Consider the following 134,605-nt stretch of genomic DNA (forward strand, 5'->3'; position numbering starts at 1 on the left):
TTACATCCAATGTTGATACTTTTGATGTTTTGGGACACTTGTCTCTTCTAGAGTAGTGGCTTGGGCACAAAGCAAGTAATTTTGTATTGTCATGTCGTGGTAATATAATGTTTTACAGCTTATTCTTTGAGACAGGGGATTTTAGCAATTCTCCGACTTTTCATGAAAAATGTGTGGTGGTAATTTATTTGTTGAAAGTTTACATTATTCTTGTAACTCGAATCAGTTGTTTTTGTTTCCTGTTTACTTCTAGAGTGACAGCATGTTATATGGAATTATTTCATATTACCCAGAATTCAAAATGGCTGCCAAGATGGCCGCCATTGCAGTCTTACTACTTATACATAGCAGAGGACTAAGCTTGTAAGCAAGTAAACAAACAAACCTATGTAACAATGTAACAAGCAATTCCTTTGATGTCAAATGTTTTATACAGTATCGAAAAAGACCTAAATTCCAATAGTATGGTTTATGAAAGCGTCATTTGCCTAATCATCCAAAGTGTTAGAAAGCTAATCTTCACGGCCCATAACTGCGTCTAAGTTCTGTCTGTACAGGGCCGAGGAAGCAGGGGTACAGCTGCCCCCTATAATTTTTTTACAGGTTACTTTTTATGCATAAACGTATTGATTTAACATTCTTTTAATGTTGATAGTGCTCCCTTAAATGAGAAATGATAAATTCTGTCCTGTTGTAGCCATTCAAAGGGGTCTGACAGATAACTCTTAATCACTTTTGATACATTCAGAAGCTTACAATTAACTCTCCTCTTCACTTTCTTTCATATCATATGTTACATCATGTCAGAACTGGAGTCAAGCCAAAGCTGTTCGGGCAACAATCACCTGCCATACAAAAAGACATGTCTCTGTGCACAATAACTCAGTTCATCTGCATTGATATAGATCTCTCTGCTGGCAGTTCAACTAATCCACGGGGAGCAGCATCTCTCGACATCAGGATAAGATGGCCATCATAAATGCTCCAACCATGGTCAACTGGTGAAGGAATATGATAGGCTGCAGATACTGTTTCCAAACATGCACTCGGTAGTTTACTTGCTCAATGTGATATTCTAGACTAGATGGTGGTGGGAGCTTTTCATTTAATGTCTTGTCTCATCTACAGACATCACTGGATTGTTTGGTACTAAAAGTCTGTGCGATCTGGTAATGTTGATAGGCTTTTGTATTGTAAGTTCTGGTTTGTAGATATTATAATACGCCCGTGTACTGATGCATTTTTTGGACTTGTTTCTTGATGTGTTGGCAGTGTATGGCAAAAACAAGCACTACGCGGCGATAAAGACGGGCAGATCCGATTTCCATGGACAACAACCGTTCTTCGAGTTCACAACTTTCAAAAAGAAAACAAAACAAACAAGTACAACTGGACCAGCTGGGCGGATTACGGTGTTTAATGTCATCAATCCTAACATGGAACAGAACCAGATCCTCGAACACCAGCGTTGTTGCCGCAGATTGTGTGTCTAAATTGACCTTGTTCAAATTTGAGATTTGAATAAGGTCAAAAGGTAACTGAAGCCCGACACGTAAAACCAGAGATAAAAAAACTTTTTGGAGAAAAAAAAACAACTCTGGAACCGTGTTCCCTCAACGTATGCAACGCTACCTATTCTACTGGAGGGTTTACAGTAGTAGACACGCAGAGTACATTGTCACAAAATGTCCATATCCCGTTCCAGAAGAATCTTCTGTCCATGGAACGTCTTCTTGGCAGTCGTCCTGCCTCTGGGGGACTTCAGGGTCCATGTCCGCCCCCAGGACGATGGGCATCCACGCTCCTGATAACAAAGGTAAAAATATTTTACATCAATGGTACTATGTGTATTAATGCAAAATATATGACTACACGAGAAAACAGCTCAAACATGAAACTCAAGTTGTGACTTTGCAGTAGACGTCATGGGAAACAAGGAGGCATTTTATGTTTTCTTTAAAAGACCGTTTGAAAATACACAGTTGCTTCCGTGTGCGACGGTTCTACTAATAAAGGTAAATAGTATTCTACATCTGTTATACTTCCCACGCAGATTAAGACTGCATGAGTGTTGTTTTTACACCGCTTTTAGCAATATTCCAGCTATATCACGTTGAGAAGCAACAAATATATTCTTCACACATCATTCCCATATGGAAAATTGAATTAGGGGTGTTTGGAGGGTCGTGAGCTGACGCTTTAACCATTCGGTTATTCGACGATCCCCTTACATTTAAATACAAAGCAAATATGTCGGGACGTGAAAACAAAATTTAATCTAAATATTAAACTGAAATATTGAAATACTTTACCAGCAGTCAGCCAGTACACTGACTTTCAAAGTGACCATCCGGGACTTGCTTTGCCTCGAACTACCTATTGAAGGACGGAATGGTGGGTTAACACTAAGTTATACTATCTATAGATAGCATCGTACAGGGCATGCACGAAGGGGGCCCTATCTACACTAACCCCTAATCTACCAGTCAAGTGCAGTCAGCATTGGGTCTACTGGGGGTGCTGAAAAGACTGGGGCCACAGAGTGTGCCAACCCTAAACTAGCTGGGCTGCTATAGCAACCATCCTGACTGTACAGTCAGGCCCTAGCACCGAACCTACTCCATGTACGCTCGGCAGGGGGCTACGCGGAGAGCAGACGTACTATGGAGCCACCATGAGACAAAAGCTCATCCCATCGGTCCCTTGGAAAGCCAGTGTACTAAGTCCAGGTGGATGGGTTCAGAGGGACACAACACCAAATCCAGAGTGTGCCAGGGTCCCTGCGTCTGAAAGAGACGAGCCATGCATAAGCATCAGAAATCACATTTCTCACGGATGTAGATTGGTTTAACAACATCGAGTAAGTGTGGTTTTATGCCGCTTTGGCAATATTTAAACGACGGGCCTCAGAGGTGGGCGCGAGGCATAGTATTTAAGTGGGAACTCGAACACAGGCACTGAACATAGCGTGCCAACACTTAAACAACTAGACTATACTACCACTCCATTTACATGCAGAAACCAGTATCAACCTTTCCAATCTATACCTAAATGGCTGTGATTTTGCTTGTCGTTAGAGGCGACTAACGGGATCGTGTGGTCAGGCTCGTTGACTTCTTGGTTGAAACATGTCATCGGTTCCCAATTGCGCAGATCGATGCTCGTGTTGTTGATAATTGGATTGTCTGGTCCAGACTCGATTATTTACAGACCAACACCATATAGCTTAATATTGCTGGGTGCGGGGTAAAACTAAGCTCACTCACTCCTAAATGGTTGTATACTATGAGAGAATGAGTGTGCACTATATAATCAAACAAATATTTTCTTCCAAATAGAGTTGGAAACACCTGCCTGTCTGGTCCTCTGTCGCCTTCCGAAGAATCCTTGATCCACGTGTGTCCATGGAATATCTTCTTGGCAGTCGTCCTGCCTCTGGGGGACTTCAGGGTCCAATTCTGCCCCCAGGACGATGGTATCCACGTTCCTAATAGTAAAGATAACGAACAGGTTAATGTTTCATATCACTGATACTTACTACATGGATAATGAATATCAAAAGTATATGCTTTTTCGTAAGAAACCCACCTGAAACACAAATTGTAACTTGCGCATGACATCATTGTCAACAAGAATATATTGTATGTTGTCTTCAAAAGATAGTTTGGAGAACTTGCCTTCCCGGTAGTCTGGCGGCGTTGTGGTCGTTGTCCTGCCGCCAGAAGAGTCCATGGTCCACCTCTGTCCATGGAATATCTTCTTGGCAGTCGTCCTGCCTCTGGGGGACTTCAGGGTCCAATTCTGCCCCCAGGACGATGGTTCCCTGCTCCTAATAGTAAAAATGAATATATTTTACATCACTGGTACTTACTGTGTATATAAATGCAAGTTATATGACTACACGTGAAATAATCTCAAACATGAAACTCAAGTTGTAACTTTGCAGCAGACGTCATGGTAAACAACGATGCATTGCATTTTATATTTTCTTCAAAAGATTGTTTGAAAGAAACAGTTGCTTGCCTAAGCGACGGTTCTACTAAAAAAAGGCAAAAAACAATTTACATGATTTATGCTTCCCACACAGATTATGACTGCGTGAGGGTACTTTTTACACCGCTTTTAGCAATATACCAGCTATATCACGTTGAGAAGCAACAAATATATTCTTCACACATCATTCCCATATGGAAAATTGAATTAGGGGTGTTTGGAGTGTCATGAGCTAACGCTTTAACCATTCGGTTATTCAACGATCCCCATAGATTTAAATGCAAAACAAATATGTCGGGACGTGAAAACAAAATTTAATCTAAATATTAAACTGAAATATTGAAATACTTTACCAGCAGTCGGCCAGTACACTGACTTTCAAAGTGACCATCCGGGACTTGCTTTGCCTCGAACTACCTATTGAAGGACGGAATGGTGGGTTAACACTAAGTTATACTATCTATAGATAGCATCGTACAGGGCATGCACGAAGGGGGCCCTATCTACACTAACCCCTAATCTACCAGTCAAGTGCAGTCAGCATTGGGTCTACTGGGGGTGCTGAAAAGACTGGGGCCACAGAGTGTGCCAACCCTAAACTAGCTGGGCTGCTATAGCAACCATCCTGACTGTACAGTCAGGCCCTAGCACCGAACCTACTCCATGTACGCTCGGCAGGGGGCTACGCGGAGAGCAGACGTACTATGGAGCCACCATGAGACAAAAGCTCATCCCATCGGTCCCTTGGAAAGCCAGTGTACTAAGTCCAGGTGGATGGGTTCAGAGGGACACAACACCAAATCCAGAAAGTGCCAGGGTTCCTGCGTCTGAAAGAGATGATTCATGCATAAGCATCAGAAATCACATTTCTCACGGATGTAGATTGGTTTAACAACATCGAGTAAGTGTGGTTTTATGCCGCTTTGGCAATATTTAAACGACGGGCCTCAGAGGTGGGCGCGAGGCATAGTATTTAAGTGGGAACTCGAACACAGGCACTGAACATAGCGTGCCAACACTTAAACAACTAGACTATACTACCACTCCATTTACATGCAGAAACCAGTATCAACCTTTCCAATCTATACCTAAATGGCTGTGATTTTGCTTGTCGTTAGAGGCGACTAACGGGATCGTGTGGTCAGGCTCGTTGACTTCTTGGTTGAAACATGTCATCGGTTCCCAATTGCGCAGATCGATGCTCGTGTTGTTGATAATTGGATTGTCTGGTCCAGACTCGATTATTTACAGACCAACACCATATAGCTTAATATTGCTGGGTGCGGGGTAAAACTAAGCTCACTCACTCCTAAATGGTTGTATACTATGAGAGAATGAGTGTGCACTATATAATCAAACAAATATTTTCTTCCAAATAGAGTTGGAAACACCTGCCTGTCTGGTCCTCTGTCGCCTTCCGAAGAATCCTTGATCCACGTGTGTCCATGGAATATCTTCTTGGCAGTCGTCCTGCCTCTGGGGGACTTCAGGGTCCAATTCTGCCCCCAGGACGATGGTATCCACGTTCCTAATAGTAACGATAACGAACAGGTTAATGTTTCATATCACTGATACTTACTACATGGATAATGAATATCAAAAGTATATGCTTTTTCGTAAGAAACCCACCTGAAACACAAATTGTAACTTGCGCATGACATCATTGTTAACAAGAATATATTGTATGTTGTCTTCAAAAGATAGTTTGGAGAACTTGCCTTCCCGGTAGTCTGGCGGCGTTGTGGTCGTTGTCCTGCCGCCAGAAGAGTCCATGGTCCACCTCTGTCCATGGAATATCTTCTTGGCAGTCGTCCTGCCTCTGGGGGACTTCAGGGTCCAATTCTGCCCCCAGGACGATGGTTCCCTGCTCCTAATAGTAAAAATGAATATATTTTACATCACTGGTACTTACTGTGTATATAAATGCAAGTTATATGACTACACGTGAAATAATCTCAAACATGAAACTCAAGTTGTAACTTTGCAGCAGACGTCATGGTAAACAACGATGCATTGCATTTTATATTTTCTTCAAAAGATTGTTTGAAAGAAACAGTTGCTTGCCTAAGCGACGGTTCTACTAAAAAAAGGCAAAAAACAATTTACATGATTTATGCTTCCCACACAGATTATGACTGCGTGAGGGTACTTTTTACACCGCTTTTAGCAATATACCAGCTATATCACGTTGAGAAGCAACAAATATATTCTTCACACATCATTCCCATATGGAAAATTGAATTAGGGGTGTTTGGAGTGTCATGAGCTAACGCTTTAACCATTCGGTTATTCGACGATCCCCATAGATTTAAATGCAAAACAAATATGTCGGGACGTGAAAACAAAATTTAATCTAAATATTAAACTGAAATATTGAAATACTTTACCAGCAGTCGGCCAGTACACTGACTTTCAAAGTGACCATCCGGGACTTGCTTTGCCTCGAACTACCTATTGAAGGACGGAATGGTGGGTTAACACTAAGTTATACTATCTATAGATAGCATCGTACAGGGCATGCACGAAGGGGGCCCTATCTACACTAACCCCTAATCTACCAGTCAAGTGCAGTCAGCATTGGGTCTACTGGGGGTGCTGAAAAGACTGGGGCCACAGAGTGTGCCAACCCTAAACTAGCTGGGTTGCTATAGCAACCATCCTGACTGTACAGTCAGGCCCTAGCACCGAACCTACTCCATGTACGCTCGGCAGGGGGCTACGCGGAGAGCAGACGTACTATGGAGCCACCATGAGACAAAAGCTCATCCCATCGGTCCCTTGGAAAGCCAGTGTACTAAGTCCAGGTGGATGGGTTCAGAGGGACACAACACCAAATCCAGAAAGTGCCAGGGTTCCTGCGTCTGAAAGAGATGATTCATGCATAAGCATCAGAAATCACATTTCTCACGGATGTAGATTGGTTTAACAACATCGAGTAAGTGTGGTTTTATGCCGCTTTGGCAATATTTAAACGACGGGCCTCAGAGGTGGGCGCGAGGCATAGTATTTAAGTGGGAACTCGAACACAGGCACTGAACATGGCGTGCCAACATTTGAACAACTAGGCTACACTACCACTCCATTTACATGCAGAAACCAGTATCAACCTTTCCCATCTAAACTTAAATGGCTGTGTAGTATGAGAGAATGAGTGTGCACTGAATATTAAACAAACATTCATAAAGACGCAAATTTTCTTCCAAATAGATATGGAAACACCTACCTGTCCGGTCCTCTGTGGCCCTTCCGAAGAATCCTTGAAGACGTCCTACCTCTACAGGATTTCAACACTTTCTGTCCCCACGACGAATATTTCACATCACTGGGAGTCGGTGCTCAGACTCCAAGCGGGCTTCAGTCGCTCGCTTAAAGTGTGCAGCTGGAAACAACAAAAGGCAAACTAGCCACCTTACGCAACCTAATCCCAGTCGCCGAACCCGAAACAATGGGTTAAAGCTATTGAAAACACCTCAATCACACGTGTTTGCACAGAGACATGTTTTCTGATTTAGCGTGAGCCTAGTAAAACCTGGTAATATTCTTTATTGAAACAAAACGAAACAAAAATTTCGTTCATTAATTACAGATTTAGTTATGTAAGACAATATAATTAAAACATAATCAGCGGCTAATGCAATACAGGTATGGCGCAGTGTAAATTCAAAATTGCAAGTTAAACCCAAAATGACATAGATGTATGGGTCATTCAATACAAATGAATTAAAACAAACTGTCATCCGTGGGTGGGAATGTTGCAAATTGTGATGTGCTTATCACTGCTCATCGCATTCGTGACTCACTCGTGTTATTCTGCGATTGCAGTCTGTTTGCCGTGAAAACGTAGTGTTGAATGTATCTTTAAACAAAAACTAGAATAAGGTTAAATTAAGATTGCAAATTCTTGTAATATTACCCTGCCAATTGAACATTTAATTCTCAGAATTGTATTCAACTTACGATGAACGTTGTTTAACAAACGATCATAATTTTAAATCACTTTCTTTGTTTGTATTACAAGGGTGTATATGTACATTAAATAAAACGCCGAGAAGAAGTTGGGTTGGTCTAAGTTAACGCCCATCACGTACCGCGCGTGCTCTTGTTTCACCGTTCTAATTGCTGCGCTTACCCTTGCAAAACAAACCAGTAATGACGATTTGAATCCATGGTCGTTTGTTAAACAACTTTTATCCTATGTTAAATAAAATTCTAAGACTTCAATTTTCAGTTGGCAAGATCAAAAACGTGGATTCGAAATATTAATTTCACTATGTCTGGTTTACTTTTTGTTTAAAGTGAGAAATCATCTCAACATCGTATACCACCATACATGTACATGAGACCACCATCACATTCACCAATACACGGCGCACCACCACCGGCATTAAATGGGACACCAAAACATCCACCAATGCATGGGACACCACCACATGCATCACTACATACAGACACCACAGCCACCGACACAACATGGGATGCAACACAGCCACCACTAACTGCGACACAACTACATCCATCACTACACCACTGGAACACCCAAACAACATCTATCACTGTATGCATGTCATCATCAAGATATGGTGCTATGGTGGACACTGAAGTGTTTTAGTCCATCATGTTTAGTGGTGGGTTTGTTTGTTCATCCTTTCCTTGTGCAAACTAGTTCTAAAGATGTGTTCTGATGCGACATGCATCCTTGAAAGTAAAATATGTATTTTATTGATGGACATTGGGAGTTTACATGACATTGCTTATAACATAACAATTTCACTCTTGGAAGTGTCATTACACTTAACGACGAAAACAATGATTCTGTTGAAAGCTCTGACAAATTATTAAAAACAAAAATGCAAATATTAAAATTAAAGTTATAGGAGCAATGTCAGGCTATTACCTTCTACGAGGAATGCATCCATCAATATCCACAAAAACAAGTGATATATAATTCATCTGCAGATTTCCCAAGTGATGTGTCTTTTAACAGTCTAATATACGTGATGTGTCGTTTCAGGTTTTTCACATTGCTGTATAGTTTCATTGGTTACCCAAGATAGCACACCTGGCAACTAATTGCATAATGTGCGTCATTCTTTTTAAAAAGTTATTTACTTAGCCAATAATGAGCAATCAATGTATTGGCGGTTAATCCTTTGAAAGAAGGGTGTTGTTTTACATAGACACAGACACGACATAGTGTATTCAGTTTAGATTAATAAATGTACATACACAAACACTACCTTTCGACAAATGTTTAAATCCCCATGAAACTAATTAATCAATCAGCGTGTTATCGGTTAATCCTTTGATCGACCCAGACAAAAGAAATGCCAAGTGGGGGGCCTTTGTCGGGTAATCTAAGTGGCATTACCACTAATTATACCTGTTATAAATTCATTAACTGAGCATCAAGTGAATGATAGCAAATAACGTGTAGGTTTATACCACCTAACACGGATTACAACCTAGCGACACCAAGTGATTTTGACAGAATCGTCTATGAAAACAAGGGTTGTAACTCGAAAACTAGATAAAGCAGGAGACAAAACTAAATGATAGTAGATTGTGAGAACATATAGCTTTCATTTTTCTCAACAGCTTTCGCGATTTCAGGTTTGTACATACCTGTAAACGAAATAGTTTAACCCCTGAAATGTAGATGAATACTGTACAGACCCTCATTTCTATACCCACTATTACGTCACGGAGACGCACCGCTCTGATTGGTTGAAATTTCGTTTGCGGCTGAGAATTGTGCACTGTTTACAAAAAGGTCGATATAAGGTAATTAAAGATCGAAATGAGCATTTTTAATGACGGGGTTTCATTTATAACGATGTCAGCAAGTGATTTTGCATTTGTACCCTATTAGAGTATATATGTGACATTTAATAAGTTGTCGTAGCTTTCAACAGAATCATTGTTTTCGTCGTTAAGTGTAATGATGCAGACGACATACGCTATGATTCACATAGGAAAGCTATGAAATGTCTACATATTACATTCCTCTTATACATTTGCAGATCGCTTCTTTTTATTAAGTTTCAAAATGCATACAAGTATGATTATAAAGTAATTAGGATTATGAGACCAAGTATAAAGACGTTTATTGACAAGTGTCTACATACTGGTGAGTGAATGTTAGAAACCAAGTAAATTTAGCAAGTGAAGAAATTTATCGCGCAGTATTTTCACTTCGTCCCCGACCTCGCTTAGGTTATGTTACAGGTTGTGTCATGCAAACACCTTTTGGTAATGATTCGAATACATATTTATGTAGTTTTGATTTTCTAAGTTGATGAGAACAAACCATACATAATCTCATTAATTCAAATGAATTTGATTTCACGATTTTCAAAAATGGCGGCGCCCTGTCTTGGGATGAATGCTATTTAAGTTTGTTTTCACCGACTTTCAAAAGGACAATTACTTTCTACTGGTAGTAAAATATGTATTTTATTGATGGACATTAGGATTTTGCATGACATTGCCTATAACATAACAATTTCACTCTTGCAATATAAATGTCACTTCGACCCCCCACCTTGCTTCCTTGGAAGAAGTCCTTATGTTAAAAGTTGTGTCATGCAAAATCCTTTTGGCCATGATTCAATTGCATATTTAACTACCAGTAAAAAGTAGTTTTGATTTTCTAACTTGATGAGAACAAATCATAATCTCAATAATTCTTTAGCCCGTGACTTCACGATTTTCAAAATGGCGGCGCCCTGTCTGAGGATGAATGCTATTTAAGTTACAAAATTTTACAAAAACAAAATTACTTTCTACGGGTAGTAAAATATATATTTGTTTGATGGACATTAGGATTTTACATGACATTGCTTATAACATAACAATTTCACTCTTGGAATCGGTCAATATAAGGGGTCAAGATAATATTACTTACGATGATATTGTCACTTCGACCACAACCTAGTTTCATGCAAAATCCTTTTGGTCAACAATGTGTAGTAAGCAGTCTTGATTTTATAAACTCGATGAAACTTGAACTCCATTTTCTTTCCTGGAAGCGTGGTAGGGGGCGAACCATCCGATTTAGTATACACCACAGGCTTCCACAAAGCTCATTTCGCTCACACTAACAACCAATTTCAGCACAAACTACGGAGTCTGGTGGAAATCTGAGCATAGTGACACCATCACCCGACGCCAAGGAACAATTGACGGCAACACAACAATTCGGCATGTCTTTGGTGACGTCGAGAAATCAGGAAAATGACGAGCTTCCTACACATTTTCTATACATTTAACGAGAAATCGTTCCTTCTATGACGTCACTGTAGGGCTCTGGCGACAGAGTTACGTAACCTGTCTGCGGTTTCGTTTGCGGGCGAGAGAGAAGCAGACGGCTTTTTAGCAACTTTTACGCGCTTGGTATTGATTAACCACAAGTTGTTTTTTTTAAAAATGGTGTTTCGTTTATGACTAACCAAAAGTCTTTCACATGCAGTGATAAAAAGAGTACCAAAAATTGAATGTAGTGGTCCTTTAAGATCTGGTTGCAGGCAATAGAACATTTAAAGTAATACATGTTTTATATAATTGTATCAAATTCCGATTTAATCCCTTAAAATTTAATATTCCTGTGAAATTCCAATATCTTAATGACCTTTCTTGTGTCTTGTTTCAGGGAAGGGCATATTCGGTAGACTGGATCAACTGCACAAAATGAGGACAAAATAATATAGGACTTCACTAAACGTGAGAATCCTTAAGAATGGCTTTAAAACTAACATTTTGGTTGATCCAACCTTCACTAATTGTCAAAACGCTTCACTCACTCACTCTCTCAGCTACTCTGGACGTTGGGATTTGATGGCCGCGTTTTATGCGTATACGATCTGGAACATTCTCTGACATTCTCTGATTGATATTACACTGGGGTATTTTGACCTGTTTCCAAAGTGTGTTAATAAGACGCTGCCAGTTGTAATGAAGATTTGATTTGGGATGGTTTTATATTCAAACTGTCTACAAGATATAATGACCGACAGAATCCTGATTGTCACCTATTTGTGTGAATGTCGTTGGTGAGTTTCAGATGACTGTAATAAGACAATTCCCATTGTCTAATGTTCTACATGTTCTGAAGTGGGATAGAGTGATAACACAGATTGTCATATGACGAACGGAATCGCCGTACTTCAAATGTGTGCAGACATAATGTAGTTGGACATCAGATGCAATACATTTGTACACAGTTTCCTCCAGGTCAACTCAGTCCGCAACCAAACGAAACTCGACCGCATTATATTCTTAGTTACTTTGATATTCCGTGCAAATATTCTCAAAACCAAATGAATTGTTCTTAAGAAGGTTGTACTACATTTCTACTCGGTTCTGAAAGAGCGCAATGAATTCTCATCAAGTTCTACTCGTTGTGCGTTTATGTAGGTCTCACACAGGTCTTACTATGTCAACACTGTGTGCATTACGATATGAGTGAGTGAGTGAGTTTAGTTTTACGACGCACTCAGCAATATTCCAGCTATATGACCGCGGTCTGTAAATAATCGAGTCTGGACCAGACAATCCAGTGACCAACAACATGAGCATCGATCTGCGCGATTGGGAACCGATGACATGTGGCAACCAAGTAAGCAAGCCTGACCACCCGATTCCGTTAGTCGCCTCTAACGACAAGCATAGTCGCCTTTTATGGCAAGAATGGGTTGCTGAAGGCCTATTCCACCCCGGGGCATGTTTATGTCGATGTTTCCATCTTGAAACTGATAACGGAAATAAGATTTGGCTGGGTACTTACAGAAATCAAATCAGGACATGCGCATGTTAAGATCGTGGTAGGTCTAATTCAGAACGGATATAAACTGACTAAAGACGGGGTTGAACTGCTTGAAAACGTTGTTCACATGGGGTGAAGGTCCATTTCCTCCCAGCCCAGGTAATACCAACTGTCTGGGGATTGGGCACAGATGAGGTAGACATATTGACAAATATTTATGATCAAACGAGCATTGTAATTTATATAATCATTACACCTAATATCCCGTTCAGTCTCATTTTACAGTTATTGTTAAGACAGGTCAGTACGTCCTAGGAACTACAGATGTACCTTGGTGTGCCTCGGGCCTACCAGCATGTAGCATGGCCGGACCAACAGAACTCAATCGTTCGTTCGTATGTGCGACAAGACTAGACTTGTTGAGAGGACCCCGACTTTGACCGACTCTTGGCTGGCATACCTGTCCCAAACAGCATCAACTTTAATGCAGTCAGTTCGATTCCGAATTTATCTCAATGCATATCAGCCAAGTCTCCAAATTTTGAAGCAGTTCCCTTTCTGCGCATTTGCAGTTTTGCCATTCCATTTAACTATATGAAGAGCCAGCATTCTCTCATCTGCTAGCATGCAATAAAGCACCATACACTCCCGTTTAAAGTTAAACCAGCCAATCGAAAGCCGTCGTTACACTTGAGTGCATATCCACCCGCTCTGACTGGGTTCGGTCTCCCGAGGGCTCCGTTTCGGGGGAAGTAAGCCCAAGTACAAAATATTGCACTTTTGAATCGCGATTGTACACTTATAATTGTGTTGTTTTTTTTTTCTTTTTTAAAAGCAGCAATGTATATTATATGTCATGAATAAGTGATAAATGTGTTTTAATTATGTTTGATTTTTTTGGTTGCATGTGACCTTTAAGGGAGCACTATCAACATTAAAAGAATGTTGAATCAATACGTTTATGCACAAAAAGTAACCTGTAAATAAATTATAGGGGGCAGCTGTACCCTTGCTTCCTCGGCCCTGTACAGACAGAGTTTAGACGCAGTTATGGGCCGTGAAGATTAGCGTTCTAACACTTTGGATGATTAGGCAAATGACGCTTTCATAAACCATTCTATTGGAATTTAGGTCTTTTTCGATACTGTATAAAACATTTGACATCAAAGGAATTGCTTGTTACATTGTTACATTGGTTTGTTTGTTTACTTGCTTACAAGCTTAGTCCTCTGCTATGTATAAGTAGTAAAACTACAATGGCGGCCATCTTGGCAGCCATTTTGAATTCTGGGTAATATGAAATAATTCCATATAACATGCTGTCACTCTAGAAGTAAACAGGAAACAAAAACAGCTGATTCGAGTTACAAGAATAATGTAAACTTTCAACAAATAAATTACCACCACACATTTTTCATGAAAAGTCGGAGAATCGCTAAAATCCCCTGTCTCAAAGAGTAAGCTGTAAAACATTATATTACCACGACATGACAATACAAAATTACTTGCTTTGTGCCCAAGCCACCACTCTAGAAGTGACAAGTGTCCCAAAACATCAAAAGTATCAACATTGGATGTAAATGGGCACCTTCGGTGTTAATCATTATGTAAATTGAACTGCCGAGACGGCAACACTCGACAATTAAAGATGGCGGTCAAAATGGCGGCCATTTTGATTATTTTCAAAAGCAAAATATGTCAAACAAATTCTACATCATTTAGCAATACACAAAAGTCAAAATGAAAGTGATCAGATCGATAGTAGTAAAACTATCCACGATTAACTTTGAGATGTTGTCGGGCAGCAAACCAAATGTCATGAAAATGCTCACAGACCCGCACTACCTAAAATGGCCTGTGAAAATAAACCTGATACCACAATCTGAGAGTATTACAGTCCTTTTCATGAGCCCAAGACATCATACTAACTGAAAACAGTGTCAAACCAAATCAATACTGGGGAGGCTACGAAATCCTATTTCTCGGCCCCTTTTAAGATTCTCCCCCTGAACTACTAAGTCACTTGCGGAACGAACAGCGTCTAGACCTACGCTTCTGTGTGAAGAACAGCCTTTTACGTTAAAACATGTTAAAACGTATCCTTACCAGATGAAGATTATATAATCAGGTGGTACGGTTTTACTAGAATAAAATTTCAAGGGGAAGTCTTCCTCCATCAGCCGGTGTACGTTGGTGGTGTAGGTATGTAAGACCTGTAAGTGACCGCGTCACAGCAGTCCATACTGATAACATGATTATGACTACATAACATGTAAAGTTCTGACACCCCTACAGGCTAAAATCGGCCTACCCATGACCTGTCAGTTCAGGGTAGGGCCTGTGGTCAAATCAGTAAGACCACTCGACAACTGCAATGGATGATACAGAAAGAGGTTCGGCGTTCATTACCAAGTCACCTGTGGACGGGAGTGTGTCTGTACGGTATGGAACCACAGACAATGGCAGAACAACCCTCGACCCCGAGGCAGGTTTTCGTCTGAGCGGCTCTCAGAACATTCAGTCCTCTGTGATCTCCATCCACAACTGTTTCTACTCTGTACCAGTAAAGACGAAAGCATGCTGCGGCAGGACAGAAATGAAGACTATTTTAAAAGGATTAAAGTAAGTTTGGTTAGGATATCAGTTGTCGACCTAGTTCTCTATTAACACAACCTTGTTCGTTTCTATATCTCGGCAAACGTTTCTAGTTTCTATATCTGTACTTATTGATTTTGTTTGTTTGTTTGCTTTTTAACACAGTGCTCAGCATTGATTGACCTGAGTTTAGTTTTACGCCGCACCCAGCAGTATTCAAGCTGAAGGCGGTCTGTAAATAATCAAGTCTGGATCATAGAATCAAGTGCATGGGCATCGATCTGACCAAGTCAGAGAGCCTGACCACCCGATCCCGTTAGTCACTTCTTACGACAAACCTTACTGAAGATCAGTTAGATAGCCCGGAACTTCACAGGTACTGCACTCAGCTGTCTTCCAGCTTTATGACTGCGGTCTGTAAACATAATGAAGTCTGAACCATACAAGTCAGTGATTGACATTGTGAGCTTGATCTGGGGCTGAAAGGAAAAGCAATGAATTGGCAACTGATAAACTTATTATATTTAACAAGGTACATATTTGACGGTACAACATCAGTTCGGCTGTGTTGAAAATATTAATGCGCTTGAAAGCTAGTTTCATTCAATCATTCTGTGATTTCACACTTAACATAGTGGAGTATGATGGTTATGTCCTCTAAAGGCAGAATCTCCGACTCGCTTAAACTGATATGTGGTTTTAGAGGTGTCTTTGTCCTAGTTATGTTGATTCTTCTAACTCTTGCAGTCAGTGCGCAATGGCACTAGCTATGCTTTTTTCTCAAATACAGCCATCAGCAGTTTAAGGACTATGAAGGAAGAAGAAATAAAGACTTTCTGCTTTTGCAATCAACATACGTTGATTATGTAGATTTGTGATCCTTAGTTGGTCGCCTGTCCTCAATATTTAAGCAGCACATGGCTTCCACTGACAAATCAGTTTTGATTATCTGAAACAAATACATTCGTAAATATCAGTTTGTTAATTACACTTTTAAAATTAGTCTATATTTTCTTCACTGCGCACACACACACACACACACACACACACACACACACACACACACACTACCGTATCTTCATGTCATAAAAGTGAAGTACTGTGGCTTCATGTCACAAAAACTGTATTGTAGCTTCATGTCATAAATATGTTAGTAAGTTAGTAAGCACATTAGATACACTCGGTATCAGAGGTCAGATATCTTGGATTCTTTTTAATTTACAATAGGATATGCATCTGTGTTTAATCTTTGATATTTTTATCGGGCCAGGGTGCAGTTTCGTTTTGTGTTATTAACGCTGATTAGCTGGTTATAAGAAACTTATGAGTGGGAGAGTTCTCTCTCTCTCTATCTCTCTCTCTCTCTCTCTCTCACACACACACACATACACACACACACAGACACACACACACACACACACACATACCAACTGATGAGCGCCTTTATGTCCCTGACGTCAATATGCCTCTTGTGCAAGTTAAATCAGTTAAACCACGTTCTGCAACTGTGATGGGAAATGCCCTCTACTGATATCTTTCTGTGGTGATGTAGAGTGGCCCAAGTGTTCGCCTAAGACCCTGTTAGATTCCCACATGTGAACAATGTGTGAGGTCCATTTCCGGTGTCCCTCGCCTTGATTTTGCTGGAATATTGCTAAAAGCAGCTAAAGACCATACTCATTCACTACTGTTTCAGTGGCATCTTCAAGCCAGGCATGAATGCTATCCTTGGACCAACTGGAAGTGGAAAGTCATCGTGAGTACTTCTGTCAGGTCTTGAGTAATGTTCAACAAAAAAGAACACCCTGTGAATAATTTAGAAACAGACCATAAAAGTCCTAAAACTGCATATTGTATGAGAATATTAAGGTTTTTATCTGTCACAAACATTAATGTGCAATATTCTCAATATCACAACGTTCATGATACTTTCGATTATCCATTATTTTACAACCCCTGATCATTTCAGAAAATTAGTGTTGAGGACGTGATAATATTTTCTTAGTGTCCACAATGTAACATCAGGGGCAAAGTGGTAACACATTCAATACTTCTGTGTGCTGCAGAGGCTGGAAACAGAGCCTTTCACAAAATAACTTTCACTTTCTCTCCATAAGTTTGTGAGGTATAGACTTCACCTCTTGATGAAACCACTGTGAAGGAGGCTGCTGGTAGAATTGTCTCACAAAAGCCCCACAGGCAAAAGTCCCGCAAGATCGAAGCCCCACAAACAAAAGCCAAACTGGAGAAGCCGAAAGTCAGTCAGAGAATTGTTATTTTTGCTATGGGACATTTGCCCATTAGGGATTTTATCCGAGGGGCTTTTGTGTATGGGGCTTCGGTCCTATGGGGCTTTTGTCAGTCCACTGCTGATAGCTATATACATGTCTGCGTTGAATCACCATTTTGTGTAATACATGATGGATGACAGTAATTTTGGAGTGCGTGTGCATGTAATGACAGAAATGTCGGATAAACACTTTGATATAAGGGAACGTGGTTGATGACATGTGTGCCATATTTAGACGTGTTTGTTTCAGACTGCTAGATGTGTTGGCCGGCAGAAAAGACCCAGTTGGCCTTAGAGGTAATTTGCTATTGGATGGTGCCCCACCCCCTGACAACTTCAAATGCATGGTGGGATATGTTGTGCAGGTAGGTACTCTTATGGGTGGGTACGTAATCAGAAACACTGGCATGTAGCACTTACCAGTATGTACACATGTATGTCTTTCACCAAGGTTTTAAACGGGATCAGCTATGATAGGACTCCAAGCTATCACTAAGATGCCTCTTTATCTGGGCAAATGAACTAAGATGTCTCTTTATCTGGGCAAATGAAACGGTTTGTGTAAAATGCGGGTACAAGGTTCATGGAAAACATTCCAGCGATGGCTTGTGACAGGTGAAAGTGTACGAGGGAATGACAAACAGTAGTGATCGAGTCTCACTACGGCAATGATATAAATTCAGCCGTTTATAATATAATTATCTACATAATAACTGTCAACCTCAAGCGAATTTGCTTGCTATGTACCAACCTCACGATCCCCATTTTGTTTGACATTCTATCTGATTCTAATATCTTCACTATTCATACATAATGCCAAGGTTTTAAGCTAAATACTGAATGGTCACACAACTGTCAGCTCCCAATGTGTTGTTAACAGTGCCAACTTGAATATCTGGACACAGTGTTTGTGAAAGATGGGGGTGTCTTTAAAATACAGCCCCTGTCTAAATCTAAATCAAGCAATCCAAATCTTTGGCTGTTGATTATGACGGGAATACATTCAACACCATCTTGAATATGTTTTATATGGTATTGTCATATCCAAGAAGTACTATATCACATATCATTTTCATTTTCTGCAAATATTTTACAAATATTATAACCCAATATGTTGTGATTACTCATATCAGGTGAACCACATTACAACCGCATGTGAAACGTCCGATGTGGCTTTGCTAATGATTCCTTCACAACAAATGGAAACTTTACAGACATTGGAAGACTGTATATAGTTAGACTCTCTACGTTTTCACATCCCCTCATACATTGAATACCACCCTTTCCAGTGGCGGATCTAGAGGTGTGTGTCCCAGCGCACACAGATACACAGATACACACGCACTCACGCACGCACACACCTGAGGAGCATTTCCCGCTAGCTTTTGGGCCTTTAACTCACCCACCTACCTACCTATATCACCTCCTTGTCTAACCCACCGTGACGGCTTATGAAACATGTCAATACAAGGGTCAGGGAATACCCTTCTACCTAACCCACTGTGACGGCTCATGAAGCAAGTCAGTACAAGGGCCAGGGAATACTTCCTTATCTAACCCACTGTGACGGCTTATGAAGCATGTCAGTACAAGGGTCAGGGAATACCCCTCTATCTAACCCACTGTGACGGCTTATGAAGCATGTCAGTACAAGAGTCAGGGAATACCCCTCTATCTAACCCACTGTGACGGCTTATGAAGCATGTCAGTACAAGGGTCAGGGAATACCCCTCTATCTAACCCACTGTGACGGCTCATGAAGCATGTCAGTACAAAGGTCATGGAATACCCCTCTATCTAACCCACCGTGACGGCTTATGAAGCATGTCAGTACAAGGGTCAGGGAATACCCCTCTATCTAACCCACCGTGACGGCTTATGAAGCATGTCAGTACAAGGGCCAGGGAATACTTCCTTATCTAACCCACTGTGACGGCTTATGAAGCATGTCAGTACAAGGGTCAGGGAATACCCCTCTATCTAACCCACTGTGACGGCTTATGAAGCATGTCAGTACAAGAGTCAGGGAATACCCCTCTATCTAACCCACTGTGACGGCTTATGAAGCATGTCAGTACAAGGGTCAGGGAATACCCCTCTATCTAACCCACTGTGACGGCTCATGAAGCATGTCAGTACAAAGGTCATGGAATACCCCTCTATCTATTCCACTGTGACGGCTTCTGAAGCAACTCAGTACAAGGGTCAGGGAATACTTCCTAATCTAACCCACTGTGACGGCTTATGAAGCATGTCAGTACAGGGGTCAGGGAATGCCCCTCTATCTAACCCACTGTGACGGCTTATGAAGCATGTCAGTACAAGGGTCAGGGAACACCCCTCTATCTAACCCACTGTGACGGCTTATGAAGCAAGTCAGTACAAGGGCCAGGGAATACCCCTCTATCTATCCCACTGTGACGGCTTATGAAGCATGTCAGTACAAGGGTCAGGGAATACTTCCTTATCTAACCCACTGTGACGGCTTATGAAGCATGTCAGTACAATGGTCAGGGAATACCCCTCTATCTAACCCACTGTGACGGCTTATGAAGCAAGTCAGGACAAGGGTCATTGAATACCCCTCTATCTAACCCACTGTGACGGCTTACGAAGCATGCCAGTACAAGGGTCATGGAATACCCCTCTATCTAACCCACTGTGACGGCTTATGAAGCATGTCAGTACAAGGGTCAGGGAATACCCCTCCATCTAACCCACTGTGACGGCTTATGAAGCATGTCAGTACAAGGGTCAGGGAATACCCCTCCATCTAACCCACTGTGACGGCTTATGAAGCAAGTCAGTACAACGGTCAGTTAATACTTCCTTATCTAACCCACTGTGACGGCTTATGAAACATGTCAGTACAAGGGTCAGGGAATACCCCTCTATCTAACCCACTGTGACGGCTTATGAAGCATGTCAGTACAAGGGTCAGGGATTAGCCCCCTATGTAACACACTGTCACGGCTTATGAAGCATGTCAGTACAAGGGTCAGGGAATACCCCTCTATCTAACCCACTGTGACGGCTTATGCAGCATATCAGTACAAGGGTCATGGAATACCCTTCTACCTAACCCACTGTGTCAGCTTATGAAGCATGTCAGTACAAGGGTCAGGGAATACCCCTATATCTAACCCACTGTGACGGCTTATGAAGCATGTCAGTACAAGGGTCAGGGAATACCCCTCTATCTAACCCACTGTGACGGCTTATGCAGCATGTCAGTACAAGGGTCAAGGAATACACCTCTATCTAACCCATTGTGACGGCTTATGCAGCATGTCAGTACAAGGGCCAGGGAATACCCCTCTATCTAACCCACTGTGACGGTTTATGAAGCATGTCAGTACAAAGGTCAGGGAATACCCCTCTATCTAACCCAGTGTGACGGCTTATGAAGCAAGTCAGTACAAAGGTCAGAGAATACCCCTCTATCTAACCCACTGTGACGGCTTATGAAGCATGTCAGTACAAAGGTCAGGGAACACCCCTCTATCTAACCCAATGTGACGGCTTATGAAGCAAGTCAGTACAAGGGTCAGGGAATACCCCTCTATCTAACCCACTGTGACGGCTTATGCAGCATGTCAGTACAAGGGTCAGGGAATACCCCTCTATCCAACCCACTGTGACGGCTTGTGAAGCACATCAGTACAAGGGTCATGGAATAGCCCCCTATGTAACACACTGTCACGGCTTGTGAAGCATGTCAGTACAAGGGTCAGGGAATAGCCCCCTATGTAACACACTGTCACGGCTTGTGAAGCATGTCAGTACAAGGGTCAGGGAATACCCCTCTATCCAACCCACTGTGACGGCTTATGAAGCATATCAGTACAAGGGTCAGGGAATAGCCCCCTATGTAACACACTGTCACGGCTTGTGAAGCATCTCAGTACAAAGGTCAGGGAATACCTCCCTGTCTAACCACTGTCACGGCTTGTGAAGCATGTCAGTACAAGGGTCATGGAATACCACCCTATCTAACCTACGAAGACATTTATTGAAGAATGCAGGTTCCCATAAAATGTTCAGTTTTAACAAACAAAATAATGACAATTTGTACATCCAGTATTTTGGCACTGGCAGTGTATTCTAGTGAGTGTAGGTCGCATTAATTTGTATCTAATTTAGCTAAATGGCAACAAGTCATTGGACCTTTTCACTTAGTACTTAACTAATTTTAGTTACCGGTACAAACATCCTTGTGTCTCCATTGGAGCTATGGTGATGCAGATTCTGGCCCTTGTCTTAGGTGTGAACAACGTCATCAATAAGACCTTTCAGCAAATCTCTTCTAAAAGTCAACTGTAAACAAGTATTGCTTTGTATGCAGATAGTGATGTTTTACTTAGCTTTACAATTCAAACTTAGGATGATGTCGTCATGGGAACGCTGACAGTGAGAGAGAATTTCCAGTTCTCAGCAGCTTTGCGGTTACCCTCGGATACTACAAAGATGGAGAGAGATGCCCGTGTGAATGCTGTGATAGACGAACTGGGGCTGACTCAATGTGCTGACACCAGGGTGAGATTTAAAAAACATTTCTACCTGCCACCGGGGTTAGATTAACATCACTGTCTGTAGCTGACACCAAGGTGAGATTAACAGCATTGTTTGTAGCTGTCACCAAGGTGAGATTAACAGCATTGTTTGTAGCTGTCACCAAGGTGAGACTAACAGCATTGTTTGTAGCTGTCACCAAGGTGAGACTAACAGCATTGTTTGTAGCTGACACCAGGGTGAGATTAACATCATTGTTTGTAGCTGCTACCAGGGTGAGACTAACACCATTGTTTGTAGCTGACACCAGGATGAGAGTAACAGCATTGTTTGTAGCTGGTAGCTATCTAGGTTAGATTAACACCATTGTTTGCAGCTGGCGCCAGGGTGAGATTAACATCATTGGCTGAGCCATTGCCATAGCCATTGATATGGCCCCATGTGTGTTGTCGAATCTGTCCATTGAACACTTTCACATTCATTCCATGATATTGTGTAGTCGAATCTGGGCATTGGACACTTTCACATTTCATGACATAGTGTTTTGACTGCTACAAAGGTTGATTATGGGTTATACGAATATAACCCTTGAGAGTAATATGATTATTTGAATATTTATATGGACTGATTATGAGTTTATCTGCGCATATGGCTGGCTGTTAATGTGGTTAGTGATATTATTCATCTAGGTTGGTAATGAGTTTATTCGGGGTGTGTCTGGGGGTGAGAGAAAGCGAACAAACATCGGTATGGAGCTGATTATCTCCCCTCCCGTGCTGTTCCTGGACGAACCAACCACAGGCCTGGATGCCAGCACGGCAAATGCAGTCATGTACTTGCTTAGAAGGTGAGAAGGAACTGAGATGACACAGACTAGACACATACATGCACAATTTCCTATTTTTGTTATTGGATAAGATGAAAAAAATCCCAATATAGACCAACGACAAATGGCTACTTGTTTGATCAGACAGTATTGGTATAAAGTACCCTTTGTATGCTAGACCAACAGAAAGTATACATTAATAACACCAGTCCATATAAAATAGTCGTCTTTTCCTTAAACCAGAGGGTTTTGTTTACTTCAGACTGGCCCTGAAGGGTCGTACCATCGTGTTCTCGATCCACCAGCCTCGCTTCTCTATATACAAAGTGTTTGACAACCTGATGCTGCTGTCGGGGGGTGAGGTAGTCTACCATGGCGCTGCACCTGAGGCTCTCGAGTACTTCCAGTCAGTAGGTATGTCCCAGCTTCCTGTCACTCAGGATTCATATCGAACATTCTACTTACATGTCTGCTGAGCTCTTAGAAGCAGAGCATACTAACCAGTTCACGCATGTCAATTTCTGTATTATTTCCATGAGAAAATATTTTCCAATTTAGAAATTTCATGGAGTCAGAGAGCAGTTATAAATGAGATTTCTTTCATCCAGGTTATATCTGTGAGGAACACAACAACCCTCCGGACTTCTTCCTGGACGTCCTCAACGGCGACTACAATACCACTGATAACTTTGAGGCCCCAGACAAGAAAGAAAATGGTTTGTGGAATCTTGCAGTCTTAAGGAAAAAATAAAAAAGAGCAGATTGAAGACATTAAAACTCACATGAAACTCAATTGTTAAAGCATGACACTATCCCAGAAAATGGGATATGAACCCCAAACTGTTGGATCGACATAGCCAAGGGATGTCTCTCTCTACAACCACAGGGCCATTCTACTGCATAGCTTACATTATTGATGATTAGTGATGATGCTGAGTCTTTTTCTTGTGTTGCCAGGTAACTTTATCTGTTAACATCAGCTTACTTCAGCAGGGATTGGGAAAGAGAACGTTGACAATGGGCCATTTGTCATTCTGATGTGGAAAATGGCCCGAGGCCCTTGCCTTTCCCAATCCCAGCTTCAGTGATTGAGTTTGAATCCAAGGGAATCCAGCTGACACAAGCCTGCACGTTTTGGTAGTGTGTTTCAAAATGGGGTTCCAATGATTTGCTATTGCACAAAAAAATAATATAACCACTTCAGTTCAGACGTGACTGCTGTAATCCAGGGCTCCGGATAAGTCGAGGTATTTGTGTAAAATAGGAAAGACAAAACATAGAAAAAGTTTCGCGTTGATTACAATAAATGTGTGTAATTTTGAAACCATATAACAATGATTGTGACAGATTCTGTCAGCCAAATGATTAACGCTATCAGTGATCTGGCAGTAATATCAGAATTATATGAATATCCAGAATTAATGGATAATGAATATACTGATACTCAGTTGAAATTGGAAATGCTTATCAGATTGGGAACCATTGGTAAAACGTCTCTAACGGTGTGTGTTTATATAAAGCCCTGGTATTCCTTTGTCTTGTTGACATTATTAACCTGTTTCAATATTATGCAGAGTTCTTAGTAATGTGAGCTGAAATCGAATGTGGAGACATATCTTGCAATAATTTTAAGTACACACATATTCACAACCGTAACTGACACAGGGACTTTGTAATAGTATTTGTTTATGTTATTGTATTGTAACTGATATTACTTGTCAGTCCGTCCAACATACCTAGATGTCCACCATTGCACAATTATGAATATAGACCCAACCAGTTCTCGGTTCCTTTTGAGATACTACCTCACACGCACGAACGCACCCGCACATACACTGGGTTCCTTGCTACAGAGTTGTCTCCCCTTTTCCTTGTCATTTCACTATTTCTCTATTACAGTCCCATACTCTCGTTATTTTCACTTTCACCTGTAAGGTACTGACAGGGGCAAATGACTCTCTGCATTCTTAAATTTCATGTAAAATTACAATTTCTCCTTATCCTGACACATAACTTATTGCTTATCTCCTTTTCCCTGAGAAAAGGCTTGAGTGGAAACGTCTGTCCTAATATTCCCAAGAACAGCCAAAACTGTATTCACCCCTACAGAGCCCCATATTTCCTCTCCCGCCACTACGTCCCGCTTGACCGCGGCCACATTGTCACTCTCTCCTCAGTCGCCCACGTTGACGGTAGAGCTGGCACTTCGGGTCCCATCTACAGCCTTAGTTTCTGTTAAGTTGGGCCCAAAGGTTGATGGTTTCTCATATCTTTTGGCAATCTTAACGATGAATTTGTAATCAATTTATGGTGTTAGTTTCTGGCTTTTCTCACTTTGATTACAGGCATGCTGTGACATATGCGATCTTGTCAACAGATACCAGCTGTCTGCATCTGATGCACACCCTGTGTGCCCTTGCACTTTTACTCCGTGTACCACTATTTCACGATGTATAAATTGTACACAATTGTCAGAATCCTTATTCAATAAGTAGTTGTATATTTCCACGTTCATTGTGATGACTTCGATGACGATTATCACGCGTCTTCTCTTCCATCTTTGTACGTACATAAGACAAAAGATATTATTGATGATAATCCGACCTTCGCGAGGGCTACGAAGAAGCTGACAGAAGCTGATGACCTATCTGGTTCTCGAAGCAGAAGTCACTGTGAGATCAGCATCGCAGACATTTACTTTCGAGAACACACCCAGGTGCACACTACACAACAACATCTGCAAACTACAATGTCGGCGCTCGGGAACCCAGATTCCCTACCTTCCACCTATGTAGGAACTTGTCAGACGTCAGAGTTGGCAAACCCACCGGCTCTACATCACTCAGTATTCGTGAATTCTCCTCCTTTATTGATGATGCCTCGACAGGAATCGTTCGCGAACATACCAACTATATTCTCTACTGAGATGTTTCCATTAATCAACAGCATTTCACTCCGACTGAGCCAGACTTAACGTTAACGTCACTGGACAGATTATGTTGGCTATGCAACAGAAACATTCTACTCAAGATTTGGATCGACCTGTTCATCAGTCTATACCAATTCCAGCGGTACAATTCAAGAGGAGCCTCCAATATCCGAGGATATGCAGATATAGCGCCTCAGAAGAGAGAACAAGAATTTATTTCTGACCATATGGGTTCTACCTCGGCTGGAATCACCTTTTCTACTTCATCAAGGTCTCCTTGCATCTTGACAATGACCGGATATGTATACAAAACCATATGCTATTATGGCCATGAGCTATTCCCATCTTTTTTATGGAGCTATTTGGGAAGTTCTAAGGACGTCTCAAAGGATTCGAAAGATCAAATGCTCACAACATCAGCCCAAACAATGAATACCAACGCTGTAAGAGCAGGACATTCACTTATCCTCTTCGGCACACCATCTTTTCGACACTCAAACCGCACGGATTGGATGCTACATCTGCATCGAAGCATTTCATCTGTTTCAACTGCATTTCAAGGAGTAACGGATGTCCGCTCATAGATCGGTCTTGCAACTCGATTCAGTCGGCAAATAACGACGTACGTCTCATAGTATGGCCCCTAGATGTACTGGCCATTCCATGGGAATATCTGGACGTTTCCTTATTTCCATCACCAGCTCTACTAGCCAAAAGTACTAGACAAGATCCCTGAGACAAACGTCTTACGACTGCTTTTGGTCGTGCACTAGTGGACTTCGAGAACGTGGATCCCAGACCTGACAAAACTGTTGGATAAACCAACAATTCAACAATTGAACTCAGAAGTAAAAGTCACCAAGGTTCCCGAATTTTCTATCCTCATTAAAACAAAGATTACAAGACATGTATTGTCAAAATTGGCTCAATAGTATTTCATCTTCATCCTTTTTATGTCATTATAATTCGATAAAATCAGCTATAGAGCAAGAAAAATATTTAACATTATTAGATAACAAGGATTTGATAAGAACCATGTGTAAATTTAGACTTTCCCTACACAATTTCAGTGTCAATTTTTCCAGAAGGCATGAACAAGACGGTATTGATCTAATTAAATGTGAAACTGTAAATTTGGTTTTATTGAAGATGAATTTCATGTATTATTAGTTTGCGATAAATATAAAGATGTGACAGAGAGATATCTTCCACGTATTAAACATGTCCATAGAAACAATATGTTAATGGTGAATTTACTAACATCTCAAAATCCTCTTGCTATACATTCAACTGCAACTTTGTTAAATCTAATTTGTGTTCAAGTGACATTATAAACACATTATATATCAACTGTAAATTGGGCCATAAGCCCGTATATTACCGAATAAAGTGTCTGTCTGTATGTCTGCCTGTCTGTCTGTTTGAATTCATCGCCTTATTACGGTCATTCAACAAATGAAGTTCAAGGCTCCGGCGTGTGTTCTCAACGTAGTTCTCCCACGACTATGAACCTCCGATGGAAGACAATTTTGATTTGCTAATGCAAAAACAATGCTAGTTTTACTCGCACCGGCTGCAGGTGCTAGGTTGTCAAGAATACATGCTCTAGACTTTGGCCGAGCTAGATTAGACGTCGGAGACCACCCAACAGTTCATTTCAGCCTACCCGTGAAGGTCCCGGGGTAGAATAGGCCTTCAGCAACCCATGCTTGCCATAAAAGGCGACTATGCTCGTCGTAACAGGCGACTAACGAGATCGGGTGGTCAGGCACGCTGACTTGGTTGCCACATGTCATCGGTTCCCAATTGCGCAGATCGATGCTCATGTTGTTGATCACTTGATTCTCTAGTCCAGACTCGATTATTTACAGACCGCCGCCATATGGCTGGAATATTGCTGTACAACTAAAACTCACTCACTCACTCACTCACTCACTCACTCACTCATTTCAGCCTGAGATTGGATTTTATAGTAAAAATCCAACTACCAGGTCAGCCGGACAGACAAGTAAACATTCCGGCATTATAGTCCGTATTAGGACCCAACGACACAAAAGACTTCGGAGATAAACATACTGTGCTGGAAAATCAGGGGTATATAACATGGCCCCTAGATTATAATTGCTGTAAATTGTGTATTTAACACCTCATGCTACGGTTTCGATTTTAAATCAAACTTAGAGCTATTATAATTTCGTTATATATCTCTGATTTTCCAACACAACACGTTATTCAGATTTTAAACAAGTACATAATGTGTTGGAAAATCAGGTATATAACGTGATTATATACCTCTGAATGACTTTGATTAACCAATCACAATCGAGTATTTACTGAAGTCGTAATAGAATTATCATTATGTCATTAAGATATATGTATATTTGAAAAGGACTGCTACAAGATGAAGGAATATTCAACGTCTATTCATCACGTTGTCGACTGAAACATCCACAGAAGTCTCCAGAACTGTCATCTCCTTATGGATAAGAGCTGTCATATTACCAGCATACAGAGCAGGATGATTAGATCCGCCCAGGGCTACCAATCCGCATTAAGTCCTACCATCCTTAGCCCTACCATCTATCATAGAAGGCTCTTTTTGGAGATTAGAGACTGTCGTTGTCAGCCATTATCTCTCGCCAGGGAAGATGTATCTGGTACCTACCTGTTCGGACTGCTCGTCGTGGCACAACAATTGACAGTTCCGACCAGACGATAGAGATAGAAAGGATTGAAACTCACCCTTAATGACGTAGACCCCAACGTAGGGGTTTTGTCCCATCAGCACCAAACGAGAGTGAGCGCATGGGCGATGCGATTCAGTTTTGAAAGTGGTCCATTTATTGGCATATGGGTCGTTTCAAGACAGCTAAAACCTACACTTCTCATTGTGTCTTTAATATCCACTAAATCGTTAGATATACTCCTTGTGAGAAGGTGGTCTCCCGCTCAACCTGTCGGAGAATTAGAAGACAATAGAAGAGTTCTCAGGAGGTATGTGATCAGACAGGGACTTGATCAGACAGTCACAGGGAATCCAAATAGGTGACTGCATCACCACCTAAGCAATAAGTATGAGTCAGGCTAAGGAAAAATGTGATTTCTATGGTTAAATAGATATTTCATACTTATCCTGACTCATACACTGAAGACCCTCCCAACCTATAGTGGGTCTCCTGAGGGAGAGAGTGGCAATATGGCTGTAGTCATATGGGGCGCAGTGGCGGGAAGGAGGCAAAGGCCCAATACGGGTCTGTATAGTGTGGACTGTTTGGGGAAACGTTAGGACAGAGGTTTCCACTCAACCTCGGAGGAAAACGGAGATAAGCACTAAATATGGGACAGGATGAGTATAAAACACCAATTACATCAGAAAAATTGCATTTTTCAGAAAACAACAATCTTCAAGAAAGTCTTGTACAGAGTTTCAGACAGTCACAGTGGCATGACAAGTAAGCATACTGCACTAACAGAATAACGTTTGAACTATCTAAAAAATACATAGTCATATCAGAGATAATGAAGGTTATATTCAAAGGTTTAGTATTAACCAACGTCAGCGTGTGTAAAATACACACATGAAAAAAAGTATCACAAAACACATCTTTTTATACTATCAATATGTTACCAGAAACATAGCAAAGGAACTTATCCAAATCTCAGTTTAAAGGTCACATGCAACGTAAAACACAACTTTGCAGATTCTGGTACCTTTCGGTATGCACTTACCGAAACAAATCATAAAAAATGCCAGTTTAACCTATAAAGTTGAAAAAACGCGATGAAAGAAAAGCCCGCGAAATCGGAGTTCAAACGTTTCACTAAATTCCCCCCAGCACTGGGGGGGAACTGGTTTCAACAGCTGTGCTGCGATGCGTCCATAACGCATGCGCACTGAATAGGTTCGTGGAGCTTGAAACAGTATGCATGCCCAGCGTCTGTGGTCGTGAGCAGTAGTCTAATCTTGGTTGTGTACACAAACAAGTAAATAATCTACTCGTTACGTAAATTAACTTGTTGATTGTGGTAAGCAGACTCTGCCACAGAGAAAGCTCAGTGTCTGGTTTATTCACACCTATATGTCTGTCTGCCTGTCTGCTAAAGACAACATGCAATACACAGCTTCAATCATTGACCACGTGCAATTTGAACTTAGCACATATCAGACTATACGACATAAAGAAAATAAGTTGATTTATGACTCGTGCACCCGAGTCCCGTGTCTGCCACATTATGTAATTAGGCACGTGTGATACACATGACATGTTTTTGTGTCGGTGGGTTGCAAACAAACTACATTCATTTTTTTCGGATGACTGGATCTGACGGAAACTGGTGCAAACTCTTGTCACATTCAAGTCCTGCTTTGTACTTGGACAGATTCCAGCCACGCACTAGTTTACCATCTCCACTGACATGATATTTGATTGGATCGAGCGCAAATTCAGAGAACATGTATTTTCCAAACCCAACATCTCTATATACATTCTTCATGGATAACGACTTCTTTTCGTATGTATGATTTTGTTTGACAACAGTATATGAATCCATACTGAAACGACGCATCAAGTACACAAAAAGAAGTTGTTATCAATAGAGAATCTCACTTTCTTGTGACTCGCCATACTTCTAAAATGCCCATCAAACAGGTCATCTTTCTGTACACACAATGAACCCTCAGCATATCAGCAAATGGAACAGCCAATCGGAAGCCGTCGTTACACTTGAGTGCATATCCACCCGCTGTGACTGGGTTTGGTCTCCCGAGGGCTTCGTTTCGGGGGAAGTAAGCCCAAGTACGAAATATTGCACTTTTGAATCGCGATTGTACGCTTATAATTTTGTTTATTTGTTTTTTTAAAAGCAGCAATGTATATTATATGTCATGAATAAGTGATAAATGTGTTTTAATTATGTTTGATTTTTTGGTTGCATGTGACCTTTAAGCTAATGTCTCTATAAATGTAGCCTCACGGAATGATTAATAGTAAATCAAAATACTAAAATAACGATTAAGGACTATTCCTAGAAGCAAACATGACAAACAATTAACCCATGGTTCTATCATTAAATTCTCATAGGCAGTCACATACATATCAAGAACTGAGCACACTTTTAGTGTCTTATGTAATCTCTGCTAACTTGAATAACATTCTTGATCCTCCTCCACCTCTATGAGATGTTGAGCTTTTCCGTTATATTTTTCACGGAGGACTTCTTACAAGATTTTGTATTAGGGGATATCTCTGCAACCCATAATATGCCAAACATGCTTTATAGGGTTGAGATCTGGACTAACACATGCCAGTGTAGAGTTGCTAACACCTCTTGGCGTAAGAAATTACCAATGCATGGAAACTGGCCATGTGTTGGGAGGACGGTGATCGTGGTACACCAAACCTGTCTCAAACATCTTTGTATGTGGCCATGTGTTGGGAGGACGGTGATCGTGGTACACCAAACCTGTCTCAAACATCTTTGTATGTGGCCATGTGTTGGGAGGACGGTGATCGTGGTACACCAAACCTGTCTCAAACATCTTTGTATGTGGCCATGTGTTGGGAGGACGGTGATCGTGGTACACCAAACCTGTCTCAAACATCTTTGTATGTGGTAAGGTGATGAATGAAACCCTTAGGTGTCTTCAAATGCTCAACGCCTTGCTGCGATGGAGCCACGAGACATATGTGTGAAAGTGAACGTAGACAGAACTAACAATGATGCAATCAATTATGTTGTGACGGTGTGCTCAGTTCCAGGTGTTGGCATCATTTACTTCATTGCTAAATAAAAAATCGGGTCTACTAGTTGCAAACTATGGATAAAATGAAACATTTGGCAAATTGTTTTGGAAGAGGGGACAAGTATTCTGTAGAAGCTGTATATTCCGAAAATATGGACGATATCGGACCTTTATTGAAACAGTGATCATTTGTACTCTTCACCGATTTCCCAACTTACAGTTTGGCACTTCTTCCAGCAGAATGTGAGTCAAACTACACCGCTTTGAAGATTCTTGGGGGTTTAAATTGTTTGCCTAATAGTATTTCAGTATTGCTGGTAGGTCCAAACCATTGGGTTTGCTTACTGCATTAGAGCTTTATCTGAAAGCGAATTATTACACTCAACATGAACTCATCTCTTTGACAGCCAACCTAAATTATTATGTTAACTTCGCATTAACACCACATTTGGATTCCACTAGAGACATGCATAAGGTATTGGGATTTGAGGCGTAAAAGCATGCAATGAGAGATCATGGTCTTCCATGATACACGTCCTGTGTTTAGCATCCATTCTTAACGCGACAGTAACCTGTGTCTATACTGTAGTTAATCAGACAATTAGACCGTTGTTTAATGACAAGACCTCCGATGTCAAGAGGGTTCCATTCATGTCAAGAAATGGAGTTCTTTGTTCACGCCCAGGAACAATGTTTAAACCAATCCATTGTGTGGCATTGATTCCTACTGAGGATGATCCATTACGTCTGAAACAGACACCTGTCTTGAGACTTCCGGTAGGTAGTCCAGACCAAGACAAAAACAATCATTAGTACAAAAAAAAATAACAAAAATAACATCATTCGTTCCAATGATTGAGACTGTTAAAACTGCTAGGATTTAAAACTGAGAGGCCATATTCTTTTGTGGACATAAAATATTCTATGAGAGGTCGCAGAGATAACGGTTCCAGCACTGCCCTCAATAAAAGAAACTTAATGGCCCTTTTGCAACTCATGTCTGAATCAAGTGACACTCTGCACCTGCACCTGCAAAGCTACAAAATAAAAGCAACCATTCCAGAATGAGATACTTTCCATCATTGCTGAATGCATTCGGCAAAACAACAAAGTTTATGTAAAGAAGGAGCAGTGTACTCTGTCGTAGCTGATGGAGAACCGGGCAAAATCAGGAAGTTTGTGCCTCCAGATGATGTTGAGAACAATCCAGAGATCATGGATATGTGTCTGGATTTCTTATCCTTTGGAAAGATCAACTGGCGAGGCAAAATCAACGGCACACAACAGTCGGCAACAGTCACGTGGACTCGATGTTACCAATAATAGAGGCCAATCCTACGATGGCGCTGCCGGTATGTCCTCATCAAAAGTTGGGGTACAAAGAATAATAAAAAGTATTCAGCCATTGGCCCTCTTTCTTCACTGTAGTAATGACCTGCTGCATTGCTTCCTCCTGTAAGCTTCCAGAGATCAGGAACATGATGGAGTCTTTTTATATTTCTTATTCTTCACCCAAGTGGCTAAAGTTCTTTGGACATATACTAACTGTGAAAGGTTCACAGAGTAGACGAGAAAGGTCGAAAGACATACATGTTTTGAAACATTCATTGAGCTGTACAAGTACGTTTGTATTGCCCTTGTAGCACTTCTAGATCCGATCACATATCCTGAGGATGACAACTGGTCCTGGGATGAAGACTGACGAATCACTGCTCAGGGGATGCTTCATACAATCACGTTCAGGCTTATTTAGTGACCTTTACTGCCAAATACAGGCCACTGACCATCGAATTGTAAGAGAGAGATGCAGATATTTATTACACTTACTCTATACCCGGATTCTCCACCAGATTAACGGCGTGCTTACTACCCGTTAGTTGATCCCGGGGAATATTGGATGTCGAGGGAGTTAGCCTTCAAAACGAGAACAGCACATTCAGTTGAAGCAGAGATGGAACTGCCTTCTACCTGAACGTGCCTCGTTTTAAAGGATCCTGACTTTTGCCGACAAAGGTGTCTAACAACAATGGGGAACGATTGCTTTCTTTTGAAGATAACTAAGTGTTTACAATTTGGAGAGACTAATCAATGTTGCAAACTAGTTTGGGCACTCGTAGTCCGACCCTTACTTAACATTGCGTTTTATCCAGCGCGATTCTCGCTACACTTCGTTGCGGGACGATAGTTCTGAATTATTGTGGTCTGCCGCAAATTGTTTGAGCTTACATAATGTGATGGTTGACTTAGCTCCTCGACAAGAGCCGTTGTGAGACTGCCTGCGTGACAGGTTTCGAAAGTAGCGTCACTGGCCTCTGAAGTAATTTATTACGTAAGCTTTCCGGCTTCGGCTGATGCTGAGCGTATTTGCTGTTACAGGCCGGTGATTTTCTAGCTGTGTTTACAAAAGCGGCATTTTATAGTTAAAGATTGACGATTGAAATAATGTGAAAATTTTTGAAATATTTAACCAACATGGAGTACTTTTAACACGTTGACACAATCAAAGAAAAGATCAGCAATGTCAGAAAGAGTATTGATGACGCAAGAAATATAGCCGTGGAAATATCACTGTTCCACGTCTTGCTTGGCACCAAAGGCATCGTGGAAATGTCCATACAAAATGCCCTGAGATACTATTTATTGATTATCTCAAGTCGAACAGATTAGGGACCTGTTTATGAAGAGAAACCACAGATGGATTTTCTCTGTCTTCCTGTGAAGTACTCGTGACGAAACAATTCACAAACATTTCATATTCATAATATATGAATGAATATGAAATGTTTGTGGATTGTTTCATTCATACATTATGAATCGAGATTTAGTAATGTTTATTTGTTATGCTTTTACAAACTTGAATATAGTGTTTGAATATAATGTTTGTGAGGTTAGGTGTGCCATGAGTGTGAGCAGTCTGTGAGATATTAAATGTTTGTTTATATAAAGTAAAAAAGATGTTTGTTGAATGAAAGGCTTCCGGCCTATAAACATGAGGGTTATAGTGGTAAAGGAATATTTTGGATATTTACATATATATTTCAGGGCATACAATTCGTTTTATGAGAAAATCTCCTTTTGCTAATGCATGCCTTATATGCAAAGACATTTGAACAAGAATATGTTCATTACAACTTTGTAACAAATATATCTATGCATATAGAGGTTGTTTTGCAAGAAAATCGTCTGGTAGGTACTTCTGTCATAATTCATGGTGAAGAAAACACGCGTCAGGAAATCCCTCCCCCTCCGGTTTTATATTGTCTACCAAAACCGAGGAGAAGTGTTTTCTCTAAAATATACACCGTCAATGGCGGATAATTACAATGTAGATGTTCATTTAGTGAAGCTTTGTAACAATAACACAATAGCGCGTAAAATCAATTTAATGACAGGAACTATAAGTAGACAATTTAACCCCATCACCTTCGTTAGCCCAGTGGCCGTGCGGTAGAGCGTTTGCCTAAGAGTTTGAGAGCTGCAGATTCAATCCCACAAGGGACAACATCTGCACTTTGAGCTTAATCTAGAACGATATTATTCAAAAGATTTCAAACACTCATCTATCATTTGAATGTTGATGTTCACATAAAGATAGGAAAAGTGAAACCTGGGAATAGGTCTTTCTAGCGAAAAGTAAATCATGTCCCTCCAAAACAAAAAAACAAGAGATGACCGATTATTGGCGAGAAGCACTGGATTTCCATTCTTGATTAAACGTTTCACAAAATTCATTAATAAACCTGTTCACATCGCCATCTGCACAACCATATGAAACGCAAATCGTGAGAAAATAATAAATTTCTGACATCAGTTACCCAAGTATGTTTTCCAAGCTATCCAGATTTAAGAGCATATTGTAAGCTAATTTTGGCAGACGTTGTTTGTGCATATTTAGAATCTTAAACCAATATTTAAAACATCTTACTTGAGAATTCATATACAAAGGAAATCTGCCACATTCACCATATACAATGCAGTTATGTGTCTTTGGATTTGCAGTGAAGTTCTTTTTGTAGGCTAAAAGAAGAACTCTATCTATTCAATGGAAACGCTGAAAACCCCACATTTCAGATTCATGTTATAAAATGGGTCGAATCTGTCACATTGGGTGACCTGGTTCCAGTTTGTACAAAACTGATAAAACTTTATTAAAGCTAAGTTTTGTGTGCATTTATTCAAATTCATCTTGTTTGAGAACAAAAACCCAAAGTAAAAAAACTGATCGGATACATTAATCAGCTGACCATCATACAAAAGTAGCAATGACAAAAGAAGCAGCTGAAGTCTCGTGCTACATCCAGCGCCACAGTACACAGTTCAGTCACCCTGCACCATTCACTCGCCCACTGATGATTGTAGAACGAAGAAACTTTGGTAACAAAGATGTTCAACAATCCAGCTTCTAGGTGCAAATAACGTTCACCAGGCCTAACTAATGCATCATTATTCCAGACTGATGAATGAGGTCACGGAGATCTATGACAAGTATGTAAAGGATGATGAGAACGGCACAATTGTTCGGATGCCACGAGTGCCCTATGCAACGTCTTTCTTCAGTCAGGTACAAATTACAAATCTCATTCCCTCTGCAAAAATCAACATATTTTAAGCTTTCTTTCCCTGCAGTTTTTATTTTCTAACCCTGCAGTTTTTATTTTTTGATTGACACGAGAAACAGGAATATTAAATGATGTTAATGTTTCAGCTGATGGTTGTCTCGGGAAGAACAATAAGAAATATCGTCCGAAATCCCCAGACATCCATACTGCAGGTGAAAGCCGAATTTTATATTTTGGTGTATTTTCTAGGTCTCCTGAATCTGTTCTCAGGTTTCTCCTGAGGTGCTCATCTCTATGATCCGTGCCAATTCCACCAAGCAATGTTAGTGCTGAGACCTCTATGAGACTATGTTAATGTAAGAGAGTTGCAATCATCTAAACGTGAAACACAGGGACAGTACATTTACTATGTTACTCGTTTATGTCCTTACAGTAACTCAAAGACAGGAACGTGATAAATAATTGTGTCTGATTAGATATTTCATTTGGGAACTTCACATATGTCAAGTTTTTACTGTTCAGGATTTGTTTCTGAAATAGTTAATGGTATTTGTCATTCCCGATTCACCTGTGTTTTCAGGTGGTCGTGATGATTATCTTTGCATTGATTGTTGGTGCTATTTACTTTGATGTGGATAACACTGCATCAGCAGGGATTCAGAACAGGTGAGTCAGGAGATCCCTCCCTTCTATGTATTGTCTCTCTGTATGGACTGAGAGATGGTGAGTCAGGAGACTTGCCTTTGTCGTTTCATCTGCCATTAGATCCCTCCCTTCTATGTATTGTCCCTCTGTATGGACCGAGAGATGGTGAGTCAGGAGACTTGGCACTTTTGTTTCATCTGCCATTAGACCCCTCCCTTGTGTGTATTGTCTCTCTGTATGGACTGAGAAATGATAAAGAAATGTCTCCATGGACCTGAGACATGATGTACGAATGTCTCCATTGACCTGAGAGATGATGTATGAATGTCTCATGGACCTGACAGATGATGTAGGAATGTCTCCATGGATCTGAGAAATGATGTACGAATGTCTCCATTGACCTGACAGATGAGTTACAATTATCCATGATACGACAACAGTGGTCGAAGTCAGGACGAAGACATAGTATCAAGTGTATTTCTGGTCATTCTTTGGTTAAAGCTCCTAAGGCATTTGGTCACTGGACTTAATATCCTTAGAATTTTGCGTGAACAACCACTTAGAAGTGTAAATTATGACGGCGTAGTTCATTATTTAAAGTATCCTCAGTGTATAAGTTTGGTTCACAGGTCTGCCATACAGATATGTTGATTGTTTCATTATTTTGTAATTACTGTGTACATGTATCGGAGACAAAACTGTCATTTCGGTTTAACTTTGTTGTGAAGATCCGTTTTAGTCGTGGATATAATTTTGGTTTGCTTCCAGAGTGGGCGCGTTCTTCTTCATCATCATGAACCAGATTTTTGGCAATTTGTCTGCAGTGGAGCTCTTCATCAAAGAGAGAGCTGTTTTCATGTAAGCTTGAAAGATACTTTGTCTCTTTGATGCTAAAGTCATTATAATTCTACTGGCTGTGTCATTTCTGGAGGATAGTTCTGATGACTGTCACTTACCATATATTTAGTGCATCCTATTATATTTACTGATGTTTCAAACACAAACAACAAACCCCTTGTTACGGTTAATTTACCTCTTGACGAAAGATACAAAGTTTGACAGTATGGCTCTGCCATTACAGGCACGAGAACGTGAGTGGCTTCTACCGTGTGTCGGCCTACTTCCTGGCTAAAGTCTTCTGTGATATTATTCCCATGAGACTGGTTCCAGTAACTTTTTTCACCGCCATTGTCTACTGGATGATAGGTGGGTGCATCTCAACCAGATCCTTGGTGTGTTTGTGCTGTGTTCATTCTAATGTTTGAAATAACCCTTATTGACAATGAGCTGCATTGGGTCTGTGATATTACTTAAAAACAAGAGTCCTTATGCAGCACTACTTCTCACTTCCTGGACACTCACTACAGAGGTGTTATGACAGGTCCTCTCCATACTTTGTCTCTACCTAAACACCCACTACACAGGTGTTATGACAGGTCCTCTCCATACTTTGTCTCTACCTAGACACCCATTACACAGGTGTTATGACAGGTCCTCACCCTACCTTATAACTACCTGGACACCCATTCTACAGGTGTTATGACAGGTCCTCTCCCTACCTTGTAACTACCTGGACACCCATTCTACAGGTGTTATGACAGGTCCTCTCCCTACCTTGTAACTACCTGGACACCCATTCTACAGGTGTTATGACAGGTCCTCTCCCTACCTTGTCACTACCTGGATTCCCACTCTACAGATGTTATCTCCCTACGTTGCAGGTCTAAGAAGTGCAGCTGGCTATTTCTTCTACTTTATGTTGGATCTATTTTTAACAACACTAGCAGCCTCAGGATTAGCCTTTGTTGTCAGTGCAAGTGTCCGCATTTTCGCAGTCGCCAACCTCCTCCTCGCTCTGTGCTATGTATTTATGATGGTGAGTATTCATAGTTCCCAACACTACTCTCCTTACTATTGGCTGCTACACACATATTTTCCTGTAATGAGGAGGAAGGTACATGATTTTTGCAACAGTTTACACAGTGACGGAAAATAGAGGTGGCAAGGAAGTATTCATTACACCTGTTCTGTATAAAGCGTTGTCTTTACCGTTTGCTGTTGTTGTGTCAACCCTTCCAGGTACTTGCAACCAGTTGCAAATACAGATTAATGGCCTTGAAATATTTTTATCAGGCAAAATTCATGCAAGTCAATGTAAACAATACCAAAGTTAATGTTGTTAGACATCAAGGTCCTATTCTCTCTTATGAGAAATGGTCTTTTAATTAGGTAGTTGGGGTCGTGTTTTCGCCTAACGTGTTTGGTCTAAAGTTAAAACCTGTCTAGCAGTACAAGCCAGGAAGGTAATACTCTGCATTACAGTTTTTCAATGAGGATTTGGAAAAATAAACTGCCTGTGATATGTTTCAGTTGTTCAGTGGACTGCTGGTGAACCTGAGCTCCATTGTTGATTGGTTGGTGTGGCTGAAGTGGTTCAGTATCTTCAGATACAGTCTTGATGTAAGTATGATAAATATATGTGGTATTCAGAGGCAGTGATAGTAACACTAGGTTTAATGTTGTCCAGGTTTTGTCACCTAGAGGGCAAGTCTTCACAGTAGAGCCGAGAGACCTCTGGCAACTGTTGTGACAGTGGTTGTTGTGGCCTGAGGGCCTTCCTTCATCAGTGAACATGACTTGATATCCATGCCAGCTTCCCTCCAATTCTCGCTGATGATCCCATGATCACAGCGGATACCCGTGTATAGAGGGACCACACATAATCAAGCTGAAGTCCAGCCATAGCGTTGATCTGAATGCATACATGGACCTCATGAATACAGGTCATTTCGTCATTGATGTCCTGAAGTGAAACTGTTGCATACACGCAGTCCTGTCTGTGTGTTTCAACCTAACCACGATGTTCATCACTCCTGACGTGAAGCTGTTGCATATATTTAGTCCCGTGTCTGTGTTCCAACCTAACCATGATGTTCATCGCATCCTTGGCGAGACAGCAGAGTGGTGTTTAGTTCATTGTTTCATGTGACTGCTTGTCTCTCGGATGAATGATATCATGTGAGTGCGTATCCCCCTGCTAAATGAAGTACATGTGATTATCACATGTGGCTGCTTGTCTGTCTGCTGAATGATGTTTAGTTTATCGTCACATTTTGTGTAACCGAGTCACTGTCGAATGATCACTCTGCGTGTACTTGAGTCCCTGTCGAATGTTCACTTTGTGTGTTCTTGAGTCCCTGTTGGATGATCACTCTGCGTGTACTTGAGTCCCTGTCGAATGTTCACTTTGTGTGTTCTTGAGTCCCTGTTGGATGATCACTCAGCGTGTACTTGATTCACTGTCGAATGATCACTCTGTGTGTTCTTGAGTCCCTGTTGGATGATCACTCTGCGTGTACTTGAGTCCCTGTCGAATGTTCACTTTGTGTGTTCTTGAGTCCCTGTTGGATGATCACTCTGCGTGTACTTGAGTCACTGTCGAATGATCACTCTGTGTGTTCTTGAGTCCCTGTTGGATGATCACTCTGCGTGTACTTGAGTCCCTGTCGAATGTTCACTCTGTGTGTTCTTGAGTCCCTGTTGGATGATCACTCTGTGTGTACTTGAGTCCCTGTTGGATGATCACTCTGTGTGTTCTTGAGTCCCTGTTGGATGATCACTCTGTGTGTTCTTGAGTCCCTGTTGGATGATCACTCTGCGTGTACTTGATTCACTGTCGAATGATCACTCTGTGTGTACTTGATTCACTGTCGAATGATCACTCTGTGTGTACTTGATTCACTGTCGAATGATCACTCTGTGTGTACTTGATTCACTGTCGAATGATTACTCTGCGTGTACTTGAGTCCCTGTCGAATGTTCACTTTGTGTGTTCTTGAGTCCCTGTTGGATGATCACTCTGCGTGTACTTGAGTCCCTGTCGAATGTTCACTTTGTGTGTTCTTGAGTCCCTGTTGGATAATCACTCAGCGTGTACTTGAGTCACTGTCGAATGATCACTCTGTGTGTTCTTGAGTCCCTGTTGGATGATCACTCAGCGTGTACTTGAGTCACTGTCGAATGATCACTCTGTGTGTTCTTGAGTCCCTGTTGGATGATCACTCTGCGTGTACTTGAGTGCCTGTCGAATGTTCATTTGTGTGTTCTTGAGTCCCTGTTGGATGATCACTCTGCGTGTACTTGAGTCACTGTCGAATGATCACTCTGTGTGTTCTTGAGTCCCTGTTGGATGATCACTCTGCGTGTACTTGAGTCCCTGTCGAATGTTCACTCTGTGTGTTCTTGAGTCCCTGTTGGATGATCACTCTGTGTGTACTTGAGTCCCTGTTGGATGATCATTCTGTGTGTTCTTGAGTCCCTGTTGGATGATCACTCTGCGTGTACTTGATTCACTGTCGAATGATCACTCTGTGTGTACTTGATTCACTGTCGAATGATCACTCTGTGTGTACTTGATTCACTGTCGAATGATCACTCTGTGTGTACTTGATTCATTGTCGAATGATCACTCTGTGTGTACTTGATTCACTGTCGAATGTTCACTTTGTGTGTTCTTGAGTCCCTGTTGGATGATCACTCTGCGTGTACTTGAGTCCCTGTCGAATGATCACTCTGTGTGTACTTGATTCACTGTCGAATGATCTCTTGGCGTGTGCTTGTTCCAGGCTCTCAGCATCAATGAGCTTTCTGGTGAGGTTTTCTGTGACACGGGGCCAAATGGTACTTGGTGAGTGCTTTATTTTACTTTACTTTACTTTACTTTACTTTACTTTACTTTACTTTACTTTACTTTACTTTACTTTACTTTACTTTACTTTACTCCACTTTACTGACTCTACTAAACTTTCAAAAATTAACTTTCCCACTTTGGGGCATGGAAATGACTGATATTGATATATAATGTGACAAAGATCAGCAGCTTGCAAGACCTTCTCCTTGACTGTACTAAACTTAAAAGAAATAACTATGAAAAGTGAAAAGTTTACATCACACTTTGAATAATCACAAATTATTGCATGATTAACTTGTGTATTAAGTTTGGTGAACCTAGTTTCGGAGATATGCTGTGGCCAGGTAACCATCACACAGTTTTGCACAAAGTCATGTTTCCATGGAAACAACAACAAAAACGTTTTGAAAAAATTGAAATAGTGAAAAGGCACATCAATGATTAACATCTGTGTGAAGTTTGGTGAACCTAGCATGTAACCTTTAAGAGATGTGCTCCGGACAAAGTTTCGGGACGGAAGGAAGGACGGACCGACGGACGGACAGAAGGAATGAACACTATATAGCAGGGGTATAATTATTAGTTTGGGTAGAACTAAGTCATTGTACTAACGCTGTCTCCCAGCTTAAGACGCCCCTCACAGTAAAAACAAGCCATCTCCCATCAAAAACATTTCTTATTCTGTGATGTATGAACATCATGTTCACCTGATAGTATGTATGCTTGTCACATGTATGTCAATGGATGTGTATCTTCCCACAGCACATCAGGGGACGAGTATCTCAGTCAGCAAGGTATCGCCTACGAGACGATGTGGGACTTATGGGTACCCCAGGTGGCACTGGCAGCTCTGTCCTTTGGCTTTCTTTTTCTGTCTTATATACAGCTGCGTCGACTCAAGAAGCTCAAATAATACATGTTCAGCCCGAACGACATATCTATGTATGTAGACTTACAGTACAAACGAAAGCTACATTCATCATGTACTGGTGGGCCTAATCAGGGGACCATACTTTTGTATATAGTTTTATGTATTGATGTGGGGATATGTGGTTTAGTATACAGCAGCATACAAGACTAAGCATGTTGTTTAAGACACGTATAATCTGACAGACATAACTCCTCATCTTACTTTCCTCTATGGACCTGAATAGTATACAAGGTGTATTACTGTAACGATGCATCGAACTAGCGATGGATTGCGGTTGTTGAGTCTCCGATAGCAATTAACCGATGACAGAAACGAAAACTATCGATGCATCGATAGTATGTGTACTTATCGACAGTTCAGATAAATGCGCAGCGCAGAATACAGGAAGTACCAGGTTCGTTCAGTTTGATTTTGAGTTATCCATCTGTTAACCGTTAACTTTTTACTTGATCTGGGTTTCAAGTTTCTTGTCAGTTATTAAAAGAGACTGAAACTACTTCAACTTGTTTTCATTTCATATAAACTATATTTATAGTACTGCAATAGTTGGTCACATCAGACTATCGCCATCGCAACAGTTGTTTCCACCTCAGTAGTCTATCCTGAGAACGACTGAATGTCCTTTGCTTTTGTCTTTGTGTATTCAAACCTTTGTCCCTACATGATTTGGTTCATTTTGTATGGTCTATTTGGTTGGATACGTGCCAGCGTAGTGTAGAAGCGTAATGTGATATTTAGGTATACCTGACATCTTGTTCTTCAGCAAATTATCTTTGATCCTAAGAAAAAAAATCAGCTTTCAGGTATTTGTATTCACAGATTTTTGTGTGTGTAGTTTTAGCTCCCCCGTGTGACAGTCACTAAGCTTATCAAGACCTGTGTCAGAGCTGAAACACCTGGTGTAATGCATAAGACTGGAAACATCATAATCATGTATATGGTATATCATAGGCTTTGAATGGAGAGATGTGGAAAATGGTGAAAAATGTTCTACAATAGTACATTCCTTTATGTTGAAATTTGGACACATGTGGAACAGTCAGTGGCTTGTTTCTTAGATTTTACGACAGCATTATCGTACAGCATTCAAAACATGCTCAAGTGTAAATCCTCTCCTTTACACCCCTATGTTACAGCGCACTTGTGAATATGAATATGTTCACACTTATCTTAATTTGAAGCAAACGTCGTTATCTCTCAACTTAACTACCGAGTAAGTCGACATAAATATTCTCTCTTGCGCAATCCAGCTGCTGGTTACAAGCCTTGGGTAATACCTCCTACTGATTCAGGTTATCTGTGTCACACTTTCGCTATACAATGGAAATAATGCTTGTGTGGCACATATGTATATGACATTGTAAACACGTCCTTCCTTTTTGTTCACCAGACGGGATGCAGCAGCTCGAACATTTAACTTTCTTATTGTTCTTGTCGATGTTACAACCTTTGTAAGTGTTTTGCATTCAACAAACAGAAATCACAAGTAAGGTTGTTCATGAATGGAGGCGGTTTTTCTGTACGTTACTAGAGTCACCTCCCCTATATATACATATCATGTGATTTTGTATTGTATTACTTTCATACACTTGTACTTCGTAAAAATGTAATATTTGCTAAATCGTGCACATGTATCTTCAATTTTGGAGGAAATAAAGACGATCTATCTATATCTACCGTTATTACCCCAGATAACCCAAGCTGCCTGTTAATGGCAAGAGTGCTATTGTCACTTGACTTATCCCACCAAGCACTCATTTTCTGCTTGGTGAACAGATGCCATTTTGAAAACACTCACGTGTCTAAGGTGAGACCACATGTGACATATATGTTTTGTTGTAGGGCTGGAGTGAAGTCCTAGAAACTCCCAAGAGTAAAGCTGCCAAAGACGTCATTTGGTTCTAACACTGTTCATGTTCACACGATCCATTGCCGCTGAAATAAAAAAAGATCATTTCAGCGTTCATGGTCATCCAAACGTATATCATTGTACCACAGGAATTTGGACTGACAATACCACATGTTTGCTAGACAGCTGCAGATACATATTCATGTTACTGGCCAAGGATGGAACTGCAATTTAAGGGTGCCATGCTGATAATTTAGGTGTGCCTTTGTGAAAATACGTGTGCCCTACATTTTGGTGATCCAGCATCACCACATTTATGTCATTTCCCGCCATCGTTAATAAATCCGTAAACATCATCTAAGTCTTTGATCTAGCCGGTCTAACCGTTCCTGAAGCACGTCTTTTCCCTTCTGTCCAGCCATTTTCATCAGTGCCAGAGACCTAGATCAAGCAAATCATGATCCTTAATCTCCCGTCTCAGTGGTCTCCTTGTTAAATCTGACAGCTGACATTCCGGTGTACAAGGTGGATTGGTTGACGGGAAGGTACACCCCGTTAGTGTAGAGTTCGCAGGAAACAATATGGAAGACGAGTTTTGTGTACTCGCCCAGTCTATGCTGATATCAACGAAAGTATTTTAGAGATCACATAGTCAGATGTTGTTTGATTTGCAGATAATATAGTGAAACACTTTACATTCCCTACAAATATATGATGCAACGTTTCTGTATGGATTCTTATACTGTTGTCACTCACTAAACGTCACATCATAACAAAGAGGCTGTCATCCATAAAGCACTTTATTCTCAATTACTTACGTATGAACGTTAGAATCGTTATGCTGCTACTTTAATACATGGGCCCCGACCTGATAGTGAATACAGAGGACTGATTCATAAGGTAGTAAACTAAGTCGAAGCAGAGAGACTCGAACAGATTATTGTAGATTACCCCGAGTCGAAGTGAGGACGTGTTGATTTACATTAAAAAAAACGTTAGCTGGTTGAACAGCCTAACAATCTTCCCCCACTCCACTCCCCAAATATCACAAGCAGCCCTCCCTACAGATGATCAATGCCAGAATGACACACCTCATCACATATGAATACAACAACCATTAAGAAATAAAATAAGGAATCGTGTATAATGTTATTGTTCATGACAGACTACCCGGAACCCAGAAACTGAGGGCATAGTTAGGAGCTAAACATTCTGTGTTGGAAAATTAGAGGTATCTAACGAAATTAGCTTAGCGTGAGGTTGTAAATACAAAATTTAGAGCTATTATAATTTCGTTATATATGTCTAATGTTCAAGCACAATACGTTTGTCTCCATTCTACCATAATCGCGTTATTCAGATTTTAAACAAATACATAATGTGTTCGAAAATAAGAGTTGTATAACGTGACTATATACCTAACGTGATTATATACCTCTGAATGACTTGCTTAACCAATCATGATAATTAACGAAAAAAGGACTTGATTAGAAAAAGGATTGCATGCAATCCACATGACTCCAAAATTTTTAACAAACCTGAAGATATCATATATATGATGCTAATTTCACATGTAAATTTCGAGACTGTCAAATGAATTTGATAATACAAGCATTGTATAGTAAAACTTTAAATGTACCCAAAAAAATTGTTTTGTGTGCACACAGATATTTAGTTTACTTCGGAACATATACGGAAGCAAAAGCTTTGAACAAAGAAACTTATTAAAAAAATAACTTGAGAAAAATATGTCAAAGTAAAAGGAGTACATATTTTATACAAAATTGGACGATTACGTAAATGGAGTCATTTTAGCTTCATAAAGCATTCAATGGTATCTTGTATCCCAGAGCATCTAGTTTAAAAAAAACCCTCCCACCCCTCCCACCCCTCCCACCCCTAGCACCATCTGCATCCCCCGTTTTGAACTGTTTGAACTTCGGCGCGCGGCTTTCAACATGGAAAATGTCCTGTTTGACTCAACAACTACATTACGACGTGGACATTCGGAGTGATTAAAGTGTGCGAGTCACCACTCTTAGGAAACTTTATAACGAACAAGTGTATTTGCCACACTACTTGTAACATTAGTACTAAGTACAACTCCCGCATTATTCTGAACATGGTGCGACAAGATTGGTGCTGGTAAATATATACGTTACGGAAGTGGTTGCACTCTCCCCGTGAAATAGTGTTCGAGGTTTTACGTTGGCACCAAGCAAATGTATAGTTTTGGTGAACCAGCTATCCAGGATACAAATACTGTAATTAGTATGTCCACCGTTCCTAAAGTTTCCTGAACATCACCTCAAGCCTTGGAGATTTCTTCCCTGAAAGGAATATAGCAAGTCCCAAGATGTCCATAGAGAAGTAGAGAGTAAGTTGATGCTAAATAATAAAGTGGAAAAAAACGTCTTCAAAACATATTCTTACATTTGAGCGTAAAACGGGATCTAATTTTTCATTTTTTATACAGGTGCCATTATTTGTTTCACCGACGTCACCTTTGAAACTGTATTGTGTCGGGAAGTGCATGGCGATGTCACAAAACTGTTTTCCGGTGACAGCCTTCCCGCAACAGGTGGTTACGCCACACGTGTTTATGGCAGCTCGAGTTGCCTCCCCTTACTACCATTGTCCATCTCAGATATAACTCGGGACGTTCACAATGGCAGACGTAAGTTAACTCGGAAAGCTGTTTCTTTGTTTCTCTCATCTTTGTTCATTCGTATTCTTGATTCAGATTTCTATTTCTCAAAGTAGTGTTACTGACTTATAGATATTCGTGTAGTTTGTATGATACTTTTCTAATAAGTTTCGATCATATATTAGTTGTCGTGACATCCCACAGACTGTTGATTGACAAATATCTGACAAGAAGTTTAGCCGAGAAATGCATTCATGCTTAACTGTTTCTTGAGGCTAAAATACGTTAGGAAGTGTCGCATTCCGAATGGCGACGACTGTCGAGTTGTAATTAAGTTACACGGTATATAACCTCATCATATTCTGTGCATGTGTTGTCTGTAAAGAGAACATCGATCTATTACTAGTGTATGTGATGTTGGACGTATATCAGGTTATTATAGGTACCTCGTTGTACCTATTCATCAGCGGGGCTGAATGGACTGGCAGACGGTTCAAATGATATTATATGAAACTTATTTCGTCGATTGAGGATTTTGTATAAATGAAATAACTATAGACTGTGGTTAGACACTGCTGAACGCACATGGCAGTTGTACAGCAAAACATTTCACCAAGTAGACTAAACCATAGCCAAAAGCCAGTGGATGGATGGAACTACATCGGCCTACCTCATGTCGTCGTTTTAAATAGAGCGATATGGTTTCAGGGCATGGAAACACTCACGAAGCGAATGAAATCACAAAATGTTGTCGATATTTAATCATGAATACGGCTTCAGTCACGAGATACGGTTCAGTCAGATCTGTTCCCACTAGCAGGGGCAGTTTTCACTGTTTATTTTAGGTGCATCAAATTCCTATACGAGTAAAGCCAAAGCAGGTATTAAATGTGCCCCCCACCAGATGACCGTTTGAACATGAGCTGTCCGTTTGGAAATCTTGTGGTGATGAAACGGAGAGCATGACATGCCCCATGTGTGACCCCGGGAACCCCCAGTCACAAAGCATGCGAGGTCCAGCTGTGGGGGTCATTAAACACTTGTTGAGTAACGAATCAGACCAGACACCAGATTCTTGCATAACAGGAAATGAAGGAACTCACCCCCTCCCACCCCCCACCCCCCCCCCCCCCCCCCAATATTATAATCAGGTTTGCGGAGTACATGTGTATCTGTATGAAACTGATGCGAATAGGAACAAGCGTGACATGAGTGTGTGCTCTGCAAAAGCTCATGCTAAAACATAGCAAAAAGCACAAAGCTGATTTAAAAAGCCTCAAAATTACAACAGTTTACAGCAAGTTTAAACGATGATGGTGATAGATGACATAAGGACGAGTTAAATTCGTCAGTTTGTATGACTCATTTGACGAGACTGACATTGAAAACGAAGTAAAACTTTGACCGAAGAGAGCGAATAGTGTCATTTCCACTGTGACATGTTCACGTGTTCTCGCTTAATCACTGATTTTGAATTGCAACAAGCAGAGACAATGCATACCACCCGCACATTTTCTCCAGTACGTCGTGGCCTCGTGGTCGTCATTACTGTATTAAATCTATGTGTATATGAATACCGCAGTGTAAATGGGTATCTGCAGTGTATGTCACGTCTGCAAGTGCCATTACTGTCGAATATATAGCTGTTGTGTGAACACGGTATTACCACAGTATAGGGTATAGGCTAAAGAAATTACTCGAACAGACTATCTAATGACTGAAATCATGAACAGCGATTACCCACAAGTAAACAGACACATAATGCCACAGACATCGTGTAGATGACATACACGTAAAGGCTTATAGACTATTAACTAGTTTCTTGAACGAACATATTTTACTGAAAAAAGTCTCACAGTAAACAAAAATAAAATATATTTTAAGGAGTCTTAAGACTTTCTCCATTCTCAGATGTGGAAATCTAGACTTGCCACATTTTCTAGACTTACATGGGCTTCTTCAGAGTATTTTCTTCAGGGTCTGTAGGACAGACTGAAATGCTCACTGAACTGTATGTAAAATGTAAACATGCTTACCGTACTGTAACTGTTTATGGTACACACGCTTATCGTACTTTATCTGTTTTGTGTACACATGCTTCCCTTGTATCTGTTACGCATACACAAGCTTACCGTGTTGTATCTGTTACGTATACACACGCTTGTCGTACTGTATCTGTTACGTGTCCACATGCGTACCTGTTACATGTACCTACGCTTATCGTGCTGTATCTGTTTCGTATACACACGCTTACCGTACTGTATCTGTTACGTGTGCATATGCTTACCATACTGTATCTGTTACGTGTACACACGCTTACCGGATTTTGGAGTGGCCTTTTCAATGTATTTAGGTACACTGGATAAGTCTTGAACGCAGCGGGAGTACTGCACTTTACCGGGCGCACTTTTTCAGATTAGCGCTCCCTTAAGATCGACAAGGGTACCTGACCCCATCCCCAACCCCAAGCCCTAATCCAAACCATAACCCTAATCCTAACCCTAACCATAAGGATCGTAAATGGTGCCTAACCCTATCCCTACGGATAGTAAAGGGTGCTGCGCCCGGTAAACTGCATTCTAGCCAACGCGGGACATATCGCGTGTGCGCGCGCGTGCGTGTATGTGTGCTTGTGCTTGTGCTTGTGCTTGTGATCAGCTGAATGTATCCGCTATGCAAGAACCAAGCGTGTTAGTCAATAATAACCTACCAAAGGTTAAGGAAAACGGTTCATGGGAAAAAAGGGTTAGAAATGATCTTCAAGTTCACGAACCTATGCTTGTCGTAAGACAAAACCACTAACTGTATGGAAAACCTCTAACAGAGGTATGGTAAGCTTAGACAATTTCTCAACATATTGCATGTTGTGGAAACTTAAAGTTCGCTAACATAAAACCCAAACTGTAATCTTTTCCAAACGCTATGTAAAGAACAAATACAGGTTGAAACTTTTTGAACAGGAAATTGAAGTTGTCCGAGAATATCTATACCTGGGAATTTTGTCGAATGGCAATTGTAAGTTTACTAAAGCGATTAAGAGACTTGCTGAACAAGCAACAAGGGCAATGTTTTCTGTTTTTAAAACCATTAGGAACCATTTCCAGTCGACTGTTACCTAAAACTTGTCAATCAATGAACGTTACCAATTTTATTATATGGGTCAGAAGTCTGGTGGCATGGAAATACAACTATTTTAGGAAGAACAATTTTACAATTTTGTAAATATATACTTAAGGTAAGACAGTCTACTCTAAAGTTTAGGGTCTGTGAGGAGATCGGTAGACACCCAATAGAAGTAATGATTAATACAAGAATCATAAGCTACTGGTGCAAAGTCATTACATCATCACATAGCGTATAATGTAATGGCTAACGTGTCCACCTGTGTTCAATTTGATCTTTTAAATATAGTGAAAAGTATACTTCAAAATGTTAGGTTATCTCATACATGGCAGTCTCAAAGTTATCCCGTCTCATCCTTGCTGAAAAAAATACTGTTAAACACACACTTGTAGATCAGTTACGCTGACCTTCAAAAATCACCAAAAGGCAAAATATTACCCCTTATATAAGAATAATCCCAACTTAGAACCTTATTTAATCAGCCTCGCAGTGAAAAAACGTGTCTGGATAACAAAACTGCCAACATGCAAACACAGAAGATAGACTATGTTCAGTCTGTAATGTAGCGAATTTCATATTATCTTATGCAGAATCCTAGATGGTGTAAGAAAACGTATTCTCCCTAGTTATTTTTGCAACAATCTCAATATTTATAAATTTATTTTCCTTATGGAATCTGACTATTATATTTTGGCAAGAAAAAATTCTCTTGTTTAACGAAAATTGCATTCCCCCTGTTTTAGCTACACATCAATATTATACTCATTTGCATATAAGCCATAATGGCACATTGTACCTATCACAATATTCAAAATACATGTGTGTTCTCTACATCATTTTGTATGATTTATGAGAATAAAAATCCTGATTCCTGATTCCTGATTCCTGCTTGTCGTAATAGGTAAGGGAAACCACGAACAGGGATATGGTGCACACAAACCTATACATTTTAACATCAGTCATAGGTCTTTAGGGCATCCAAGGGTTTATAAATTGTGTATATATGTTGGTTGGTTGGTTGGTTATTGTTAAACGCCACGCTCAGCTGTATTCCAACGGAAGTCGGTAAATAATCCTGTCTAGACAATCCAGTCATCAATAGCATGAGCATCGATTCACACAAATGGGATAAAATGACATGTGATTATATGTAAACGTACGGATTTTTACACTCTTAATAATAATAGTAAGATGTACATTTATATTGCCCCAAACTCCACTCACGAGGTAAATGCTCATAGCGTTAACAGTCAAAGCAGGCATATTATTACCCCGGATAACCCAAACTGCCGGTGCTAGAAGGTTATGGTGACATGACTTATCCCATCGAGTACCCATTTTCTGGTGGGTGAACAGAGGCAAACACACTCGCCTGATGTGAGACCAGATGCATCACATGTGCTAATTCATAGACACACTCTTCCAACATTTCTGTGCATTGCGATGCTTTCGCCGAGTAGATTTAATTACATATAAGTATATTTACATGGCGTGGCATAAAGTGTCCCCGTCAGTGGTGTTACTTCTTTCTTTGGTCACTGAAACGAAGAGCACCGATTCGCTGTGCTTTTCAGCTGCATGAATGTCAAAGTAAACGAAGCGCACGTAGTATACTTGCATAGCGTCAAGTGACAACGTCTGACAGCCTGCCTCATATAAAAGTCGGCGAACCATCTTATTTAATCTTCCACCGTACCCTCACTGCAACATAAACGTCGTTGAAAAAGGTTCTTGAGAGGCATTTAGATGTTGGTATTTGTCTAATAAGACAAAATGTTATGGATGTCAACGTCTTCTATATTATTTACACAGCGTTTATGGGCTATTCCTTGACCCTTCGTCAGGTGGATGCTGACTAACAGTTGAACAGGATCCACATTTCTGGACTAAATCTTGCCCCTTCGTAAGGTGGTTGGTGACTAAACTTTTAACAGGATCCACGTATCTGGAATAAATCTTGCCCCTACGTCACGTGCATGCTGACTAACAGTTTAACAGCATCTACCTGACGAAGGCGCAAGGAATAGCCCAGAAACGCTGTTTAATTAATAAAGAAGAGGTTGACATCCATAACATTTTGTCTCATATGTCGATGAAAAAGTCTAGATTTCTCAGACTCTCAGAAGTTCAGTTCCCTCATTCAACTCTCGCGTCTGTTACATTTAAACTTATTTCAATAAAAATTCCATATTTTCAGAAACTGTGCATTATTTTACGCGTGTGTTGTACGCGGCACCATTACGTAACACAATAACACGGGCCGGCATTCCTACTCGAGTGACGCACATATCACTTTATGCCAAGCTAGGTGCCTCGATCGGTCGGTGTACTGATATAGACTGCTTACTTTACACGCGAGGCACATTTGATATCCAGGTCATATGAAAGTTATCAACTCTGCATATATATCGCCTTAATAACGACATTTGCATGAAAATATTCTGTAGCTGTCATTTACGCAACGTAGCCCGGCTGTCCTTTTGAAGCTATATATAGGTCAAAGGTCAAAATATGTAATAACATACCATGGGTTCTCCTCCAACGGTAATGGATTAACGGCCAGTTTTGTTATGTTAAATAGTTCATTTTCTGTAACAGAGTTGATCTGTACCAAGATGTTTAGGGGTTTTTTTTAGTTTTTTGTTTGTTTGTTTGTTTTGGGTTGTTGTTTTGTTTGTTTGGTACATTGAAACATTGAAAGAGTTTTAGTTGCATTTAATGTATAAAATATAACGCACTCAGCAATATTCTAGCTATATGGTGGCAGTCTGTAGATAATTGAGTCTGGACTAGACAATCCAGTGATCAACAACATGAGCATCGATCTGCGCAATTGGGAACCGATGACATGTGTTAATCAAGTCAGCGAGCCTGATCACCCGATCCCGTTAGTCGCCTCTTACGACAAGCATAGTCGCCTTTTATGGCAAGCATCGGTTGTTGAAGGGCTATTCTACCCCGGGACCTTCGCGGGTCATGTTTGTCGAGAAATATGTTAGTTCAGCAAAGATTTGGTATAAAACCATATGAGCATTACCATCGCGATGTTGGAAGTGTTAGATACGCTTTAGACGTGCAGAAAACAATCAAATGTATTGTTCAAAAGAAGATTTTTAAGATGTCCATCAACAGTTATGGATTATGGGATTTTCAGAAAATATTTAACACATTTAAATAAAATTATATGTGAGAAATATTTAAGAAGTATTCAGTCACTAAGTTGGAGTTTTTGACCTACACGTATACAAATGTCGCTAATTATAAAATATTTCTCAATTCAAAACCACACTTTGATAGAATCACTTTGGATGTTCTTTTGTTCCTTGGTTTATTTTAACCCGTTGCCGTATAAAATAGTTTTTAAAGTTACATATAAGGTTGAGTAAGGCGGTTTATGTAAAGTCGTAAAACACTTGTCATGTTACAAGACAAGTATCTGTCAGCCTGTCTCCTCTATAGTCTCGGATAGTGACTTTACCTGGTCACTTGCGCGCCGTGGCCCAAGGGTAAACAATGACGAATCCTGTGAAACAGGTACGTGTGCATGTGTGCATGCCTGAATGTTTGTATGTATCTATGTATGTACGTGCGTGGGCTCATTGGCGATTTTCACTCGAAAATGTCCCAAATGTGTTAGTTACAACCGTATTTATCCACACGAAACTTACTTATTTGCATCTGAAACGGCGGTTACTGTCTCCAGCGTCTCTCGGTTTGTATATGTGTGTCACCAGGTATGTTGGCGACTCCACTTACCATCGCTTTTCCAACCTAATTTCTTAAAATGTGTCTAATTGAAAATTTTCTTTATTAAATTTCTTAGTACTGACACATTTCTGCATGAAAACAATCTCTTTTGAACGATGCATGGGTCATTAACTGATGTTGATAAACCACGTAAGAGGTACAGAACGTTACGTATAGCCCCTAATTCTAACAGAGTTGTTTATCCTTAAAGCTTGTCCTTACTTTGTACTTAACTTATAAATGTATAACAAAACCAGAAGTATTGGGTATGTACCACTTTGTAGCGTAAAACGGCGTTACGATTACATATACTGAGATTTTATTTAACGATACAACTGACTTTATTACTTTGGGAAAGTAATTTGTTATAAATATTTGTCATGAATACCTACATTTGTATGTGGAAATGTCCTGGTCATATTTTTATATGATATTATGAACAATAACGTCTAATGATTCGGGTGTGCGTTTTTCACAAACGTTTGACGACATACTCGTCTTGTTTTCTATATATTCCATTTATTTGTGTTTTTCTTTTATGTCGCGCTCAGCAATGTTCCAACTATACACAATACATATGCCAATACAAGTGTGGACCCATCCTTGACATCTCCAGGGTATACGTTCCGATAAGGCGCCAGTATACCCTGGATGTTTCTAAGGCTCTGTCCCATGAATTTATTACCTCCCTTGGTTGGCTATTTAGCCAATCAGGTGTCTACGCTGGGAAGTTGAGTCTGGCAATCACAACACTTTGCATTATTGCAGCACACCTAATAGAGAATATATAATCCACAGGACTTCATTAATTAACCTTGATAGGGGGTTAGTGTCGTAGGGGCTATGATGCCTTGGGGGTTTTTGGGTTGTTTTTTTTTTATATAAAGCGCTTAAGTATGACCATTGGGGCTATTGAGCTAAGATCTTTCGTCATACCTGGTAAAACCTTCAGGGGGTTATTGTCATAAGGAATAAACCTTCCCAGCTGCGACCGCTATCTATGTGGACTCTGGCAAGCTCGGTTGTAACGGCGACTTGGCTGATTGGGTTCATGATACTGAACGGGAAGGCACAATGTAGATAATGAAATTATAGTTTCCTGAAAGTGAAAACCTATGTAAAAAAAACAGCAAAAGTATTCATACATAACAATATCGAAACTTTTAACAGTGGATATACGGTTTATTGTATTTTTCGCTTATTCAACCGACCTTCACCTCAAGGTAATCTGCACATATGTACAACAATGCTATGACATCACAAACTGTCATGGCGTCACGCTGCACCGACAGTTGAACAACTTGGTATAAATGTATGAAGGAATTATAATGTATCCATGAAGGAATTATAATGTATCCAATTTAATTACATATTTCTTTTTACCCTTTTCCTCATATATCCTAACAGTATTGACCCTACGCATCCTACGAATGGACGAGTGGGTGTCTGAAAAGTTAAACTCTCAGGCTTTCTTAGGAGCACCGTATTTTTCACCACAGGTGCTTGTAAGGCAAAATTTTGGCATCAAGGTGTATATACTGTCACTTACGGGGCCTAAACACTATCAAAAGGTATGTCCCCGTTTGTGACAGAATGTATAGGCTGATGTAAGATTTTTGCCCAATCCCCTGTGGTTTTCACACCCAATATGTTTCGTTTGATTTCATCACGACACTGTTTTCTGGTTTTATTGTCTAAATGGATGAAGAATCCAGTGACTTATTTATCGCAGTTGAGTGTAAAATGTATGTGAAGTAATTTATGTCTCATGACCAGCCTTCGCGAAAAGTTATATTTTGTATACATTATCCAATATATGGCAGAATGTTCATTTCGGCGTTCGTGATCGTGCACTTTCCAAACTATCTCAACCGAATTTAGATTTATGTTTCAGATGTTTCAGAATATCACCGTTGGGAATTTGGTAAAAAGGGGATATCAGTGATGATAAATATGCTGTTTTTGAAAATGAGATAATACGCTAGCGTAATTAATCCGGTTTGTTCATACACCACACCCTTAATTACCGATTTCGTTATTTGTCAAAACTGGCGACATTTACAATGCATCGTAGCTCATTTGGAAGACTAATGCCTCTCATAAGATAATACTGGATAGTATCAGTTAAGAAACGGGAATTTTCCCACAGAATTCAAAACTGTGATAAGTACGTAATAACCGACTACAGTAAGGTGTGAGCGACAACATGGCACTACAAGTATAGTTGTGGGCAAATCTATGTCTCCTGCACGATGCTAAAAAGTTCCTGCGACTTGTATATTGTTGAAAACGCCACACCCGGCAATATTCAATATTTCCGCTACATCACACGTTGGTAACTTCATTAGCAGGTAACTTCGCCTGATCCATCCTTACCATGATTAAATGACAACCTGCCACTTAGACTGTGGGCGAGTAGTACACACAATAATTCACTTGTCTTGGACCCTTCCAGCACTGTATAAGAACCAAAGTGATGCCGTCGATCTGCTGACCATTCACAAGTAATTATTGTGCGCATATATATTTCATTATGCCAACACCTTCCGCTTCCATACCAAAAACTAAAGATTGTCACAGCAATCAAACGATGTTAGAGCCTTTACAAGCACCGAGAGTTCTTGTTGACGTTTATTCACGTGGCCCATGAGTCACGTGGGACTTCCCGTTGTTTCTGAAACAGGAATTTCTATCGAAGAACCCACTGTGCTAATAGGAAATTGAAAGCGGAAAGACCTACTACTGCGATGATACCAACACGTATCAATGCTACGATGTGAACCATATTATTTGAAAACGGTGGTTCGATCATTGTCACTAGAAAATCAATACCATTCGCGTGCCATGCAGTTGCAAACAGGCTGAACTGTTCGCTTACTTGCATCACTGCAACAAGCTGCCTCACCTACGAAATAATGTACACGTCCCATAGGAGAAATATGGAGCCGGAAAATAACATGGTAAACATTTCTAGCAGTGAGCCAAATGAATTAATTTCCGCACTGCTTTTCGTTGTGATACATGTCGTCTAATCTCACTGTTTCAGGAAAAGCTTTTGGTGAAAGCACAACCAAATGGAATAACAAAATACGATGGTGATGCTGTGGAAATTGACTTGGAGGGAGGGAGCGATAAGCAATCTGGATCCGTGTTGTCAGCCCACAAGATCTGTTATGAGATAGCAGTGAAAAACAAGACGTGCTGTGGGCGCAGTGTGAAAAAGAAGATACTTCATGATGTACAGTAAGTGTGCTCTTTGTTCCGAGGGCGCGCATCTGTCACGCGCTTTCCGCTCGAGTGACCCCCCTTGCCTTTGTCAACTTCCCTGTGAACTACAAATAAATATGTCGACCGTTTCATTCTGGACGAGATGACTTTTTATGTAATTTGTTTTGAAAGGTGTTGGTGTTTGTAAAGGTACTTTAATCCTAAAGGTGAAAATTGGACTGGCTATGTCCAGATATAGTCTCATGATGATCGCTGAGTTGAATAACTGATAATGATAAGCTGTCTCGGTTTAATTCATGAAAATGATAAATTGTGATAGTACCTGCACAAGACAAAAATCATTGACTGTGCTTGAACTGCTCAAGACGTTTGCCAAAAACACGGTACTTAGAGATTCTAATATTGAATATGACAATACTCAAACATATATGTTTTCAGTCAAAGTAAACTTAGTCTCAGTGTATTTCGTTACACTCCACCACTGAGTCTAACAAAACCTAGAAGAAGGTTGTGTCAGGTAACCTTTGAGCGACCAATGACCGTCCAATCAAACACGAGACGGTTACGTAGATTTAACCAATCAGACCGGCTACGATTTAGGGATCGGAGGGACTTTCAAAATAGTCAGGTCATCGACACAGATTTCTCCACAAACAAAAATCCGCATATAACACAGTTATTTGACCTGCAGTATCGGCGCTTAGGGGTTTCTGTTGACATGGTTACCATTAGCTAATATATCCGCAAGATAACATCCTTGAATATTGTCAAAAACACTATTTTCAGCAATTGTTTACTCACTGTTGTCATGGCTGTACGTATGTCGTGTGCATCACCCGGAAGTGAGCATATGCTAAACAGCATTCAGAATCTTTCGGGTACGAACCTTTTCGAGATAAAAAGTTCAAAAGGTGTGTGCGAATGTGCACTTTCACGATTTGGTAAGCTGTGTTCTGATTGGTCAGTCTCAAAGGTTACCTGACGCGACCTCCCATAAGGTTTTGTTAGACTCGGTAGTGGAGTGTAATGAAAAGTACTGAGGACAAGTTTACTTAGACTGATATGTTTTACAAAATCATCATATAAGCAATTGTCCCCAAAATTGAATAAATATGTATAGTGATGTACAAAGCATATTAATAAAGATGACATTTTAGTACTGTTACACGTTTTTAGGTTGTGTACCATAGAGTTTAAAAATTAAAATATATATATTTCCCATGATTTATGATATCTTAGATACATGTCATAATGTAAACAAGAGGTTACTTCCTGATCTTCAGTACCAGTAGTCAGCATATAACTAGATGATATTGCACTATACCAAGGACTACTCGATGTAGCCCTTGTATGTTATTGGTTAGAATATGAGTTTATATATATGTATGAACGACAGTATCACCTTTGCTCTATCGGCACTCGTCACACGCTCTATGCTGTAGTGACACACAACCCACCCACCCTTGATTCTGTCAAGTTTGCTGTACAACATGAATGCTTGTTAACTTTCATTCCAAACGAGTTGTGTGTAAAAGTTATTGAGTTGACTCCACAACATAAAAGCTATAAGGGTTGGTGCACTTGACCTAAATCGTGACAATGTAACAAATCAGTGGTGCCGTATCAAACAGGGTTAAGAAATAGAGAGCAAGTATCCCCAAACTGGGGAACTTAGACCAGTGAACAGCCACGGGGATGTAGCTGTCATGTTATGATAAATCTTATACAGTAATGTGCTTTTCTGTATCAAAGCAGCAACTACACAGAACATTCCCTCGTAACAGCAAGGCTAAAAACCCAAGAAGACAAGTAATCTACATAGGTACATCAATTGTACCTGAAGTTTTAATACTGTGACGTATGTAGTCCTGCAATCTATAGGATTCACACAGACAGAAGACAGACCTCTGATTTGAACTGAATAAGCTGTATAAAGTACTCGTTTAGTGTGAGAGGTTGTGGGTCAGTACACAGTCGATTACACAAGTCCATGTCACACTTTGCATGGCATCTATGTGTCGCTGTTGTGTATTCCTTTCATCCTTTCATGGCAGTGCCTCGAACACTACTCTGGTGTTTGTCCAACAACCTATCTGGATCAGACATCAAAGTTCCTCACCAGAGAATATCTCTACATTTAACCTATTTAAAGGACTATAGAACTGACTGAAGTGCATCACATTCATGCAAAGAAAATGTCAAGTCTGCAATGTAATTTCTTATCACAGGCGTATAATATGTACATGGCTTTCCATGAAAAGTTATTATAGGCCTTAAAACGCAACAAACACCAGAGACAGCACATTACAGAGGGTATTTAGTAATTATAATTAGACAGTGATATTGTCTGCTCCAACAATAACTCTGTGGTTCTGCCCACTTTGCACCACCTTGAAGCAATAGTACCAATTGCCAGGATTTGTTGAACCCTTACAAACTGTCAGTTTCGGTACACAGACTCACCATTGTAGTAGGCACTGAATCCCTGCAAACATCTGTGTGAAGGTATTATTGACTGGTGGTCAGGAAACTCTACAGAACCATTAAGTCAACACATACTCTCCATCACTGTCTGTTCAGGCTGAGATAATCAGCATAAAGACATATTCCCACATTTCTTTCCAGGAATGTTTAGGTCAACAATTCTACTCAAAACTGTTCTCCCACCATGTAAGGCTATGCATGCTTAGTTCAGTTTGACATACTGTCTACCCGACAGCTGATCTGTAGCCATCCGTTACACTGCTTGGAGTGTATTACCTGTCTACGTCTTCCTACAGCAGAGGTTCACCCCAAGCCTCATATTTTACTGATTTTGCTATTGTACTTGTCAAATATCTCTTGCTATACTATCACCTGCATATACACTGTTAGAGTCCTTATACAATAAATCACTAAGTTAGTGATATGTTTCAGCCTGCTTTGTCAGACATGAGCTTATTTTGCAGCATTAATTTAGCAGAAAAACAGTATAATGTCTGATGGACATGACCTTGTGGGTTGTGTGGTCCATGGTGAACTGTTGCTTATGTTGTCAATGGCTGGTGTGACTGACCAAGGTTTACAGGCATTCATGGAACAGTCACATTTCAACTTTCAGTCATGTCATGATATCTGTAACCCCTCCACCATTGGGTGCCACAGTACTCTGGATTGTACTTCTGGACTATTTTATCTACAGCCTAATTATGACTGTGAGTCAGCCATCCTGTGTAGGCTGTAGCTGCTGCTTGTGGCATATAATTCTAATGGGAGTCAGTCATGGATAGTGACAATACCTGTCTGGTCAGTAGCCCACACCCAAATCCACAGTGCCGTGCTTCAGGAGTCTGTCTGGGGGTGGCTTTATTGACAGGCAGCTCATTCCCCTATGTGACTGAACAACTGTTATGTACTTACAGAAATGTACTTATTCATTTTGTACTGACTACTCTGTCAAAGAATATTTATATATTCCTTAGCCCATGCTTATTGTATGAGGTGACTAGCAGGGTAAGGGTAGTCAGGCTTGCTGATTTGGTTGACAGAAGTCATGGTATCACGCAGATTGATGCTCATGCTGACGATCACTGGATTGTCTGGTCCAGACTCGATTATCTACAGGCTGACACCATATGACTGGAATATTGATGAGTGTGACATAAAACTATACTCATTCACTCAGTTATGTTGAACTTTACGTAAACACTGTTAAAAGCCAGTTTCACAACAAAGTTACTACAAAAGATCATTATGTGTGTAGGCTGTTAATATCCTCTTCTCTAAACATAGGAGGATGTATAGGAGAATTTCTATTGTCAAAAGGCACTAGAAGAATATTTTATTTATCATCCAGTACCAAAGTACAAATACAATGTAATATATGAGTGACAGTTTTGACATTTGAGGCCATTTTTTTGGAGGAGGCAATATCAAAATTGACTTCTTTTTGAATTTCAGGATATGTATGTAGCTGTAGTAGGTGTCAGCAGTTTCTGCCAAACTGTGCAGTTACTAACTTGTTTTGTGACTTTGTAATTACAAACTTCCTGAATTACCGGTTGGCGGATAAAATGTATTTCACATGTGATTAGTTACCATGACTACTGTTTTCAGTGGTATCTTCAAGCCTGGTATGAATGCCATCATGGGCCCAACTGGAAGTGGGAAGACATCGTAAGTCAGTTTCAGTGTTTTGTGGTCAGTACCAGTGTCAATCATTTTATGAAAAATGTTATGGGAAAAAACGTACCTAGCACCAGATGCTTGTAGAAACACTACGAAAGAATAAACTTCAGTCGTAATTGTGACTGTGTTCAGTATTCCACGTGCTATCCAACATTGTTTTGTGTGATCCGTGCTCAGAATACTATTATTGACAGTGTTGTGAAAGGGAGCTCAGAAATGTAAGACCCTTGTAAGTTCCCTATTTTCTGTGGTGCAACAGTCCCATACACCCTTTCAAAACAATGTATGACAAATTTATTAACCCTAAGATCTTTTATTTACCTTGTCTTTAATGAGACGCAAAACATTTCACCATGATATTTCCTGAACAGTCATAAAAGGACTCAAGATAACTAAAGATAGCTTAGTTTATGATAAACTAATAGCATTACTTCATGTTAAATCACAAGTGAAATATGGAAACATTTTCTTTTTTGGATACATTTATTGACACAAGCAAATTAGAAATTATGATAACAATTTTATTACAATTTTATTATCCTCATAATTGTATAATTGTTTACATCAGCTCTAAAGTTTAAAAGCAATCAGACATTTGGCAGGCACATTCCATCTAAGATTAATGTCACTTGTATAGCCTGTATAGCGTGTCACATGACAGATTTGACAGAGTATATGGTTTGTACACCCAGGAAAATCTGCCTACATGGTTTTGTATGCTTTTGGCTATTACCATAACCAATCAGAATTTGTAAAATTTATCTGAGGGGTGACAAAGGCTTACACAGTAGCTGTAAAGTTCCTGACTGTTGTATGAAAGAACATCTGCTCAATATTCTTATGATGAAATGCCCACTATAATGAATACAGTATGATATGGTGTCCTCTCCCCAGATTGCTGGACATCCTGGCTGGGAGGAAAGATCCACAGGGCCTGTCCGGTGAAGTACTGATAGATGGCGCTCTGCCTCCTTCCAACTTCAAGTGTATGGTGGGATATGTTGTACAGGTGAGAAAGAAGATGATGATGATGATGATGATGACAGTTTTGTTTATGATTTCCCACGATGATATGGTAGGTAATTTGCTGACACTTGTGTCCTGCAGCTTGGGGCCCAACTTGCCCTACTGACCGAGCTGACCATGGTGCAGGAATTTGAACTAGTCACCTACTCTTAACATGACCTAGAGCAGGACCATCAGCAGCTTCTTATCTTACTCAGCATACTACTGGGAGTTGCTGCAGGGAATATGTATAGTGCCCTGTGGGACTGGATAGTGGGTAACAGGTGGCAGCTGTTAATATGAGCTGTATTTTCGTTATCTGGTATTTTTAGTGGTTTGGGTAATCAACATTTTCTTACATGTGCAAGCTAAATTAAGATAACATTGGTTTATGAGAAAAGCTCCATTAAGACTGGCTTCCATCATGACCTAACATAATGACATATGTCAGAGCACTTGATGTTCTCATGTATCAGTTGCTGGCTCAGGGTGGGAAAAAGTGTAACATGTGGGACATCTGTGAAGACGAGGGTCATTTACTGAATATGTGAAGTTAAATATGGACCTGTCAAGTGATTTGTGTTTGACTGGCCTGTGATTTGATTAAGGGATATCTTCACTTCTGTTGGGAATAGTACTTCTTTTCCCTTAGTGTTATTTTGCCTTTTTTTTTATACGTTGGAATATATTAGGAGCTAACGAGTTTGACAGTGAGTGGCACAGAGTGTACGTGCAATTACTTGTTTTATACAGTTTAGAGTATGTGAAATATACTGTCTTGACAATTGATTACTAAGGGGAACTAAGTTGAGAATGAAAGTCTGTGTAGATTTTAACTTAAAACGTTGAGGTATTCATGAAACTTATAATATTTTATCAACCAGTATACTAGTTCTGAAAAAGAATATTGCAATGCTCATCATCTGAAAAGGATATTGTGGTATCCCAGTAATGGTACCGCAAAGTCCTACCTATCATGCATGAAATAGCCACTATCAGTATGAAGTTTGGTGTGAAAAGTGGTATTGCTGGGATTTGTTTCCAGTCTTATGGAAGGTACAACTGGCATTTATTTACTTAAGTGATGCATTTAGTTTCATTTTATTAACTTAAAACAACCCCACACATACCCAACCTTAATTTTACAGCCAAGTGTCACTAGTCAGAATGTCATAAGGTGTCATTGTCCTCAAAAATACTTGAAATGCAAGCAAGAACATTAGAAGTGTAAATGGGAGAATTATGTTTGGATGGTCCTTGTATATTGCAAGTTGTAAAATTTATTTTTTAGAAGCAATATTAGGATATTAGTGACTCAAGACTTCCTGAAAAAGGTTATTTTTTACTGTTCATTGACAGTGTCAGTGTGAGTATATGTAATGAGACATTGTATTTCATCCATCTATCCATTCAAAGTTTTGACTCACTGTTTGAGTTTGAGACACATTAATCTCTTTCTTTGTCCTTAGCTATGGCATTAGATGACATCAGGAGCAACATGGTGTGATCTAATGTTGAAGGGACAGAAGGATCAGTCAAACTGCCTGTCTCCTGCAAATTGGATCTACACCATTTTAGAAAGACAAATACCACTTCATGATGGAGGTAACTGTAACCAATATAAGTACTTGTAATTACAACTGTTTGTGTTGTGTCTGCAGGATGATGTTGTCATGGGAACCCTGACAGTGCGGGAGAACCTACAGTTCTCAGCTGCACTGCGCCTCTCCCGGTCTGTGTCGGTGAAGGAGAGAAATGACAGGATAGACAATGTCATCCAGGAACTTGGACTGTCATCCTGTGCCAACACCAAGGTAAGACAGATTAGCCTCCCTTTCCTGTAACCAGTATCCGCTAGCCATTGGCATTAATGCATAGTTAGTTTGATTATGATGGCTCCCATATCAACAGGATCCATTTTCCTGATATTTATATAACATACAGGGGTCTATAATCCAGGGTATAATGGAAATAGTCCAAATATGACATTTTTTATCAGTATGTTTTTGGTTTTGGTTATTGACCTTGAAAGTTTGAAAGCTTTTGCTGGGAGTTCTGCTGGCATTATTACTATTATGTATTCAACAGCACCTGTTCATCCATCTGTATGTCCATCCTGATTCTTGTCAACATGATATCTCATGAACTGTGATACCCAATGTCTTCAAGTTTGGTGACATTGGGGGATCACGCAGACATCAGTTGATTTTGGTAAGCTTGACCTTATTTTCAAGGTCACCCCGACTCTTTGACCACTTTTCAAACTCTTGATAAATGCAATATCTCATGAATTGTTGTACCAAATGTTTTCAAATTTGGTACCAGACCACATTTGGGAATTATGCAGATACCATTTGACTTTGGTGACCTTGGCCTTATTTTCAAGGTCACTATGACTCTTTACGCTTGTTAATGCGATATCTCATGAACTGTTGTACCCAGTGTCTTCAAATTTGGTGACAGCTTACATTGGGTGATTACACAGACACCAGTCGATTTGGATGATTTTGATCTTCAAGGTTAACCCAACTCTTTGACCACTTTTCAAGCTATTGTTTTCAGGTTGGTAATGAATTTATGCGAGGTGTATCAGGGGGTGAAAGACGTAGGACAAATATCGGTATGGAGCTGATTATCTCCCCACCCGTGCTCTTCCTGGACGAACCAACCACAGGCCTGGATGCCAGCACGGCAAATGCAGTCATTCACATGCTTAGAAGGTACTTCCCATCATATGACAGAAGAAGGATTGTTAACCATTGCTCCATGTCTCTAAATCTCCAGCATCGGTTCCAACATGTCAGCAAAGTGTCAGATGATTTAATGGAAGTCACAGACACTACTAAAGTTCCATCAGTGTTTGTAAGACTCTGTATAATAAGTTTATTACTACTTTGTGCAGAATTGAATTTCATTTTGAATTTTTAGAGATGTTGCCAGATTTGACAAATGAGAAGGTTATTATGTTTTGTTTTTCAGTTTATCACAGAGAGGACGCACAATTATCTTCTCAATCCACCAACCAAGGTACTCCATCTTCAAGCAGTTTGATCGCCTCATGATGTTGTCACAGGGACAAACTGTTTACCATGGTGTTGCAAGTCAATCTCTGCAGTTCTTCCAGGAAATGGGTAGGTTTCCATTTGTTCTACTTGTGATGACATGCAGACAAATCACTGCAGGTAGTGTGATCCTAGAGATGCTACTTATTCACACAGGACAGTATTCATATGTCATCCCTATAAGCACTCTTCTCTTCATGACTGTAACCACAACATCACCTAGTGTTCCATTCACTGTAACCATGACAGTACTTAATGTTCCATTCACTGTAACCATGACAGTACCTAATGTTCCATTCAATGTAACCCACAACAGTACCTAATGTTCCATTCACTGTAACCCACAACAGTACCTAATGTTCCATTCACTGTAACTATGACAGTACCTAATATTCCATTCCCTGTACCCATGACAGCACCTAATGTTCCATCCAGTGTAACCATGACAGTACCTAATGTTCCATTCATTGTAACCATGTCAGTACCTAGTATTCCATTCACTGTAACCATGACAGTACCTAGTATTCCATTCACTGTAACCATGACAGTACCTAATGTTCCATTCACTGTAACCATGACAGTACCTAATGTTCCATTCACTGTAACCAAGACAGTACCTAGTATTCCATTCACTGTACCCATGACAGTACCTAATATTCCATTCACTGTACCCATGACAGTACCTAATGTTCCATCCACTGTAAACATGACAGTACCTAATGTTCCATTCATTGTAACCATGACAGTACCTAGTATTCCATTCACTGTAACCGTGACAGTACCTAGTATTCCATTCACTGTAACCACACCAGTACCTAGTGTTCCATTTCACTGTAACCATGACAGTACCTAGTGTTCCATTTCACTGTAACCATGACAGTACCTAGTATTCCATTCACTGTACCCATCACAGTACCTAATATTCCATTCACTGTAACCATGACAGTACCTAATGTTCCATTCACTGTAACCATGACAGTACCTAGTATTCCATTCATTGTAACCATGACAGTACCTAGTATTCCATTCACTTTAACCATGACAGTACCTAGTATTCCATTCACTGTAACCACACCAGTACCTAGTATTCCATTCACTGTACCCATGACAGTACCTAATATTCCATTCACTGTAACCATGACTGTACCTAATGTTCCATTCACTGTAACCAAGACAGTACCTAGTATTCCATTCATTGTAACCATGACAGTACCTAGTATTCCATTCACTGTAACCATGACAGTACCTAGTATTCCATTCACTGTAACCACACCAGTACCTAGAGTTCCATTTCACTGTAACCATGACAGTACCTAGTGTTCCATTTCACTGTAACCATGACAGTACCTAGTATTCCATTCACTGTACCCATCACAGTACCTAATATTCCATTCACTGTAACCATGACAGTACCTAATGTTCCATTCACTGTAACCATGACAGTACCTAGTATTCCATTCACTGTACCCATGACAGTACCTAATGTTCCATTCACTGTAACCATGACAGTACCTAGTATTCCATTCACTGTAACCATGACAGTACCTAATGTTCCATTTCACTGTACCCATGACAGTACCTAATATTCCATTCACTGTACCCATGAAAGTACCTAATATTCCATTCACTGTAACCATGACAGTACCTAATGTTCCATCCACTGTAAACATGACAGTACCTAATGTTCCATTCATTGTAACCATGACAGTACCTAGTATTCCATTCACTGTAACCGTGACAGTACCTAGTATTCCATTCACTGTAACCACACCAGTACCTAGTGTTCCATTTCACTGTAACCATGACAGTACCTAGTGTTCCATTCATTGTAACCACACCAGTACCTAGTATTCCATTCACTGTACCCATGACAGTACCTAATATTCCATTCACTGTAACCATGACAGTACCTAATGTTCCATTCACTGTAACCATGACAGTACCTAGTATTCCATTCATTGTAACCACACCAGTACCTAGTATTCCATTCACTGTACCCATGACAGTACCTAGTATTCCATTCACTGTAACCACACCAGTACCTAGTATTCCATTCACTGTACCCATTACAGTACCTAATATTCCATTCACTGTAACCATGACAGTACCTAATATTCCATTCACTGTACCCATGACAGTACCTATTGTTCCATTTCACTGTAACCATGACAGTACCTAGGATTCCATTCACTGTACCCATGACAGTACCTAGTGTTACTTTCATTATAACAACGACAACACCCAGTTTTCCATTCATTGTAACCATGACAATACCTATTTGGTTCTATTACAATACCTGCCAAGACTGTTTTTATGACTGTTCCCTGACAGTGTAGTATTTTTGGTTTTTCAGTTGTTAGTTGTAGCTGCATGTATGCTACAAATATTACTAAAAGTGCTATAAAGTTCTAAGTGTGCCATGAATGTTTGTTTGTTACCAGGTTACATCTGTGAGGAACACAACAACCCTCCTGACTTCTTCCTTGATGTCATCAATGGCGATGTTACGTGTTTGCTCTCCGTGGAAAACAAGGAAGTAAAAGGTAATGAATATACACCAGGTACAGAACGATGTCCATGAAAGAGCTCTTATTAGGAACATTTTTCTGTGGTACATATACACTGGCAATATTTGTTCTGGGTGGAACTAATAACATGGGGAACTAACTACTGTGACCACAGGTTTGAATCATCCACTTGGACATACAGTCTGAGTGAGTGTAACTTTTAGGCCTGGCAGTTCAAAACATGATTTACATGTCACTTCATTTTCGAAACACTGAGAAGTCTTTACATACAGCGATTTGTGTTTACTCTACATTGAGCAGTATTTCATTCATGCCTTGGCATGTCAGTTTACTCTTGGAGGAGAACCGTAACAATGCAGGCTTTAGGTGTAGGTGCCTGCATACCAAGAAACATAATCAAGGCAGTTTTGAACCTAAACCATCTGATTCTGGCACTACTGGGACATGCAGCTCTTTACAACAAATTGTGATACCTTACAGGATGGTTCTACATTTTCATGCTGAATATCCTAACTAGATCAGAATTAAGCTAATGGACAGTTCTGTGTGATGGTGCCACATCTATGGAGGAAGTGACTGGCTCCATGGTTGTACATAGGAACATGAGGAAGGTAATGGAGCATTTCTCAGAACTTAAAACAAGTTAAAACCTGTGGTCAAGTAAACGTATGTTATGAATAGGCCTTTTCACCTCCTTTGTTTATCATGCTTAGGGCAAATGATATCAGTGTTTTGTTAAGTGCAGATATCATATGAATTCTACTGATTATTTCTTGTTTATAGAAGAGATGACTGTCAACCAGACACTAGCTGAAGGCTTCAGAAAATCCAAATGGCATAAAGAGTAAGTACTTATAAAGATCTGTCTCTGAAATAGCTGAATGTATTCTATTGCTTGTCACAATACAAATGTATTGAGACCAGTATCACCTCCCTTCATCATTAAAAGCCTTATAACTGTATGAAATACATTCACAACACTGTAGAGTAGTTTACTGTGCTGTTACTGTTTGTATTGGTTTCTTCTCAGCATTGTTTGAATGATGAATTTTCTTCCCAGACATCAAACCCTTCAAGTTTGTCATAGTTGGAGGTTGGTGTTATCAATTAAATCTGTACATGGTATTACCAGGTTGATGATGGAGGTGCAGCCAGTCTACAGCCAGTTCAAGGAAGAATCTGAGAATGGTGGTGTTGTTCGCATGGAGAGAGTGGAGTATGCAACCTCATTTCTGCAGCAGGTAAAGGGAGACAACTCTTGCCCCTACTTAAATATCATATTTACAAGTGTAACATGTTATATCACAAAACCAGGATATATTGCCCAACACATTAATACGGATGAACATGACAACAAAAAGCTTCATGAAATATTCTCTTTGCAGTTTGTTGTTGTAGCTGGTCGAACACTACGGAATATTCTCAGGAATCCTCATGCGGCCATGATGCAGGTGAGTTAAATGTGATGATAATACCCTGTTAAATCGAACACATATTTTCTTGAGAATCTGTCATTTGATTTGATCCCTCTAACTTTCAGTAATTAACATGGTCTGATAAACATTTATCAGCCCCAAAACTTTCAGAAACACTTAAGTCCTGAGTGAAGACGTGTAGAGGAGTCTGTTGCCAGCCATGCTGCTTGGTCATTAGAGTTCCTACATTTGTACGAAACACATTCCTATAAAGGTTAATAGGATTTAATGGAGCTTCTCCAGCTTAGACCGTATCCCAGATATGTACACAACTGAATTACAGCTGCGCTAGGTGTCAGAAAAGACAAGAGAACAGTCAGCATGCATAAATTTTTTAGCATGACATGTATAAGTCTGTATATGATTGAAAATATTTTCATTATTTTGTGCTGGTGAATCCCACTGATAGATCGCTGAAATTCAGATATACTGGTATATTCTGGATCATGCTACTAATGTGATATGATGTGACTTTTTCTACTTTTCTTCTTCTGCAACATAAACATTCAACTGACACTGATGTTACCTGAACATGCTCACTTCAGCTGATGACTGAAGCTGGTGTTGTGTGAACATTCTCACTTTAACTGTTCACAGAAGCTGGTGAGATACTTTACATACATGCTTTATACAGTTAGTATATTAATGAAACAAATTTGGTTTCCAGGTGTTCATGATGCTGTTGTTTGCCATCATCGTTGGAGCTGTGTACTTCCAGCTAGACACATCTGCAGCCTCGGGAATACAGAACAGGTGTGTTGGTGTAGGAATGGTAGCAGCAGCTAAATGCTTAGACACAATGAGTAATGTTAGCTTCAGTTTTGCTTTCCTCTGTCACTGAACCGTGACTGTGTAGGTCATGTGTTGTCTGCAGTTTTACACTGAACCATGAAAGTGTAGGTCATGTGTTGTCTGCAGTTTCACACTGAACTGTGACTGTGTAGGTCATGTGTTGTCTGCAGTTTTACACTGAACCGTGAAAGTGTAGGTCATGTGTTGTCTACAGTTTTACACTGAACCGTGAAAGTGTAGGTCATGTGTTGTCTGCAGTTTTACACTGAACCGTGAAAGTGTAGGTCATGTGTTGTCTGCAGTTTTACACTGAACCGTGAAAGTGTAGGTCATGTGTTGTCTGCAGTTTTACACTGAACCGTGACTGTGTAGGTCGTGCTGTCTGCAGTTTTACACTGAACCGTGACTGTGTAGGTCATGTGTTGTCTGCAGTTTTACACTGAACCGTGAAAGTGTAGGTCATGTGTTGTTTGTAGTGTGACACTTAACCGTGCCAGTATAGGTCATGTGTTGTCTGTAATGTGACACTGAACATTCTTGATTAGAATAGATTGTCAATCATCATGTGAACGTTTTTGTTGTTTGTTTCAGAGTTGGTGCCTTTTTCTTCATGGTGATGAATCAGATATTTGGTAACCTGTCTGCTGTAGAAATATTCCTTCGTGAGAGATCCATGTTTATGTAAGTGGTTGTGAGTTTATGTCATGTTAATCATCAGTTGTCTTTAAGAATCTTTCTAATAAAAGAGCCCAGACTCTAGTAAATCAGCTGCTGTTCAAGTTGACTAAGTATTGAAGATGCTCTTGTAATAACACACACCTCTGCTCTCCACCAGGCATGAGAATGTGAGTGGATTCTACCGTGTGTCATCATTCTTCCTGGCGAAGGTTTTCTGTGATCTTGTTCCCATGAGGCTGGTACCTACAGCGGTATTCAGCTCAGTCGTCTACTGGCTCATTGGTGAGTACTGTTGCCCTAGAAACAGCCTTACATCACAGCCTGGTTATAGATGTTTCTTCTCATCCCAACTGACAAGCTGGATGTACAGAAAATACATGGCATTACTTTGACATCTAATTGTAACATAGATTTTTGAGATAATATGTAAAAACACCTTGTCACTTATTTTCCAAGGTTGTGTTCAATCAAATATCACCAGCTTAGTGAATTTGATTATGTACACCCAACTTATCTTTCAGGATTCAAAAATGGTGCAAGTCATTTCTTCTTCTTCCTCCTGAATCTCTTCTTGACAACGTTATCCGCCACAAGTCTGGCATTTGCTATCAGTGCCAGTATCCAGGTCCGAGCTGTGGCCAACATCCTCATCTCACTCTCCTTTGTCTTCATGATGGTGAGTGGTTACAGTGTCTAAATTGAGAGCGTAAGGTCACGGGTTTGATCACTGGGCACATCATACCAAAAGAAATAAAATATGGTACTTGTTTTTCCCTGCCTGGTGTTCGACATCAGTGGGTAAAACAATGATTGGTTACCTCAGAGTCAGTATAACATGCCTGAGTGGGGTATTCTTGCTCAACTACAGCATGGTATTTCAATGAACTATCACCATAAAACCTGCTTAGTCTGGGCTAGTACATGCACACACATTGCCATATGAGCAAAATACATTTAAGCATTAAAGACCATTTCACCTCACCTCATAATGGTGAGTAGTTGGGACTCGTTGACACAACCTGGGGCAGTGGGGTACTGCTGTAATGGCTAATGTGTGCACTTATGCAGTACTTTGTTAATGGGTCAATGCCCAACATTGCTGCAGTGTTAGAAACCAATTTTTCTGGTGACCTTTGCCATGATTCTGCTTGAATTTCGATGAAAGCAGCATAGTACCAGACAGACTCACTCACTCTGACTCACTCTCTCACTCACAAAAGTGGACATCATGGTGGCTGAGCAGGTTAGGCAGCTGACTTTGCGTGCAGTCGATTAGGTGCCTGATTCTGAGGGAATGGGATTCCACTCAAAAAGTACTCAAATCTATACTTTACTAAAAAAATGTTATCCCAAATATAACATATGTTACTGTATTGTTTGTGGAAAGGGTGTGTGTATGTATATTGTGCATCTCGTGTGGTTCATTGCAGTTGTTCAGTGGGCTGCTCATCAACTTGGGTTCTATTGGGGAGTGGCTCACCTGGGCCAAGTGGATCTCCATCTTCAGGTTCAGCCTGGATGTAAGTACCAGTAGTCTGTAGAAGCAGTTAGAACTATGAATCAGCTTTCTTGCTCATTGCCTTCCCAGACATGGGAGAGAGAGTAGTAAATATGCTTTCACAAGTAAAAGTGAAAAAAGGGTAAAATTTGATTGAAAATATGCAGTTAATATTTGTGTGTTTACATCATCCTCACACCTTGGACGCTTGTATGAGTGTGTCTGTAAGCTGGACGTCTGTATCAGTGTGTCTGTAAGCTGGACGCTTGTATGAGTGTGTCTGTCAGCTGTAGAGACGTATCAGTGCGTCTGTAAGCTGGATGCTTGTATCAGTGTGTCTGTCAGCAGGACGCTTGTATCAGTGTGTCTGTCAGCTGGACGCTTGTATCAGTGAATCTGTAAGCTGGAGGACTGTTCCACTAAGACATCTGTCAACATGGACCTGTGACAGTTGTAGCATTACTATGGCTCTGTGGTGTAAGACACTGCTGCTGTGATAACAATGTGTGTCTTCTATTCCAGGCCCTTTGTATCAATGAGCTCAAGGATCAGGAATTCTGTGATGAAAAGGTTGAGGGGAATATTACACAGACTTGGTAAGTCTCAACTGTTTCAAACTGTTTCTTTTGTGAGTTGACAGTTTCTGGTCTTTTCACCACATTGTTCAAACATTCAACTCTCTATGTTTCAGTGTGACTGGGAACTCCTATCTAGAACAACAGGACATTGCATATGTGACAGGTTGGGACCTGTGGCAGAGGGAGGCTGCCCTCTTCATCATGTCCAGCTTGTTCCTTTTCCTCACCTACGTCCAGCTACGCCGCATTAAGAAACTCAAGTGAGGTCACATCCCCTACCTAGTGATTGTGTACAGCCTGCCAGTGAAGCCTGTGTACAGTAGACATCTATCATGAGATGGATTGGCAGAAGTCACCCTCTGACTGTTGTACTGCTGCATGTGGATTTCTCTGACAAGATTGTCTTGTTACCAATCCAACAAACTATATGATTCCAACTTGTCAGGTTTGGATTACTTACCTGGTACAATGATTGACTTGATGACTTGAAGTAGTTGTGTCATCAGCTGAGATATGGAGTTTTGTCAAGGTTGCGTCAATATGAAGAGGTTAAGTATGACAAGTTCCATTTCAAAGGAGTGACATGAGATGACAAACTAAGCCATGAGATGAAGTGGTAATTTCAATCTTCCCTTACACTTGAATACCATTGTTTACCTGCATTAAATGTGTGTGTGAGTTATCACATGAGAAAGGGTCTTCATCTTTATCAAGTCTGATGCTGCAACAAGTTCTCTCCTACTCTTTGCTGTCAGCCAAGCTGGACATTCATATACTACATGTATACCGTCAGTTGTTCTTCCCTGTTACACAGACACAGATGTAGTTCTTTTCTCATGTTTACACAAAGTGTAACTGGGTTTGGGGTGTGGTACCAAGTATCAATGGAAACAGATCTGACAGATCAGACCCAAATAAAACAAAAAGTAGTAAGATGCAGAATTGATTTTATCAACTTCAAACAATGAGTACTGATTGGTCTGTTTTTTTCTATGAACCATAAAATGAGTGTCCTTGAGTCTGTGTGCTACATAAATGCTGAGGTATGTGAAAACAAGTGATGCATTGACACCTGTACAAGACACCTTGTTTCACCACCACTATCAACTTACTCATTCACTGTGTTTTGTTGAATCTTGCATTCAAACACTCCGCCACGCATTAGTTTTGTTTCTTTATGACAGGAAGAACACAGACATACTGTCTGTGCAGTATGTGGGTTTGATTTTTATTGTCAGCTGGTCCTAGCACTGTCTATTTTCCTTATACTGGTAAAAAGTGAGATGCAAAGTTGATATTTAAAAAGTATGCACAATGGTGGACTTTTTTTATATTTTATGGTTGATGAGAGAAGTATTGTATTTAAACAAGTAGTTTTGTTATTACCTCAGGGAAATGTACCTACCTCCTAAGTTCATGTACTACAATACATGAGGGTAGTTGTGCCTGTATTCCATGTACTCCAGAAAAGGACTACTGTAACAAGAGAAAAGTACAAGGGGGTCTGTTGTACAGCATTGAATTGCTTCCAATATTCTTGCTGAAAACAATATCTAGGCATTAATGCTGCTATAGATTTTGTACTTTATTATATATTAATATAGCTTGGCATTGGTTCTGTTTAGTAGGACTTGGATTATGGTTTTGTCTCCAGAATATGTACAAAACTCATAACTTGCAGTTCAAGATGAAATGCCAAATTGTATTATTAATTATTGGGAATATTGGGACACCCACTTTGCTGATGTCAGGCACCATGCCAATATGTAAAGTACATTGCTGAAATGGTCAAGCACACTGTCACATTGCCAGGACATCCACAGTGCTTCTGTAGTGGAGTATTTAATTGAAATAGCAGTGAATTCATCAGACATTGGAAGCCTTGACTGTCAGAATCACATATGTGTAGCCATGGTAACAAAATCCTTGGTATGATAATGTATGATAAGAATACAAGAAAGTAATAATTTGTCAGACTGTCTCAGTTATTACTGTTAAGGATAGACAGTTTTATGAAATATTTTCTGTTGCTGCATATAATTAAGCTGCGAAGTAAGGTCACTTGTGGTGGAACCAGATTTTGTAATAAGCAACTAAACTGAAACCACACATCATGATGTGATATGAATCTTACACTGCTGCATTAAAACCCTGTGGAAACAGGGCAGCCATACTGTTGGGTGAAGCGGTGTCTGCCTGTATTATATGCTTCCTTTGTAAAAAGTGCCTAAATATGCAACCTTGATGAAGTCTTTCATTGTCATTGTCACATGGTTTGAATGAATGTTGAATGTTATCAAGCAAATGGTTGTATGACTTACTGTAATTGTTATTGACCTGTAGTAGTGGACATGACTGTCAGAGTGTATGGTTATAATCGTCTTCTTGACAGGGGGCATTTTTTCTATGCAAGCTCACTCCATTGTTACTGTCACAATGTTGATGTTGTCTCTGAGTGTGTGTACATATTGCTTATGTCAAGCCTTCAGTGTTTGTTGTTGCACATTTCATCCAGTCAGAACAGAATCTTCTCTTTGTGTCTAGGAGTATTGGAAGAACATACCAACCTTTACATGAAGTGTTTTCAGCATTAGTCAATGCATTTTGTTTGTTGCTATTTCAGCATGTCTAGCATGAATCTCATGTTTTTGACCAGTCATGTGTGAAGAAGTTTACTTTTCAGCCTTACTAGTCCTAGGCACTGTTTCACTGTCATGTATTTTTGTACAAGTGCAGTGGCTGCCAGATGACTTTAACATGAATAAAGATTTGAAACTTGAAACTATGTGTTGTAACACACAAAACATGCTAATTTTCACATGTGCTTGTGTTCAGAAGGGCATGCAAAATACTAACACAGGTGAACTTGTCATGAGATGGCCACAATCTCGGTCACAGGACTTAAATAATTTTGAATTATTTCCTCACAATCCGGAAGAGAAAAAAACCCAGCTTGTCTCAGTTTATTGTATGTTAAAGGCTACATTGAATAAGCCAACCATGATAGTTCTGACAGCTATAACAAGTCACTCCACCATGGCCTTTTGACATGTCAAATACTAGGTGTATGTATGTAGGGTTGTAGCTGGGCCACAAGAAGACCGGTAACAAATATGCCGAACAGACGATCCTCTTTTGCACATATTATCCACCATCAGAGTACTACATCGCCCATCACTATCAACAGGTTTCATGTTAGCAGAGGCAGATTTTATTATTCAACATTTCTGGAGTAGACAATCACAAGGCTGCCAGGGAACAGTGTCACTGGGAAAAACCAGCTTTTAGCAGACTGGCAGTGGGAACCATGAGAATTATACCGACTGCCAGACCACGGAGCAAAGTCTCTGTACAGTATAGTGAAGCAATACCACATCCCATGAGGAGTGACACTTTCATGGAAAGAACCCCAGAGAAAGTAAACTAAGCATGCACACTCACATCCACTCTGATAAAACAAGACACATAGAAGTGTTTAGGAGGAAGGTGCTTCAGATGACATATCCATAAAGCTATACATCAACAGTACAACATGTGACTTGGATAATAAATGTCAACCTCAGATGTTTACAGAGTAGCTATAGTGTGAGGTTACTCATTACATGGCAACACACACTGCAGGGTCCATCATGGCACATACTTCTGGTGAAGGGAAGGTCTGTATAATTGGGACAGTGAAGGACAAGAAGGACAACAGTATATCGGAGACCATCTATAATATGGTCTCTGAACATATGAATGAACAACTATATTACAGGGGGAACTATGTTTCTGTGCAGGTTCCATTACTGTTCTCAATCACTTGCTTTCATTATGTATTGTTATTATTTCCTTAGTGCTCAAATTTCTAAAAGAAGTTGGAACAGTATTGTCAACATCAACGAACCAACAAAGCAGTGATGCTGAAGAATCTGTTTATATTCACGTTGGTAAGCTTCTTGAAAAACACAGTTGTCATGTTCCCAACCGATGGACTAGTGTTGCTGAAGAAGAGTTTTTTGCACAAGGTGGTGTCCCCTCTCAAAGACATAGCTGTGAAGATTTAAGTACAGGCAGTCAGAGAAAATAGAACTGTGTAATTCCTCAAATTTAGAAAGGCATATTTTCTATGGAGTAAGATTCCTTTAACTTTCAGTAGTGACTTAGATTGAAACTATCCACAGAATCATGAACACTAGGCAACTATGTGCACTGAACCACAAGATAGTATTCCTGAACCAGACACCCCTCACAAGAACATCTCTTGAAGCACCTATCTGTGATCTCAATGACATCATCTTTTTCAATATTCAGTAGTCAACCACCATATCAGGGATGAAACAAAACACAAATGTGGAGTACCAGCACTCAATTTATTTACAATTCTTCTATGAAAATGGGTTTATTTACAATCAGTGACTACATGACAGCTACACATCACATGACATTTTACAAATGTCACAAGCACTCCATGCTTAAAGGTGAAGGAGCAGCTCACCAGATTCCAGTACTAACTGTGATATTCTTATATAACTGACCCCAGGTGGGAGGCAGTCAAGTGACAGCCACTGCAGCTGTAGTGGCCTTGATGCTGTTGTACAAAACAACCTCAGTGCCAAGACTACCTTTCATCTATGTTAAGGTATGTGAGTTAGGGTCACCTTTGCGCTAAGATGGATTTGTATAAGGGCACATGCTCCATGGTGTGGGACATCCACTGGTATGTAGTGTATTTGGATCTGGTGAGCCATATAAAACTAAACAAGAAATATCAATGTTGAGGGGTTTCAATATTATTAACAAATATCACAGAATAAAGGAAAACTCAATACATCCAGTAAGTCAAAGATTAGGCACAGTCAGACAATGAGGTTCGATGAAAAGTTGACAACATGTGCCATGAGACTGGGATAAATACAGTGTGTCAGCTAAAGCCGAACTCCCTGGAAGTCCCATTCAATACACACCTCTCAAACAAAAGGTATGATAATATGAAATTATTTAAATATGGATAATCTTCTGCAAAACACATCTGCACCAAACTCCTGTTAAAACACTAGAACATCACTGCTCCTATTGTGGATATGTGACCATATTACCCATATAGGCATTGCAGGGAACATAAGGAAACAAACGTAAAATGAAGAGAGGACAGCAGCAATAAATGTGAACTTCTAGTATACACAATGGTAGCAAAAATAGACATGCTTGTTTGTTTAACAGGTTCATCCCTTACAAACCCAGCCTTCATACAAATGAAATATCTAAAGCAAATCCAATAATAACTTATTATAATATTTTAAAATACTGATAAAATGTCGTTTTCTTTGTTTATGTTTATGATTTGTTCCATTCATGTTCAACGCAATCTACTTTGTGCATGCTAATTGATAAAATACAAGTTTCTAAATTCTCTTTCATAAAAAAAGTCTGTCTGTCTGTCTGTTGTGTGTGAAGCAGTTCAGATTTTATGGGTTTGTTAACAAGGTTCTGAGAAACATGACACATATCTACTTTATCCATGGAAATAGATACATCATTCGTGGATTTTTCAACTGATTGTTCTTTAAAAGTTCGCAAACAACTTTTGTGCTGTAGGTATCCATAGAAAGCTTCTCCTACAGAAATCAATAAAAAGCTCAGTATGATGTAGAGCTTCATTGGGCTGAGCTTCATTGGGCAAGGAGAGCTTCAATGGAATGTCAGTCAAAAAAAACAGTATATTGTTATTCATCCTTGACAAAGACTTTAGGCCGTGAGAATATCTTAATGGCTTCTTCCACTTCAGCTATTTTGTTCTCTAGTTCCTGTTTACACGTCCGCACTCTAAAAGTGTCGTTCCTCAGGGGTAGCGCCTGCAGCTGACGGGTAAGGTCATCTTGTTCTGAAGTATAAAGTGTTACCATCAAATCAGTCCCCACACTAGTGCCTTCTAAAACTAACATAACTGTGAACAGAGAACATGGATCCCCCTGAGTCACTAACACAAGTAATGATTTACTGATCCATGGAAAAAATATTTCTACAGCATGGCATTAGTAAGTAAGTTTTACGCCACACTCAGCAACTTTCCAGTTATATGGTGGTGGTCTGTAACTAATCTAGACTGTACCAGACAATCCAGCATGAGCATCGATCTGGACAATTTGGAACCGATGACATGTGTCAACCAAGTCAGCGAGTCTGACTACCTGATCCTGTTAGTCGCCTCTTATGACAAGCATAGTCGCCTTTTGTGGCAAGCATGGGTTGTAGAAAACCAATTCTACCCAGGACCTTCAAGATGAAGTTAATCCTTCAAATACGATTGTAGGAAAAAAGACTTTTCATTTGACAGACAGAGGAGAAAGCTACTTATGCTCTTTGTTTTGGGATTGCTCATAACATGTTGGCACCAACATACATATGTAGTTGCCATGGAGGACAGGAAGAGTGAGTTAGTTTAGTTTTATGCCCCACTATGAAATATTCCACTTTTCCAGGTGCATGGCATAGGAGGAGGACAAAAAGAAATTGCAGTGGGTCTACTCTATCTTGGAGACCCAGTAGGGTTGACAAAATGATAACTTTTAGTCCTTTTACTTGTCTCTTCACTTTACTCTTCCCCCATGTCATGGTGGGGTGTTGTCCTGTGCACAGAGTTCAGGGCACAAATTAGTTGAAGTTAAGAAATGTCAAATGCAGAGAGCTCTAGGAAGGGTGATCGTGTTTGGCATCTTGACTCCTTAAAGTTTATAGGACCTTGGTTGTGCCCCACAACAAAGCATATGAGATACATATGGCCTCACCTTTGGCAAGTGAGTTTGTTTCAGAATGGCGTTGTTCTCCCAGCAGAAATATGGGTCATATGACTATAGCATAACCTTCTCGCACCTAATAGGCAGCTTTGGTTATACTGGGTAATCATGTGCTGTGCTTTGTTAGCGCTATGAGCATACCTAGTGTGGAGTTTGGCGCTACATAAATGGACACTTTATCATTATTATCTCGTCATTTTAGTTAGTATAGACCTTTAACAAAATCAGCTTTCTCGAATCAACCAGTCAGCATGCAGCTCTGTGTGTGACACACACTGGAATGGGAGTGCTCTGTAATCAACCAGTCAGCATGCACCTCAGGTGAAGTGTGACACACACTGGAATGGGAATACTGCTGTCCTCATCTGTATGGAATCATACACAGTGGAAAATACAAATGTATACTTACTTTTCCTTAGCAGTCCAAGTGTCTCGGTTCTCTCAGCCTCTGGCATCATTTTGTGTCCTGGTGGCATGGCAGGATCCGGGGTGTTGGCCAGACGTTCTGCTTCCTCCTGCTTCCATGAGGCCTGGCGGTTCCGCAAACTGACAACATACACCTACTGCATACAAACTAAACCAAGAATTCTTTGCTTAGCTCTTGATTAATACTAGCAGATATATTTATTCTTATTTAGATAACTGTCAGTGTCAGCACATTTACTCCACTTCAGGTTCTTTCTCTATAGTCTACCGGTATGTATAATTAGTAGTTACGGTGCTTAAATAAGTAAGAGTTCCACCTGTAACACCCGCTTGAAATGTATCCTATTTATTCAGATTATTTTGAGGTTTTAGGGTCTTAGGGTTAGGGTAAGAATGTGGTTTAGGGTTAGGGTAATGGATGGTGTTAAGGATTTTTGATAAATATACATTTGTTCTTTTTTATAGAATGATAAAATAAAATGAGGGTTACGGGCAGAAATCTTTCCACTATTTGTTCATTTATTAAAATCTGACACTTTTCACAGTAACTGAAAATACTTATTTCATTTCAAATGACCACGAATTATCAACAGAATTAATATTTAATGAATTATAAACTATTTTTCCCAATGTTCTATTTTTTTTCCAAAAAGATTCTTGGACACATCCTTCCGCCATGGGTCCACATCAAAGTGGTCAATGAGCAAAAGTATTAAAAGTATTGTTTCAAGGAAATAATCATAGAAGGGTTAACATGGGCATAAAATGTCAACACTAGGGTGCTAGGGTGTGAGGCTATTTATTTCGGAGTGGAGTGTAAGATTGGTAAACGACAGCCTGTAACAATAAATACAATACTATAACATGCAAAGTTGACAATGTTCAAGTCACTCACTATTTGGGCACTTCTCCTCGCTGGTAGTTGTGTAATTTATCTTCATCTCTCTTCTTTAGGTCATCTAATGCTGTGAGACTTGGAGCTCGCTGCATCTTGGTGTGTTTCACTGTGCGCCCATTCAGTTTGATGAAGTCAATATCACGACGGATAAGCTTGGTCTGTACAAATATATATAGAGGTATACAGAGAACATGGTCAAACATTCACATACCATCTCCAACATAGTACAAATATATATAGAGGTATACATTCACAGTCTCCAACATAGTACAAATATATATAGAGGTATACATTCACAGTCTCCAACATAGTACAAATATATATAGAGGTATACATTCACAGTCTCCAACATAGTACAAATATATATAGAGGTATACATTCACAGTCTCCAACATAGTACAAATATATATAGAGGTATACATTCACAGTCTCCAACATAGTACAAATATATATAGAGGTAAACATTCACAGTCTCCAACATAGTGACATTCAGGTACACTATTCCAAAAATTTCAAAAGGTGAAAAGCCTCTGTTATGTTACACATGACACTGCCTCTCACAGTTTAGAAACATGTTTCACCACAACTGGAGACAAGCTGTTCTGTGTAAACCACCAGAGAACTTGAACAAGGGATTATGAAATATGACAGGAAACAGGAATACTTGATAAGTTATTAACTGGCTTATTATATACACCCTCCACCAACAAACACTAATCAAGTGATTATCCACTGATCATGTTTATAACAACCCTCATCGTTGTCAAAGTGCCTTAGTCTATATATATATATGTTCATATTTTTTCCTGCTGACCTGCATATAGTCAAGTGTGCCCAAGTCTATTCATACATTTTGAACTATCCTACAGTAAGCACCATGACAACTTGCAAAGACAAGTGAGATGGACACTGTGTTGTCATATCACAGCAAAGTCTTACATTTTTGGCATCTGCTGCATGAGGGACGGAGACTTCTGGGTCTGGCGTACATGGCCGAGATTCAAGCTTCACAGGGGGACCTGCTCGTGAGTGGGCTCGGAGGTAGTTCGCTGAGTGTGGTCTTGGAGCTGAAGGAGGCCGCTGCCAAGATTTAAAGGAAGGATGAAATGTTACACCTTTCTGAACTACTATGGGGTCTGCTACACAAACCAATCTGTGCACAAACACTAACGTTGTAGCTTAATTCTCTAACCTGGACTTTTCATGCCTGTAACACTATGAGGTCACCATGAGAACCCTATGTGCCAAAGGGCCTGTGGACATGTTGGACAATCTCAGTCTCTAATCTCAATCTCCAATCTCCACCAAGAAGAGACCAATCACGAGGGAACATGATCCTTAAGATGTAAAACTAAAGACCTGATGAAACATATAAACAAATTATCTGCTGACCTCAATATCATCCTTGATCTTTGACTGTACATCTGAGAATTTGGCCGACTTCCACAGGACTTTGACCGGCTGCTGGGATACTTGTTCCCTTTGCTTACTTCTTCTCTGTATCTGCCGCATACGACGGACATTTTCCTGGATATGGTCCTTGGACCGGGACCCTTCAAACAGATGTTCATGTGAGTGTTAACCATGCTATGATATGATACAAATCTGCTCATAATACAACCTGATCCAATTTGGATTATCGTGATCATGTCACAGGATAATAACTGTGTTATTGTACATCACTACATACATTTAATAATAAAACAGGCAAAACTAAGACCACTGGCAATATATACAAAAGCAGAACATGAGGAGATAATGTTTTCATATCATTGTTCATGTTTGGCTGTTCATGATGACCAGACTGAACAAGCAGCAAATATACCTGATATAATAAACTTACTACACTGCTGTATTTAGCCAGCTCATCAGGCTACTACATGTGTAATAAATGAGTGATTGAGTTCAGTTTTACGCAACACTCAGTGATATTCCAGCTATATGGCGGCAGTCAGTAAACATGGTAAATAACTGAGTCTTGATCTGACAATCCTGTGATCAACAGCATGAGCACTGATCTGCGCATTTGGGATCTGATAACATGTGTCAACGAAGTCAGTGAGTCTGACCACCTGATCCTGTTAGTAGCATCTTACGACAAGCATAGTTGCCTGATGGATGAAGACATTTCATCAGTTTCAAAAGAACAACCTTTATAGTCTGTTGCAGTCAAAACGTACTGATGAATTTCATTTTAAATAAAAACTGTAAACCCAATAAGTGCAGTATCTGGAACAGTGACACAAAAGCACACGTGGTACATGACAAGCATTAACATTTACCAACCCTACTAGATCTCGGTGTTTCAGTTCATGAGCAAATCCCCTTGTAATACGTACCAATAGCTGTTTGAAACTATGATCATTTGTTAAGCAATATTTATCCTATGTTTATCCTAATAGTAATTCTTTTATTCATATGATCAATAAAAGTTCATCTTGGAGAGATAATCTATCGTATTAGTGATAGTGCAGAATACCTATTACCACCGGTTAGGGTCACCAGTCTAAGTGAGTGAGTGAGTTCGGTTTTATGCCACTTAGCAATATTCCAGCAATATCACGGCGGGGGACACCAGAAAATGGGCCTCACACATTGCACTCATGTGGGGAATCGAACCCGGGTCTTCGGCATGACAAGCGAATGCTTTAACCACTAGGTTACCCCACCGCCCCCAACCAGTCTAACAAACCCTAGTAAAGGGTAGTGTCAGGTAACCTTTGCGTGACCTATGACTGTCCAATCAACAGCGAGACAGTCAAACAGATTTAACCAATCAGCCAATGGCTACTACTTATCGATCAGAGGGACTTACAAAATATTAGGTCACTGACAAAGATCTCTCCACAAACAAAACCTGCATATAACATAGTTATTAACTTATTTGAGTACATATGCAGTACATACACCGTGGAGTATATATGCTTTCTGTTGACATGGTTACCATTAGCTAATATTTCCGCAAGATGATATCCTTGAATATTGCCAAAATCAGTATTTTCAGGGACTGGTTACTCACCGTTGTCATGGTTGTAACGTACGCAGTGTGCATCATTCAGAAGCGATCATTCGCAAAACGGCAATCGGAAATGTGCATGTACAAACCTTTTCAAGATAAAAATCAAAAGGTATGTGCAAATGTCCACTTTCGCAATTTGGTAAGCTGTCTTCTGATTGGTCAGTCTCAATGGTTACCTGACGTGACCTCCAATGAGGTTTTGCTAGACTCAGTAGTGGAGTGTAACAAAAAGTACTGAGGCTAAGTTTACTTAGACTAGTTAGGGAGCTTATGGACTAGTAGGGTCAATGAATCACTGACAAGTGACATTTTGTACATTATGAACAATATATCGTAACACTGATTCTAAGTACCAGTGGTGATGAGTCTGGGTTAGAATTCGTCACAGGACTAAAACCAATAATGTATTAGGATCCGGGCCCACTGGCACAAAATGATCTTACCGCTACAATTATTGTAAATCCTTAAGTTCGCGATCTTAGGCTTTGGCTACAATCACCATCCACTTGCACAAGGCGATTGTAGGCTAAGGTCATTGTAAGTTACAATCAAAGCCTACATAAAGTTACAAACGGTCGGAACCAGCTGTAAGGAACTAAGATCATTGTAGTCAGTAGCAAAATGGTGTCCAAGTTGGTGTCAGTTTCACGCAAATAGTTAGCTTTACGTTTGGAGATTGCTTTTATATTGCATAAAACTGTATGTTTCACCTCAACACTTCAACAACACGGAGAATGCAACATTGACTTAACATCAGAAATATCGTTATTTGCGGCAGTGAACAAAATCATGATTGAGTCGATATCATAAAGTACAATTCTCACATGATTCAGTGTTGGAAAAAGTATGCACACCATGCCTTTTTTGATAAACAAGGAAAGGATCGTAACGAAAGGTGTCTGCATGCGATTAGCAGTGGCCATAATCTTTTCAATAACTCAAGGGCAGCTAATCTTTTTTATACGCAAGAAGAGAGTGGTTTCCCTTGGCATATTATGCCATTGCTGTAAAATTTGCCATGCCCAAATACAGTGTATGTTGTGACATCGCAGATATCCACGCGGTCATGTTCATACCAATGATTTTGTCATAGTTTATCATTGAAACAATTTTCAGTTAGATAACGTACAAAATGATGTCTCTTCTTAATTCTTAAATTAAATCTGATGAGAGACAAGAGTTTTAATCTATGCATTTTAAGTATAATACAAGTAATCTTCTAACAGGAAAATACACTTGCTGAGGCATGTGAAATGTGCGTAAAAAGGGTTTTTTTTACAAAAAGACGAAAATAAGTATCAATGAAATGGCATAAAATAATTAACATACCGTGAATAGGTATTTATTAACAAATACAACACATACAGAATAATATGGTTTTCATATTTCCCTATGCATTTTCCCCAACACTCCCACAGTCACGTCACCCTTTCATGTCTTTACAAAACTAATACTTGTGAAATATACTTGGGATTTTACTCCAAATAACACCGGCCAGATGCCAAACTACATTTTATTGACAGCCATTGACAAATCATGATACATTTAGGTGTTATATCATAAGGAAATTTTGTTTATGAGATATCTTTTAATTCTTATGATTATTAGGTCTATGACTCAAGACCCAAATTTATATATGTATCGCTTTGTATTTCCCCGTGAGGTACAAGTGAATATATATATGTTATCTCCCATGTTATCATTTCCCATTTCCTTCAAAACAATTGTGTTTTTTTTTTCGTTTTTTTGTTTGGTTTTTTTGGTTTTCTTATTTTTATCATGAAAATTCAGCAAGATGTCATTGAGGAAGGTATGTCACTCTTGTCACTTGTGTGTAGTAACTAGTTCCACTTCTGATATGCACAACATGCTATGCGCTCTTGCCAACAACTATAGACAGGGGTCGAGTTTAAGAAATTCCTACCTCCTCCATTGAAGAATTCAATCTTAGTTAATGTCGCGATCTTAAATTCATGCCGACTTACATTCACACTAACATCACCTTTGTGCAAGTGGATTAGGGCAATTGCATAGTATGTAAAGTTGATTGTAGGGGCCCAAGATTGATTTTAACTAAGATTGCTCTGTGTAAACAGGCCCTGCACTTTGCTCAGGAAGTGTAATCTCCAATATAACACTGAATGAAAGAGCTGCTTACTGTCAATGAGTGACTTACCAGGTCTGTTGTAGTGAGATGTTCCATATCTCTGGCCATCTACCTGCATCATCATCCCCTGCATCCTCACTATTGTAACTGTGTCAGCCAGCTATAATCTGTGTAGCTGAAACATGCAAACAACAACCTTTACACTACAGAATCTCACAATGATTGTTGTTCATGATGTCAGTCACTTGTTTGTCTGGCTCAGTCTTGATGCAATTGGAAAATGGCTCACTGCAGTGTGAAACATTTACATGTACTTCCTACAAGTTGATTTATCATCTGAATTTTAAATTATGATTATTACCAAGAAGTATTCTTGTTGAATTCATTTTAAGTTTAAGGGTTTATCTACACTTGTTGACTAACACTCAGTCCTGGAAATAGCTTTCTTAGTTTAAAATACATATCTACAAAATAATCAATTATCGTAGTTAAAGGTCATTATCAAATAATACTAACAGCCTTGATCATGGTTAATTAAACAGGCTAGAATAATGATCTTCAGTAACCCATGCTTGTCGCATGAGGTGACTAGCAAGATCAGGTGGTCAGGCTCCCATGGCATTGGTTCCCAATTGAGCAGATTGATGTCTCTTTTGATCAGTGGACTGTCTGGTCCAGATTTGATTATTTACATATCGCCGCCATACACCTGGAATCGCATCAAACTAAACTCACTCACTCATGTTAATTAATGTTTGGAGTCTTTTCATGTGGATTGCTTTGTGGAGGTTTTTTATCCATGGTGATGGAACCTTGTTCATGGCGTGAAAACAGACTTTTAGAGTTGGTTAACACCCTTGCCTAGGACAATCAACCTTATGTGCTAAGTAAATTGTTTGCAACCATTGTCATAGGATACTGTCATTATCATTATGATCATGATCCTGTAGCTTTAAAGTTCAGGGGTAAACACCACTGGATGAAGATTATTTCACGCCATGTGGAATGTAAGTGAGTTTACTTTTATTCCGCACTCAGCAGCTTTCCAGGTATATGGCGGTGGTCTGCAAACAGTCCAAGACATACTGTGTACGCGAGACAGCCTATCGTCTCTAGTTAGTGAGATGGTGCACTTCATGATACTGACTGAAGTGCTTCACCATAATTAATTCAGTCACCATGGAACCAGCTCGAATGGGTGCAAACATGGCATGGGTAATTAAAGCATCCCATAAAATCCCGAAGCATGGTGGCTACTTGACAGTTGTGAATAAACAGGTTTCTCAGTCTTCGATTTCAAACTTTTGTCATTTGCTCTGAACAGATTACCATGGATGAAATTTTCATTCTGCAAGTTGTAAAGTTGATTATTTCTGTCTAACATTAGCTTGATCACTCGATATATCTATTGTCCGATAAAATTTTGAAAAATAATCCTACGTTGGTGTATCCTGGGACTCTCTATTTTTAAGGCACATGAAAACATCTGGAAAGCAGAAACACAGTAAATAAACTGGGTCTGGACCAGACATTCCTGTGATCAACAGCATAACCATCAATCTGCACAATTAGGAATCGATGACCACCCGACCCCCATTAGTTGCCTCTTATGACCAGAGACCATATAATAGATTATTATATGGTCTCTGTTATGACAAGCATAGTCGCCTTTAAAATCAAGAATACGTTGCTGAAGATGCATTCTAACCTGGATCTTCACAGGTTCCAGCAGGCTTAAAGTATACAGATGAGAGATATACAGAAGCTGTTTTGGGATATGTTCCCCACCCAGAAAGAAAAAGAGAGAAAAGCTAAACCAACCTTAACCCTTAAGGCTAGCCTAACTAATCCTAAATCCTAAACTTGCCCTGAGTATTAGAGGAAAGAATTATTCATAAACATGTTAAAATAGTTACAAAATAAGATGACGAACATTTTCTAAAATCGCGACAAATAAAAGGATACAGCTATCTGTCCAGACCCTACTGTAAAGAGACAAACGGAAGCTATAACGCATTTCATAAAGTCCAAAGAAACCAAAAGACGATTTGCGAATTCACTAAACTGGTAAACGTGCAGTCAAGATTCAACATGAACAATTCGGTACATATTCCCTTTAAGAGCATGCAACGCATACCTGGTGGGCATGACATGAATGTATTATGTGTGAAAAACTATGATGGTATAAGTATCACTGCACAATACCTTTTACAGATGCGTTACAAGAGGATGTGCGGTTTCAAACGCGTTTTCCCAATTTCAACAGAATTCAACAGACTAACTATTCATCCGCCATTTTGGTTTGTTTAAGTCACGTGACTGCAAAGTAACCGTTTAAACTACACAGGTTATCATAGTTATGGCACATAAAACATTTTTTTAAAACTATATTCACATATCAATATAAGTAATAGAAAAATAATTACAGATTTACAAGATAATTTATTCACGTTGTAGCGAGAGCGCTTTGTTGCCATAGGGATGTCAACATCCGCCGTAATGGATTCCTCCTGAATTCAAGACAATTAGACTTATCCAAAATGACAGTTTGAAGTCAGAGTATGATGTGTCGACCTATACAAACAAATCAAATGGTACTACACGCATATCTTGTATATGTTATGTATATATTTATATTTGTTATGTATCCAAAGGTCGACGTAACTGTAAATAGTTATCCTAAAGAAAACTGTAACAGTTGATTTGTCCATTTCATTACTTGGAATTATAAAGCAATGTGATGGTGGTTAAGATTTTTTCATTTATTATGCTTATCATTTTGATTTTCAGGTAAAGTGATCTAGCAACAAATCGAGAATGTCACGAGCAGCAGTTTCCAAATCTAGGGCTGATAAAGGGAAGCCCCCAGCAGCACAAACACCTGTCATCACCCACGAAATAGTTCCTGGGAAGTTCAATGACCATGACTGGTATGTTGTCCCTTTATTTAACTCAACGTTCTTTCTTGGATAAGAGTTCCTCCCATTCCCCCGTTCCAAATATTATTTATAAACTGATAATAATACTTTAATTTTTAACAAAACCTAACACAGCACTTACTAGAGGACTCACAAAAACAACTAAAAGCCTCAAAATGAAGTAAAACATTTGGGGTTGAACCACTTAGTGTTACTTCTGTTATTCTATGGAAGAAAGAATATGAGGGAATGGACGGAACTCTTTCCCTTTCTTGATGTTTTGATGATTTTCTGCTGATAATTTGGTCCTATTTGTATTCACTGACAATTGGTCACTTTCCATGATATATTGATACAATATCATTACCTGTGGAAATCCTGTTTGCTGCACTAGAAAACATTCTTCAAAATACCTTCCGTGCCCGGTAGCACAATGGCAGCATTTTGTTTCTATCTCAGTTTCTATTTTTCTGCCTTTACATTTCTATCTGTTATTATAGTTGTCAAATATAGACAGTATGTATTCTCTTAATTTGCAGTTAATTCTTCTTGACAATACTGATATTTTGAAATGGAGTGATTTTGCAGCAGCTCTTGTTATCAGAGTATGTGGTGTTCATGAAAGGTAGAGCCATGGATTGTGTATCCATAATTATATGCAAATTATATACTTAGACTTGGTGGGAAATATGTTGAAAGTAAAATCTTTAGAAACTAATTGCCAAACTAACTTATCGTAACATTATGAAGAAACTGTGAATCTATTTATACAGTTGATTCTGAAAATTATGTTAATTCGGGTCCAAACATTATTTTTTAGGTATTTAAAATAGATGAAGTAAAATCATATTTTTGTATAGAAAAGTATACTTTGATTCCAAGAACCATGACCATTGATTTATGTGTTAGGAATATTATGCTGGACAAGGATGGAACTGAGGACTTTATCCTGGACATTGTGGATGAGGTTGTTGACAGTACCATGGACATGATATACAAGTCATACATTGAGAAACAACTTCTCCCATTCACAATATCTCAAGCCAAAGATGCCATTCTACAAATAATTGATGTGAGTCATTTTGTGGTATCAGGTTACAACTGTCGGTGTAAAAAGATATTGATGTGAATCTTAATAACTAAGGTGGCATAAATTTCAAGTACATGTAGTTACGATTATATATGTAAGTATGTGTGTTTAATTGTAAAATATATTAACTATCATCTTTAATGTCAAAATAGCTTAATGTTAGATTCAGTGGGGCATTTTGAAGGGGCCAAAATACTGGTCAGATGCCTTGCATAAACACTCAAGTGTGTTTGTTTGGAGGTGGGGATGGGGTGTTAGGTTTGTGTGCATGTTTGTTTGCACGAAATAGTGGTATGTAACTCTCAGTTATATGCATATGAGAATGTAGTCATTCTGAAATGGGAGCAAACAACAAATTTTTGTTTCAGTAACAAAAGTTATTTGATTAGAATAAGCTTTCCATTCTTTCATTGACAAAGTCATCTTTGTTCCAGTGGCAGTTCCTGGCTCGAGATGGAGGGGAGGTGAACCCAGAGGGGGATCCCACTTGGCTCCAGGATGAAGGTGAGATGAACTGAATACCAACAAGTTGATTCAGTTTTTGAGGGTCTCTGTCACAGATTGTTTCATTATAAGAAGATATGTACAATCTGACCCCGATTTCTCAAAATAAACTTAAGTCTCAGATTTGACTTAAGTTTTAGTTTGTACTCAAATTTGAGTAAACACAGGACAATTCATTTCCTAGAATCAACTGAAATCAATATTAAACTCAAACACAGCAGATAAGTTCAGTTTGGCTGATAGATTAATTAAGTAGGTATGGGTTTTCTTATTTTAAAAATACAGTTGAGTTAAAATTCAGCTGTTTCATTTTGTCAAACTCAGTTTGAAATTTGAGTAAAAACTTAAGTTTGTTTCGAGAAATCGGGGCCTGTTGTTATTAATGAACACTGTTAAGTTCATTATTCTTGTCGACTTATCGATGTAGAATGTTTCCAATCCTTGGCAGGTTGAAGGATTGAAAAGTTGTGGGAACCAAACATACACAAACTAATCATTTAATGCTCTGCAGTAATATATAATCTTCAAGCATGTGAACATGTCAAACCATGAATGTTGAATCTGAAAGTCTGTGTCCAAACCATGGTTCTGTTGAACATCATGTTCAGATGGGTATAGTGTACATGTATTATGTGGAATGTTAAGAAGATGAGCTTACAAAACGGCAGAACATCACTAAACTATAACTTTGGGCGAGTGAATAAAGTCATGGACTGTTTGATAATCTAGAGATGAAAAACATCATGTGTAGTAAAAATATTTTGTGGCCGTTGTAACAGCAATAAATGTTAATAGGGAGAAATCTGAATATACTACTGCATTTAAACTACTGATACCTCTCTACAGTTTGAAGCATAGCATTATTATTCTCATTACAATTGTATATTTCCCTACAGAACCTGACCCTGCCACAACAGACTGCTGGGCTCAGGGATCAGTACCGCGAACCTACCTGCCCCCTCCCACCCCAGTAATAGTAGAGGAAACACAGGAGCACCTAGAGGAGGAACTTGTACAGGCAGATCCAGAGGAAGCCAAGTAAACACAGCATTCAGTATATCACCCTCTCTTTGAGCTGGCAGAGTCACAACTGTGTCCTTAATTAAAATATTACAAGTCCTTTCTTAATATCTATAATCTGTGTATTATTATCCAATGGAATAATCAGTTTCAAAAGGGATGGGCTCTTTTTATCTAGCTATATTATGCACCAGTACAGTTTATTATGGTATTGAAACATGACTGTAAATGTTAAGGAAAGTTTTACCTTTTTAGCTAAAGAAAGAATGCTTTAAATAAAAAAAATGCTTAGTATTTTGAGTACAGACTGATATCATATGTTGAAGTGACTGATAATAACAACTACTTCTTGTTTCATGAAATGTGTGTACAACACCTTCACTGTCTCGCTGACATGACTCCTGACTGAGAAGCTCAACAATTATTAAGCAACACAGACAGTTAACCAGATGTGATGAATGGTAGATAACTGTTTGCTTCAGAGTCCAGATTGTGGACCCAGAGGAAGATCCTGAATTGCCTGATAAAGTGTCAGAACCCGATGAGAACCAAGCTGATGAAAGAACTGAAACTGAGGTTGGAACTGTTGAGAAGGTACGTATTTGTAGGTGTCATGTCGGAACTTCATTAAATCAATGTCAGGTCTATGTAGCATTATAAAAACATTATGTTTCAAAGTGTAATAATCTACAGTGTAGCACAGTTGTGTCGAAACTCTGATAACTTGATATCTCGGTTGTCTCAATATAACATCTCAGTCCCGGACAAATCCTTAATAATCTATCATTATTCAAGCCGATTTAACTTGATATGGATGTCACAATATTTGGATATCTCGATATAATTTCATGGTCCCAACAAGCTAAATTACCTCTGAACACGATATTTGCAACAAAACTTGATATTCACCTACCATTCATGGATACTGAGGTTGTTTCCAAACGTTTAGACATGATTGAGCATGAATGAAAGGGATGAGATAATGTAAACAAATTGTGGCCAATTGATTTGAAGGTGTCACTTGTTTGTTATTTAATCAGTATTAATTAAGAAGGAATTAATTAGAAAGTACTGACTGTTACGACTAAACATGGATAGTTTCATTATTGTTTTGAATCAAAACATACCAAGAACCCAATGAGGGTTTTGTGTAATCACATGACTAACATGTGATTGCCGAGTTGTTTCTAAATCTTGGACACTGTAACATGAGCTGTATCGTGTGTGATTGTGACCCCTGTGACTAAAATTATCTATCCTAATTAATATACACGAAATCTACTTTTTTGTTTTGTTTTCTTTCATTTTGATATGTGATTATATGCCCTGGTCAGATGTCTTGAAGTTCAGATAACTTGATATATTTTCTTGGTCCCATGAATATCGAGAGAACGGTGCTGGACTGTATATATTTGTGTAGAGAACTTCAGTTTAGATTACAACAGAATATTATTTTTTTACAAATTACAAATATGTTAAAGGATGAAAAAGTAGAAAAGAAGAAGAAGTTTAAGTTTAAGCGGTACCGGGGTCCAATAAAGTCTGCAGGAGTAAGCAAAATAACTGAGTCCCTGGAGGAGACAGAGATGAAGCTATACATGGATGAGATAGCAGGCTCCCTCCCATCGGAAGATCGCACCAGTGGAATGCTCATGCCTGCCTCATGTCACTCAATTCTCCGTGTAAGTTACATGTCAATTTCACTTTCCATAGCTCTCCGTCATACAATGTATTTGCAGTTTTGTACAGTAAATCATATTATGAATGTAATCATGCTACATTCACTGGAGACCTATGAAAGAAAGATGTCTCTCTAATTATACCTACAGTAAATATTGTATGACATATTAATCTCTTGTAAACATGAGTGATGTGTTCCTTGTGCACCATATTTTGATGTTGTGCTTGTTGTGTTTTAACATCCCTGCACTGTCATTAACTGCATGAAAATAAAGGTAATGTCTTTTGAAAACTGATCACACTTACAATTTGACAGGTGTCAATCACTGGCCATGTCAGTAGTTTTCATTGCAGCATTCCATGTTCAATGTTAAATACAGCCATTGTCTTTGTAGTGGAGAGTTACATAACATATTGCAAGTATTAATGTTGCCAATTTCAGAGTAATACTGACGCCACATCAGCGCAGGTATACTATATGTAGAAAGACTTCAAACAACACCTATAATTTGGTAGACAATATTCTCATTAGATTAAACAGTTTACTTTACCACGAAGTGTGTAGATGATTTCACCTTTAAAGTTAAGATAATGGATGACAGTAGAATTGTCACATTTTGCAGATGCTTTAGAACTGAAACGTTTAGCATGAGATAGTAAATGTGTTTGCTACTGCTACTGGGCTTTTTATGTTGATAGAGCACTCACCAGTTCTCAGTGGCCCACAAAGAATGTTGATGGTTATTTCATTTACTGCAGTACTTAGAATTACAAGCAGCTCATGTGATATATGCATTCACATGTCATAGGTATAAATATTAAGCATGAATTGTTCTATAAATATTGACGCTGAAACTTGAGGAAAACTGTAAATTGTAGTACATTGCATGATCACATTTCTGTGTATGCATTAGATACCACCACCCACGTGCATCTATTGCTTACCACAACACCCCACCCCCTCGTCCCTCGATCCTCCCCTAGCCACACCCTACTGCTGCATGGTTTAAGTTATTTCAGCTCTTTGGCAGCTTGGCATGGTTTCTATTCTTATTGTTATTTGTCAAGTGGTAATTTTTCCATAAATACTGATTACATTTGTGAATAATTTCAACCAAATTATCATCAAATCTTTCTAATTGCTACCGCTAAGCAAAGATCCGAGGATATCCGATTATGGGTCATGTCAGAATGACCTTTCATCCAACCAATCAGAAAGCTGCTTACTTAATGACAGTCAAACATGTTTTGTAAATATGTAACCTTGAAATGGTTAGATGGTTTATTCCAAATGACAGTTGCTGGATTTGTGACTGAATCTATCAAAAACGTCATTTACGACATTTGAACAAAAGTGACTTAAAATTAGCATTTCTTATGACTTGTAGTTCTCTGCCAGCTGGGTAATGTAGATCACATTCCAGAGAATTCATTTGTTCAATTTTCAAATCTGAATGAAGAACTTTATAAAAATATGTTTCAAAGTGTAGTCCAGAAGAGAAGTCGCCAGTATGAACTGCTTTCTGGTTGGCTGACGTTGACTTTTTGTTTAGCATTGCTTTGACTAGTTGCTAAATCTTTGCAAAACGTCATGACCTGAAAAGAAGCATCCTTAGATATTTGTGTTGCAGTAGCAGCAACTAAGACTGGATTTGAATGATAATTTTCATTTTTTGGGAATTACTATACTTTTTCTTTCATTTCATACTAACCATTTTCTTCATACTAATTTCTGTTCTGGGAGAACTTTCACAAATGATCCTGAGTCCATGGTTTGTTACAAAATGTATAGTCATTTGTAGCTCTGACTGCAAAATGAAATTTTGAATATGTTTGCATCTTTAAGGTAGTAATACTGATATATATATATATACTGAAATTATATTCAAATTTGTATGTTCAAACTATAACCTGTGCAATTTAATGACCTTACAAATATCAGCAAACAATTAGGACAAATACTAACATTAATTTTGATGCTTTTAGTTTTTTCATCGCTTTACGAAATGCCACATATCCATGTGACTACAGGTTCAAGCAGGTCGTCCCCCCGGGAACAAGGACGTTGTGTATGATGACATGGGAAATGTCATTGCCGTTGTCAAGCTAGACCCAGAGAAACTGCCTAATCATAGGTAAATTAACTCAACTTTCAGACTTGAACATTTCTGTAGTCATTCTTAGTGCCGTGTATGAAAACAAATTTGTAACTGTTATGAATTTTCATATATTTTTATGTGATGCTTGAAGAGCAGGATACACTTGTCCCAGTCATCTAAGACACTACCCTTGGCTGTGCAGAGTTATGCCTTATAGTAATGTCAGAATCCAGTCACTGTGGATTGTTACTTATGCTGTAGATGTACCTTTCAGTCATTTTCCATTGTGAATGTTTTCAGTGAATTGATCCAATTCTATATGTTTCTCTTTGTGCCACTTATGAAACCTACACCCTTTTTTGTATCTCCCAGAGTACGGATAAAGTACCAGGTGGTGGACCCTGCTACAGAGGCTGCTCAGGCTCGACTGGAAGCCATGAGACATGGTAAATATTCCGGGGGTCCACAGGTACCAACCATCAGACGAATCAAGTCACGAATCAAAGGCAGCACTGATGCAGCATCCATCTGTGAGTATCAGGTTCACTGTTAAAATAAGATTGGTGATTGTATGGTTTCAGTTACATTTACTTAAACTGATAGGTTCTTTCAACAACTTAGTGTTTATATGCTATATGATTGTCAGAATCACATGCATTTGACCTTCTTTCGCACTTATGTTGAGTAGAACAAATATGATATGTTCATATCTAACTCAAAAGTTATTTCAGAATATCATCTTGCTAATGGAAAAGTAGGACTTAAAGGGGCACTGATGCGGAGCGAATAATGTTTCTCGCCAACGGTCGAATTACGAAACCAAACCGCAAATTGGTCAGCGCCCGCTCCTTCGACCGTGACGGACAAAGGAACTGGGCTCCTGTCCATATTAGCAGAATTTCTTCACCTAAACAGTCAGGAGGTCGGATGCCCATCATATGCCATTTGTTTAAAAATATCCATGGTATTCCTTGTCTGATCGTATCCAAATATCCCAGCAGTGTAGTTCTTTTCGGATGCTTGGATGGAATAGTTACTGATCCAATTTGATCCTATTTCTGTGTTTTTAACCTCGATATTTAATCATGTTACATGAAAATATGATGTCTACAGGCACGTAGCAAGCCATTTGTTTCAGTACGGAAGGTTGTAAAGCTTTATATATATAGGTAGTTTTGAGTGTTGGTTCAGCTGTGATAGCAAATATCATACGGAAATTTTGGTAGCTATGGTAGCTACAATGGTTTATTATTTATGATAATAAAAACACACAGTTGATTTATTTGAATTCATAAACAAAAAACGATGACTTTGCCTTTGGTAGAGAAATCTGAAAATTTTCTTACGTAAAAAAACCCTTATTTCACCTATTTACCCAAGTACACAGCAAATGCCTGTGTGTATTCCTTATGTAACGAAATTCCGTTGGTATCCTCAAAACAGTTTCGGCCCATAAGTGTTGTCAGGCTGCATGCGACACAGAGATTACATCTTCCTTGCTGTAACTCGCGTTGGATGGTGTACACCTGCACGTGTTATTTGTCATTATTTCTCTGGATGGTCAATTAATGAATTTATAACAGGTATAATTAGTAGTAACACCACTTCGGTTACTCAACAAAGGTTCCCATTTGGCATTTCTCCTGTCTGGAGTAAATACTCAACATTATAAACTAAGGTCTGTAATGGCAAATGTATTGTATGTTATGTAATATGTGCATGTAAGTGATGCAAGAGGGTTTATCAGCTGAGTTACAAAAACAAACATCGATCAAAGGATTAACCGATAACACACTGATTGATTAATTACTTTTATCTTCTGACGGATTTGTCAAAAGGCAGTGTGTGTAGATGACTACACCCTGTCGTAAAGAGTGAGTGCAAAAACAACATCATCCCTTCAAAGAATTAACCACCCTTGCGTTGGTTGATTGATTGCTCATTATTGGTTAACTAAATTACTTAGAATAGTGGACATCATGCAATTAGTTTGCCAGGTGTGCTATCTTGGGAGACCAATGAGAGATTTATCTGGTTTTCACCAACGAAAGACGTGAAACGATGTGTTACTTTTTCGCAAACTAGACAGTTGTAAGACACGCGACATAGAGCAGGATTATTTACCAGCTGCAGATGAATGGAATACGATTTCTTTTACGTGGATATTGATGGATACATTCCTGAACAAGGTAGTAGCCTGACATTGTTGCTATAAAATTAGTCTGTTTGACATTCATTATTTGCATTTTGTTTTAATTTATTTGTTGTAGCATTCAGCAGAATCTATATGACAGAAAACACACACTAGATCGCGTATATGTGTGAAATAGGATCCACTTTGGCAATCTATACAATGTATAAATGTTGCTGTTATGTTAGAAATTTACTATGAGTATAAGCAGATCGTGTGTTCTTTTATTAATTTTCAGAATCATACAAATATGACAATAAACTAATTAGGGTTATGAGACAAAATATAGAGATGTACATTGGCTTCGTTATTTTTCTGTCCTAATAGTTTTTTACCATTTCTACCACTGGCAGATGATTAACCTTCAAAGTGTTTCATTTGTTTTCCTAATACATTTGTTATGAAGTAAAAATGACTTCACCTAAGTTGATCTGTCTATAATTAAACTATCAATTGCGCTTACGGTATGCGCAGCAGAGGTCACGAACCAGTCACGAATGCTGGGATATCATCCGGGTACTCACGGGAGAAAAACAATAACAAAAGTTTACACCAGTCCACGGAAATTGCTCCGCATCAGTGCCCCTTTAAACAAGTCACCTCAGTTGATATGTAAGATGTACCAGTATGTCAATACTATTTTCCAGCCAAATCCTCCAGTAAGACATCTCAACAGCCCACCATTGCTCCACTGCCACCTCCACTGGTGAGTTCCCTGTCACTGATAAAGTACATATAAAGTATCCAAGTATTTGTCTTCAGATGACATTCTTGTGCATGTATTATCTACAACACCATAACCATGGCATCATAGGATCCTTACAATTTTCAAACAGAAGTTGATGTAGCTGAAATACTGAGGTGTGAAACCCTGACTCGGTTCATTAATAAATTAAATCAAGCTGATGTTCAGTTTAGAAGTTCCTGAACCTGTGGTCAGAAGGTTTGTTTCTGATGTACATTACCTCCATACGTGTTCCCAGATTGAGGCGATGGAGGTTGCAGCTGGGGTAACAGTAAAGGAAGGTGGACGGGTCAAGAAGGGGCCAAACAGGGTAAGGGCAAGTTATTTAATGGTTATGACAATGTATTTTACATTCCAGCAGAAACATGTCTTATTTCAGCATGTTCAAAAGTATGGTAGATCTAGAATGATACAAGCGTTTTACATAAAACAAACAGCCTGAATGAAACCTTTTTGTAGCTGTAGTGATATACTGGTGATTGATGGTGGCAACTCATCACTGTTAACTTGTAATTGTTCCAGTATGTCAGGAAATCAGATGTCATGGAAGAGCATCAGAAAACACTCCGTCCAGTTGCATCAAGGATCCCAGCACAAGCCCTAGATGTCACCGATCTGCTGGATCGAACCACACCTGTCCTCCGACCTATCAGAGAATCACCCCCATTGCCTCCTATTGTCCCCCATCCCCCTACACACTCAAGGATAACTACATAATGTCAATTACAAAGCATGGTATGATCAAGTGTATATAAATCTAGACTTGGAATGTCATTATTTTCAACTGTGATAATTTCTTATTCATACCTGTACATACTTAATTGTAGATAAAAACATACATTAGACTAAATACTAGTATTGGAATATTTTGATATGTTCTCTGTATTTTATGTGAATGGTAAGAATATAGTACTCTTTCATCCATTTCATATTCTATAGTCTGTTTGTGTTTAAAGTTCCCTTTGCATGGCACTGATACTTAGCGCTAATTGAACGTTTTTAGTTCGAATTTCAGTTTTGGTGTCAGGACACTATGTGTTTACTGCTCATTACTGTTTCTTACATGGGAAATATGAAATAAATTCTGTTGTTTTCTGACCACGATTGCCATTAATGTTCATACCTTGGGTCTTTGTAATATGTTTCAGGGCATGGGGGATGGAGTGTGGGTAAGAGTTCCTTTGGAAATGTATATTTATATCAGTGTGAAGATATTAAACTGCTTTCTTCATTAAAATCATCTTTGTCGTTATATTTCACACAGTATGTACTTTCTCACATCAGAGCTGAATGAACAATTTGAAATAAATGCATGACACAATACAAATAGCAGAATGGGTGTCAGATAATTCGTGCCAAATATCTGCAATCGATTCCCCAAATGGGCACAATGTGTGAAGCCCATTTCTGGTGTCCCCTGGCCGTAATATTGCTGGAACATTGTAATCATGTATCCTGGACCCCCTTCTACATTTCTGGATGATCTGTTTATGATATGACACAAGTACCAACACAAAATACCAATACTTCATTGTTTCAGGAAAAGATCAAGGCAATATTTAATTGTCATATCTGTTCACTGCACACCCCTAAATACTCAGGGAAACATATGTAAAGGATATCAACTGTTCAGTTCTTCAGTTCAGAGTCACATGAGAGATATCACTTTGTGAGATGAAACCATATTTCTTGGGGGTGGGGGGACTTAGTGTTGAGCTTAAATGATTTTTAGCCCAAAACTTTCCACCAAAATGTATATATTTTCTTTCACTACATGTCAATTCATGTCAATAACTGACCATCAGAATACCAAAGTGTTGGTTCATGAGGATAAAGACTTACACATTTCTGAAAAGTTGTATCCCAACATGTTGCAGCTAACACTGCTAAATGCTGTTAATATGACACACTCAAAATAATAAACATACAATGAATAAATTACCTTGGGACATTTATATCTGCATATAATGTTGAACTCACAGGAACCCGATATCACACTGTAGGTTAAACCAGGGATACTCTAGCTACAACCTCTATATAGGCTCCCTGGTTAAACATAGACCATAGATCTACACGCACGTCATATATACCATAGATCTACACGCACGTCATATATACCATAGATCTACACGCACGTCATATATACCATAGATCTACACGCACGTCATATATACCATAGATCTACACGCACGTCATATATACCATAGATCTACACGCACGTCATATATACCATAGATCTACACGCACGTCATATATACCATAGATCTACACGCACGTCATATATACCATAGATCTACACGCACGTCATATATACCATAGATCTACACGCACGTCATATATACCATAGATCTACACGCACGTCATATATACCATAGATCTACACGCACGTCATATATACCATAGATCTACACGCACGTCATATATACCATAGATCTACACGCACGTCATATATACCATAGATCTACACGCACGTCATATATACCATAGATCTACACGCACGTCATATATACCATAGATTTACACGCACGTCATATATACCATAGATTTACACGCACGTCATATATACCATAGATCTACACGCACGTCATATATACCATAGATTTACACGCACGTCATATATACCATAGATTTACACGCACGTCATATATACCATAGATCTACACGCACGTCATATATACCATAGATCTACACGCACGTCATATATACCATAGATCTACACGCACGTCATATATACCATAGATCTACACGCACGTCATATATACCATAGATCTACACGCACGTCATATATACCATAGATTTACACGCACGTCATATATACCATAGATTTACACGCACGTCATATATACCATAGATCTACACGCACGTCATATATACCATAGATCTACACGCACGTCATATATACCATAGATCTACACGCACGTCATATATACCATAGATCTACACGCACGTCATATATACCATAGATCTACACGCACGTCATATATACCATAGATCTACACGCACGTCATATATACCATAGATCTACACGCACGTCATATATACCATAGATCTACACGCACGTCATATATACCATAGATTTACACGCACGTCATATATACCATAGATTTACACGCACGTCATATATACCATAGATCTACACGCACGTCATATATACCATAGATTTACACGCACGTCATATATACCATAGATCTACACGCACGTCATATATACCATAGATCTACACGCACGTCATATATACCATAGATTTACACGCACGTCATATATACCATAGATCTACACGCACGTCATATATACCATAGATCTACACGCACGTCACATATACCATAGATCTACACGCACGTCATATATACCATAGATCTACACGCACGTCATATATACCATAGATCTACACGCACGTCATATATACCATAGATCTACACGCACGTCATATATACCATAGATCTACACGCACGTCACATATACCATAGATCTACACGCACGTCACATATACCATAGATCTACACGCACGTCACATATACCATAGATCTACACGCACGTCATATATACCATAGATCTACACGCACGTCATATATATCATAGATCTACACGCACGTCACATATACCATAGATCTACACGCACGTCATATATACCATAGATCTACACGCACGTCATATATACCATAGATCTACACGCACGTCATATATACCATAGATCTACACGCACGTCATATATACCATAGATCTACACGCACGTCACATATACCATAGATCTACACGCACGTCATATATATCATAGATCTACACGCACGTCATATATACCATAGATCTACACGCACGTCATATATACCATAGATCTACACGCACGTCACATATACCATAGATCTACACGCACGTCACATATACCATAGATCTACACGCACGTCATATATACCATAGATCTACACGCACGTCATATATACCATAGATCTACACGCACGTCATATATACCATAGATCTACACGCACGTCATATATACCATAGATCTACACGCACGTCAAACTACTTTAAACGTCATATATATATGACGTGCGTGTAGATCTATGGTCTGTGTTTAACCACAGGTTCCTGTGGTTGAACCGTATCCTAGTCCAGCATATAACTAGACGACTTTGCACTATACCAAGGTGTGCTCGGTGTAGGCCTTGGCTGGAATACGAGTTTATTGATATGAACTAGGTCGTGGTACTACTGTTGTCACCATGTACAGGGCGTTAGTGTGCACTCATACTACATTCTAAGCTCCTTGTGAAGTATAACGCCCCAAAAGCTGCACTGGGCAAGTAATGATAAACGTCACACAGTTACACACCGTTTGAGCATAAATATTTTGACAAAAATCTTGAGAGAACACATACATATAAATGAAACCTATCAATAGTAACCTTTAAAATGTCTTGAAACGAATAAGAAACTACTTTAAAGTCACAACCGTCGACCGTGGTCTGAACACCCAATCTTTCTGAAAATTCCACAAAAGCGTAATTAAGTCATTCAGAGTTATCTGCCCTTGGTGGGGTTTTCCCGTCCTTACCCCCACCACTACAAATCAACAAGCAACACGTGTGTATCTACACGCATTGACTGTACTAAATGAGGTCAAGACGTTGTCAGCGTCTCTGTGATAAACAAAGGGCGATCTTGTACTTACGACAAGTTGAATGTTTTGGCAGAAGATGGTGACGAACGCGTTGAATGGATGGTCAACTTTCTAAGTAAATTTGTGATGAAACAATTTGTAACATAAACTGCCGCTCATTAACACTTAGTAAACATTTGGTGGAATTGCTCACTGTCTAGCATGGCAGAGAGAACCGTGCGAAAACGTTCACATGCAAAGAGCAAACCACAAGAAAGCAAACGGTAGGTGAACGGCAAACGGTAGGGTTACTTACTACTGAGCTGTATTAATCATGTACAGTGTAAGTCACCTGTCAGGACAAGTGTGTGTGCGTGCATTCGTTCGTGTGTGCTTACGGGCACTCGCGCATGAGTGTTGGTGCATGGAGGCTTGCATGCATGCAAGACGATCCAGTAGGTTATATCCAGAGTATGGTACAATGACATTAAGAGGTTAGCATATATCATGCATGGTCACACTGTAATGATCTTGTTTGTTTTTAAATTTCGTTATTTAAAACTATGTTCCTAAGAGAGGTACAGCTAGACTTTGTTGGTTTAATTGTTCTTAGGTTCAATCATATACACAGATATCATTCACTTGTGCAATGGTGCCAAGCTAGCTGTAATTGCCAACTTTGGGCCAACGTCTGAATGCTGTACATGTATAATAAATTCATTCAAGTTCATGAATGACTGAACTTGATAGCTGGTTTTCAAAATGATGTTGCAGTGTCTGCATGCATATTTGTCCCACAAAACCTTGTAAGAACAACAGTATCTGTTCTTCATTAATAACAGGTGAACAAGGTAAATAATTCTTTTATTTAAACCTGTTGTTACAGAGCAGAAGCTGATAACAGTAAGTCATCGCAAGGCCCATCAACTGGAGTCATCCTCATCATCATCACCCTCACTGTGGGACTGTGCTGTTATTACTTCCTGTTGGCAACCCCAGACACAGTGTTTGTCCGAGTATCAGATCATGTCCAGCGGGCAGTATATGATGTTCCATGCTCAAAAGATTATTCACAAGAAGAATTTCTAGGTCACTGAATTTTTTTTGTTTAATTCAAATGTGTGTCTGTGTTTGTTATAAGTATTACATTCTAGAATGTAATCTACTGTGATGAGGGGGAGTAGTTGTAGCATTGTGGTTGAATCTCTGACTCCTCTCATCGAAGTTTGGGTTCATTTACAACATGGGTGTAAAGTGTGAGGAAAATATCTGAAAACTATTACACAAATTCGCATTTTCATAAAAACATAATAATCTTACTGTGAAAAAAAGAAGTGATTTTTTGTTCAGTGCCCAAAGTCCATTAATAAACAACGAATGTCTCTCAGCCATCAAATGTCATGAGTGTATGTCTTCCCTCCAGCCCGATTCAATCTATTTTCATTCCTCACTTTATATTCATGATTACTGAAAGTCAATGGTTAATAAATATGTTTGCCATGTATGTACAGGTATTTTATGGCTGCCATGGCTGGTACATTTCAGAGTGCAAGCCAAAGAGGTGTGGCAGAGTGGTGATGGATGACCTAGTCAGGAGGGAAGATGCTGAATACTTGCTGAGGTAACCACTCATGTATGGACACTACCCAAACCTGTCACACCTGACATTATGGTCACCTGAAATACTGGCCTTGGTATATGTGGTGTTTTGCAGTTTTCTGATATTCATCAATAAAGCAGGGGAACATTACCGGATACAAAATACTGACAGATCATACTCCACCATGGATGATGCTTGGAGCTCAGCCCATCCCCACTGACCAGCGTCTGCTGGCATCCAGCTGCCTACGATGTCCATGTTAGGATCCCAGTAGTTGTTGACTAACCCTGGTAAACAGATGAGTAGTTGTTTTTGACAAATTTCTGGCAAATATTTAAAATGTAGTGCTTAGATTGCCATGGTGGCTGTCAATCTGACCACAAAATCACCAACTAACCCTCCCTCTGGAAAGTGTATTTTTCATCTGGTCCATCACTGACTACAGGAACAACTGACCCTCGATATTCATAGTGTGTTTGGTATCTGGTCCATCATTGACTGGTTACAGGTACCCCCTGACCATGATGTCCCTCCAAAACAAAATATGAAGCCACCATAGTAGGAGATGTGAGAGTTGTTTCTACATCAGTATGTTATGTTTCAGGGTTGCTGAGAAGGGCCTCTCACTGGCTGGATCAAGTGGTGGGGTAAGTTATGTCACAGCTATGTCATGGAGGTTCCTGAAGCATAGGACCTTATTGAGACGTAGGAAGGCCCATTGTTCTTATTTATGCTATCATGCTGTTGATTTTGGTGGTTTTTTCTCAGCACATTGCTCAGTTTTATTTTGTTTTACCTAATACAATGACTTCAGTGTAAAGGGGCATAACTCTGATGTTGTGATCCAGATTAATGAGTGTTATACAATTGATCATTACCAGACTGTTAGTATATGAGTATGGGACAGTGAACAGGAAATGTTTACCACACAATATCTGTGGTGAACACTGGACTCTATGAACTGTAATTAACTTGTGCAGCTGATGTTGTTATTAATGCATGTCATGTTCATATCCTCAGGCTTCCATCTTGGATCTACACACTGGAGCTCTGTCGAAGGATAATGCATTCATAGATATATACAGGTAATATTTGTCCTGTTAATTCGATTCTGTTTCCTTGCAGTTCCTTGTAACAGTATATAGTTACTGACTATATCTAGATACGTGTGGTAGATACATGTTGTTTCTGTAGGAGTAGGTGAATTTTTACCTTTCCCCACAAACCAGGCCACACATACTCCAGGTTTGTAGTGTGTCAGGACCCACTTGAAAGTTTGGAAGTTTGGGATGCTGGATCATCAAAATAATTTGGAGTGACAGCTTCTATATTTGTACAACAGTGACACCAATATTACATGAGTGAGTATCAGACTTGTCTCAACAGAGGAGAATAGACGTCATATACTGCTCATGTCAGAATGATGATGAACAAAAACATAAACATTTCAGCTATACATATTTATCTGGCAATATATTTATTTTTAATAAGTGTAATTCTTATATTCGAAGAGGCACATGTTTGTTTCTTTTTTTTCAGATTACTTAAGGCAGAAAATATTGACTTGTTGACAGAAAAGGATTTTAAGATTTACAAGTAAGTAACATTTGAGCTTAAACAAACTTTAGAAACAGACAAATTCTGGTAAAGTCTTTTAATATTACACCTGATGGAAGATGCCTTTAATTTGTTGGTGTTATTGTATTTGATACCTGTAAATTATTAGAAATGTAAAGATTTGAAGGATGAAATAATTTCTGGGCATTGTTTACAGAATTTTATGAGCCATTTATAATGTCTTGATATTTGTTTGTAAATACATAATCATGTAGTGCAAGGTTTCGCAAATTAGGGGGTTTTGCCTCTGATTTAATGTTCATTGTTCCTCGTGTTACAGTGTCTGACGAGCTTCAGTTGCGTCATGACTGTCACTGCAATGTTACCATTCCAGGAAAGTCAAAGACCAGATCCATGGTGCCATTGCCACAGAGTTTGGTGTGCCGCCAGGGAAACTGTATCTCACAAAGCCAACATTCTTCTCTAGAATGAACATGACCACTCCAAAGACAATACACGATGAATACTGGCATGCTCATGTAGACAAGGTATGTCTGTGTTGGTAATACTGGCATGCTTATGTAGACAAGGTATGTCTGTGTTGGTTATACTGGCATGCTCATGTAGACAAGGTATGTCTGTGTTGGTAATACTGGCATGCTCATGTAGACAAGGTATGTCTGTGTTGGTACTGCTGGCATGCTCATGTAGACAAGGTATGTCTGTGTTGGTAATACTGGCATGCTCATGTAGACAAGGTATGTCTGTGTTGGTAATACTGGCATGCTTATGCAGACAAGGTATGTCTGTGTTGGTAATACTGGCATGCTCATGTAGACAAGGTATGTCTGTGTTGGTACTACTGGCATGCTCATGTAGACAAGGTATGTCTGTGTTGGTAATACTGGCATGCTCATGTAGACAAGGTATGTCTGTGTTGGTACTACTGGCATGCTTATGTAGACAAGGTATGTCTGTGTTGGTAATACTGGCATGCTCATGTAGACAAGTTATGTCTGTGTTGGTAATACTGGCATGCTTATGCAGACAAGGTATGTCTGTGTTGGTAATACTGGCATGCTCATGTAGACAAGGTATGTCTGTGTTGGTACTACTGGCATGCTCATGTAGACAAGGTATGTCTGTGTTGCTAATACTGGCATGCTCATGTAGACAAGGTATGTCTGTGTTGCTAATACTGGCATGCTCATGTAGACAAGGTATGTCTGTGTTGGTACTACTGGCATGCTTATGTAGACAAGGTATGTCTGTGTTGGTACTACTGGCATGCTCATGTAGACAAGGTATGTCTGTGTTGGTAATACTGGCATGCTCATGTAGACAAGGTATGTCTGTGTTGGTAATACTGGCATGCTCATGTAGACAAGGTATGTCTGTGTTGGTAATACTGGCATGCTCATGTAGACAAGGTATGTCTGTGTTGGTAATACTGGCATGCTCATGTAGACAAGGTATGTCTGTGTTGGTACTACTGGCATGCTTATGTAGACAAGGTATGTCTGTGTTGGTACTACTGGCATGCTCATGTAGACAAGTTATGTCTGTGTTGGTACTACTGGCATGCTCATGTAGACAAGGTATGTCTGTGTTGGTACTACTGGCATGCTCATGTAGACAAGGTATGTCTGTGTTGGTACTACTGGCATGCTCATGTAGACAAGGTATGTCTGTGTTGCTAATACTGGCATGCTCATGTAGACAAGGTATGTCTGTGTTGCTAATACTGGCATGCTCATGTAGACAAGGTATGTCTGTGATTGTAATGCTGGCATGCTCATGTAGACACGTTAATCTCTGTGTTGGTAACACTGGCAACAGGTTCGCCGGGGAATACTTAGGGTGTTGTGTCTGTCTAAGGCTGATTTTTTGTTTTACTTGATTTACAACCTGAACACACAACTCAAATCTTAAAAATATGCTCACTATAATTATTGTAATCTTTAACTGTTAACATACTGCATAGAAATTCTGCAGACAAAAAAGTAGAAAAAATGACTCAAATCAAAATTATTTGACAGGACTGTACACTATGTGACAGAAAAATACTATGTTTGTGCTAAAGTTGATGTGATATATCTGTAGGAGACGTATGGCTCCTTCCACTACACCTCACTGCTGTATCTTGCCACCTACAAGCAGGACTTTGACGGCGGCAGGTTTGTGTTTGTGGACAGTGATGCCAACAGAACGGTGGAACCAAAACTAGGTAAGAATACTGTATCAGCAATAATAGCATAGCGGATGAAAGGTCTAATTAATTCTGAAGATTTTTTGGCATAAACATGGTGATTTTCCATTTTGGCAGGACAGGTTTATGAATGCACAAAATGAAATACAGTGATACATTAAGGAGTCCATAGCTTCTGAGCTGAAGTAGATGATCTGATGTATCAGTGAGAATGTTATCGCATATCAATTAAAGTGTTATCACTTGGAAATTATATTCCATCTTTTTTTCAGGTCGTGTGTCTTTCTTCACCTCTGGTTCAGAGAATGTCCATTTTGTAGAGCGTTTGAAAGATGGGGTGCGGTATGCTATAACTGTGTCCTTTACGTGTGATCCGAGCAAAGCTATTTCCGATCCCGTGTCCAGGTAATCATTCCATGTTTTTTAATAAAATAAAATAAAAACACATTCTTCTGTTGTTGTTTTGCTCACTGACCACATGGGTTCTAATCGATGTTCTTGATTGTGTGGGGCTGATTGAGAATAACACTAAACTTAAAAAGTGGTTAACTGAAATATCAGTAACAACAAGTGTTCATTTGATATTTACACAGAACGTGAATGGATATCCCCATATATTTCTATAGGAAGGTAAATTCTATACATGATTCACAATCACCAAGTTCACATACTACAACCACACAGCCCTTTCTACAGCTACAGCTACTACAGAAACTGACCAAGAAGTCTAGGGAGATGCACCAGGTAAAATAAATATTACTAGTAAATTAAACATCATTACTTCTCACAGGTCATGTAAAAAGGGAGTACTGTATGAAACCGTACTTGTCAGCTGTTTTGTCTGTTCATATCTTCCTACTTAAAAAAAACTCGTGCTTGATGTCTTAACGGGTACAGATAGTCTGTTTGACAGTTCCAGAACCTTTTCGTCACTTCTACTGTATGTGTATGTGTACAGCTCTAATTGGTGCATCTACCTTTTCCTCAGGTTTGTATTATCGGGTTTCCTTTCCAAACTAAATGTTTATTTTTATCACAGTTAATATTTTCGGAGTGTTAGTCTACGACATGATGTGTGAAACCAGGGAGCCTATATAGAGAGTTATAGAGTATCCCTGGTGAAACACATTCTACCTGGTCCCTGCCAGGAGGTACGGGAACAATTGTACACCAGGATTCATGTTGATTGGTGACTATCAAAAACGGCCTTTAGCTCAATCACGATGGCTGGGGATATGCTCAAAAGCACTTACATGTTATCAAACTCACATTCACGCCTTCTTAAGTACTTCCAAGGAAAAAACAAATGGAAGTGTGTGGTCTAAAATAAATTGGATCCAATATTCCTTTTTGTTTAATATACTGACCAGTCTCCTGTTGTGTTCTACCCGCATCCATTCTGACGAACCTGTGGAACGTGAAGTATGATTTGTGTGAATGTTTTACGCCGCATCTGCAATAATTCTTTGAAAACCTCTAGTTTATAGTCTCTATTCGCCTATGTCTCCATTCGCCAACAAAAACAAAGCGGACAAATTAGGATGAAAAATGCACCCCTACTCTTATCATGAAACCGCTTGAACAGAGCTCTACAGAAGTGATCTTGAGTGACTGTTGTTATAAGGGTACATAGTTCAGTCGGAAGATAAGTATATCCAATATGAATTCCATTATTTATTTAGATGTAAAGCATTGGCGAATGAACGTTCTTCGTTTAGAAGTAATTGTTTCCATAAATGGCCAAACACGTCAAAATATAAGTAATTTTTTTTTCAAGTTTTATTCTCCAAGAGACACATGTTTTCTTGGTCGCTGTGTGCAAAGGCAATACATGTACATGATTAGTAGTAATTTTTGTCTCTTTATTTTGGTCTGGTGAATGTTTGGTTTAACTTCTTTTCTTCTCATAGTGTAAACAGTCCTCTCTACTATTAGGCAGATACTGTTTAGAGGGTTGTTATTTTACCCCTTAAAACCAAATAATATATTTCCTACTGTTAATTCAATGTGTCCTTCGCCAACATCCCGAGCCATGAGGACCATTCGGTCCACACGTAATTTACAAAACTACACTCAAACAGTAGGCCATACAAACTCTTGTGCCTGTTTACAAACTGTGCATGATGGTGATTCTCTATTTCCAATCTTTGTACATAGGTATTAGTTGTTAAAATATTCTGAGTAATCTTGTATCGGAAATATTTAAAATTTACACGCTGTGTACATCTATTTGGTATTAAATGTATATATCCCAATCATTCTGGGGAAGTCCTTGTATTTCTTCTCATTACGACATTAAATATATTTTATCGTCAATAAATAAAGTCATTTTATATTTCTGTCTATGTCCTTGTCGTCTTTCAAACTGAAGTGTCCGTGGTCTGTGGTCAACAAACCATGAAGTGTTGTTTTAAGATTGTAGGCGAATAGAGATGTAGGCGAATAGAGAACAACCCGTCCGGACCACTGTGCGAACTAGCCACGGGTTTACTAGTCACACCAGTAAATCTCCACAGGCACTGGTCCGACTAACTATAGTGAATGAGTGAGTGAGTTGGGTTTACGCCGCACTCAGTAATATTCCACCTATATGGCGACGGTCCATAAATAATCGAGTCTGCACCAGACAATCCAATGATCAACAATATGAGCATCGATCTGCACAGTTGGGAACCGATGACATGTGTCAACCAAGTCAGCAAGCCTGACCTCCCGATCCCGTTAGTCGCCTTTTATGACAAGCAAGGTCCATTCAGTCCCGGACCTTCACGGGTCTGACTATAGTGAAGTTTCGTGGGCTCATTTTATAAATATATTACTCTCTCCGACTTGTTAAGTTCTAATATACAAAATGTACATTTAAATCATGCAAGATTATAGCATGATAACAACATTCATCATATTAGCAGCTTAATGCTGAGACCAGTGTCATGCCGACATATCTTATTCTCAAAGACGTACCTTTTTGTAATATTTGGCTTAGTTTCTAGATTCAGATTTTGGGCTGGTGATTTATTTTGTGGGCTAGTAACTTTCAGGCATAGCTAGTCCTAATGGCTAGCAAAGTAAGGAAACTATTTCGCACACTGGTCTGGACCCAGCGAATTACAGAATCACAGAGGTTTGAGTGTTTGTTTGGACAATACGTTTCGGAAATAAAAAAAATCTAGATGGATTGTTTTTATAAGGTATGCTTAGCATATATTTCAAATTTGAACGAAATAAACATATATAAGTATAATATATGCAAAACAGTACTCTATTGTAAAAATCTAGAAAATTATTGTCCAAACAGAGATTCGAACCCCTGTGTACAGAATGATGAGCCTGACCACCCAGCCGCTCATACCAGCTCTTAGCCAGTACATGGTCTATCTTCGTGCATCCTGCACGGTCGGTGAAATCAAACATTACCATCACATATACCTGAGCTTCTGACAGAAGGCATATTAGCATGCTGAAACGACAAATACATTTCGCTTCTAGACATGTAGATACATCACACTTCTGATTGAGAATTCCTAAAGACGGACTGAAATCAATCGTCAGCTTGAGACATTGGTACCACGCGTTTCTTCAGCCCCCGCAGCATTCCGACATGAACATACTCCAATCCATATTGTCATGTCATGTCAGTAGAAACAAATTGTGACCAGTGACATAACATACCTTTTGACCAGTGACATAACATACCTGTAACACTTCCACAACACAGTTTCATTACAAGCAGTAAAATTTCTAGAAGTGATTTCTGATATCAGATATCCTGGAGGAATTGTTTCGTGATAGTCCTTTTAATATTTAGCTTTCATATGTTTTGAATGTGCTTAGGAAAGGAAATGATTTTAACTCAATTGGAGGGAGTTCCACAGAGACGCTGCTGCATATGAAAAGGTTCTTGAGCCAAATGAGTTTAGATTATAGGACAGCAAGTAACAGTTGTTGTCATGATCGCGGAGTTATCTCTGGAGAGTAATGTGTCAGAAGGTCTTGAAGAGTAAGCGCTGATATTCTTAATGTGACTTGAGCGTGAACTTTACAAACATGCAATGCCCTCAACTTATACCTACAGTATTTTACTACATGTCACTGTTACCACAATAAAAGTACAAGTAAACTGTCTAATCAGCCGGGATTAATGTCCAAAGAGGGTTAATTCCCGTGTTGTGGGCGAGCCAACTTGGCAAGTCGTCTTGGTCAGGGCTACCGTGTGTGACTGTTTGTGAACCACACAGGGGATGGCCGCCTACCCTGGACAACAAATACTTGGTAATAAGGCTTGCCCAATGATATTCCTCCATGTTACATGGGCATTTGTACATACTGCTTGGGATTACCTGGGACAATATTTTGGATGTCAATGTTTACAGTGTGTTTAGATGTGGAAGTCCGGTAGCTATACATTGCATCGGTTTAAATATACACGATCCGTCATCAATATGCATAGAGATGCACCACAAAAGTCAGTACCTGAAACTCTATTTCCATTTTTACACATATTTGCGAGCGAGCGCAAAGAGATATTTATCATTTTATATCGTGATATGAAATAAATGGTTTTCGTCAAATGTCTTTATTATTGTGTTTACTCATTGATGCTGCCATTGCGACCTGTTAGTCACGGACTACATCAACTCAGATATTTCCCTCACATATGATAAGTTTCCAGGAAAGCAATATTTCTATTATTTCAGACATCTCCACGATTCAAAAGGTTCTAGGTAGGACATAAATGAGGAATATTGTAGCTCATGTTCCCGTAATGTCGCTTAATATCATCGACAAGCAATGGCGTCGTGGTGACGTTGATGTATTGCCAAAGTATTGCCACAGCATGTCACATTATCCAGTGGAGAGGATAGTTTCCTCATAGACTGGAGGAGGTAATGCGCCGTGCATCATAGGCTCGCTTATTACCTGCCCTGGTGGCAGGAGCAGCTCCCTTGAGCCGCCATCGCAGAAATATTGGCACCGGATATGGAAACAATGACGCCCTGCCAACAGAGCCACTGATTGGAAATCAATAGACATAACGTAATCACATTTATACCTTTATTTTTCTACCAGAAGCATCGTTATAACGCGTGCCACTATTTGGTCACATACACAATGATACAACAATGTAAACCATGCCTGTGGACTGTCTAGAATATAAGACTCTTGATTTGCTGTTTAACGCCGCACTCAGCAATATTACAGCTATATGGCAGAGGTATGTAAATAACTGCGCCTGGACCAGACAATCCAGTTATCAGCATCGTGAGAACTGACCAAAGCAATACAATGGCGTGTGTCAAATCAGCGAGCCTGACCACCCAATCCTGTTAGTAACCTCAAGCATGCGATGCTGAAGACTGGGTACCGTTGTACAAAGCAAACGTTAGCGCTACCCCTGTCATAAGTGAGTGGGTGAGTGAGTGAGTTTGTTTAGGTTTAAGCCGCACTCAGCAATATTCCAGCTATATGGCGGCGGTCTGTAAATAATCGAGTCTGGACCAGACAATCCAGTGATCAACAATATGACCATCGATCTGCACATTAGGGGACCGATGACAAGTGTCAACCGAGTCAGCGAGCCTGCCACCCGATTCCGTTAGTCGCCTCTTACGACAAGCATAGTCGCCTTTTATGGCAAGAATGGGTTGCTGAAGGCCTATTCTAGTCCTGGGCCTTCACGGGTCCGTAAGTCTTTACTATGATATGGGAGGTAACCTAATCAAGATCCTCCCGGGTCTGGAATACTAAGCTGATGTGATACAATGACATATATTGCCAAGACCGCGAGCCTGATAACCGATCCCATCAGTCCACTTATATTGCACACATTAGGTGATGAATGCCTATTATATTATTACCGGACATTCATAACAATGCTTCAGCCATTACTCATGGATAACCGACTGCGACCACACTGTACCATCTGTGTTGCCCGTGTACACATACACATCCCTAGGAAGCATGCAAGAACGTCCTCATCGAGTCGTGGTTACTCCTGTTATATTCTCTAAACTGAGATTCTCGAGATTCAAACCCTCTAGGACGTTTCAAATCTGCCTCTATCAGGTGTACAAATCCTGTTACCGTACACGATTTGTCGCGAGCTGTGGAAACAGAAATCGAGTTTAGGGCACGCTTTCCTCCCAATCAAAAGCAAATTGTGGCTGTAAAGATGAAACCAGTTGCCCAAAGTCAGTTGACGGGGGAGGCTAGTCCCAACAAAATGTTGACAAACACTGTGTGCAGCTTTACATTGTACAGGTCGTGTGTTCCCGCTACTTGCCGTCATATTGGTTTTGGCTGTGGAAGACAAAAGGTAGGCGACATCGGCAGTACCTGTCTGCAGTCAGTCAATGCATGCAGGTCGTCTTTGGAGAACAGGACGCTTGTGTCTCCTGGCTTACTTCATTAAGGTACGACTCTCTTTAATTATCCTCTCGTAGTCCTTACTTTTATACCTTCGTTGATGCCAAGAAAATTGTAATCAAATCGAAATACAGAAGTACAGTGCAGTTATTTTCTCAATGTTAATAATCTTATAAGATTTTCATACTTCAAATAATCAAAACATCAAAGTTCTAAAATTGAACTAAATTGAGCGTAAGACTGCGTTAGACAAACATGAGCGTATAAGTTACTCCATCACTCATACATGTTATAAACTAGACAGAGAAAACTGGGATCTGTCTTATATTGATACCAAACACACTTCAGCGAACTTCAGGGGGAACTGTAGTAGAATGATGTCGATGGACCTTTCTATGACGCTGTTTTACTATATTTATGACGTTCCTGTCACAGTTGTAGCGAGTTTTATATCACATATTTAAACGGTTTGTATTGATATAAAGCATGGAAATTGAGAGCCAACTCTGTAAACCCATAAGTAGTAGTAGTAACTACTACTACTACTACTACTACTACTACTACCACCACCACCACCACCACCACCACCACCACTACTACTACTACTACTACTACTACTACTACTACTACTACTACTACTACTACTACTACTACTACTACTACTACTACTACTGCCGATAACACTTCTATTACTGCTCCCTCTACTACTGCTGCCATTACCGCCACTAGTCCCGACAATGCCACAATCACTGTTATCGCATTGCGAAGAGGAGTAGACCGATATGAAGTAAGCATGCACACCTTTAGAATTAAATGATCATTGACAAAGCAGTTAAATTTAAATTGCCCGGCTAAAAGTAAATGAAATCCCCCTATTTCCGCTCCCCTCACCCACAACACCACCCCCGTCCCCCTACTCCCAAACGGACAAACAAACACACACACACACACACACACACACACAAACACACACGCACGCACGCACGCACGCACGCACGCACACACACACACACTTTCCTCCTCCCCCCACCCCCTACCCCCAGAGTAACTCATTCCCCTGTTCCGCGTGTTGCGCGTAATGACTTACACCCCGTATGTCGATTTCGAGACACATGCATCACCGCCGCCCCAGTGAGGAGGAAAGATGGATTTATAATTAAAGTTGAATGGCTTCCACGCGTCTCCACAGCGATATTTACATGCAAAGCCCGGGACCAGTCCTCTCAGCGTTAGTAGGGTTTCAGAGGGATTAATTGAGACCGAATAATGACGGGCAAAGGGGTTTTTCCTCAGGTTTAGTCCATCGTAATCGGCTAGCTCTCAGTGTTAGAGCAGTCAAGTCTGACCAGACAACAGCCAGTGGCTGGCGAGCACAGAGTAAGTTCCCTGACTGGGAAGAAAATTGCGGCAAATGGTCTCTAGGAAAATGGCTTGATGTTAGTTGGTAGAAACTTTACGTGGAGTACTGCTCTACCTGCTCGCGTTGCCCATTGCCATGGAAACCAAGTTTTTCATTAACCGATATCCATTGAGGACATCCCCTGTGATGATGGGACTACCTTTTTCACATTTTTAAAGGATGAGTGCATTTATTGGGACAGGTCGCTCAAAACACTGAGCGAGCTCGTAGTTTACCTGAAACCCTCGCCCGTCTACCTGAAATATCGGCGTTCGTCTCCTTTTCTTTGATCTTACAGGTAAGTGTATGTTGAGTATGTTTTCTCACACGGTAGGTGTGACTGAACAAATGGACACCTATAGTTAGGACAGAAGCTGCATTCAGTCGAGAATGGTTATTTGCGCGGTGGGTTTCTACCTAACACTTTAAAACTGAAAAGCGTGACGATCAATGTTAGTGATGATTAGATCTCATTTATATCTGTAATACTACTTCTAAAATACGTAAACACTTTGGTTAAACTCTTGTCAAATTTTATTTGATGAATTTAGAAAATGTTAAAAGTTGGAAAAGTACTTTTGAACTCAAGTTTGTGAAAAAAATGTATTCGGTTACTATGTCGACAACCCGCAATGAAACAGTTGGATACGGCGCTGAGTCTTTAGTCTTGATCGAATAAGCTATAGAAAGTATCTGTCAAAATATACTCTTGAACATAGTGAACAGTACAGCAATCCCCGTCTCTCGGTGCCAGCTAGGAGACCGCGTGATTTATACCCGTTACCAGGTAAGGATGAGGTTTTTTGTTATTTGCTCAAAGGTAACTGACAACATGATTTTCAATCGATAGTTGTTATTTATGCCTTTATGGACTCGTTTATGATCGTGTAATAAAAGGGGTGTGTAGATCGATAGGTGTACGTTTATTCAACATGCCGGGGTGCAATACACCGCCTTGCTACAGGATGTCAGTGTGCAATAAAGAGAAGGATACAGAAATATATTAGAAGTTATCGACCACAGCAACACACTTCATGCATTACTGTTTTGCACACCAGCTCATGTATGAAAGAAAGAATTGGTGTTTTGCCCGCCAACGTATTTTCTACATGACGAAAGATTCGCAACAGGCAGCGGGAAATGAACGCAAGTATGTTTTGTAATTCACAAGATTCCAGAAGGCTTGAAACGCGTCCCCAAGTTGTCCTTTCGCAAATGTCACTCTTCTCTCACTATCTTTACATGGGACATTCTAGAGTCCAGTTTCAGATAAGCTTCGTCTGCTTATTATAGAACTCAGTAAGTTGAAGCAAAGTTATGCATATATTTGAGGTCAAAAGTCAAGGTCAGCTTTCAGATTTATGCAACTTATTTCCATTTTCGAACCATTGACAGAACGTGTGTTTGATGCTGTGTGTCGACTGACCGGCTAACATCATACTCAACACAGAAAACACACCTCGCTGGAGTCCGACATTTCACAATTACTCTTGAACATGCGTCTTTGGTAGCTTAAGACATGACGGTGTCACTTGTACACAAGTCACATTCAGGGCCGATTACACGTGCGACATATGTCTGTACATGGACAACACGTGTAGGCCTCTGTGTAATTATTCCTGTACTGACCAGGAAAGCACGTACATACTCAAACATAAATACATACGCGGTTAGTATGTGGAGGTGTAACGGATTAAACTTTATCAATTCCTACAAAACAGGACACATTATGCGCTTACTCTTTGACCTGACCATAAACCCTGACACATAGACTAACGCCGAGTCACTGAATATATATAACATTGACAGTAACAAATAAACCTTCTAAACTGAAGAGCTTTAGCATTGGAGGGATGACTAGGCAGCAGAGAAAATAGTGTGGCTCAGGGACTGTGAGACAGACTAACGCACGCCGATAATACGGTACAAGACAGTTTCTTGGAAATATACATACCTATAATAATGTACATGAATTATATCGTTGTTTTACATTTGTACATGTTTTAAAGTCGCCAATAAGAGCTGTACATTTTCTCACATTAAAATAAACATGAAGGAAAATGCCATACAATATTTAAAACGAACGTATCCACACGCTCCCTGCAAAAGGTCATGTAGAACCTCCAAAACAGATGTGTACATGTAATACAAGAACACACTGACGTAATCAGTGCATGTTGTTAACAGAGGTATATATTCGAAGTTTACTTTGGATCTCACCTCACCACGAGACGTGGCACGTCAGGAACGTTTCATAACATAGATTCGTTCTGTTCGAGATAATGATATAATGGTATTGTACTACGTATAGCGTGGAACATAGGCTGGCCGGCTGGCTGGCTGCAGACTTCGTCCCTGTAAGGAACCATGGCTCTCTCGCCATTCACTGCATGTCGTCTCTTTCATGGAAATAAGTTGGTAGTTTTTTAATTTAGCTTTCATAATTGGGAGAAAGCCAATTTGTTTAACCCACGTGTCGAGCAGCTTCCTGCCGTCAACATGGCCAGCTGTTGAAGAATCATGAGGAAAGTTAAGGTCAGATTAATTTACAAAGTTTTGAAAAAAATATAGGTCACGTGACTCCGCCTGTTCATTATGTGTGTGCAACTAAATATAGTTCTCCGGTAAAGATGTTGTTTTTGCGAGGTCTTCCTCAAAGCAATATCTAGGTTCTAGTTGACAATGTTACAAGGAAAAAACATTGAGTAAAGGTGAAAGAGAGTGGTTTCATTTACCGTAAAACCCCAACGTTTGCTCATGTTTAAATGCAAGCACGTGATATCATGCAGAGATCGATATTATCGGTATTAAGCAAATACAACAACACTGCAGGCTAGATACGAATGATCAGCTGGAAAGGGAGATGCGTTTGTTTTCACGATTGTCCGAAGAAGATGATACGGCAGCGTATTTGCGTTACATCTGTTAGCGAGTGTCCTCACTGTGGAGCTCATATGGTTTTATTTGTTAGCGAGTGTCCAAACTAAACGATAATGCTGTGAAGTCTTTTATCATTGTCTCCATCTGAAACATGAAAAAGTAGGTGCCACATGTATGATATTATGAATGCTATACTTATTCTGTAGTTAACTTGAGATGGAACCGTTTACACAGAAATCAATCTTCATCGTAACTCCTATACACTTAATGTGTAGAAGACGGTGTAAAATCACAAGTCCATGACAGCTGATGCAGAACACCATCGCCATGGATACCGGCTAGAGTTTAACTGGAAATGTACGGTAGCTGTTTGCAGTTTGTGGAAGAAATCAAGGCGATTAGCCCCGTCTTTTACTAACGCAACCCTATGTCGGCGTTGTGGGGTTTACGTGAGGGGAAAAATAGAGAAATCCCCATGTCAACATCGTCCATCACTTGAACGTTGCTTGACATGGCGGCAGCAGGTCGACTTGTTGAGGCAGAGGAGGAGCCCATGCATGTGTCATAAACGGGCGGGTCTCTGAGGGGAGTTGGGGGAGGTTGCAGGCTTTGAAAAGACATGGGGTAGTGCACATGGTAGATGTACGCGTTAGAGAATAAGGCCAAGTGAGAAATTCAAATCACCCTCCATGCAGCTTTTATCACCATCGGGTCCTACTTTCTCGAGTCTTTGACGTCAGTGAACACGAAACTGGTTCGTGTGAAAAGTTTGCTCATTCAATTCCAAACTTTACTCTTTTTACCTCTTAAGTGATGTGATGTTGCTTTTAGATTATTTAGCTTGACGTTGATGATGTCGTCGTAGGAAAAGATATAGTTAGGTCGACACCGGAGACGTTTTTCCACTTATAAAAACAAAAACATCTTTATCATAATCCCATCGCATCCTAGCGCACACATGCTTGCATTGTATTCATCCTAAAACGCTGATTATCATCCGTATTATAATCTTTTAACTAATTTCCCCAATCTTTAAAAAGGATAAATTACGCTCGTAAACACCGGCACAAATGTCTTCGAAGTTAAGGGGGAATATTTAATGTATCGATTTTCCTCACATCGCCTTCTGGTCCGTCTGCTGGTGATCCAAGCTCTGATCCTGCCAATCACCGACACAGTGTCTAACGGGTGTCTGCGAAGTATGTAACTAGCTAATACCTTGGACAAAGCCTGTACCTTTAGATGTTAACAGCCCATGAAAAAAAACAGGAGCACTAACCCCTTCTGCACAACCTCTACTGTATCAAATCGGGAGCTTACACAATCAGGAAGTTCACACATATGGCTGTAATCTGCACGCAAGCCGATATATTAGGGGTTTACCAATCAGAATGACATTGTATTGTACTTAGTAACACAGGCTATCGCCGACTTAATGTTAGCGGGGTGTCTCGAGAACATAATGCCGTTCATGATATGTTTCAGTAGATTTATACATACAAGTGATGGATTAAGTGTTATACAGTAAAGTATTAGCGCACAGATTTCACAGCATTCTATTGAAAGACTCTTTAAAACGATGTTTTTATTGTAAATGATAGATGGAATTAGGGATGTGTTTTATAAAGGTTGGATACACCCTTCTCCTAGGCGTCCAGGTCGCACGCGCACATATAGATACAATTCATGTTATCTTGTCATCGCGTGTGATAGGCAGTGACAACACATGCCCTGCCTGGAAAGTAAATGTTAAACCTTAAACCTTTAGCAGCAATACAGATCGGGTATAACAATAAGCTTTGTCCTTGAGGATATTAACAAATCTAGCCATGTTCCCATTAACATGAAGCATTTATGTGCAAAAGAGATTGGTTCGAAATTGTTCAACGCACCGATAGAGAGGCTCATTGATCCGAAGGTCAACCTTCATTTGTACTGCCGACATGACGAAGTTATTATTTCGCCGTAAACCTTGTCATATAACACCTGTGTCAATGTGTAACTGATAAAATACATGTTAGACTGCTTCCCTCCAGATAAATACGTCCGACAACAGTGAACCCAGAATACGTGTCTGTGTTTTATCATCTTCTGTGTGTCCGATGGACGCACTGAGCTGAGGCTAACGTCAGTTCACCAGCAGCAATACCAGTGATAACTATAAAGTGGATGTCGCGTTGGCTCCTACAAGCTGCTTAGCTTCATGGGGAAGAACATATATTTAATTTCCTCAGTATCTGACAATGATTTACCAGGGATTTATACTGCGAATGCTGATCAGCAATGAATTGCACATCAGACGAAAACAAAGTTCGTGAAATAATATATTTGCAAAAATATGTTAAAAATAATTCATGATTAACGCCTTTGATTTTAGGTAAGGGCGTAGCTTTCTGTTCCACGATGTTGACCTCTAAACCGGGCAAGATCCTCAGTCCCCGCCACACAGAGATTCAACAGACCTCGAGCCTGTCCCCAAGAGAGACCCAGGTCGGTCCGGGGCACCCTAAGGCCAAGAAGACCAGAAGTCTCAGCAGATCCTACAGCGTCAAGGACCTCACAGAGGACGATGTCGAACTTTCCTCGGAATTATCCATTGATGACAGGCTTCCTGGTGTCCTGAAGATATTTGGTGAGTCGGTTCTTCCTGGGGCCGAGTATAAGAGCGTCCTCGCCTCCACCCGTTCCACCTCCCAGGAGCTCGTGAAGCAGGCCCTGGAGCGCTATGGCCAGCCCCCCGGGCACTTCGTGGAGTACGTGCTATGCGAAGTCATAGGACTGGTGGAGACGGCCCCCATCTCGTACTCCCAGAGACCCAACAACAAGTGGCGAACAGTGTGTAGGCGTGTTCTCGACGACTCGGATAAACCTTTGGAACTCCAGTCCTACTGGAAGCCTAGCAATGGTTTCTCCAGACGCTTCGAACTTCATAAGAGGGCGGAGGTTGTGAGAGAATATTCATCGGACGATACGCTAGGGTTGAATGACAATGCCAGGAAGATAATGATGGCCAAGGTTGCCCCAGGGGCTATTCCCCTGTCTGCGTCTTGGAACATGGAGACGTCCCAGTTCAGGATTCATAGTCATGACGTCAAGTCCATTCAAAGGGAGACAATGTCTGACGACAGTGGCACTACAAGCTCTGATATAAGCTCTACCCAGAACCCCTACCTGTTGACGTTGCGAGGCTACGACACACTCCGGGACCAGGTCCAGTATCAGCTCAAGTCAAAATGTACCAAGGTTGGAAAGTTTCGCGGTCATCCTTATTCATCCGAGATTGGACTGGGAGGACCTGATATACTCCCGCTACATTGTGTTTTGACTCTGCGGAACACTAAAGGTAAAGGTTCGGTACATGCGGACAATAGGTACTGCTTCTATATAGAAATGGAGGTGTTCGAAGGAGCTCTGGTTGCAGTGAATGGACACCCAATAAGTGATATGGCGCACATTTATGCTGGAGATGTGATCACTATAGGTAGGTATTATATGTTCCTATATAAAGATCCATCTGGAGGATACGACATACCCGAGAGTCTGTCTTGGTTCAACTCATCATCGACTCACCACAACTCAACTCGGCTAATGTCATCCAGAGATCGACTCCCCCCTAATGATTTCCTCAACTCGAGTCTGGGTGCGTCAGGAGATTTCTCAGCGTCGTTTGACGCAGGTGAAGGGGGTGCATCTGCCGGCGAGGGTCACCAGATAACGTTTGCCTACTGCAAGGAGAGGGAGGAGGACCTAGTGAAGGCGATCCTGGAGGTCCACAGCTGCAGCAGGCGAGATCACCCTCTCACACCAGCTGTCATGCTTGTGGCCTGTCTCGAACACGCCCACCGGAAGTTTACCAGGCATCACCTAAGAAACCTTCAGAGGAGAGTGTTGTTCTGTGTACGGGAAAAGGTTGCCGTAAGTATCGCTGGTTTTTATCTGTGAATATTTTACATGCCGTGTCTTGTCTTTCTAGATATGGGAACTACACTAAAGATCAATCAACCAATCATCATTCATACTGAAGGCCGCAGGCCTATAGTCTACAAGAACATAGTACACAATATCATAGAAAGGAACAATATAGTCACATCACAATATGTCATATCGCATCAAATGTTCCACATCATATAACATCACATTACGCATACTTTGTTGTAACACATCGTATCAAAACACCCCATGTTACATCATATCTTATCACACCATGTATCATATCATATCACGCCGTATCATATCCTATCATACCACATCAGATATCATACCATATCAAATAGTTTCATACCAAATCATATTATAGCATATTTTATCATACCATATATCACATCATACCATATCATCTCATATCATAGTGAATATTATACAATATCATACCATATAATATCATATCATGTCATACCATCTCACATTTCATATCGCATCACATCACACCATCTTATATCAAATAACAATATATGTACATAGTTTCTATACGTTATCATGTTTATTTCGTAGAGACAATGCTTGGTAGATAAAGGATGACAACTTACGGATAAGGACACTGTCATCAGTACTCATCAGCACAGAAAATTTCGCCCTGTCAGGATAACCATAATAATATGTTAGGACATTTTCTTTTTCTTAACTCCTAATAGAATCGGCAAATTATGAGGAAGTGATATTCATCTTCTACACTAAAGATGTTGCCGCGATTTAGCTTCCTGCAGCCAGAGAAGGTCAGACGAATGTGAATTCCCCTATTTCCCTCCATCGAAAGGAACCTTCAGTACTTGTGCTGTTATTGTGGCGGAAGCCTTGTTTTACTATTTTACTAAAATAGTTAGGCTGCATCAATAATTAAATGTTTCTAGGGCACATTTTTTTCAAAAGTGAGGAAGGCGGTAGTACGTATTTTTTAATCAAAAAAGTGACGATGGAGAAACACATTTTTATTTTTTTCTTAAATATTTTTTTTTCAGAAATACAGCTTCGAAAGTTTAGCACATGTTAATGAGTTGTAGCTTCGGTCACACTCGTTCTTACAGACACTCATTCGTATAGTGGACAAATGGATGATCGGGACGCGACCAAATCAAAATTATTTTTTTAAATGGCATTAATAAATTGTAACGCGCACAGGTAAAAGTGATGCGCCGATGCCCGAGAAACTTTTCATTTTTTTATTTAGCCTTATACTTACTGTTAGTAAACGCCTCTTAACACGATATGCTTCAAATGTTGCCATAACTCGTGGTTATTCATGTTTCAGGATTTGGCTAAAATATTATCGTCACAGCGTTATGAAAGGTAAGAGAAACTTTTCGTTTTTTCTGCGACAGGCATGCAGCCCTTTCCCAAATTTATCCTACTTCTTCTATGTCCTCCTTGAAGAGACTCCGACTTATGCTACAATGCTTGTTGTATATTCCAGCTCTGTGTTTGACTATAGTTCCCCGAAGACTGACTATGATCCACTGAAGCTTCTTATCTTCTGGATGTCAAACACCATGCAGCTATATGTGCACGTACTCCACGAGCTTCACACGCACAGCGCCAACCCAGACCCTGAAGACGATTTGAACGCAGGACTCCAAGAACTGGCCACGGGATTAGAGGACGTCGTGAGCTTCAGCTTCCAACAAACTGTGTACTGTGTGACAAAGGTACAGACACCTAGACAGTAAGATGTTAAAGCATGAATAATGCAGACTGACACCTGGTTGGTAAACTGTCATTAGTGAAACACACCTCAGACCTTTGTTTATTGGCATGGTTCTTACTTGGTACAAATACAGTGGCGTGGGTGTCAAAAACACTCTCACGCTGAATTTTATAAGTATATATACACAAGTGACGGATTATTGCATTTACCTCAGATTCTTTACCACGTGGTTGGGAAAGTGATGGATAGCAACCCCTTCTCTGGAAGTGAAACATGGGAGAAGGACGGCATCGGCCACGTCCTCAGTGTGCTACAGACAACCCGAAACATAGCATCTGACGTCAAACTACACAACGATGTCATGAAGCAGCTCATGACGTATCTCTTGTTCTTCCTTACCACATCCCTGTTCAATAGGCTTATCACTACAGGTAAGTTAATCATTTCAAAGACGACAGTATTCCATAATCTGGAATAACGAAAATAGGGAGAGAGTGACGGTGGTTTTAAGCCGATTTTAGCAATATTTAGCAATATCACGGTGGAGAACACCAGAAATGGGCTTCACACACTATACCCCAGTTGGGAATAGAACCCAGGTCTTCGACGTGACGAGCGAACGCTTTAACCACTAGGCTACCCCACAGGTCCTAATATCCATTGTATTATTAATAAATGTCACATTTCACATAGGAGTGTGTATTGTTTACAATACCACATTTTATGACAGCAGTGTATATGTACTTGTTGATGTTGACTACAGAGTCTCAAGTCCAGTACTACAACTGGGCGTTTGGAGTCCGCCTCCAGGCCAACCTTTCCCGACTCGAAGAGTGGTCAGCCAGCAAACAGCTGGACAGGCAGTTTCACCAAGTGTCGCAGCCCCTCACTGCCGCCGCCGACGTTCTGGCCATGTCCAAGAATATTCTTGTCAGAGTGAGTAACTAATCACGACAGTCCTGCGCAGAAACACACCTATAGTGTAATCACAGTCAAGTAAAGCTGAACTGCTGCTGTGGCTGAACCTTTGTCAATGATTCCAGATGGATTGGCCAGCATTCCGGACCCAGTTCAGTTCCTTGAATGAGTCACAGCTGCTGAAACTGCTCCGTGGCTACCAGCTGGGGATGAAGAAGGCTGCGCCCTCTCACTGGTTCCCCCCGGAAGGGGGTATCAGCAGCCCCAGGGATGAAGGTACAGGGCTCTATTGTCATATTTCAATTTGTGATACGTTTTGCCGGTTCCCATGAGGAGTGATCAGTCTATCAGTAGAAAGTTACTTAGGTTGGTGTTGAATTCCAGATTTGCCAATAAAGTTGTCCTCCCATCCTGCGTTCGCTCTGCCCAAAGAGGGATGTCCTTTGGATCTCACACAGACGTTCCCTGAAGGCTTCCTGGAGTATCTTGAACACTTCCAAACTGTATACGGAGCAGAGGATGGTGAGTGGTTATTGCCTAAAGCCGGGATGAAGTCGACAGTCATACTGCATCTGGCAGTATTCCATCTTAAACGAAGAATCATTATTCATACTGCATCTGGCAGTATTTCATCTTAAACGAACCATTCTGCAACATGTTTATTCGCCTTAGAGCTGGCTCATGGTGTTGTATAACTCACTGAGCTGAACTTAAAAGTGCAATGTCAAATACCATTCATATGACAGTATTTGTCTTAGTCCTTAACTCAGTACACAAAATGTCGTCATTGTACGTTTGAGTCGTTTTTGTTTTTTGTATTTTTTTAATGTTTGGGGTTTTTTCGGGACTGTCCCATTGCATTCTCTTTATTGGGCAGATGATAGCGACAGTGGCCTAAGTGTGAGCAATACTCCTAGAGTAGCAGAAGCCGGACCTGGAAACTCTAAGACTTTCTTTAATACTGACTCACCCAGAGGGAGCCACCTACCTGAGCCCCATCGAGTGGAAATTGTAACCCCAGTGCGCCCTTCACGGTCGTCAAGTAATGTCAGATCCCCAACAACCAACAGAAGCCAAGGTCAGCAGTGGAGGGCAAGGTCGCAAGAACGACCTCCTTTACCGTCAGACAGGTCAAGGTCAAACGGAGGCTATGGAGTTCCATTCAACAATAAAACGACTGATTTTTCCCTTCCTAAAGGGAAGACATTATCACGTGTTCCCCCTTTAGATTTATCTAGAGACAGTGACTTTAGTAACAACACTGCGACAACTCCCTATAACAAGGTGAAGTCTCGATCTACTGATAGTCTACTGCAAGACACGCCAACAGACAGTTGTAATAATGTTCCTCAGAAGTCAATATTTAAATCCCCTCGATCTTCTGGTCCCAGCGTGAGGGTTGGGCGCACTGGTGTTGTCAGGTATGATGACGTGTCCAAGTTACCTGAAGATGTGTACGTAGACGTACAGCGGTTTGATTCCCGCAACAACACCGCCAAAAACTTGAAAGTCTTGTCACTAGAAGATCAAACAAAAGTCGGTATGTATGGAGCTCTGCAACCAAGGCTCTAGGTGAATGGCCATATTTCTTTTCATGTATATCTCCACCATTAGAGAAACAATTTATAGATTAAGCATAACATGTCACAATTCTATGTAAGAAGTTATGCATCGTCGTCTCATATTCAGGATATTAGTTAATGATCTTCTGCCTTTTGTTGGATTTAATATTGACTTCATTTTGTATGTGTCTAAGTTCAGATCAAGTTCAGTTACAATTACAAGTGTAAACTTGAATAATGGCAAGTTTCTTTAGGCATCTTGTTGTCTGTAAACCATGTCGAATACCCTAGTGTATTCCTGTCAGGTAAACTGCATCCTGTGAATACCCTACCTTCAACCCATAGGCTGTCATTGTTTACCGTAAGCTTTACTTACATTCCAGAATGAAGGGCTAGCCATGTTTGCTAATCAGTCTTCAGACAGGTAATCTAGGTACAGGCTACGTGTGAGGGTGTGTGTGCATGGCCGCTACTGCTGGATGGGGTCATGCTTTTATATAGATCTGCTGCTTGCCGCTTCGGTGTACGATTGTGTAACACTCTTCAATAGTTTCCTCTGTTGCCGTGCATCCAGCTTACAGACATCTTTACATCGTCATCCTTTCTTAGATGGTTTGATGTAGTAGAGATGACTATAACAGCAGTGCTGAGTGAAAAGGAATATGGCAGATGTTATAATCATATAACATGCTATCAGGGATAATATCTACAGTACCCTGTGATGAAATGATCGAGCGATACCACATCATTAAATGACGCTCCGGGTAATAATATAAGTGTCAACTACTGGTATCAAAAGTCAACGTCCACCGGTGTTTGGTACACCATATCCATTGCACCTATTTATCTTGCAGTATCAAGTGTACCTCACAGTCCGCCAGACTTAAGACTTTATGATTTCTCGATATTCACAGAAACTGATGATCTAATGTGCAGGGTTGTTACAGATCCAGTCACCTCTGCGGTTCATCCGATATATTAAAGTCCCGATAGGTTGTTTGTGACACTGTTGGTTTTTATGTAAGCATTTGTTCAGTTGACAAGTCAGTATAAAAACCTGATTATGTTGGTGGTGAGTATGCTTGGTGGACGGTTTGGTGTTATGTATATAACCATGTAAAAAACCCATGTGCAGATGATGCATACGTTATATTCAACAGATCGGTTTCTAGTTCTTACCCTACTTCTATACCCTATACCCCATACTACGCCACGTTTTGAGGGTTGTTTTTTTTTCAAAATAGATGGACGTCTTAATAACGATGCATGATGTACCAGTACATATTAAGCCTGTAGTTTCCAGCTGTACAGAGAACTTGGATGAATGTGTGTAAGCTCTCTCTATTCTTGAATGACCTTCACATTGTTCTTCATGGGAATAAGGCCTGCACATTAAAACATAATTAGTTTAGTTAAACCGGCACCCACGCCATGTAATCAAACAGTGGTTATCTGATTATCAGGTTCCATGCAACACAACCCTGGAGAGTATAACAGCCTGACACCTAGGAACCGGCGGTCACTCCCATACGACGAGGTGTTTCTCAAAGACGGCCCTGGGGATGTGGTGACGGTGGAGTTGGATAGGGGCACCTCCCAGCTGGGACTGGGCTTGATAGATGGACTGGTGAGGGTCATTAAACATCATAGGTAGTCCAGACAGGAAACTGACCTGGTCGCAGCACTGGGCAGTGTTCCCTTAATTTAACGTAAGGGCTGTCGACTAGTTTTAGGACTTAGTTGTAATATACGTGCATGCTTAAGTGTTTAATATTTAACACCATTATATTTTTTTAAATACATTCTGTGGCTGAGTTGCAAGGTATAACTCCGTGATTAACTTAATTTCGTGCTCGTATAAAACAAACAACATCAGGTCCCCATCTTTTGCCCATGAGTTCATATTGATCGGGACACACCACAGACCATTTACAGCTATGTTCCAGTTTATGTGTAACACACGTGTATATATCTTTTTCAGTCGTGACTATCATTAAATGATTTCTTACCATGCTACCACATACCTAACCTTGAAAACGTAACCCAGTCAGTGTGAGAAAGAAACAGTGTATCCTTGTGTTACAGTACACCCCGTTGAAGTGCCCCGGGATCTACGTGAAGAACCTGATGCTTGGCAGCCCCGCCCACCAGTGTGGTCAGCTGAGTATCGGGGACAGGATTCTGGCCATTAACGGGAATAACATCACCTGCCAGGATTATCAGAGGTCAGTTTGGTTTGGGGCTAGTACAGTATAATGGTCATACTTTCAAACGATCTATTTCAAAGAAAAAGCATGAAAAAAGCATTTGTACAAGGTTCTTAAGAAAATCTCACCAGATAAATAACTGACAAAATGAATCAAGTGCTTGGTGATAGAGGGAATCAGAAATCAGGAACACCACAACTGTGCATCCGCATATTCTAAATGTTTATGATTGTATGGGGCAAGTTTCAGCCTTTCCTGTAACTGACACATGAACATGTTGGGGACTTTAAGAATCTCTTTCAAGCAATTTTCAAATCAATGTAACGGTGTCTTTCAGATGAGTCACATACAGTCACTTCAATTGGTTTGTTTTCTGTTCTCCAGTGTGATGACATTGTTTCGGACAGCTGGAGCCCAGCTACAGGTGGTCGTGGTCAAGTCGGAACAGGCAGTGGTTGACATGATCTCTGCTGCCAAGTGCTGATGCTAGGCAGATCAATGACAGCTATGGTGTTAGGTATAAAAAAAAAAATACTGGACTTCTCGGTTTGCATAATGCCCACATGCGTCAAAGTATGTGTAATACCAGAGTGAGGGACAGGATTCACTGCATGAAACAGTATTTATTATGGTTATGTTGTGTTCCAGCATAATGCTTCCACTCAAAGTGACAGGTTGAGATATCAACTGCTTGGAAGAATCTCACAATTTCTGTGGTCCTAGAGAAAAAGGATCATGGTCAGCGGTTCAACACACTATTAAAGTATTCTGGAGTAGCAAAGGGACACAACTCCACTGTGTATTGATGCATGTGATACCAGACTCATTCACGACTTACAGGACTTTCTCAGGGAACAGATACTGTGATACATAATTGCCATTTGAAAACAGTTCATGAATGTGGTACAAGGTTGCCATAAGTATTTTAGAATCATCATGTGCATTAATTAAAGTCACCAACTTCAGCCATTTTTTAATCTGACACAAAATATGATCTCACAGAGCACTAGAACACTTATTCTTGTACAGCTCCAGAATTCTTTTCAACATACCACAAATGTGTCCAACCAGCTAACAACATTTTACTTCTTGTCATTTGGTTGGGATGAAATGAGGCTTTACTTACATGTACATATATTTATTTCAATGTTATGTTTCTAAATGAAATAACTGTTCTTTAAATATGATGTTAAACTAATAAAACCTGTTTAGTTTTGTCATTTTGTTCACTACATCAAATCTACTCTGTTGCTACTACTTGCTGTTGCTTATACCTGGACACCTTCATTACTATCACTGCATTCAAGTCAAAATGAAATGACATCAGTTTGAAGGGTGTTCTCCTAGTTGTGAGAACGCCCAGTTGCGAGACACATTAGTTAATGGTTGAGTGCATAAATGGTACTTTCAAATCTCTACGTTGAAAGTGGGAACAATGATCTGTTGCTGAATAGCCTGAGGAGGCATGGTTCATTTGTGAGTTAATTTATGCAGAGGATATTGTTCGTTAAAGAGCATTTATTGCTTTCAATAAAGAACATTAACAGATACAGAAATAATGACACAGATTATCAAAGATAATCAGCCAGGTGGACATTGGTTCTTGCTGAAGGTCTGCCATATAATAGAGATGTAAAGGACCAATCACTGAAACAGGACATTATGATATTGAAGGATGTGCACTAAATGCCAGTAGACATCAATTTCTTTACCAATATCTCTGTAAACATCCTAATATTTCAATATTTGGAAAATTTAACCATAAATTGTATATTTATAAACTTATCCTATCTCACATTACGCATCTCTCTTCCTCTCTTTGACCCAGTGTGGAAACATGCTGTCAGCTAAGTTGAATCAAATCTTCTTGGCCTCTGACCAACCGACCTCTGCCCCTACAATAGACGCCTCTCAATCATCCTGCAAGCGCAGTGGATCACGTGACATCCTCTACTTGTCATTCACTTCTTGGAGCTCCAAGTAAGCTGTGATGCCGGGTGCAGGATGCAGGAAGGGTGGGCATCCAGCTCGTGATATAGGATACGTATATAAATATACTGGAGCTCAGGGACAGCAGACAACTTACTCCCGATGCCGCTGCAATAACTCTGTTAAGTGCGGCTAAGTAGGTAGATAACGTAGCACCTTCCAACTTCCTAGTAGACCGTAAGTGTCTGTGGCGATGCTGTCGTGGGAGACATAATGCCCTTCCGTCTGCAATACGACTCGAAATTCATCCACTTGTCATCATAAAGGGACCTCGTGGATGTACGATATGCTGTAGTGATGGCAGTAGCGGCACATTTAGAATAACCCTTGGCCATTAATGACCGATGCAAACGCACCAAATGTGTAGATGGAGCGTTAGTGGAGACCAGTGTAGTTGATTGGAGTGTGGATGCACCAGTAGATCTGACCGAACGGGAAGTGGCACTGGATCTGGATCGAAGATCTACGGACTAACTCCTTGTCGGCCAAAAGGGCGTGACCAGAAGTTATGTCATCTGTCGAGTCAAACGCAACTTGAGAAGTACATGTGGAAGAAGGGCCGCAGGTTGAGCGTTGAGACCGTCCCACAGAATTGCGAGGGCGTCTAGTTCCCAGGCTAATGGATCCTTAATCGGAGACACAAACAGCTTCAGTTGATGATTGAATCTGGTGGCGAACAGGTCTATAGTCAGCTCTGTCAGCAGGAGGCAAACAGCTCTGAACACCTCTGGATGCAGCTTCCATTCCATTGGTGACGGACTCTCTGGACGTGACAGAGAGTCTACGATGCTTTACCCCTGGAATGTGGGTATGCTTAATGAGTCTACCAGGTTGAAAAACTGTTGAGTCCACCTCAGAAGTTGGGTCGACCCCGTCAATCCCATCCAATTGATGTACCAAACGATCGCTGCATTGTCTGACCTTATCATGAGAAGCAAACCTCTTAGTTGCTCTTGCCAATGAGTGATCTCCAAAATTACTGCCCTTAGACATTGATGTGGCCCGCGCGATCTGTGGGAGACCACTGCCCTGCCACTTACTGATTGAGAAGGTGAGCTACCCACCCATGTAGGGACGCATCCACATACATGTGGTGAAATGGCACCAAACTCTGCCGCAAACGTTCGATTCTTGCATCCACCATACTAGATGACACTGAAGCTCCCTGGGTAACATGATCAATGAGGACAGGTCGCCCGTCCTGATATAAGGAGTGTGAAATATTTGCAAGGGTCGAAGCTGAAGTTGACCCCTGAGAGGGAGAGCCTGAGCCGACGACAGTAACCCCAAAAGCTCCTGCCATTGCTGAGACAAGGCAAGGGGAATCAGACGTAACATCTTGTCGAACCTCTCCCTCGGCACAAAAAGTTTGCTGGCCTGAGTGTCGAATACCTCCCTGATGAACTGCAGATGGTGTGTAGGGATCGATTCCGACTTCTTTAGGTTCACTAACCAGCCTAAGTGGTGAAGAAGCCACATCCAAACTTCATCCGAACTCAAAGAACCATCTGACGATGGAGACCGTGTAGCCGATCGCCGAAGTCTAGCCAACATATGAGACGCTGTAGTCTGTGAGGTGGCTACAGGCAACGAGATGGGAGTCACCGGATCCTGGCCCCGAAGCACCACAGCAACTCATTATACAAAATCATCAAAGTCCATGCTGGTGAATAAATGATTTGCATTGCGAATCGGCGCATCGATTCCAAGAGGTTGAGCAAAAGCCACATCATGTTGTTGAAACGCTTCCTCGTGAATCGAATTGTTAAAACCATCCTTTATCTTCTCAGGTTAGCAAACACTGTGTCAAGTGACGCTGCTAACTATGTAAAACACCGCCTTAGGGGGAAAAGGAATAGGACCAAATTCCCCTGTCTTCATAGAGAACGTTGATAACATGTCTGCTGGCGAAACGCTTCGCTGTAGTTGCAAATTGTCAGCATTCCACACCAGTAAAGATGGTGTGTCTACCGCATCGATGCTGACATATGAACTTGCCGAGCCGTGAGGTGAGGGAGACGGGGTGACAGACCAACGAGTTGTGAATCGGTAAAGAAGAGGGTAATGTAACAGAAGCGTCAGGCGCTTGCTACGTGCACCACAAACGCATCAAAATCCATGGGTTGCGAAGTTACTGTCTCCGGAACCGGCGCCCAGGAGACCAATAAACAGTCACACCTGAGTAACCTGTAGAGCAAGTTACTAATGGTGCCCTGACAGCTGCAGTCAAAACATGTGGAGTAGCCACTGACACAAAGGGCACACTCCTATCACCGCACTGCTGACTGTATGTGCACTAAGCGCTGCACTCAAACCAACTTGGGAAATAACCACTCTGTGATCAAACACTGAACCAAAGTCACCCTGAGAAAGCACCGCATCGAAACCATACTGCTGTTTGAGTGATATGGTTTACGAAGCACTGAACCGAGACTGCCCTGTTGTTGTGGAAGCGCCGATTTAGAGTGAATTGGTTGAGAGAGAGCCGCATCCAAACGAAGCTGTTGTTGAGAGCGTTTAACTTCAAAGTGAATCGAAGTGCTCACGTGAAGTGGATGGGAAAATGCCAAATCGATTCCACCCCTTCCACTTAAAGTGAATCGCCAAATCGGGCTCAGTCATCTGAGCTGCAACCACATCGTGGCCTTGACTGGTAGACTGAATCGCACAAGAGGGTTCGTGAGTCAATGGATCGGTTGGGTGAATCAATGAGTACTGTGGCATCGTCACAATAGATGCCGGACGCAATGAAGGTTGTGGTTGTGATAAAACCACTCTACGTGGTGGCAACGACGATTCGCCCACATCCCGCGAGGCCTCTCAGTTACTAGGACAAAACAATCGTCTCAAATTCTCACTCAGGTATGAGTCCGAGGCCTCATTCAAAAAAGCTTCATCTGCTGATTTCAAAGATGACCATCCAGCATCTAATTTGTGTCGTTCTTTCCTCGGCTTTTAGACCATTTAGCAACTAATTTGCGTCGTTCTTTCCTTAGCTTTTAGGGGCAGACTGCCCATCTTCTGTTTGCCGACGATCTCTATCAGACGACCATCCATTAGCTACCTGCCGATACAGAGAAACTCCTCGTCTGACGTTTAGTTTCTATTACACTGACTGCAACGTTATGCTTCTTAGATACCTTCTCTTTAGATCCACCCATGTTTATTCACAATTCCAACTTATATCTTCACAGAAACAACACACGACCTCACTATGGTGCGACAAGAAAAAGAATGACAAGTACAGGACGTCACGTGATTGGCTGCGGGTGCAGGGTGATTGACAGGCATCTATTGCAGGGGCAGAGGTCGGGTGGTCAGAGGCCAAGAAGATTTGATTCAACTTAGCTGACAGCATGTTTCCA

The 134,605-nt window shown here is 40.1% G+C and overlaps 6 protein-coding genes across 9 annotated transcripts; 5 read left to right on the forward strand and 1 right to left on the reverse strand.

The window, feature by feature from the left end:
* The first annotated feature begins 15,017 nt into the window (after positions 1-15,017).
* Positions 15,018-44,146, forward strand: LOC137284185 (broad substrate specificity ATP-binding cassette transporter ABCG2-like). Its single transcript, XM_067815905.1, has 17 exons — positions 15,018-15,376; positions 17,046-17,105; positions 17,890-18,004; positions 22,023-22,175; positions 22,841-22,998; positions 23,240-23,391; positions 23,586-23,693; positions 29,298-29,358; positions 36,102-36,210; positions 36,355-36,420; positions 36,789-36,874; positions 37,622-37,711; positions 37,935-38,059; positions 38,575-38,729; positions 39,224-39,313; positions 41,479-41,540; positions 42,306-44,146. The coding sequence occupies exons 1-17, from the start codon at positions 15,129-15,131 to the stop codon at positions 42,454-42,456; spliced, it is 1,989 nt and encodes a 662-aa protein (XP_067672006.1). The 5' UTR covers positions 15,018-15,128; the 3' UTR covers positions 42,457-44,146.
* A 2,822-nt stretch (positions 44,147-46,968) lies between these two features.
* On the forward strand, positions 46,969-75,633 carry LOC137284187 (broad substrate specificity ATP-binding cassette transporter ABCG2-like). 3 transcript variants are annotated; one of them, XM_067815909.1, is made up of 18 exons: positions 46,969-47,000; positions 56,887-57,083; positions 61,164-61,223; positions 62,130-62,244; positions 63,902-64,054; positions 64,803-64,960; positions 65,220-65,371; positions 67,744-67,845; positions 68,614-68,674; positions 68,963-69,071; positions 69,216-69,281; positions 69,973-70,058; positions 70,689-70,778; positions 70,933-71,057; positions 71,297-71,451; positions 72,206-72,295; positions 72,796-72,869; positions 72,965-75,633. In XM_067815909.1, the coding sequence occupies exons 1-18, from the start codon at positions 46,992-46,994 to the stop codon at positions 73,113-73,115; spliced, it is 1,953 nt and encodes a 650-aa protein (XP_067672010.1). In that variant the 5' UTR covers positions 46,969-46,991; the 3' UTR covers positions 73,116-75,633. The 3 variants fall into 3 exon arrangements, with proteins under 3 accessions (XP_067672010.1, XP_067672009.1, XP_067672011.1); XM_067815908.1 differs by lacking the exon at positions 46,969-47,000 and adding an exon at positions 53,556-53,627; XM_067815910.1 differs by lacking the exon at positions 46,969-47,000 and adding an exon at positions 56,652-56,800.
* A 1,556-nt stretch (positions 75,634-77,189) lies between these two features.
* On the reverse strand, positions 77,190-88,396 carry LOC137283545 (enkurin domain-containing protein 1-like). Its single transcript, XM_067815103.1, has 7 exons — positions 88,283-88,396; positions 86,147-86,252; positions 82,344-82,504; positions 81,891-82,031; positions 80,949-81,109; positions 80,037-80,173; positions 77,190-78,714 (listed from the first exon to the last, which is right to left on the reverse strand). The coding sequence occupies exons 2-7, from the start codon at positions 86,208-86,210 to the stop codon at positions 78,557-78,559; spliced, it is 822 nt and encodes a 273-aa protein (XP_067671204.1). The 5' UTR covers positions 86,211-86,252; positions 88,283-88,396; the 3' UTR covers positions 77,190-78,556.
* A 139-nt stretch (positions 88,397-88,535) lies between these two features.
* On the forward strand, positions 88,536-99,561 carry LOC137283489 (uncharacterized protein C2orf81 homolog). Of its 2 annotated transcripts, XM_067815013.1 has the most exons (13): positions 88,537-88,671; positions 88,868-89,007; positions 89,905-90,067; positions 90,520-90,589; positions 91,486-91,627; positions 92,092-92,203; positions 93,091-93,291; positions 93,732-93,758; positions 95,321-95,424; positions 95,761-95,918; positions 98,227-98,285; positions 98,563-98,634; positions 98,847-99,561. In XM_067815013.1, the coding sequence occupies exons 2-13, from the start codon at positions 88,895-88,897 to the stop codon at positions 99,039-99,041; spliced, it is 1,416 nt and encodes a 471-aa protein (XP_067671114.1). In that variant the 5' UTR covers positions 88,537-88,671; positions 88,868-88,894; the 3' UTR covers positions 99,042-99,561. The 2 variants fall into 2 exon arrangements, with proteins under 2 accessions (XP_067671115.1, XP_067671114.1); XM_067815014.1 differs by lacking the exon at positions 93,732-93,758 and having other exon boundaries at positions 88,536-88,671.
* A 3,274-nt stretch (positions 99,562-102,835) lies between these two features.
* On the forward strand, positions 102,836-108,731 carry LOC137283540 (2-oxoglutarate and iron-dependent oxygenase domain-containing protein 3-like). Its single transcript, XM_067815097.1, has 9 exons — positions 102,836-103,202; positions 103,805-104,007; positions 104,464-104,539; positions 105,123-105,165; positions 105,539-105,603; positions 106,058-106,114; positions 106,470-106,623; positions 108,179-108,302; positions 108,557-108,731. Exons 1-9 carry the CDS (start codon positions 103,141-103,143, stop codon positions 108,691-108,693), a joined length of 921 nt encoding a protein of 306 aa, XP_067671198.1. The 5' UTR covers positions 102,836-103,140; the 3' UTR covers positions 108,694-108,731.
* Positions 108,732-116,094: 7,363 nt separating this feature from the next.
* LOC137283776 (ras-associating and dilute domain-containing protein-like) lies at positions 116,095-130,468 on the forward strand. Its single transcript, XM_067815460.1, has 12 exons — positions 116,095-116,344; positions 121,304-122,841; positions 124,172-124,209; positions 124,334-124,565; positions 124,779-124,995; positions 125,328-125,500; positions 125,608-125,758; positions 125,867-126,004; positions 126,360-127,022; positions 128,508-128,671; positions 129,130-129,269; positions 129,636-130,468. Exons 2-12 carry the CDS (start codon positions 121,330-121,332, stop codon positions 129,733-129,735), a joined length of 3,528 nt encoding a protein of 1,175 aa, XP_067671561.1. The 5' UTR covers positions 116,095-116,344; positions 121,304-121,329; the 3' UTR covers positions 129,736-130,468.
* Positions 130,469-134,605: the final 4,137 nt, after the last annotated feature.

Source organism: Haliotis asinina, chromosome 5 (assembly GCF_037392515.1).
Source record: "Haliotis asinina isolate JCU_RB_2024 chromosome 5, JCU_Hal_asi_v2, whole genome shotgun sequence".
Classification (NCBI taxonomy): domain Eukaryota; kingdom Metazoa; phylum Mollusca; class Gastropoda; order Lepetellida; family Haliotidae; genus Haliotis; species Haliotis asinina.

What these genes read in the sequence shown, in the direction of transcription:
- LOC137284185 (XM_067815905.1), top strand. Translation starts at nt 15,129, where the DNA reads ATGGATGATACAGAAAGAGGTTCGGCGTTCATTACCAAGTCACCTGTG. An exon ending in TCAGCAGGGATTCAGAACAG is followed by an intron (nt 36,875 to 37,621) that starts GTGAGTCAGGAG and finishes GTTTGCTTCCAG; the next exon opens with AGTGGGCGCGTTCTTCTTCA. An exon ending in CATTGTCTACTGGATGATAG is followed by an intron (nt 38,060 to 38,574) that starts GTGGGTGCATCT and finishes CCTACGTTGCAG; the next exon opens with GTCTAAGAAGTGCAGCTGGC.
- LOC137284187 (XM_067815910.1), top strand. Translation starts at nt 56,756, where the DNA reads ATGTACACGTCCCATAGGAGAAATATGGAGCCGGAAAATAACATG. An exon ending in GCAGTTCTTCCAGGAAATGG is followed by an intron (nt 65,372 to 67,743) that starts GTAGGTTTCCAT and finishes GTTTGTTACCAG; the next exon opens with GTTACATCTGTGAGGAACAC. An exon ending in CGTGAGAGATCCATGTTTAT is followed by an intron (nt 70,779 to 70,932) that starts GTAAGTGGTTGT and finishes GCTCTCCACCAG; the next exon opens with GCATGAGAATGTGAGTGGAT.
- LOC137283545 (XM_067815103.1), bottom strand. Translation starts at nt 86,210, where the DNA reads ATGCAGGGGATGATGATGCAGGTAGATGGCCAGAGATATGGAACATCT. An exon ending in ATGCAGCAGATGCCAAAAAT is followed by an intron (nt 81,110 to 81,890) that starts GTAAGACTTTGC and finishes ATATTTGTACAG; the next exon opens with ACCAAGCTTATCCGTCGTGA. An exon ending in CGAGGAGAAGTGCCCAAATA is followed by an intron (nt 80,174 to 80,948) that starts GTGAGTGACTTG and finishes GTATGTTGTCAG; the next exon opens with TTTGCGGAACCGCCAGGCCT.
- LOC137283489 (XM_067815013.1), top strand. Translation starts at nt 88,895, where the DNA reads ATGTCACGAGCAGCAGTTTCCAAATCTAGGGCTGATAAAGGGAAGCCC. An exon ending in AGGTTGGAACTGTTGAGAAG is followed by an intron (nt 92,204 to 93,090) that starts GTACGTATTTGT and finishes AATATGTTAAAG; the next exon opens with GATGAAAAAGTAGAAAAGAA. An exon ending in CTGACGCCACATCAGCGCAG is followed by an intron (nt 93,759 to 95,320) that starts GTATACTATATG and finishes ATGTGACTACAG; the next exon opens with GTTCAAGCAGGTCGTCCCCC.
- LOC137283540 (XM_067815097.1), top strand. Translation starts at nt 103,141, where the DNA reads ATGGCAGAGAGAACCGTGCGAAAACGTTCACATGCAAAGAGCAAACCA. An exon ending in AAACCACAAGAAAGCAAACG is followed by an intron (nt 103,203 to 103,804) that starts GTAGGTGAACGG and finishes CTGTTGTTACAG; the next exon opens with AGCAGAAGCTGATAACAGTA. An exon ending in GATGCTGAATACTTGCTGAG is followed by an intron (nt 104,540 to 105,122) that starts GTAACCACTCAT and finishes GTTATGTTTCAG; the next exon opens with GGTTGCTGAGAAGGGCCTCT.
- LOC137283776 (XM_067815460.1), top strand. Translation starts at nt 121,330, where the DNA reads ATGTTGACCTCTAAACCGGGCAAGATCCTCAGTCCCCGCCACACAGAG. An exon ending in CAATAGGCTTATCACTACAG is followed by an intron (nt 124,996 to 125,327) that starts GTAAGTTAATCA and finishes TGTTGACTACAG; the next exon opens with AGTCTCAAGTCCAGTACTAC. An exon ending in TGTATACGGAGCAGAGGATG is followed by an intron (nt 126,005 to 126,359) that starts GTGAGTGGTTAT and finishes TTTATTGGGCAG; the next exon opens with ATGATAGCGACAGTGGCCTA.